Source organism: Cyprinus carpio, chromosome A7, assembly GCF_018340385.1.
Source record: "Cyprinus carpio isolate SPL01 chromosome A7, ASM1834038v1, whole genome shotgun sequence".
NCBI lineage: Eukaryota > Metazoa > Chordata > Actinopteri > Cypriniformes > Cyprinidae > Cyprinus > Cyprinus carpio.
Window position 1 is genome coordinate 35,274,823 of NC_056578.1, and position 111,306 is coordinate 35,386,128.

Sequence of the window (111,306 nt, forward strand, 5' to 3'; positions counted from 1 at the left end):
AGACTTAAGAAACATGCTTTCAGATGGGAGTGCTACAGAGATTCTCAGCCTTGAACCTGTTTGAACTTGTGTGCAGACCAGGAGGTGTTAAAAGGAAGTCCAGGAGGAGCCCTACTGTCCGGTAGGAACAGGAAGTATGATCTATCCACAGACACAGCTGGTTCCTGCTAGAGGAAGCCTGGATGTGAGCTATCACAGCCACTCAGCCCTGTTTACTTTCGCCTGGGGAACCACCTGCTCACATGGGGACAGGACACAGACATTTGTCTAGCTGATTATTACTGACTAACCTTTAAAAGGAACTTTTTAGAATAATCAACTTTATGAAATATTACTACAACTGTGGGCATTTCTGGTTGTTCCCAAAAGGAGACTTTGTTTAAACTCAGTTCTGGGAACAAATGCATGTAATGCAAGGCGTATGCATACACATTGCCCAACTGAAGTACAGTCTCAGCCCACAGTCAGGCTGACCTCTTCCACCCACACCACCCTTTCCTTTTTAACTGTTACAAAGAGAGTGAAAGAGATAAAGAGAGAGTGAGAGAGAAAGAGAGAGAGAGAGAGAGAGAGAGGCTAGTGGGAGGAACATGTGCTCACTACACGTTCCCTGCTGTGACAGAGAATATCACTGTTTGCCCAGAAGCCCATAAATTTTGGAGAACGACACTGCCATTGCTACCTGAGCTAAAGAGAGGAAAGGAAAAGGTTTGTGGTCAGCATTTGAAAAGGAGGACAACTTTTTTTTTTCAGTTCTATGAGTCTTGCGTCTGGTCTTCTCATTGAATTGTGCGATTGTCCATGCTTGAAGACATTTGCATTGGTTGCTGAACTGGACAACATGACAGACTATTCAGGGTGGAACTAGCTAGCTGACTGTGAGTATCCTGCGGGCCTCTGGAACTTTAGAGGAGTTGATTTGTGGAACTTTGTAAACCGATGTATTGAATTGAGATGGCTGGAGAGATCCATGCAAAAAGACTTTATAGGTCTGGGATCAGGAGAGTATCTTCCACTGCTCTCACTGCACCCAGAGTGCCAACAGTCACGCTGACCAGCCACAGTGTTACCCTGGATAAACGAGCCCTTCGCCGATTGGCCCTGCCTGCTCATATGTCTAAGAGACACTCCACAGGTGAGTGAAAGAAACACACATTTCTAGAGACAGCATGTGCAGTAGAGTCTAGTAAAACGCATCAAAATACAGTTAATGAGAATGGACAATCAAGATGGCCTTTTTTTGTGATGCTGGTTGACCAAACAACTCTAAGTATTCTAGTAGAGAAGTCTGGTGGGATGCCATGCTGGTGCACAACATCCAAAACATATGCTGGTAACCAGCTATGCTAGTCTTTTTAGCCGGGCACACAGAAACTGGTAGCTCTGGAAAAAAGGTCTTGTTTTTACTTTGTACCCTTTTTGACTTCTTTTTGCAGCCTGCCATTTAGATAATAGCTAAAACATGTAGCTACACAACAGATCATGTAACTGCCTCTGAACAGGGTTCACAATATCTGAGAACTCTAAAGCCTCTTGAGACCAATATTATGGCAAAAATGGTTTTAGTTTGCATTGAAAGGTAATATAGAGCATTGCGCATTACCTGCGCCGGCACTTGGCTCTTAGCAAAAATGGACTCTGCACACATTTCTCTGATAAGTGCAGTATAATTAGGCTTAGTCATAAACATCCCCTGTAATTTAGGCCAGCCTGCTGCTCAGCACAACAAATAAAGGACCTGGAGCTTGTAAACAGTGGCGCTTTGTCTCATGTACTGCTACCTATCTAGGTGTGCGTACATGTATGAGAAGGGGCTGATGGGAGGTGTAGTCAACAGCTGAGTAATGAAGGGGATTTTCATGTTGAGTGATAGCGGCAAACCTTCTTGTGAGGAGGCAGATGTGGTGCAACTTGGGCAACAGCTGTGGTGAAACGATAACCGCAGCGGTGGAGAGATGTCAGAGCGCTGGCTTCTCTCCCTGTGCCTTATCATCACACACACACACACTGCATGCACACCAGTCTGCAATGGAAAAAAAGCCACCTACCACACATATAAAAAGATGGGGGATCAGAATCGAAACCCTGAAATTCATAAAGGAAAAAAATTAAAAGAGGGAAAAATTATCAAAACAAAGTCTGGTCTTTCCTATCACAGGCAGCAGAGAGCTTAGCCACACTAATCCCCAGTTATTTGAATATGTATACTTGGATGATATGTTGGCCAGTGCTTTAGCATCTTAGCATAGCTAACAGTGCTGTATGTGTGTTAAGGGCTGACCGTGCTTGCAGGGGAAATGTGGACAGAGGAATTATGCTGTCCTGAATGTTTTTCAAGCATGGACAAAGAGTGCAATAAATAAATAATTTATTCAACTTCACTGATATTCTGGAATGCGTTGCTGGTCAAATGCTCATGGAGGTGTTGTTAAGGTGCATGTGGCTCACGAGACATGATGATCTCTAGAAGATGGATGGGTTCAGCATGGCTGCAACAGAGAATCTCAATTACAAAACTTACTGTGCTACAAGACAACATTTTAAGGCATCAAAGGTGTCATATGTTGCATGGACCTCAGAACTTGTAATTCTCCCGCCTCCTTCCCTGAAAATAACCACTAGAACAACACTCTTTTTTTTAATTTTAGATTTTAGAAATCTGACTCGTAGAGTTGAGGTGCTTTAAGTGCTGCAATGTTGACATATTTTTGTAAGCTAACCTGGAAGTTAGCATCACCATGGTTCCTTTGACAAAATCCCAATTGATTTTTCCACTGGCTTTTGGATTATTGCAGAAAATAATCTCTGCGAACAACAAAAGTTTATGACATTTTGTTATTTTGATAATCTGAGAAAAGGAACACAGACATTTAAGAATTTTGAAGCTTGAATACAATCGGCAGAAGTAAAAAAGCTAAACGTAGGCTATAAATGAACTACACCACAGTCACATGACTTCCACATCACCACCATTAAACTCCCAACAACTCCTTCAGTCTTAATTAATAAAAATAAAAATCCCTGAAAGTTTGTTTTGAATAGTTTGCAAGAGCACAGATTTGGCTGTGAAAGCAGATTATGAGTTGAGAAAGTAGATAAGAATGTCCCTGACAACCTCAGTAGTCTCATTTAACTACTTTTAACTGGCTTTTTTAAGACAAGTAAAAGCTTTTAAAAAAAAAATCACAAGGGGATATTACTAATGCATTTAATGTCATAGAATAAAACATGAAAATTTGTTTGTGTTAACCACTGACCTTATTTCAGGCATTTAACAAAAAACCCATTAAAAATCAGTTGACTTTAGGATGATGGAACTGCAAGTGCTAAAATACTAACTTCTGGATTTTGGCCTTCAAAGAAACATCATCCTTGCAGCACTCTATAATAAAAATAATAGTGTTTAATTTATAAAACACCCTTCGAGAGGGCATGGATGCTTTCCAATATTGATACGTAGGCAATGGAGAGTAGCAAGCAAGCAGAAAATGACGATGATATTGCATAGACAAAAAGTATTTACTACTCAATAAATACAATCATTGAGAGTGACTACATGCATCACTTAAGAAAAATAATTTTGAGAAAATGTTTTGAACTCCAAGAATTCAGTGAATTTAAACTTGAACATGCAATTGACATGGCATTGGACATCATGATATTCTTTGATGTGTCCTTTGATTAAATATTATTTATCAAAATATGTTAATATGGTAATCCTTCAAGCAGTCATTGACAGTGTACCGCTACAGTACTTTCTAGTAAGGAGTCTCAGCATATATGTGTGAATGTGAGAATGCAACATGGGGAGGACAGGTGAAGGGAGGGAGAGATGGAGACAAAACAAGTAAGAGAAGGAGTTAGACAGAAAGGAAAAGAGCAGTTATTCTTCCTATTTCCTCTGCACCAGCTTTGTGGTCTCTATGAGGAACAGATGTTCACAACTTGATACTGTGCATCAACCCTCTCTTCTTGCTATCTCTAGTCCCAGCACTGCCAACTGCCTGAACGCACAAACCCAAAGTCAGGGTTTAACTATCAACATGTGCACCTGCGAGGGCACATCCATGCACAGATGTGCACAAGCAAATGAAAACTCAACAATTTCTACAATTCACAACATTACACCAGTGAAGATGTGGGGAAAAAAGAAAATTCACAAATGAGATCTCTGCATGAATGGGATACGTCAATTGTTTATCCTAAACAGCAATACTACTGAATGTAGAGGAGACTGAGACTTTTGCTTAGGTTTCCTGATTCTCAGATTTTTCTTTTGAGCAAAAGACCCCCAAAGTGTTTAGATTTGCCAAAATAAATAAATAAATAATGGATTACTTCTAAATCCAAATTATCTGAGCTATTCACATTAATTTTATTTAATTTAGTTCTCTTAAGACATTTTTGTAAAATAATAATAATAATAATAATAATAAATAAATAAATAAATAAAAAGCACACCAAAGAACAAAGATGACTTAAAGTCAACAGAGGCATTATAATATAATAATCAGAAAATAATCTACATAAATTATGCTTCTGGTTATTCCTAAAAGGAGACTTTGTTTAAACTCAGTTCTGGGAACAAATGCATGTAATGTAAGGCGTGTGTATACACATTGCCCAATTGAAGTACAGTCTCAGCCCACATTCAGGCTGACCTCTCTGCAACCCATACCACCCAAGCATAAATCTGTGTTGTTGTTTGCTATTTTTGACATCACGTTACTATATGTCATTCTTTGGCAAGATTTTAGAAAGACTGTAGCCTAAAACAGTGCCGAAATATTATAGATATTTTAATGGTTATGATTATTCTCACTGCCTCATATCTGTTTATATCTGTTTGTATCATGTATTGTGCACAGTGAGATCTGATTTTATGTTGACTGAGGGAACTCAGTTAAAGGCTCCATTAAGTTTCCATACATGAGTTACAATACATGAAGAGCACTGACCTTAATCTGCATTTGTGGGAGTCACACACTGACAAAAGAGAAAGATACAAACCAACATTTTAAGCTAATAACCATCAGCCAAAAAGTGTACAGTAGCCTATAGTGGCTGTTCTTTTGCTAAACGAAAGTGCAATCACCAGAGGAAATAAATAAATAAATAAATAAATAAATAAATAAATAAATATCATGGTCACTGTGTTTCCCTACTGCATTTTTAATTACAAATCTTACATTCACACTCACGAAAAAAAAAAAAAAAAAAATCACAAATTTTAAGTCATGTTTACTTATCCTTGCCCCCCTGTTTTCAATAGGGATACTCCACCCAAAAATGAAAATTCTATCATCATTTACTCATCCTTACATTGTTCCAAAACTATTTACAACTTTCTTCTGTGGAACATAAAAGAGGATATTCTGAGAAATCTCTGTGCTTTTTTACCATACAATGGAAGTCAAGGGGCTGTTTGGTTCCCAGCCACGTCCAAAGTGTCTTCTTTGAAGAACATATCTTTTTAAAAAGTCTGGAAAATACTTAAGGTATTGCTAGACCCTATTTACAGTACAGTATGTAGCCTATAAGACCCCTGTCTTTCATCTCAGTCCCTCTAAATCAGAGGTCTTCAAACTCGGTCCTGGAGGGCCGGTGTCATGCAGAGTTTAGCTCCAACTTGCCTCAACACACCATCCTGGAAGTTTCTAGTATACCTAATAAGGTTTTAATTAGCAGGTTCAGGTGTGTTTAATTAGGGTTGGAGCTAAACTCAGCAGTTAGCACCATTAAACATCTGTGACTACAGTATATAAGGTTATTTCACTATGTACTCTCTTTTTTACAGCAAATGGCTGACCTGGTCATAGTGTAGGAGCGTTGTGCACAAAACATTTTTTATCATCAAATGCAACAGATTTTTGTAATTCTGCATTACAGAATGCAGTTCATTATCTCTTGCTCATTCTTTCTCTCACTTCCTGTCCTATCTCACATCCTCTCTTTATCAGTGTTACCCTGTTGAGAAACGACAAGCTCTTCATGCTCATACACACATTTCATCATTGCATCTTCTTTTAATCTCTGCGATTCAGAACACTGATAGCAATGAAGAAACATGTTGGCGACACATCTGCTTCTGCAATGCGCCTCGTTCCTTTCTCAATGTAAAAGCAGATGACTCCATTCCTCGTTGCACTGCCTGTGGCCACCTTCTCATTAGATAAAGTCCCTCTCTGAGCGGCTGTGCTTAAAATAACTTTCATTTACTGCAATCTGTAAGGGTGACTCAACAGGGCCGCTGAATGCCGAAGCTTCAGTGGGAGAGGACAAAGGGAGAGGACAAAAGAGCTGTGTTTCTCTGGCAGTACCCCGTCTTATCTCTTTCCAGCACTCTTGATGGTGACTGCAGCCACAGGAAAGGATTTATAATGTGCAAGTGAAAGAAAAGATCTCCCTCTTGCAAGCCCTTACCCATGCTTTCTCTTTCTTTTTTGCTCTATTTCTGCCTCCGTAGAGACCGTCATTTCCATATGGACACAATAAGCCCAATCAGTCGGGAACATCTCTGCCACTTCATCAGATGCAGAGAGAAAGAAAGACAGACAAGGACATTCTTAATGCCACTAGGTGAAGGTCAAAGTATGAAGGGTATTGTAGGTATAGAGATAACTGCTTATAATGGAGAGGTTTGAAACCATCCTCAAAGTGATCACTTGGAGGAGTGTAGACAGCAGTGCTATAGTCACATCAACAAAGACCTAAATGAAGCTAGGAAGAAGGACCTGTCAGGCGCTGACATTGATGGGCTGTCTACAAGCGTACCCTCTTGAGAGCGTTGCAATGTCAATCGAACTGCTGTCAAGATGCTAAGAACCCCATGCTGCACCTTTTGCTCTAGTCACTGTTACACTTTAAGACTAGAAACAAACTCTATATAACTATGTGTATGTTGTAATCCCACAATCCCATTATACATACTTCCTGTTGCGTTACACTTAAAAAAATGCATTGTTTAAAAGTATTGTTTAAAAATGACTAATCTACTGAGCTGAACACAAAATGGTTTTGAAATTAAAACACACAGAACAATGATAGTCACTGTATAATTACAGTACCAACATGGCAACAGTAATATTATAAAGCTGAAAATATATTGGTAAGCAAGAACACCAAGAAATGGACAAAAACAAGCAAATATAGCATGCACATAGTTATATGGCTGAGAAAAAGTCCTAAAAGAATGTTTTGTTTTTTGTTTTTTTTAATTGCATCTAGAACAGGAAACTTGCCATAGATGTGCTCCCTGTGGCAACACTGAGGTGTCCAAATGCAGTGGACCATGAAGCCGGGCTGTAGTCTGTTTCTTGCCTCACCCATCCATTATATTTAACCCTTTCTATTCAGCCATAGTTTCACAGCAAGAGGCATAGCAGGATTGTGTAAACAGCATGTGTGGCCATAGAAGGGCCTGACAGGGTAGGACATGCAGGGCTATAACTCCCCAGCAGGGAAGAGGGCCATAAACACTACATCAAGACCTAGGACAACCAGTGATCCATCTTCTAGACAACCAGGAACTCGTCCTGTTGAAGATAGCACTCTATTAAGGTAACATCATTAATAAAATGCATGTGAGAGAAAATATGAAGGAATAAGATGGACAAAGTTTGAACCATATCGGAAAATGACTTTGGTATCTTGCCAATCTGAACACAGACATTGTTGAGATCTTCTTGAGATCTTTTTTGAAACTCTAGAGGACACGTGTGAAATTTGATCAGTCTTTTTCTCAGTAGACAAATGCAGGAAGCAGGAGACTAAACAATTTTTTAAGTCTCAGTTTATTACTGTTTTTTGCATCACTTATACTAGTGTTCATACTTTTTAGGTGGACAATGTAATCACTATGTGTGTGTGTGTGTGTGTGTGTGTGTGTGTGTGTGTGTGTGTGTGTGTGTGTGTGTGTGTGTGTGTGTGTGTGTGTGTGTGTGTGTGTGTGTGTGTGTGAGTGGGTCTTTCTCTTTATTGCAAACAACCATCAGCACCACACAGACAACCCTGCTGTAGGTATAAAAAATAATCATTCTTAAAATGTGTGGTTTTCCCTTCAAATACTTTTAATATTTAAAATATTCTCCTGACCTAATCAAATTCCAGTCAACAGATATTACTGAAGCTCTAACCATCTGTTTTACCACAAAGTTGGTGTTTACTTTTCAGAAAGGTGGCTGTTTTCCAGTAAAGTAAAGGTACAGTTTGAAATCAACAAAAACAAACTGCAGAAAAATATAGTTAAACAACTCAAATAAATAACTGACAGCAGTGAACTGCTATTAAAATGTACACTAATCAGAAAGTTTTAACATGTGATAATTTATTGCTGTCATGTTTAAGATCTGGGGTCTATGAGACTCAGTTATTTTTCATGGAACATATTAGCTTTATAATATTGGGAATAGTCTGGAAGTATCAAGTTAATACTTCAACACTGTATGCTTGTTAATAAGGGCCTTGAGTCTCTCAGACCTCAAATAGAACGTGTGGATTAAGTGCAAGGTCAGAACACTTTCCTGACTGATGATTTTTTAGTAAACCAATTAAAATTGCATGTTTGTCAGCAGATGTATATCACTAATGATGATGTATTTGGCTGCACATTTAGAGGTTTCACTGGAATGGAGAGCCTATGAATAAGCTCTTCCAAGTGCTGTGGTCCATTACTGATCAGAGGGAAGGATAACATGTAATGTAATGAATTGTAAAGAATTTCAACAAATTATGCAGCCAGTTTTCTGCAAAAATGTAAATAGAAATCATATAATCAAAGGTTTTTTGCTGTCACACAAATAATTTTGCTTGCTGTCTCCTGCTGTCTAAAAACAAAAATAATCACTTGACTAGGGTCATCCCTCATGTGGTATCTAGTTTTTCATTTTTTAGCCCCAATAGTGGATCAGTGGTTCACAGAGGAATCCATTTTTTTTTGTATCTTTGTCTTTGATGATTCGCAAAAATTAAAAAATGCAGCCCATTTTTTGTGTTTAGATGCATACATTTATTAATGTTTTTTTTTAATCATATTTCTTGGGTGTCTTTAAAATTCATTAAAATTTGTTGTAGATCATTAGACATAATGTTACACTGCATTGAAAGCCAGTTTGATTCCAGATTTCTTAGAAGGAACCTTAATACAAAAAAACAATGGCTAACAAGGCAGTAAGGCAACTGCTTTAGGTTAAAGCACAGTCAGGGTGTATGCACAGGAGACAGATCCTCACGTTTCACACTTGATAAGTTTAAGACATTTGCCCTTGCAAGAATAGTACAGACTGACACATGTACATGTGTACATGTAGCCAAATTGCATTTGGCTGTGGAAAAATCCTCAAATATGTGGGCAGATATTGCTTTTCCACACCAGAGCTGACCACATATCAGTATGGTGGATTAAGAATAATGGGTGTAGAGGACTCAAGTCATAAAGAATTTAGTAAATATCTGTGAACTGGGTATTAGTTGTCATGAGAGAAGGAGAGGTGGAGCCAATGCAGTGAGGGCTACTCTTTTTACAGGATTCCTCAAGGCCGAGAGTTTTGATCTAGTGTAGTGTTCAATTCTATTGACATTAATTTTCTTCACACCCATACACTAAACTCTGGTACACTCACACACATGCTTTTTCTCACACACAAGATAGTGAAGTGCATGTAAAAACATTTTACTTCGATAATGTGACGTATATCCAGGTAAAACATGAAATTCAATGAGGGAAAAAAACATAGGTAAAATTTTGTGATTTTATCCATCATAAAAAATATTAAAACAAACATTATTTGTTTTTATTTTTGCAATAATGTGCACAACTAAACTGTTAAAATAAAATCATAAAGTAACTATGATCTATGGGGCCACTGTAATAAAATGACTTGCATTTATTCACCATTTTCCTGGTGAAAATCTGTAACCATAACCAGTAACAGAAATATGTTCAATTTGTGATTTTCTCAGAGTGTTTTGACTGGAGGCTTCTCAGGCTGACCAGGCAAGTGAAATGGTGGGACTAAAGAAGGTATGGGGCAGCTGTCTCTGTGTACTTTACACCACTGGCGCTTTCCCCAACAGCAGAGTAGCTCTAACCATGTTTGTTTACATGTCTTTACATCCCGTCATTTCTGAGGGGTGGGGAAAGAAAGGCAGATGTGCGTTTCTCATCGGCTCACCTGCGGTGACACCATCAGATCCTCCCCCTAAAACTGAGTTACAATGCCAATGAATGGCTAGCAGGTGCGGTGATGGTTAAACAGTCAAAAATGGGGGAATCAACTGAACAAAATGAAGGGAGGGGGGTTGGAGAAGAAGTCGGTCATTTTTTAGCAGCAGCTGTATTTACTAGATCTTTTCCGCCAACACCTCAGAAGGAGGAATATATTTTGCACTGAAAACTCTGCCCGAAACCACAAAAAGAAAAAGACATATTCATATTCAAATACAGCTGAAAATGTCTGTGGAAATGCCATCTCTTATCCATATTCATAACTGGTGCATGCAGCTCTTTTTATCACTCAAGTAACTGCTTTGCTATTCAGTTGAATTTTACCTTAGACTTAAACTGAAAGTTATTTGTCAAGGTCTCAGAATAAATCATTCACGTAAATTATAATTTTATAAGGACCTTATAAGCAGTTTCAAACACAATAACTATCAGGTAGGCTATACAGGGGCCTGATATATAGACACTTATATAAATGTCAAATTAATGAATATCATTGCATTAGATGGCAAAATATCAAAACCAAGAACTAATTTATTAGTTTAGTAACTAAGAAATAATTTATACCCCCTAAATATCACCTTGGTACTAGTAAAATTATTAGCAAAAATGGTTCATATATTGCCTAGCCTACAATACAGTTTGTTTCCAAATGTCACTTGCTTTAATATTTGAAATTACCTATACATATAGTTTTACCCCAGAAATACATGTAAAACCACATATCGACAGTCGATGACAGTTATATAAATTACTAAAAGTAGGGACCATTCATCAACAGTCTAGCCTACACACAGACAGGAACATGTTTAAATGAAGCACGATGCTCCTGAAAAAAATGAAATGCTCAGTTTGTAACTATGTTACAAAAACGTCATATCTCCCATCTGATTTGAATGAATTCGATCGGTCTTCGGGCACCAGCTGCCTGGCTGTCAATTGCCTGACGAATGCGAGTGTTTGCGCGCTTCACCGACGCGCACGAACTGATATGGGGAAACAGCGGCCCCTAGCGGCGTGCGCTCAAAATGCGTTTAAAAACCTGGCAAAAACGCCCGGCGTTGTGGAAGGACCATCAATACTGCTCTCATGAGAATCAGTCTGACATTTTTATCAGAGACAGGGACAGTGCTTACAATCCCTTAAGAATTGCAGAAAATTGTGGGCACCTCCTAATTATGTTAATAGCAAGTCTTTTAAAAATGTGATATGAATTATATTAGGAATCCTCAATATCAGAGGGGGTTATACAGCACAAGGGAGGCAGGCTGTCAGCTTGTGGGTCTGAGGAGCTGTCAGAGAGAGAGAGAGAGAGAGAGAGAGAGAGAAGGGGGGGTGCCATAGAAAGAACGAGCGAGCGAGAGAGATAGGTTAAGCGCAAGAGAACGCTTCTCTTCTCCAGATGGTGTTTTAAACGCAGACAGACGGATCATTAGACAACACACCAGCTTCCAACCACTGACAACAACAAAAAATAAACCAAAACGCGAGATGGTGCAGAGAGAAGCAACGCAGAATGTGTAGCATCAGTTAGCTGGGACACGAATGATGTTTTTAATGGACCGTTTTTTCGCGTTCAGTGTGGAGGGAGTTCGCGGCGAACAGTTGGAGTATTAACGGGAAGATCTCCGAAACACTCCCTATCTGATTCATTTCTGCAGACAAGGACTTTCGGGATTTACAAGAGACAATATTCCCTACACTTCTACTTGGAAACATGGAGCATCAGTGGCAATATTAAAAGAACACGGGACCACGGACATCTACTGTGGAATACAATATTAAAACCAATCTGAATTGGAGGACTTTGCAATTTGTTTTTGTGATTTGAGAAATCGAAGCGAACTTTCTTTTTCGCCCTGTGCATTTTTTCTAAGAAATTTGTTAACACGTTTCAAGATTTCGACATTTTAAAGGAACGTAATACCAAAGTCTCACTTTAATACTAAAGCTTCGCTGTGGTCTAGCTTTGTATGACATATTTTCGATTTCTTGAAATTGAATTACCTCATTATTTATTACTATAGCGAAACGTCAGCATCGCGTGCAATCCAAAGGAGTTCAGAACTCTCTCTCAGACACTCTTTGATAAAACATTATACATAGCCTACGATTCTTATTCATTTTGGAAAGTTCTCACTTTTTTCCAGTGATAATCGAGGCGTAATAATCTCGGTTTATTTCTGATTTTATTTTTCGCGTGGATTATTTTTGCTGCAAAAACCTCAGTTTGACTTCGACCATCAAAAGTAAGTGATGCCACTGCTTTATCTATAAACACTCTGTTCGTTCAATATTAACGTTTATTTCTCTAATAGCCTACATGTTAAACTGGACTTAAGTCTTAAGCGAAAACTATAAGATGCTTGTAGCGCTCAGCAATATAGAATTAAATTACCAAACGCAACAACATAACCTGCTCTGTTGCAATTTTTTTATATGCTGCATAAATGCAAAATACAAATATATGAAATGCAAACGTGATTGTTAATTGTTTCTTTCAAACGAGTTATTTCAAATCAAATTAGATGCTTATTTAAGATTCGAATGGCGACTTAAAGTCAACAGAAAGCCTGCTATTAGGCTATGACTAAAATTATTGTCACTAAAATGAATAAAAAAATAAAAATAAAAAAAAACATTTAATCATGCTAAATTTATTTCTCCATCTATCTGTAATTATTTGTTTAGTAACGGTTTATGAAAAGAACACGGAAAATTCAACAAACATGAAGTTCATATTTTGCCAAAACAATCCCAACCCCTGAATTTGAATTTATTGGAGATTATCTAATTCGGTTAGGTCTGATCTGCCAGAAATGTGCTCACACTGAGCTTTTATTTGTTTCACATTTTCTGAAGAGAAAGGGGTTTTATTGTTTAATATAAAACAATATTCATCTGAGCGTATTAATAATAAATGGAATTGAGTATAAATTACAGCATATTTAAGCACATCAACAGTCATCAGCCTGGCAATCTCTGCACCTGTTTGTCTAATAAATGGTTTGTCTATATGAGCACAAAAATGAAGATGTGATCTGGTGCATTATGATGAATTGTTCATTGCAACCTTGCCAGCACACTGATGGATGAAACCACATTATGCTCTGTTGCAGCATCACTTGCCTTAACTGTCCTTCAGTCCAGCCCAGTCAGCACCAGTTGATGTTACTGCCATAGCACTGCAAACCACCACTTTACTCTTCAATTGACCCCAGTAAAGATCAGCTGAATTATGAATGAACAGATGGTAGTAGTTCTCCCAATAGCTAAATGCTTAAAGGTGAAACCGCGCTGTGGCCACAAACTATCCTTAAACATTACCACCAAATAGCCCTTTTAGCTTTTACAGGCAAATGTCCCTGCTGCATGCACTAAAACACCTCCACTGTTTGATGAAAGTCATTCATTAATCTGGAGTGATTATTTAATTTAGTAGATTTATATAGAAGAATCAGTATCGCTCAAGTCAAATGGCTCTGAGGAGACACTGCTTTCCATTGGTTGGGTGTTGAAATGGAGAACTTATTAGATTGCTTTTGCAGTTTCTGTAATGATGAGGATTTTTGAATTCAGACTTACCTGCTCACTGTCCGCACTTAACAAACCTGGGCTGCATTTCCCAAAAGCATCGCAAGCCTAAGTTGATGGCAGCTCCATAAGTGAATGGTTCTTTCTAGGCTTACAATGCTTTTGGGAAACACAGCCCATATCAGAATGCTGGCAAAGCCTAAATACATGTGCTTAATATTTTAAAACAAACTGCTAGAGTAGAAAATTTACAATAGTTTTTTAACCAAAATTCATATACATTTTTTAGTGAAAAACAATCATTTAAAAATCCATAATGTAAAGTTGACCATGGTTCTGTAATCCTAAAAAAAAAAATGTAAATAGAAGTCGCCTTAGATATTACAAAATGAAACTTTATGATTTGCACTCCCATGCAAATATAGTTTAGAAAAAACTGTCAGTGCAACACCCAGAATCGATCTGCTGAGAATTTATAAAGGCTTATACTGGTACTATCATGCAGTCAGAGTTTGTCATGTGGATGGTGTCCGTTTCTATGGTTGTGGCATATGTCTTAAGTTTGCTAGTAAATAGAATGCCCGAGAGTGTGTCCTTGTGACAGTGCACTGCAATGGGAGCAGGGACATGGTGTGCACTGGAGGTAATTATTGTAATTTGAGTGCGGGTGCAGGTGAAGTTTGCCGTCTCGTAATTAACGAGAGGAGCAGATGGTGGTGGGCGGGAGATGGGTGCAGGCAGACGGCCGGCAAAGCAGCAGGGGGAGGGAGGAAAAGAGAATGAGAGAACTAGGGGGGTAGGGTCAGGCAATGATCAGTAAGCACAGGCACCTGATCGGCCAGGTAGCCTGACTGTCACCTGAACGAAAGACATCACTCACACAACTGACCCCGCGACATGTGGCAGCACTGCACTTAAAATGCCAGTTTATACAAGTTTACCTCTTTTGGCACAAATCAATAATATGTGAAGAATTAAATCTATAAATAGAAGTTTTTTGGAATTCCACAGTGGGTTGTGCATTTGGTGACATAAAAAGGGCTTTTTTGTTCATACTGTAGGTTGGGGGTAGGTAAGTTCGGTCCTAGAGAGCCGCAGTCCTGCAGAGTTCAGCTTCGACCCTAATCAAACACCCCTGAACAAGCTCATCAGTGTCTTCAGGATTACTAAGGCTACAGGCAGGTGAGGGTTTTTTTCAGGGTTGGAGCTGAACTCTGCAGGACTTCGGCTCTCCAGGACTGAACTTGCCTACCCCTGCTGTAGGTAAACAGATTTGAATCTGACATGCAACATATCCTGAGCCCGTTCACATTGAAGACATAGTGAATAGTGCATGTGTGCACAAAAAAGGGTTGTTGTGCTCACAGGTACACAATTTATGCAGGTACACATGTCCCAACGGGGGTAATGTTCTGTGACATAGTGGGTAGTACATGTGCTTGCCACACACAAAGAGCCTTTGTGCTCATGGAGATACAGGTTTGAGTCTGTCCTGCATCATACCCCAATACTATTTCCTCTATTTTTTGCTCGACTTGTTTTACTTGGATACACTGCAAGTAAAAAATAAAATAAAAATAAAAACCGTAGACAACAGAAAAGGTACTGGTAGTTTTATGTAAAATTACAGACATTTCCTTTAATCATAAAGCACAACAAAATGCAATGCGTAATTCAAAATACAGGTGGAACACCTGTGAAAAATCATTACCTAAAATTCCTTCATATTAACACAGTATATTTTGCTCCCCTTTCATACAGACAATTATTAGAGTGTATAAATAAAATGCAAAAAGCCCATTAATTTTGGATGATAGTTTTTCTTTTTTTTAAACTGGGTAGCCTTAAGATTTACAATTATATCAACATTGGACTGGGGTTTTGATAAATTCAAATTTAATTAACAAAAATATGACTAATGTGTATAGTTATTAGGGGTGGGCGATATGAGCTAAAATTCATATTACGGTATTATACACTCTCCAGGCGATATCAATATTAAATTGCGATATGGAGAAAAAAAATTACAGGCAAAATATTTTAACCTTATATAACTAGAAAAAGTGAGGGATTGGACATAGACCTGAAAAGCCTTTTTTATTGTGCCATTATTTTTCCACTGTTTGTGTGTTTGAGTTGGCCAGTGGTTCCCAAACTTTTTCTGCCAGGCCCCTCTTTTGTAAAGAAAAATATTTTCAAGCGCCCCCCCCCCTTTTTTTTGTAAAGTCTCTTATGCTCACCAAGTCTACATTTATTTATCAAAAATACAATAAACACTGTAATATTGTGTAATATTGTCAATTTAAATTACCAATTGGAATGTTTTAACATAGGCTACTGTATTCCTGTTATCGAAGCTGAATTTTCAGCATCATTACTCCAGTCTTCAGTGTCACATGATCCTTCAGAAATCATTATAAAGCCACGGTCACACTAGACTTTGAGCATGCGAAATTCATTCGGATGGTGCTGCGAAAAGGGGTGGGAGCAGGATATGACACCACCTGCCAAAATATCCTCACTAGTCTTAATACTATTCTATTTAAGTGATTACAATCAGTCACAAGTATAGTTAATCAAGTACACACATGCACGCATACAAATCTCATGTAATAAAAAAATCACATAAAATTACACATTTCACTGTTCAAACGTACCATCCGCTCTTGTTTCCCTTGCCACTGCAAACCAAGCCGCTTCTCTTTTTATGTGATTTTTGTAATCTTTTAAAGTTGTGTTGTATAAAACAGGATGATGCAACACTGCTAAAATTAGCGATTCCTCCATTTCTGGACCAAGAGGTCACTTAGTGACATTTCGATCTTCTATTGATCTCACACATTCACGTGATGGAAATTTGCAGGTCAGAGTTCCGCAAATTTGATCTTTGCTATGCAGCGAAATGTGAAATATATTCGCACAGGCTTGCGTTTCCAGTCTGACGCGTTCGTATGCGTATGAATGGAACGAAAAGTCCAGTGTGACCATGGCTTAATATGCTGATTTGCTGCTCAATAACCATTTCTGATTATTATCAACATTGTAAACATTTGTGCTGCTTAATATTTTTGAGGAAACTATTTTTTCACGATTCTCTTATGAATATTTAAAATTGTCCGCTCAGGTCTGGTGTAGACACGTTGTTTTGATATTTGTGAATCTTAAGTATATTCATAATATGCTTTGTTTGCCTGGCACTGGAAGTCCTTTCACAAACTTGTAACTTTCATGCTTGGAGCAGAACCTTCATATTTCTACATGGCTCCCTGCAGTACAACTCTAATTCCTCAACTGCGCCATCTAGTGGTCTGTTATTGATACAACCATAACGGAGCACTCAAGCGGATACTGCGAGTCATGTTGAGGTCATTAAAATATGTCAAATTAATATTTTGTGCTCAATTATTTACTTATCTGGCAAGTGGCAGCATGATAAGCAGGAAAATTACTCATTGTAGTCTTTATCACCCTGCAGAGGTTTCCTTTGCAAAATAGTCTGCTGACTGATACACTATCCCTCAGCCTTGCTGCACTACCCAGTTTGGGAACCACTGGAGAAGGCGATTTGTGCTCTCTTAATTTGGTCTGTTACGATGCTCTATGTGTTTGATTACTAATGCCTGTGTACTATGAGGACAAAAACGTTCAGCCTCGACGGTTTGTCGTCATTTGTGTTCAAATTTGCAAAGCGTACCAAATTGAACAAAACAATATAAATGCAAAATTTGAATTCATGAATACATAATGGTATCAACTGTATAGAAAAACACATATCATGGAACAACATAATACCGTTTGTAATGTTCATACCGGTATAGCGCCCACTCCTATTTGCTATCTAGCCATCCCAGCATCTAGAGAGTTGTCAGATCACAAACTGATCCTAATTCCTATAATTCACTTGTGCAGTCACATGAGTCATGAGCAGGTGGGGACATCTGCAAGATTTAGAACTGAGATTTTGTTTTTTGTTTTTTCAAAGTTGCATGTATTGAAAGGAATGCCTTCCAGATCCACACAGGCCGGCAAAGCATAAAATAAAAAATCCATAACTGCACAGTGCACACCACAAAACCAATGTGTATGTCACAGATACAGGAAGAGATGAGGTTATGTTCACACTGCAAGTCTTAGTGCTCAATTCTGATTCTTATTGCTCAGATCCTTTCGTTGTCATTGTTGTTTGTTTGGATGTTTACATTATTTTCAAAATGTGGCCAATATCAGATTTGAGTGTGAACTGGTCAGTCATGAACTGACCTGCGTGCCCAAAAGAACAATAACAAAGATGTCACGCAGCATGCTGTCATACAGAAGTAAACGAGGAATCCACTAAAGCCAGAATTTATGCTTTCATTTATAAGCTTATGTGTCACAGAAGACAGCAACTTTGTGCACAAGTGAGAAGGAGAGGTAAATATAAGGAGTAAGAGAGCAACATATTTCTCATATAGGTCTACTTTTCCTTGAAGTTTTGCTTGTATGTCATCAGTGACCATAGAACTACTGCTATGTAAAATCTTTGGAGTGACTCCTATCAACACAGAATTGTAACAAATGTCCATCTAGAGTCACATGAATTCCGATATGACTGTTCAGTCTAAGATCGCATTGCAAAACATTGGACCTGTATCTTATTTATGACCACATATGGAAGTGGCCCAAATCAGAGTTGAAAAGATCAGATTCTATGTGGTTTGTGCTGTTTACACTGTTGAAAAAAAAAGGAAATACAGATCTGAGTCACATGTGTCTAACAAAATACAGGATTTGGGCCACTTTTCCCTGCAGGCTGAATGTACTGTAGACTAAGAGAAGAGACTCGATCAGTCCAAATTTAACACCAGATGAATGTCATATTTGATTAGCCTTTTAGCTAAATGAGTTGCTGATAAAAATACTCACATGATCACAACATTGGTATTTCAGTGTGTCTTAATACTTACTATGGGGTGAAGGCTCTATAAATCCTACTGTTATGGCAAATTGTCCCAGCAGTCCTTCTGGTTATCCTACCTTGGCGACCCCGGGCTCCCAGCGGGAGTGCCAGTGAGAAGGAGCAGCAGGGATGGGCAAGGGGGCATTTGCCACGGTTTCAGCCCTGTTTATCCCTCCAATAAGTATGAAAGACAGCGATGGTGTGGTGAGCACATGTGTTTGACATTACTGTGACATGGTGGCCTCTCTCGGGAGAAGGAGAATGTCAGAGAGCAGAGGAGCCGGCCAACTTCCAAACATCTGGGGTAACAAAAAAACACATTTACGCTACATTGTAGGAGCTGGGAGTTCACTCTGAGAGAGAAACCCCATCACTCTCAAATACACTCACTCTACTTGCTCTTTCCTTCTCACAAGTAAAGGTGTTTTCCTATCTTAATGGCACAATTGGTCAGATTTATAAAGATAAAGACATGTAAAATGGAGAATGCTGTATATGAGCCAGTGTAGATAGACTTTTGCCAATCAGCATTGAGTCTGGTCCACACTGCAACTTATTCTGGCCAGTGCCCTCCCACTTAGACAGGAAGAGACTGCCTGATTGACATGTGAATGTTTTTTCTTGCAAAGAAGTTCGCAAACATTGTCAAACCCAGTAATTAGATCTTGAAGCACACATTGTCTCCCATCCAACTGATAAAATCTCCCAGAAATTGAGTGAAAATAGCCAATCAAGTTAAAGCTTGTATTTGAGAAAGCTCTTGTCAGATATATTGACGGCGCAAATGATACACACTTCTCAAAGAAAAGAGAGACTGCTCAGGTTGATGTCGCTAGATTGCTGGATCCTCATTTCTCTATAAAAAAAAAACAAAAAACAGATCTGATCTGATCTGATCAAATATGGGACATTGTAAACCTCTTTGAGAAATGGCTCCCACGGAGTTGGTTTGTTTTGTTTGGATGATAAGCAAACTCTTACTAAATAAGATGCTTGGAAAAAAAATTGGAGGATATAAGGATAAGTTGCCAGCGGAAGTATTGCTGAGAGATAGGGGACCAGCTGGAGTAATCCCTGCTGGTAGAGAGGTTTATTAATCAAACAGTGTGGAAGTTAATTTTACCGCTCCTGTCTGTGATAAAACTAGTTCCTTACTCCCTCTCTCGCCCTCAGCCAGTAAGTTATCTTAGTTCTGAGTGGTAACTACAGATGAAGTTCAGTTATTAAGCCCTCACACACACATACAATTCTCCTCACAATGATGTTAAAGTATTGAGAAGGGGCTCTGGGCTGGATTGGGGCTGGGAGACGTACAATGTAGCGTATTTGCACAAATTAAAGCAGCCGTTATCTCATGGAAACAGAAGCAGAGCACTGGACTATCCTGTCATTCTTGAAATGGGTTTGAGCTGAATTTCACTGCAGCTCCAGTCTATTACGAAGACCTTAATCTAAAGCAGGGGCCTCCTCTGATAAGTTATTGTTCCACAACCAGGGATCCACCAGAAGGAGGTTTAATTTCCATACAAAAAAAAGGAACATTTTCAAAGCGAATGGAATTGGAAGAAACATTTTTGTTGATACCAGAATGTTCTAGATGGAGGAGGGGAGGATACTTTTTAGAGGATGTTCCTATATGGAAATGAACACAAATTCCTGCAGAGATTTTATAGTATTGAAAGTGTCTATTAAGAGGGATGAAAAAGAATGCCGAAAGCGGAATTAATCCCACTCTGGACACAGAGAAAGACAAGGAAAGTGAATTAATGTTCTTTATTGTTATTAGGCATATGTAGTCAATTCCAGAGAGCCTTTAAATGCTGCCTATATAGGCAACTCACTAGGTTTTTGAACAGATACTTATTTTATGATCATTTATATTTATATATTTTACATTTATATTTTTGACTGTTTTGTCTTATAAATGTTATTTCCTTAGTTTATTTCCTTTATTTTTTATTTTAAATTGCCACTTTTTTATGCTGCAATGTTTTGTTTATTTGATTAGATTTGATAAAATTCTATTATTTTGTATTTGTCACTTGTATTTGTACTATAAATAATTTTTAATAATTTAAAACCTAAATTTAATTGAAATGTAGATATGGTATAAAGCGGGTGTAACCTTTACGAAGGCTATAGATAAACAGTGACTTTAAGGCAACGTCAAATAAGAACGAAAAGACAGAAATGTTAACTAAAAATAATAATAATGTTTGTGTAATCACTGAAAGAGAGAAAGATTTCAAATTGAAAAGGCTTGGGTACCATAATGTATCAAAATGGTAATTATTCAAAACCATATGTCAAAGTAACATCCTTGGGGATCACTGTACCAATGAACTACTTCATCTTCATTTCATCGAAAAAGAGAACATTAATAAATATATGGATTATATGTGTGTGTGTGTGTGTGTGTGTGTGTGTGTGTGTGTGTGTGTGTGTGTGTGTGTGTGTGTGTGTGTGTGTGTGTGTGTGTGTGTGTGTGTGTGTATTTATGTGTTTTTGCATGTGTGTGAGTTGGGCAGGTTTTAGTCTTTTGTGCTCCATAAATCAGCAGGCTGTAATGACGCAAGAGCCAAAGCAAACAAGAGCAGTACTAGGCTACAGCTGGCCATAGCCTAAGAGAAAGATAGAGAGAGGGAGAGAGAGAGAGTGAATGCTGTGGAGAGACAGCAGCTGTCAGGCCCCGCATCGTGCACCTGTCACACAGGAAGTCAGGGCCTGCCACTATTTCCTGGATACGCCTCCTCAGCCAAACACTTCTGCTGATTTCTCAGAGGATATAAGGGACAGGGAGAGAGAGAGAGGAGGAGAGAGAAAGAACAAGTCAAACTAGTCAGGGAATTAGGATGAAGAAAGGAAGAGGAATAGAGTATGTTAGTTGTGTGTGCCGTCTCAGTAGATCTAGAGCCTGACTTATACCAGGACTGTGAAATAGAAATATTTTAGAATGCAATACTAGCACATTGCATACTGTATTGTATATGCTGTCTGTTGCCTTGGTATTTTTTTACTGTAAAAATCCTTTGAGAACTATGGTACAATATTATTCACATTATATTGCTGTAGATGAGAAACACTGACCAGCAGAAATGCACCCAAGCACTCTTTGTGCTCATTTACATTTTCATCCTTCTCCCAGGTAATAGTCATCCATGTTTCAGGATGTGACATCACTTCTAGCGCAGTAACAGATGGTGAGCATGGTGGAATGGCATTATAGCCACTCTTGTTTTTCTTCCAGTCATGTGAGCAGGGGATCTGTGGTGTGTGTGTGTGTGTGTGTGTGTGTGTGTGTGTGTGTGTGTGTGTGTGTGTGTGTGTGTGTGTGTGTGTGTGTACAGGCCCTGTGTGTTTTGCTTGGCACGTGTCCTCTTTGTTTGTTAGGATTGTCAAGGCGGGTCCTCTGGAGGGCTTCTGTGTCTAATTCCCCAGCCGCCCCTCACGCTGCCTGTATGCAATTAACAGAGTAATTAAAAGCTTGATGAGCTAATTGGTGTTGGGTGAAGCTGCAGGTGTTTTGATTGGGGAGCTTGGTTGTGGGAGTGCGGAGAGCAAACAGATTCCTTCCATAGATCATTTTGTCTTTTTTCCCCCACTATTAAAATAATACATGGGTTTAGGGAAAGCGTACCTATTATAACTATTTATCAGCCTTGATGGGAAAATTGTAATAGTTACATACTGATCGTTCTTGTAGGGCTGAAGAACAAGCATGTCTTATTATTTCTTTTCAAGCACCAATAAAACAGTCATTAGAATTATGACTCTCCCAGAAGAACAAAATTGTTTCATTATTTTGTGTATCTTTATGTTATTTCCTATAGCTTAGTTTACAGTATCAAGCAATTCATCCACAAAACTGCTCCACAATTTGACACAATAATAGACAATCAGAAGATATTTGATGTTGAATGTACAGTTACAAAGAGTGGGATTTTAGTCTAGTGAGATTCTACAGTTTGTCCACAGACCCACTGAAACCTCATTGCTGGTTGCAGTCCCTTCTGTCGATTGGTGTTAAAGTGCATGTCATTTAACCACTGTGACGAGCAATGTTCGACAGAACATTTTGCCCATAGTGACATCTTACTGGCTCAATATTCCATTACACTTAAATGTCAAACATGGTTTGTTTGGCTGTGATTTTGTCACTGTCAGTGAAGACAGAAAAATTAATTGACGGTCAGAAGTTGCTGTATGTCACATCCATACAGTCTTTCACTTTCTTCCGCTTCTATTACACATTTACTTTTTCTTGGGTGTCTTAGCTTTCCCCTCTCGCTTTATATTTCTCTGTCTATTTGAATATCAGTTGACAGATGTGTTGGCGATGGCTGTATGCTGGCAGTACTCTTGGTCCCCAGGTGCCTGAGCTGAGGACGTTCCTATGTGTGTGTGACAAGTTATTGATGTCCAGGTGTGTGAGCTCAGAACAGCGACACACTGTGAACACACTGCCTCCGCCTCAAGCACAACGGTTACTGCAGGCAGCACAGGAAACAACTACAAACGCAACAAGTCCACAGAAGGGTGGAGGGACATGAGCCTCAGAATGTTGTCTTGGACTGTAAAACAGACAGATTTCTGCACTTTAAAACACCCACTAAAAAACTCAGACCTCTTACATTAACCTAAACAACAAGCACCTCCTTATGTGCCTGCGTGTTCCATATTCCTGCAGAAGTGGCCATACACTCGACTGGTGCCCAGTGCTGTCCTAACACACTCCATATGGGCCGAGCTGGGGAGTTGTTCTTGGCACGTCCCGGCTCGGCTGAATGTCACAAATACTTTCCTTTATTTAGGAATGGCTAAGGCCAGGCAGCTGAGGAGAGGATAGGAGGGAGTAGGGTAGAGAGCAGCTCAGCAACATCTGGATTTTATTAGCAGCCATTGGGAGAAATCTGAAAAGGAAGTTTTTTTTTCTCTTTTGCCTTTTGGGGTAGTGCTGGGCTTTCCAGAAAAGATGGCACAGATACTTCAGTACAATTTTATTAATAATCACAATAATATTCAAGTGAGTATGAGAGAAAAAGAGAGACCTCTAGCTATGCTAGTTTGTGTTTTGTTTGCTGCTCCATAGCATGAGATGCTTGCACCCCATGTTTTTTTTGCCTGACCGGCAATACTTCCTTAATCAGCTTGCCAAAAAAGATAATGCTGGTAGAGTTTTACTAGCAATATTCAGGATGGTTATTATGGTCTTTCAGCTATACTGTACACAAAAGGAAAACACCTTCTGAAGTAGACCATGACTTTGCCAGGTAGGTTCCTGAATCAACATCCATGTTGGCCAATGGGGTCAAGGTTTGGCAGGTTAGCTTAAGCGATTAACCCCTGCTAGTAGATGCCATAATTAACCATTCTGCCACTGGGAATGCTAATGGATAGCTCTCTCCAGATGTAGCATATTGCTGTGACTTCAAGGATAGGAAAAGATAGGAAACAGGGAAAAATATTTATGGTTAATTTTAGGGTTAGAAGAACTATGTCTTTCTCCCAGTAAAGTTGCAAGGATGTCAACCCGGGAACTCATCCTTCTTGGCTAAATCAAGGTAAACTCTTTTGAAAGTGTGTTTGAGTGGAAAATGATCTGTCAATAAACATGTTTCCTTTCGTCTGTTCATAAAGTGTTATAGTCGAGCTGAGTTGAAATATTACCCTCTTACCGCTTTCTGGATCTTTTTGGAACTGCGATAAGAGAATGTGTCTTTACACTCTTTAACACAATTGTACTGTGGTTAAACATGCACCATTTATGGTGACCCTAACATTCTTTCCCACACACACGTACATGCTGGACATATCTCTCTCACACACACATATACAGAGTCTCAGTGCCCAGGGGTCTGTTCAGCTTTTGACTAAATATGCGCTTATTGCCATCTGAATGTTTGTTTTCTCAAGATATATTTTCTCAGCTGAAGACGCCTGCTTAGCCTCACAGAGAGTGTGTGTGTGCTCTTTCACCCTGTTTTTATTGTATTATGAGTAAATGAGTTGTAAATAAGTAAAAGATAAACTCTCTTGTCCAGTGTGGAGACCACATGATGCTGGCCAATCAGATATGGACAAATTGACTTTCTAAAGGCCCGGGTATACTTCAGTTTCTGTGTTCCGTTCTGTCTTGCGCACAGCCGTGTCCGCTCATCTTTCAAAGTATACTCAACCACGGATGAGTGCGGACAGATGAGCTTGACACATGCGCAGTATCACCTACTTTACTTAAACTCTGTCTCAACATTCACCTCGTGCATGTGCTGTTGTACGTGTACTGTCCATGCTGTCTCAAAAATATTGCCTGTATGCGGACTGGGTGTGCGGCTATCCGCAAGCCCTCCTGATGACGAAAATTATTAAGATCCAGTTGAGTAACTAGATCAAATAGATCTAGTTACTTACCTCCCATACTAGTTCCCACACTAGTTCACACTGGCTCCTACAAAGGCATCTTTAGGGGCAGACTCATGTCTGTCTTGGGACATTAGGGCCTTTCGCACTGCAGGAACCTTTTCATAGTACCAGAACTAATTGTGGAACTACCCACTTTTGGACATTTTCGCACCGCAGGAACTGGGTGCGATTTTAGTACCAGACTGCCTTTTTCGAGAACCAAATTAGCGCCTGCTCCGGAGCAGGGTCTAACCAGCACAACTGGTACTACACGTGACGTAAGTAGACATTGATTGGCCAGATGCGTTAGAAAACACCCTCACGCACCATGATTTAAAACGCTATGTAAAATACTGTAAACATTGTGTCAACTTATTTAGCAAGTATGACGAACAGTGATAAATATACAGACGCTGAAGTGCAGGCACTTGTAGTAAATATAGCAATGCCAGTTGTCGTTGGAGATTCTTAGTCCTGCTTTACGTTATTTCAATCGCTTTACGTATACGTCAACACTCCATGTCCATTATTGTGAAACCCGCAAGACACAACAAAAACATATCTCCGATCACAGCTTCCTCCATCCTCCTGTTGTTAACATTGTTCTTCTTTGTTTTCATTGTTGAATGCAGCGCACAAATGACATCACTGTCGACCAGCTTACCAGTCACGTCCTAGTACACACTGATGGTGTGAATGCAACCCTTTAAATGGTACTGGGACACAGTATGGGCAAAATCATCCCAGTACTTTAGTTCTGTACATTTAGTTCTGGAACTAAAGCATTGCGAAAGACCCTATTGTCCAGTCAGATCCAAATCTTGTGGCAATGTCTGTTTCTTCACCATAAATTTTTTGAACGTGGGCTCCAGTCCAGGGGTCAACTGAGGAGCTTTGGGTGATGATGAGGAGAGATGGTGGGATGGCAGGGGAGAGGGATGGCGGATGGACAGGTCTTGAAGTGCTGGCCAGGGGTCGAGCGCTGTAATCCTGCTGTTTTGATGAGAGGCCTCTGTTTGTGTGGACTCGGCAGCGGCCTGATGGGGAGCAGATGTGGGAAGGCAGGCGGTCGGGCACAGAGCCAGAGCAGCTGGGAGATATTAAAAACAAGAGCATTCCTAGAGACTGGGGGAATTACAGAGGGGTGGAGAGGAGGGGGATAGATACAGGGACAGGGAAAAGAAGCCATGTGAAGAGAGAGAGAGGGTTACCTCAAGGGGCTTTTCATTGTGTTTGAGTGAAAGGTAGCTTAGTACAGACCCATTGTCGAAACAAGTGCCTGTGTGAGCAAGGAATCATGTCTCACACACATGCATGTACCTAGATATCTAAATGAGGTCATATAGACATCTGTTGTATTTATATAAATCTGATTATTTTGACAACACACCAACCTAGCCCACAATCCTGTCCCTAAAAGAGAACTTTGTGCCTTATAGGTCTATACATTTGCATCTTTCCCTTATATAAACACAAAACATTACTTTATGAATTATTTTATATTTGAGGATATCCCTAGATATCCCCAAAGAGATGTTTTGTCAGATTTAACTAACTTCTAGCTAAGTATAGCTAAATAGAACCCTTCACATCTCACAAACTCTAAAAAGAGCAAATCACAGAAACCGGAATTCTGAGCTTGTCATTATATGATGGATTCTTGTGTGTTTGGACCTTTTACTGAAAGCAAATGATCTCAAAAGACTCCAAAAAAGCTTCAGAATTACAAACTGGAGCACTTTTGTGGTGTGCTTTTTCAAACTGATTATAGCACACAAAAGCAGATGGACAAGGTTAGCTTTAGCTGTCCTATAAGTGTGTGTTTTCTTTCAGATATCAAGCATATGGCCAAGGCAAAAGCCCAAAGAGAATGCTTTAACATCATTACAGAATCACATCATTGAGGATCAAATCACACATCTGTGGGAGGTCTGTTAAAAGTGCATTGCACTGTGAGCTAGTTCTATTTGGCTTATTGATCTCTCAGTATGGTTCCTCCATCTCATAGAAATATGATTGACTGTATGTGTATGCTTTTTTTTTTAAGTCAAGACAGTACCCACAGGATTTTCTCCCTCAGAAGCTTTCTTTATAGGTCTAAATTAAGTTCTCAGTCGTTTGATTTAAATATAAATTTATCTCAGATGTTTCTTGTAAAAGAAAGTCTACTTTGTCTAAAACGCATTTCTAAAATATAAATAAAAGGTTACGGCTTACAACAAAAAAATATATATATAAAGTAGGCATTTGATGGAAAAATGTAGGCCTTCTAGATCTGGTAAAGTCTTGAGTAAATAGAACCATAAATCTAAAAATAAACAGAAAATTACCAATAAATGTATTAAATTAAAGTTCTTATTTCAAGGAAAATCACTCTCTGTTTCTCTATTACTATCTCTTAGACTCAAGTCAGTCTTGGAGAAACAACTGAGATAACAAAAATAGATTTTTCTTTGCTATAAGTGGATACAAAGTTTTGAGCAATTCAGTGTATTGCTTTTACAGATGATAAAGCTGTCATAAATTTGAATCTTCTTTTCAGTTAGCATCTTATCCAAGTATTTTTTTTTTTTTTTGTGGGGGGGGGGGGGGGGTGGGGGGGTGGAAGCACAGATGGTCACAGAAGGGGCTCATACATGGACCCTCTAATGTATTAAAAGTGAAATCCAGTGGCCGGTGTGTGTGTCTGTGTGTGTCCTACGGTGTCCTTTAGCTGGTCAGATTAATCAGATATGTGTAATCCCACAGTGGATACAGGCAGAGCATGGCAGACTTGCCTCTCTCCCCTTGTGTTTACTTATATTTGACAGCCCCTCTGTCTAATACTCAGTCCCCTTCATGCCACTGCAGTCAGGTCATGGCAACTTCCACAATCCCCTGAGAGTGCATGCAGGAATTACCATGTGTTCTCCACTAAGAGCAAATTAAAAGGAGTGATTATGGCCTGTTTTTCTGTCAGGAAGTTTTAAACCAGAAGCCCTGGGAGGGAAGGGATGTTATTCATCTTTTCAAGCCTAAATTAACATCAAATCACTGAAATGACTTTCTTCTTATAACCCCTCAGATATATATCTCAGTACTGTATCAGCCATTGACCACCCCGCTCACTAGATATTGACATTGGTAGATATATATATATATATACAATATGTAACATATTGTCTGACACCTATTGAATGCTAACATTAACATTACCTCAGGTCATGTGTGACTGATTTGTGTCTGTGTAAATGCTTGCTGGCCTGTTCTTTGTTTAATGGCCCCTCTGAGGCTGCAAGCTGCTGGACTGAGTGACAGATGGACAGGCAGTGCTTGTGGCCTAAGCAAGATCTCTCTCTACCTGTCTACATTTGGCAATGACCAGGACAGTGATGCACAGAGCAGTGCACTGTTAGCCCCGCATGGCAGGCCAGCTAGTGCCTATTTTGGTCAGCATGGCATTAGTCCTAATACCTTGTTATGTTTATTGCCCTGGGGCACCAGTCAATCTTTAAATGAGAATTAAGAGCTAATTTCTCTTTTCACATCCCCTGTTTGCACATATTTATTGTTATTGCTATTTTAATGTAATTATATTGTTCATATAATGTTCTACATGTATCATTCTTTATTATTGTTTCAAGACAATTTCTTTGTCTCAAATGTTGGTGATTGAAATAACCCCAAACCAAAGCTCCCATATCATTTAACAAATTCCAATTTTTCTGAGTAAAACAATAAACTATAAATTCTGTCTTGTGCATTTTAAAAGAAACTGTGGTCCTTACCAGCTGCAAATGCAATAATAAAATTTTGTTGTTTGCACAAATTCTATTTCTGTCACAGTGCACTAGGTATCATGAAATGTAATTGGTCTTATTTCCCATTCGTTACAGGTATTGAATAAATTAATACAGCCTTCAAGTCCTCAAAAGTTCGGTCTTTAAATTTTTGTTTAGTCTACTTAAAGGCAGCATACTGTAAACATCAAATATGTTATAATTAACTGCCATTATGACTTGCCTGTTTAGAAATCGGTATATAATAAAGGATCAGGAAAATACAAAATCAGCAGAAATGCTGTGCTCTTCAGGACCCTTTAGAATGTACCATGTGCCGAGGTGGCCCCTTACCCACAGACCAGCCTCATACCTTGTCACCCTCCTGCAGCTGTCATCCCTCTAAGGTCGAGCACCAATTATCTGGCTGTTAGTAGTTTGGCTGTGACCCTGTACGTTTAGTTATTTTTGCACATGACATCTCGGCCAGGCGGTGGGAGCTTTTCTCCGAACATGGCCTGGGCTGGTGGCCCCGGCATACAGTCAGGGTGTTGTGCTTATTTTTCGGGAGGTCTATAGAACTGAAGGTGACAGTGGAGAGAAGTAAGGACAACTGATCCACAGTGAGTGACAGCAGGCGCCTGTCAGAGAGCCTGCTGCTCAACACATGCTGCTGTGCAGCCTCTCAAACACATAGCAACATATAGGTGAAACCTGCATACGTTTATTGTTTACTTTTGTGCATTTAGTTAACCAATGCTAACAACATTTGCCTTGGTTTACATTTGCCATGGTTTTTGGAATATACATCATGTAATATTATGTTTTTTGGATGTGCAAATTCCACTGTTTTCTGAAATACCATAAAGTACTCAGTAAATACCAAAGTATATAAATTTGGAAATTATTTTTCAAGAGAAAAGAATTACAGATTTACACATAAAATACATTTATTGAATTATATGAATTAGTCATAAGCATATAACATTTTCAACATAGCAAAGACTTGAAATCATACAGTAACATATAGATACATCATTATACAGTAATTAAACAATCAATCAATCAATCAAAAAAAAAAAAAATACCACAGACAAGTTTTATACATTTATCAGCTCTTTGTACAATATTATGGACTCTAGAATAAATAAATGAGCATTGAAGTTCTTTCCTCTGTGTTTGTGGTATCTGAACTGTCCTTCTTGGTGACAGACAATGTTGAGAAGTAGCAAATGTGAGCTGTCACCAGTGTTGCTGTGTGCTAATCTCAGTATCATCTGATAGTACTTCTTTTGAAATATCTGTGCTTTCAAACATAAACACACACATACACTTTAGGTTTTTGTGTTTTATGTGGACTTTCCATAGACAACAGAACTTTATACTGTACGAACTTTACATTCTATCCCCTAACCCTTGCTGAAAATGTGTGATTTTTATATATATAAAAAATAATAATAATTTGTTTAATTTCAGGTTTTATTATCCTTGTGGGGACATTTGGTAGGACACAATGTAACGAATACCTGGAGCACACATACACATATTATATCTTATCAGCACTGACATATACATAACCTGCCTAATTCAGCTGTTGTAATTTGGTGTTTGCTGGCATTTGTTGGGACAGTTTCACTTTGACACTGAAGAGAAAGCATGAACTCTGATGAACTACATTTCCATCACATGATTGACAGCGATGAGTGTGCTACTTTACATGTGAAGATAGAACTGGGAGATCAGCATGTGCCACTATGGTTAGGGAGCTGGTTAGACAAAAGGATTATCACATGACCAATGCAGGCCAGGCAGACAAGAGTGAGGAAGACTTGCCATGTTTGGTCCCTCAGCGGAACACAGATGAGGGTCGGTGTGTACACAGCCTTGTTGAAGTGTTCAGCACTGTGATGGACAGCAGCAGATCCAGCTGCACTTGTCACTGGCTGTCAAGAGCCTGTCCATCCGGCGCACAAGAGTGGACAACAGGCGGGGGAGCGGGTGTGGGGTGGAGGACATTGATGTGGATGTCAGGGTGATGGGGTGGTGGGCAGAGGGGTCCCGTCAGCAGCAGCTGAGTAGGAGAACAGGTGTGACTGGATGTTTCCAACAGCAGTGACATTTACTCTCTGCCTCAATCTGCCAAAGCCACACTTTATCTCTATCAGCGGAGACTGCACAGATTTACTACTATGAAATATTATAAGTCTGTCTGAACGACTCATTAGAGGGAACTGCTGATGAAAGAATGAATGACGCATGATTTATCTAGGTGAGTGAGAAAGAAAATATGTGTGTGTAAATGATGATGTTTTTTGAAGTGGCATGTAACTTTCATGTGTGTGCAGAGTAGAAATAAGTATTGGCCAGAGCTTTGGCTTGGCACTTAGCAGATTTCAGACACATTTAGCCATGGCACTTTACAGGGTGATAAGGGTTTGAATGTACATGTTGTTGTTCTCATCACTGCCTGTCTATCTCACTACTTTTATATATAATGGCAAAACGCTAAAAGAATAAAACTGTTTTATGTCATCTGCAGGTAGCACAGGACAGAAGGCTGGAACGATGCCAGATTCACCTGCTGATGTCAAAACCCAGCCCAGGTCAACTCCGCCCACAATGCCACCTCCACCCCCAGCTGTCAGTCAGGCAGTCAATCGCAATGCATCATTCACACCTACAACAAGTAAGTTATCTTATAGTGCAAACATTTTTGTTTTTTGAACTTTCTGCATTCATAACACTTTAGGACTGACAATTGTGATGTGTCAAGTGTATGTGCGAATGGTGATTTTTATAGGTAGCTACTAATAACACATTGGAGATAACTTAATCACCACCACCACCACCACCACCACAAGAATGCACATTAAAATGTTCAATGGGACAGTACACTTAATAAACATGTTCATAAACATGTTATTAGAGCACTGCCAGAACATAAAATAATTTAAAGGAGTCTCTATTAGATCAACAGTAGTTATAGTCATGTTCAGAGTATTCTTATAGCACAGAATGTACTTGTAACATGACCAAGAGTGTTTGAGAGTGTTTGTGTATGATAGGTTGAGCCATTGTCTGGGTGTGTGAGTGCTTAGGATACACAGCAAGAGATTTGTTTACTGCACACGGAGGGATTCGCAGGCAGCATCAGGCTCGGCGGGGCTTGGCAGATCTCGTTACCCTATATAGCAATGACGGGCCTTGTTGTTTCACCTGTTCCATGGGTCGTAGCGTAGCCTGCTCGCCACTCTAAAACCAGAACACAAGTGTGGGGGTCACATGGTAAACCCACATGTGTCCGGCTTGGAATGGCGAGATAAAAAAGGGGCACAAGCGAAATGAAAGACTCTGTGAGTGTGTTCTGCAACATGAAGCCATGCACACACTCACACACCCAGCAGTGTGAATATGCTTCCAAACCTGAAGGAAAGCTACACTCCGAGTTGTGTTTGCACACACATCACATGCTTCCCAATGTCCCAGAGGAATATGGTCTGTAACTCTAAGCCCTCATGCTGTGTTCACTGCTCACATAATGATTGTTTATCTGTGGTCATGGCTTCGGCCGCAGGTAATATAAGATATAAGGCCTACTCTTAGGGAGAAGGAACCAAAGAACCACTCGACCATCAGAAGGAAGAGGAAAGAGTGCAGGGATGAGATGCAGAAGTGGAGATGGAGTAGAAGTGTCGATAGGGCAGCCTGAACTCGGAAAGCTGCAAATCTGCTCTCAGCTGGTGGACATGTGCACAGCCTGATTTAGACACACACCTGCTGTTGGAATAAAAGTAACACGGACCAGGGGGCTATTTTTGGGACATCTTTAACACGTTCCTCTTATAGTTGTGTCTTAGTGAGTGAGTGAGTGAGTGAGTGGGTGAGCAGTGGGGAGCAATAGACCGGGTGGGCAGCATGTGTGTATGTCATAGGGAGAGATAGTGAGAGGTTGCTGATGGTCCCATTCACGTTGTGTTTGTTCAACGTAGGGGATAAAATGAAGAGTACAGAACAATGTGCTGCGTTACTGTCATAGTGTATCTGTGGTTTCAGTTTGTTTTTTGACCGTTCTCAGAATGCATGTGCCCTCTTCGTGCTATGTTGGATCTTCCTGGAGGGTGCTTCCTAGGACTGAGATGAAGAAAAATGAAAGCAAAGGAGTCTGCCGTGACTTAAATGATGCTAAAACAAACAGTGGCTCTCTTTCCTCAGTGCTGAACGGGAGCAGCCACTCTCCCACAGCGCTAAATGGAGCTCCCTCGACCCCCAACGGCTTCAGCAATGGACCGGCCACCTCCTCTACTGCTTCTCTGCCCACCCAGCAGCTTCCCCCTGCCTGTGGAGCCCGACAGCTCTGTAAGCTTAAGCGTTTTCTCACCACACTGCAGCAGTTTGGCAACGACATCTCGCCCGAGATTGGAGAACGTGTACGCAGCCTGGTGCTGGGGCTAGTGGTGAGTGTCTGATGGCTCTCTTTATCATTAACTGTATGTGCTGTCTCCAGTTCTGTTCTCCACTGGGTGTAAAATTGTTTTCTATTTCTGTCTTATCAGAACTCAACTCTAACTATTGAAGAGTTCCACTCCAAACTTCAGGAAGCCACAAACTTTCCTCTGCGTCCCTTTGTCATTCCATTTCTCAAGGTACGAACAGCCACAAACACATTCATCTCATACAGACAGAGTTCTTCTGCCAGTAATCTTGTATAGCCAGACTTTTAAATATTTGGATAAAGCTGGGTCCACATTTCATTGTGTTCTGGCTGAGAATTGTCCACTTAGTAAGGAAGGGGCCAACTGGTTAACTATAAAGCAACCGACCTAACCTAGGAGTAGGTAAATCACATACAACTCTGAGAGAATAGTGGAATATACAGGTACACTTAATGATATTTTGTTTACTTTCTAATAACAAACAAAACTCTTGCATATCATCAAAGATTTGAGAGCATGAACCATTCAAACTTTGTCCAGCAATCCAGAGTTTGTCTTTGGAAGTGCTCTTTGTAACAGCCAGGGAATTTTGTTTCCCTGCAGACTGATAAAAATGCATGCAATCTGCCTCATAAAACCAGGCAATCAAGTTGCCTTCTGAAAATCTCTTGCCATTTTTATGCAATATGCATCAGACAGTGGGTGAACAGTCTGTGGATGTGCTGTCTGAAGCGGACTACTCCGCCGTAGTTCCTAAAAGTCTTTCTGTATCTGTATGAGGAGCTCTTCCTTATGGTGCACCATATGGGAAGGGATGGAGGAGGAGGGTAGTGGGACTTTGAGACAGACAGGCAAAGTGACAAACAAAAAGAAGGTAGATAGAATTGGCAAACACATAATCAGACTCACTCTGCATTTCCCTGACCCCGGATACATGGTTTTCTGTACATGTTTCTGTACATCCTCTGTCCCTTCCAACCCCCACGCTCTGCTGTGGCTGGGCTGATCTAGTGCTCCATATGGCCATCATTTGCGATTCATTAAAATTGGCACACTTGTGTTTACCCAGAGTAGAGAGGAGTGGTGTGGGCCAAAGAAGATTTCCTGACAGATGTTGCAGTCGGTGCTATAAGCAGCAAAGCTTTCCGTTGCTCTGCTGCTGTTGTTTTTATGCTGATCCCTTTCTGTCCTCAGACATCGCATAGATCCGGGGCTCAGACACATACACAGATTCTCTGGTGCATTGTAATTCTTTCTCAAATGATTATGCATTGATGCACACAAAAACATAATTGACTGCATATTTAATTACAAAATACTGAGTAACAAAAAATATGCTGCATTGTTACTCACTGTATCAATGTCAACACATCCCTAACACACATGTGAATACACAGACATACAGATGTCATCTCTGTGTCTGGTAAACATACAACTTTACAACTGCAATGAAATACAGTACATGCAGTGATAACACAGATTTAAACTGTCAGTCCCAAGATGGGTGCTGCTATATATATATATATATATATATATATATATATATATATATATATATATATATATATATATAATACAACTTGGTGTAGAGAAATTATATATCCATTGACCACAGAACGGAATAAGAAAATGTTTGGTGAGGAAAGTTGCCATGGAGGCCCCCCACCCCCCATCTTCCACTATGCTTGTGCGCGTGCTTGTGAGGTATAGACTACACAAGACATATCTCATAGTGTGAGTGTTTTATTCAAAGCAGAGCACTGTGGTACATGGCACCCAGCAATTGCACACAGGCTGCTGTCAAAGGCCTGCAGAGTGTTGATGTTACACATCTGTATCATCAGCCAGCTGTGTAGTGTTATACTGACAGCCAGAGAGAAAAAGACAACAAGCAAGCAAGCAAGGGAGAGAGAGAAGCAGCGGAGTTCTCCTGCAGACCTCAGCAAGGCTCAAACACATGGTGGGCCAAAGAAAGTGTCTGTTTTATCTCATCCTCTTTCTTTCTCTCTCTCTGAACACAAAGTCTGTTAAAAGACCAACATAGCTGGTCATCAGAATATGCTGTGTTTTAAATACTGTTCTCCAGCTTGGGATGCTGATGTCACCACCAGACTAACTAACCTAAACTGCTAGAATTCTTTGGTTAACCAGCTTCAGAAAAAAACACAGAATTCACTATATTAACCATCTTAGTATTAAACCAATTAGACTAACCTGCATAATCTAATGATTTCCCCCACCAGGAATCTTAACTTGCTTAACCATCAAGACTTACTTTATTAACCAGCTCATGCAGAAAGCCATTCTGGTCAGCATTCACCATAAACAATAATGTCAATCTCAAACCATAAACTAGATTACTACCAAACTAGGACTAAACAGCATAAACCAGTCCGTATCCCCAACACACTTATTAACTAGCTTAACTAGCTATACTTTAGCTAACCAGCTTGATCAGAAAGAACTGGGTCAACGAGCTTCACTAACCAGATTTTGTTAATGGTCCAGTGGCACCAAACCAGCCCTACAGATCCTGGTGATTTGTGTTCGTGTTTATAAAAAGAAAAGCTTTTCTTTCTCAACCACATTTTCTTTCTCTCTTTCTGTCTGGTAGGCTAACTTGCCCCTCCTGCAGAGGGAGCTGCTTCACTGTGCTCGGATTGCTAAGCAGACCCCAGCACAGTATCTGGCTCAGCACGAACAGTTGCTGCTGGATGCCAATGCCAGCTCTCCCCTGGACTCCTCTGAGATCATGCTGGAACTCAATGAGCATGGCAAGAGACGTACCCCGGACAGGTATACACACTTTAACACACACACAAACTTGTCTTTCTGTGTACCATTTTCATAACAAATACCTTAAGTCATAAATATCTACAAAGTCAAGCAAAAGGCAAAAATGTAGACAGCTATGGTAAATGTCAACACAACCTTGCCCTGGGCATATTTCTTCCTGTCTAGCTTTGAAATGCACACACACTTAGTGTAATGAGTGGAGGGTGTGGGAAGGTTAGGCCACACAGAAAGAGACTGTGAGGAGGATATAGAGAAGGTGAAGATGTATGTGGTGTGTCTGCCAGGTGCTGCCAGTTGTCTATGGAGCAGAAACAGACTGAGATGCTTTAACATCACACAAATGCATACTGTATGCATACCAACAGTGTCCATACACTGCCGTGACATTTAGAACTCTTGACAATCAGAAAATTAATAGTGGAATTTAAAGCACCAATATTTCTGTTTGGCTCCTTTAGTTTTTTTCTTCTACTCTCTCAACCACACTCCTGTTAGTTCCCCAGTAGTTGTCCATATGTCAGTGATGTGTACAGATGGTGATCTTGCTGAACTCCTGCTTGAGCTGATCCGGGGGGAGGGATGAATAGAGAGAGAGGGGGGGAGGGGGGGTAGAGGAATGGGCAGTCCCTTACTGTTATCCATACACCTCCATCTCTGAAGCCTAGGCTTACCATATCACTGCAGGAGCCCCAGCTGTTGCTTTGATTTGTGGGAAATCTGGCCTCAACTGCAGAAATGCTGCAAAAGGTTGGAAGTTTTGGGGTTGGTTGTGGAGACAGGCATGATGGGGTGTTGAACATGCAGCCAGATTCAGATGTCCACGCCAACTACACTCTACTCTCAAGTGCAAGAGAACAAGCTCGCACACACATGTATTTCATGCTCGCAGAAGGGAGAGGAGCTTTAGCCCTGAATGCCTGGCTGCTGCACTCAGCTAAACAGATTATTATCAACACTGCAGCACAGGCCAGCCAGATGGCTCCAAAACGCCAGTGTCACTGAACATCTGCCAAAGGGAGCAGCTCTCACAGTACAGCAGCTCAGGAGAGAGACAGAGAGAGAGAGAGAGAGAGAGAGAGAGAGAGAGAGAGAGAGAGAGAGAGAGAGAGAGAGAGAGAGAGAGAGAGAGAGAGAGAAACGGGTGAGAACGGGAAAGATTAAGGGGTTGGGATTTAAGTCCGTTTCTTGGTATATGAAGGCTAGAGTCCACATATGGCTCACAGCTGGCCTCAACATTTGGACACATGAGTGGAGGGGCAGAGAGAAAGAGGGAGGTGGGATGGGTTAGACTGCAAGAATGAAAAACTATCAATAGCCCTCCTTCCTCTTAAAAATGTCCTTTCTACAGCATTTCCAAGCATTTCTACACTCTTTGTAACAGGACCAAAGAGAGTGCAGGGGACAGGGATGGCTTGCACCCAGAGCACCTGGCCAAACGTCCATGCACAGTGAGCCCCAGTCAGCGCTTCAGCCCCAGCAGTGGTTTACCTGCTCACCCTCCCCCCAACGGCCTACCGACGCATCCACCCAATGGCCTTCCACATCCTAACCCTCCTGCCCCACAGCATTACCGTTTGGAAGACATGGCACTCGCCCACCACTACAGAGATGCTTACAGACACGCAGAGCACAGGGATGTCCGGGATCGTCACCGGCAGACAGGTCAGAGTGGTGCAGTCTAGAGTAAATTAAACCAATAAGCTACTTGAGGCCAAGTTTACAGTGATTTTACCATGGTTAAGAAGTGTTGTTAACCACAATGCTTTAAACAAGAATTCAAATTATACACAGTCACAGGTGTACATACATGCTGTTTTACAATAATTTAAATATGGCTAATCCTCCTAACAGAGGTTATGGTTTAGACTTTTGAATTTGAGTAACATTGCCAACTGCAGAAATAATAGCAGGAATGCAGAGCATTGTAGAATTGCACTTACATGGACATGAATTCTCTATTGTGTTGTGCTATGCTAATGTAGTGCTGTGCTTGTGTTACAGCCGTGCATGGAGCACGTCAAGAGGAAGTGATTGATCACCGGCTGACAGACCGCGAGTGGGCTGAGGAATGGAAGCACCTCGATAACGTATGTGTGACCAGATGCTTTGTTTTTTATTATCTTTCATACATAAAGCAGATAACATAATAGTTGCTAACTCTGATGGGGGAAACACAAGTTATATCAGATTAATGTGGATTAATGTGTAGAATAATTTTTGAAATATGCTAACCGGTTGCTGTTCCAAGGTGATCTAAGAACCATAACCAACTTGACCAAGATGGTGCACAGAGTCAAAAACAAGGTCAACTTATGGACATAGGAAAGTGGTACAGGAGGGAAAAGGTGTGAAAGACAAAATAGAAGTGCAATTTAGTGAAGGGGATGTTGACAGACTTAAGCTGTCACATTTTCAATGGACACCTGATAGTAGATGACTTAGTTCAGACCTTTTCTTGATGACAGTAAGGACTTTGTTATGCTTTTTGCTCACCTCACCATTGCCTCTATACAGACTTACACTCAAACACATATTGAATAAAAAGGCCACAGATGGAGGGAGGAACCCAGTGGAGGACGTTCCCACTGAAGAGAGCAGCTGAGACAAGGCTTGCAGTCTGTGAAATCAGGCTTATTCTGGACCGTATCCAAATCTGAAATAAATGCAGCCAACAACATACTCAAAGAGTGAAGAATGGCATCACATAGATGAGGGGAGAAGTTATTGAGGGGAGGTGGGTGGTTGGGAAAGATGGGAGGAAAGGCGAAGAGAGTGATAGACGGCTGTAGAAGCATAGGGGAATAATTAATTGTTTTGGCTTCTCCCACTGGCAGCACAGCTGTTGCAGGGCTATTGTTGCTTAACCACTCAACCGCTAACAGCACCACTGGATTACACACACACACTCAAAAAAGGAGCTCTAAATATCTCATGCGTGTGCTGCTTACTAATGCATCAGCCCTTCAAATAAAATATAGCAATATGGAATTGTTAGTGTGGAGTTTAGGATGTAACTGGTCTAATGTTGGTTCATAACATCCTCTTCTACTATATTTAATTCCTTTCTATCTCTTCCTTTCTATAGTTGCTGAACTGTATAATGGATATGGTGGAGAAGACGCGGCGCTCTCTCACCGTGCTGCGACGCTGCCAGGAGGCTGACCGCGAGGAGATGAACCACTGGATCCGTCGCTATAGCGATGTGGAGGATATGAAAAAAGGTGGGAGCTCCGCCCAGCGGCCTCCTCCTCTTCCTCCCCACCACAACTCTTCCTCCTCCAACACTCCTAACAGCAGCGACACACAGCCGCTAGGTACATGCACCGTTGCAGATACAGCCGCAGGTGCAGATGCTCAGCATGCAGCATGTCTCACACATTCTTAGCGACTGCAGACACCACCCTCGTCTAAGTGGTTTCCATCAGCCAACACACCACTCAGATGAATGCGATTTAAAACTAGACTTCAAAAAAATCTGACCTGTTATTTCAGGTGACCAGTCAGCATGTGATCCCACATTTAGCCCACTTACTTTACCTTACAGTTTGTCTTTACCCTACCTTTTCTAGTCTAAAGCCAGGGCATGGGGCAGCTAATCCTTGTCTGTCACAGCATTGTCCTAACCCACCCTGTTCCTTGGGACTCATAGTACAGTATTTGGGTGTCTCTGTAAGCCAACACACCCAAGTCATTAGTACAGTGATCTATGATTTGAATTAGGTGTCATGTAAGGGAGACATCCAAAATGTGCAGTACTGTGGGTTCCTGGGAATAGGGTTGGGAAACACTGTCCTAACAAGACACAACAAAGTTCCTAGCAAATAAATTTTTCTGTTGCCATTGAAAACAAAAATAAATGTACAACACTGGTAGTCACAACATATTCAATGTTTATTATACAGCTACGAGGAATTTTGTACCAATGAAATTTCGCAGTGTGAGGGGCTACTCTTATAAAACAAACAGAAAAATAAAACAAGCAGCCAACAAAATTGTCAATATGATTGCTGTAAATAGGACTAAATAATTTTTTTGCATCACATCTGGTTGTCAACCTCCAAAAGCATGTTATGATTTCAGAGTTGTATTATATTGTTTTGGTATTTTCCACGTCTGAGGGAGTATAAGAAGCTTTTCTCTCATCCAGGTAAACTCAAGTCGCTTTTTTCATGTTCTTTTACAGAAATTCACAGAGACTTCCTGCACCGTCCCCCATCAGGCTACCTGCCCGAGGAGATCTGGCGGAAGGCTGGTAAGTGCATTGTCTACTGTCAACTACTTCCACGCGTGCACACAGACATATGCACACTGGCCTGCAGGGCCTCACAGCCGTAGTTATGCAAGGCCAGGAGTGGGAAAGGCCATTGAATGTCATTATTGTTAAGAGCTCTCCATCTGTCACCACCATGAAAGACAACTGCAGTTAAAGCTGCAGTGATAATGCAGTAACCTGCCGCAGTCAACAGCAGAGCAGCACAGGTAGGGCCAAAAAAAACGTGACCCTGCCCAAAGAAAAAAAGAAAGAGAAGTTAGGGAAAGGCACGGCTGGATTGTTCTTGTTCACTAGAGTCTGTTTTATTACTGTAGCTAGATATACAGTAAAAAGTTAAGGGGGCTGTACAAAAGCCTGGTTGCCCTCTGTGCCATGTAGGTCACACACAATACTGATGGGGTCAGCCAGAGCACAGGTGGTGTCACTTGCCCAAAGGTCAGAGATCAAAGGGCTCATATTAACTGTGACCCACACCAGTAACATTACAGCTGAGTAAAATCAATATGCCATTACTAATTTAAAATGCTGGAATGATGCTGCTGTTGTCTGCAAAACTTAGCTGCATTTTCACTGTAACAAAAGCCTTTTTAACTACAGTTGTTTTTCATGCAGGTGCTACAAGTATCCCGCTCTCGCCAGCATTAAAGCAACTTCAGAACAAGCAGGGTGAGTAACAGCACCTGCATTACAAACCAACCTGCTCTTTTTTCATTTTATTGCATAGACGGCCTTGTATAATTTTTCTAGTTATGTTTTTTTTTCGCAGGTGTTTCTCCTAAAATATCTAATTTAAACAAATGAGACAATTATTGACATGCATTAAGAGGACAGAACTATAAAATTAATGTGGATAGCATAGCTCAGACAAATCAGACTTTGAAGTATTTGATGGAAAATGTTTGAAATCCTATTTGGTGATTTTTGGTGGCAGACTGAGTGTAAACCATAGTTTAAAGCATTGACAGTTCTCTTCTGAAACTTCCAGAGGTCAAATGAAAACTGAGATTACTAAAAGTGAGACTACTAGGATCTTTTTCAGAGGAGAAAATTTTAAGAAACTGCTAATACATGTAGAATTAAAAGTTTGTTTATCCATCCATTGCTGTCTATGAGAAATAATTGAGATATTAAAGGGGTGCCAGACATGGATTTTCTTGCCTGTGGGTGTCTAGATTTTCATGTCCTCCTGCCTTTGGTGAGGCCTGTCTTTGAAAATGCAAGAGAATAGCAGAAAGAAAGAAAAAAGAAAACTGTCATATCCCTGGGGGATTAAAATGTTAATATTGCTGCCCCATGTTTTCCATTATGTGCCAATTGCTCTAGCATCTGCTCCCGAGTCTCCTTGATAAAAATTAATTAAATTTGCAAACTAATTTTAGTGGTGCATGCTCCAATTCTGATTAAGCAGTCTAATGTTTTCAAAGATACAGAACAATTGTCGAGAACCAAAAAGATGAAGAAAAAAGCAAAGAAGTGAAGAATGAAGGCAAAGACAGTATGAAAAAAATGAGGAAATGTGTGTGGGAGGTGCGGAGAGAACAAACTGAATACTAACTAGCTTTCCAGCTGAGACAGTAGTGATGTAGATTTGAAAACACACACACACAAAAACTCAGTCAGTTAGTAGCCTGAGGCAGAACTCTATGGAGAATTGAATGGAGGGTTTGTTATGACAGATATTTATGACCAGGCTCCTCACAACCAGCTTTCTAGAGTAAACACACTATGGGGCAAAGTGTATAGAGCTCAGACATATGAAAAATATGAAGTGTGTGTGTGTGTGTGTGTGTGTGTGTGTGTGTGTGTGTGTGTGTGTGTGTGTGTGTGTGTACACATGCATTCGCCAGACACATCACATCCTGACAGATTTTGAAATCACCCACATACCGTCTAAACCATAACCCCACAAAACAGTAGTTCTTCTCAAATCTAGTGAGCTGTGTAGTTGTGTACATAGACAGCTACTTGTGCAGCATCCTAACATAAATGGAACTTTAAAAGTGACTGTTTTTTAAGACTTCGCATAGGCAGCTCCTTGTGTGAGGCACAAGAGCATCGATTAATTTGGTGTTAGCATGTTGCTAAGCTAACAGCGTGATACTAAATGAATCACAAAAAATGTTTCACACAAATATTGGTTAAAATAATTCATTTTAAATTTGATTGTACAATGTTTATGATTATTTTCAGTACTGAATGCAATACAAGTATATGTGTATAATCATTTGTAATCTTGAAACGTCTACCAAAGTCTACCATTTTGGATACATTTTTCTGCTTGTCACATTGCAATCTGGGGGTTGCTTTTTCAGAAAATGATGCATGCCATGCTGAATTAGATTTCGGCAAAATCTTCTAAGACGGCATGCATGGCTGTCTATTATTTGAGATAGCCTTCACATTGGAAATGTGACTGTGATGCCCTAAAATGTGGTTTAGGTCACCTAGCTCACTAGGTTTTAGAGATTATGTTAAGTGTTCACATTTAAAAAAGGCCAAGGAAAGACAATGGAGCTCAAGGATCCCTAATGTTCAGAGTGCTAATGAGTCAGGTGTTGGATTTCTATTTTAGACATCACCCATACACATTCACACCTGCGTGTCCTGAAAACACACAAATATACGCGCACACACAAACATTTACTTACAAACAGTGTCATTTGTAGAACAAGGTTTGCCACAAGTTATCCTGGTTTTCCTTCTTCTATACGGAGTGATCCAGCCTCAGTAACAAAGCCATAAATTTGTGCTGCCACTTATCCACTTAGTAAAAAAAAAATTAAATATTTAATCATATTGTTAGGTTAGGTAAATAGTCAAGCTTGTGACTAACCTTTCGAGATGTCTACTGCCTATCAACTCGGGAAATAATTGTAACCACTGTTGTTTGGATCAATTAGTAATAGCTTATTTTTCTGACAGAATGTTTTAAATCTTGGATGATGTACATCTGTTTGGAGAGATGAAGCAAGCTGAAAGCTTTGAGTGTCTCAATAAAGGATGTTGAGAGGAACAGCAGTGCTCTACTGGGGTATAATGTCTTACTTTTTTCACTTGATATTCCTTTCTCATTTCCAGAGGAGGCAGTAAATGAAGTGAAGAGACAGGCCATGTCAGAGCTGCAGAAGGCGGTGTCGGATGCTGAGAGGAAAGCTCACGAGATGATTTCTGCTGAGCGCTCCAAGATGGAGAGAGCTCTGGCCGAGGCTAAGAGACAGGCCTCTGAGGATGCGCTGACTGTCATTAACCAGCAGGAGGACTCCAGTGAAGTAAGTACTACATGTAGCCGATGTTCAGAATAAATTACAACTACTGTATACCGCATACTGCCTACTATTGGATATTGCCTCAATTAATTTGTCACCCTGAAAACACTGTGCTCTGGCTGTTCACTGCTCATTTTGGCAAAGGCAGCAGGTCAGGTATTCTACACATACAGAAAACTCACATATTACTGTATACACTACAGTGTACATACTAAACAAGTAGTACAAGTAGTACTATATGAAAGTTTGCCATTTGGAAACATGCCCTCTTATAAACATGCAACATTAAACACAGTTAGTCTCATAAGCTGTTGTAGTATGTGTTGAAGTGCATTCTCTTAGCATGTTATGGAGATTGATATTTATTTGTTTAGCAATCATAAAACAGTCCTATTTCATCTTCCTCCTACAGAGCTGCTGGAACTGTGGTCGCAAGGCTAGTGAGACATGCAGCGGATGCAACACAGCGCGCTACTGTGGTTCTTTCTGCCAGCATAAGGACTGGGAGAAGCACCATCATGTATGTGGCCAGGGCCTGTCCGGGAGTAGCAGCGTGCCACTTGGGACACCATCTACCACCTCCATCTCCTCCTCATCTAGCGTGCCCCCCACACACTCAGAGAGCACCCCTCCAGGCCCCCTGTCCCTAGTGGGGCAAACCAGCAGCAGTGGCAGTCCTAAAGAAGCGAGCTCCAGCAGTGTTTCTCGCTCAACCACTCCAGCAACACCTGCCCTGATGGATTCCTCATCCCGTTGACTGATGAACCCCAAATCTTAACCAATGCCCAGCCACGTCTACTGCTGCTACAGCATCCTTCATCCAAAACAAGCTGAGGAACCTCCCCCATACTTAGCCATCCTCTCAAAATGAACTACGGCAACCTGACTTCCACACCTGCATTAAGATCTTGTTTTCTCAATCTCCAAAAAAAACATCAAGGTTCAGATTCCTTCACAAAATGATCTACTGTGTTTAATTCAACATGAGCAGGGTCTGTTATACTGGATGGCACCAAGAAAGCCAGGAAAATACATATAGTTACACGTTACATGTTTTATTCATGTATAAGACAATTTTAGGCATAGCCTCAGTTACCTACACCCTTTAAGTGAGATGTGCTCTGTGTGAATTGGGATGGCACCATACTCTGAACATGTCTTGACCCAGGTAGGACTAAATATATGTAGGATGGATTCCTCTGAAATGACGACAGCTGCCACTGCGGGATGTCAATAATGGACAAGAGCTCGTTGCCACTCGGAAAATCTTCCACAGTGCTACTTCCTCACAACATGACATTGCATTTCATTTTTTGGCTTTAATTAAAACAAAAGAAAAGTCCAAAAATACAAAAGAAATAATAATGATGACGATAAGAAGAAGAATAAAACCTGTTAACTACCTTGCTAGCGAGCCAAGAAAATCTACACCAGACTCACCTCTCTGTACTGACGTGAACCCAAATGAATTTTAAGTGAATTAAAAAGAACATGATCCAAACCTTTTTACTACACTGCCAAAGTTACTAAGAAGCACTCATCTTGTAACCAAACGCAAACAACTTCACCTCCTCAGCAGTAAAGCCAGCTCAGAGTTCCACAGTCTGTGGAGAGGTGGCATAGTGACAAGACACTTAGACCTTCACTGTGCCCACTGTGCAGCCCACTCAGATCCTGAGGAACACAGACTTTAGCCCAGATCCATCGCTATGGCAAGGGAGGGTCATACCTGGGATGTTTAAAGCACGTCACCCAGTCCGCCGCAAAGAGAAATGACATGAAAACAAAAGAGAAGGCGAGGATGAGTGAACGAAGAGAAACAGATTGGCCTCAAAAGGAAAGATGAATGGCAATGGAACTGCCAAAAACCTCATTGGATTGTACACTAAGAATGAGCCTTTTCCTTTCGTTTGGTTTTCCTAAAGCTCTCTGAATGCTGAGACATTTCATTTTGTTGTACGATTTCATTCTCCCTCTTTGCAAAGCATGACAAGACTGTAGTCTCACCAGACTGGCGTAGACTTGGTTCTCTTTTCTCTCGCTCTTTCTACCTCCCCCCATCTTCTATATGTTCATCCCTTTTGTCTCCTGACAGAACCTCTAAGCAGATATCCATGAAGGGATCAAACGTTGCTTGTAGATATTAATTTCTGTTTCTGGATGTCTCTGTCTTCAAAATCTGCTTGTGTGCGTACTCAGAACGAGGAACGTTTTTTTTCTTTGTCTTCTTTTAGGTTTCAGCCGAACATTGGACAGAAAAAGACACTCTAATGGGAGAGAAGCTGTGTTGTACCTATTGTTTGATTTGTTGTATCAATATTGATGATGAGAATCCTCATGTAGAATATTTTATATTGCTCGCATTGTAAGACAGTGAGAGAACAGAGGTGCAATATGAAAAGAGAATTCAGCTACTGAATGGAACCTCAGAAACGGCCCATAGGGTATCTTATAATATAAATATACATATAAATATATCTAAAATTACCACAGTAAATTAATGTGAATGTACATAGTATTTAAAAAGAGGTCCAAAAATGAGTTTGCCAAATAACAGAAACCTTTAAAGTATAATGTCTAGAATTTAATTTCTCTCCATTTATTATTTTCTGTCTGAATGATCGTTTTACAGCGTCTGTTGTAACAGTGGAGGAGGAAGTGGTGTTCACATCACTGCTCGTGTAGATAACTGCCTGAGGACTCTGCTTACGGACATGTTGGGCGAGACGTTTTTTTAGCCATAAGCGTGTCGAAACAAATGGCATCACATTTTTACGACACTCCAAACCACAATAGACTGACCTAGCTCGCCCCTCTGAGAAGTTCCCAGACTGGCATTTGGGAGGGAAGCCGTAGAATCTGTGTGAAACATTGCCATCCTTTGGGCCAAAGTGTCACTGCAGCAGTGACGGCGCTACACCGGGGCTGGGGAGTATAGACCCCGTCAGAATTTTTAATAGCCCTGGTTTAGCACCATTTCTTTATGACGTAACTCTGACGTCATCAATATTATTTGTTTTCTTAGCCCTCCACACATATTGGTCTAGCCCCCCCTTAGCACCGGTAGAGAAAAAATTCTGGCGCCTGCCTGCACTGCAGTGGTCCAATGTATAATTTGCACACACAAACACACATGCATGCACATACAATCACAAAACCAAACCCTTGATTATCAATTATCCAGCAAACACTATCTGGTTCTCATCTGGTTTTCCTTAAGTAACCAGATTTTACTTTGGACATCAGATTGTGATCCAACATAGTACCGAAACATAACCCGTATTTATTATAGTCTGGAAAATATCAATAGAAGTTGCTGTGTGCCTCAAGCAAGCTCTGCTGATCCCAACATTCATGTTCCTTAAGGGTTGCTTGTGATGGCAGTTACAATGGACAAGACTACCCCTCCGTGTAATAATACTTAGAATTTTGCCAGCAGCTTACACTTGCAGCCCTGTTTACAGCCGTTGTTTTGGTCAGTTATAATTTTCTGCAGTCTAATGAAATGCCAATTTTATTGATTACGTGGTGCACTTCTGATACGGACCAAACTTGAAAGACCTGCTTGTTGCTCATTCTATTTTGGTGTTGCTTTAGGCATGAGGTGGGTTGATGGTTTAATTTTTCACATGGCATAAGCGGATGATCTATTATCGGATTTCTAAAGTAATATATGAACTCATCCAGAAAATAACAGTAACACATGATCCCGAACTAGTGAATTACTAGAGCACAAGTCTGATGAATAGGTCTCTCTCTCTCTCTCCCCCTACATTTTGAGGAGGATTTTTCATACACCATCCTCCCTTTCCTTACTAGCTACCTCCTGTACACAAATCCAAGACAGTTTAAATGAATGAAACTAGCAGACATGCAAATATAACATCCTGCTCGAGGTATACAAAACATTTCAGCATAGAAACTCAATTTGTTTTTTTTTTTTGTTTTTTTTTTGTTTGTTTGTTTTTTTTCACATTTTCATGTCTATACAAGTGATGGGCTAACAAAGTCCTCTTTTTCATGGGCTGTTATAGAACATATTAAGCCAAAAACACTCTATAGAAGTATGTAGCAATGCAAAAGCATGCACTCTTGTGTTACTGTTGTGTTACTGCGACAGTAACAAACCTCAGTTCTCAAGGGTGTGATGGAGTTTCTTTCAAATATCTGTGCCGTTAAATAGGATGTGTTATTATTCAGGTTGCTAAATGTTGGCAGTTGAAACCAACTTTAACTAACTTGCACAGCAAAATTCTCTTTAAACTGTTGCTCTGCCATGACTTCAGTTTACCTGACTGTACAGTAGAAGAGTGTTTACGTTCATGCACGCTATTGCGCCCCCTGTGGCAACTCTTAGAACTGTGTCATGAACTGTGTTCTGACACATTCGGAATGCAACAATGAATGAAATTGAGTTTGCGTAGTTGTACTAGCTTAGAATGTTTTGAGCCCTGAACATAAACATATATCATAAATATCCAAAACGATAAAAGCACAGACCAAAGCATAACTGCGCATCCATAGAAGCCGTTTGGACATTGAGTCACCTAAAAAAAAGCCTGAACATGGGTGAGCGGCAATGCCCATAAACCAAAGTGTACAAAATGACCATGTTGAAAGCAGAAGATGATAGTATACACATCATCGGTACTATAATTCCAAGCCAGGGGAGTGCTTGTTCCTGGCATCCAAAGCATTAAATAAGATTACAAATGCTTCTCTAACATTTAAACCAACCTTGCTCAAAGATTTCATTATGGGAATGCATGAGTGTGATTGAGACATTAAAAAATAAATAAAACAAAAATAAAAAAATTAAGTGAGAGATATTTTCTATTAATGATTTTGCTAAGGAACTTACTTGAATCTCAAGAGCTTTAAAATAACACCATTAGCAAAGTTATGGTAGAGAACTTCCATAAACTCACTCTGAGCTTTGCGTGTCTGCTAGTCCAGAACTCATACAAATATATATTTGCAATATTTTTGGCCATTCTGTTACTAACCAAAATCAAGAATATGCAACTGCATCTTCCACTGTGTTCTGTAATTCTTTTGTTATCTTCCATATCGAAGGGCCGTCATTCTCAAAGCAAACTTGTGGATGCCTAGATTCAGTCAGCATTTGGCCTTGTCAGTGAACCCAAGTTGGGCAGCTGCTCCGTTCAAAGATTGACATTGGGAATGAGAGAGAGAGAGAAACTACATCCTACACATTAAGTGAACATACTCTTGAAAGTAAAACGGACGCTAAAGGTTAACTAGTCAATAGCTTGGTTTAAGTTATGACCTCTTTATCCTGAAAAAACAAAACAGCTTAAAACAGCCTAAGGTCATCAAGCTGGTTTCTGGCTGGCAGACTAGTGAGACTAGCAAAACCAGCTTGAACCAGCTACAATGAGACCAGCAAACCATTTTGGATTGATATAAGTTATTTTTAATAAAATATTCCTGCACATCAGTAATGTTGTCCAGCATCACTAATGTTTTTTATTTTCTTATTTTTTAATGACTACACCATCCACTAAGTCTAATGCACTGTAAAAAGTTTAACTATTATTTACTCAATTTTTTTGGTGAAACATTTTTACACTCAAAAAAATTGAGTAAATTTTAAAGCTGTGAAATCAATGAAATATACTGTATAAATTGAGTAAATGTCAGTAAAAATAAAATGTAAATCCGAATATCTGAATTACTTTATATGAGAAATAAAATTAATTAGATATAATTAAAATTACAAAACACCACAACTGTAATTCTATGTCAAATAAACTAAAAATATTGAGTAGATATAATTGAAATATTAGATTAAATTTAAACCAAACAAATGTACTATATTTACTAAATGTAAAAATGAATTTAACTTAATATTGGACTATAAATTATCAAAATGTTGCATTCACTTTTTTACACTATTTACCCTTTACAATGAATATAATAAAACCAAATAAAGAAAGAAACACATTTTTAATTGAACATTTATTTGTCAGTTAAACATTAGACTAAAAAGTCTAAAATCAACCCATGAAACATTTCATCCATTTTTAATATTCAAGTAGATTGCATGTAAAAATATGATAGCCATAAGAGAAATTACATCTTACTTTCTTCCTGGTGCATACCAGCCATTTGCAGTCACACTCAACATTAAACCATAAAAAAATAAAAGGAACACTTACATCAATATTAAAGGGATAGTTCACCCAAAAAGATGATGTTGTCATAATGTACTCACCCTCAAGTTGTCCCAAACCTGTGCGAGTTTCTTTCTTCTGCTGAACACAAAAGATATTTTAAAGAATGTTGGTTAACAGACAGTTGAAGGTAGCCATTGACTTCCATGGTAGGAAAAAAATATATACTATGAAAAGTCAATGGCAACCTTCAACTGTCTGTTAACCAACATTCTTTAAAATATCTTTTATGTTTAACAGAAGAAAGAAACTCGTACAGGTTTAGGACAACTTGAGGGTGAGTACATTATGACAACATTTTCATTTTTTTTGGTGAACTATCCCTTCAACAGAATTAATCAGATAACAGAAACACTTCCATCAGGAATGCCCATTCTGTGGGATGGTCTTGAACAGCAACTATGCAAGAAGATAATTTTTTAACCTCTGAACCTTAACAGAGATTCTTAAAGAATCCAGCTCAAGAAACAGTTTTTTTTTGTAAACCTCAAGTGAGTATTTGTGGGTCTTGGGATATCTCAAATCCAATGCGTACGTTGAGTCCCAAAAGATAGCAGCAGGCTCTGCTGAGATTCCAGAGATTGCGGAGGACAGTGATGCCCCTCAATCACAACTCCTACATCGCTGACTGCCCCATCATTGTCCCGAAGGATGTAGATTTTTATGACCTCCTCTGCCAACTCCACTTGGACGAAGACGGGTAGATCAGCTGAATCCTACAGGCAAATTGTAAAGAGAACTGGTTAGAGCTAACATTCAAACCTGAATGTTACAAGAAAGTGACAAATACACAAAACAAATAGCACCTAAAGAAGCAAACATCCTGTTGGACCATATGACAGGTAAAATCTCAAACAAAGTTTACTGGGGAGGAGTTGCAAAAATTAACAGCATTCTTCTTAACAAGAGGACAGGTTAATTTTCTACATAGGGAAATTTATTTTTAACGATAAACCTAAAAGAAAAATGAAAAGAGATCAACTGCGAGCTTCAAAAAGCCACAGCATTATTTTGAGTGCCTGAGAAAAGCATAACGATGTTTCATTCCTGAATGAATCAAATTAAGTGACTTGCTGCAACCTACTGGTAGTTTTAATTTCACATTTGTAGTGTTGTTTCATTCTTAAAATAATTTCAAATATCGGTATTCAACATTTTATGTTTAAAACAAAGCATTATTTATTAGGGAATGGGCAAGAGTACTCAAATAAGCGGACTTGATGGCCACGATCGATCATGAAAATGATGACTGAACTGAGTTGAACTGAAGATTTGAAAAAATGCATTTCTCTTTATTCTGATTGGTTATTGTGGCATTTTGGGCGGTTTCTGAGGTCTGATTGGTTAGCGGTATTTCGGATTTCCACCAACTCTGGAACGGCTGCGGATTGCTCCGCTGCGTGTCGGCGCCATGCTCCGCCGTCCTTCAATACCCACCAGGTCTGGATTTGTTGCGGAGCAATCAGTCTGGCGAGTAACCCTAAAAAATTTACTAGCCAAATGGCGTGATCTAGGTTTCAGTGCACTAGAATGATTTTACAATGGCGCAGGCCTTAAACTGGCCGACTCCCTATAGTGGGAGTTGATTAAAACGCACCAGCCTATATTATGCCCACTCCATTTTAAATGCTTTTGCATGACGTATTTGTAGTGGTGATTTAAGAGCTCATACTTGAGTTTATGTAGTAATTATGATGTTTTACAAAGACAGAATGTTGTAATTTGAACGTTCATAAATGATGTGTTCTCTTTTGACAAGCCACCGACACCAAAGTGGAACCGGGATTTGTACAAAATCGTTCTCCATTGGGTATGTACTGTTATAGTTGCTGGACCACGGTTACACTAATCGTTAGACTTTCAAATGGCGGTTGAAATAAATGGTGATACAAACAGTACTAACGTTAACCCACTCCAAAAAAAAAAAACCAAAACAACTGGTAACTTACTAGCTAACATACATATGGCTGCGCCAGTAACTTACTTAGAAAACTACACTGTTGTGTACACGTACACACGGTCAACGTTTAATCAACTTTTGAATAAAGTATTGCAAATATACATAGTTATAAAATGACTACTTACAGGATATTCGAGTAATGCTGTTCACGTCGTTGCTGAGGAAAGCAGTCCTTCAGTGAAAGGTGCCTCTTGCTTGAGCCGCGAAACTAGATGACGCAAAATACAAACACAATTGTTAGGAAATTCTTAATTAACTTCTGAATACGTATTACAAACATAAGTAGTATTAGCGGGCTAAATTACATAATGTACCAGGATATGCGAGGAGTGCGGGCCTTGCCGTTGCTGAGGAAGCCGTCCTTCAGGTGGCTTCGATTAAGCCGCGAAACTTGTTTAATAGATGACGTAAAATACAAAGACAGTTGTTAGGAAATGCTTAATAATTATTAACTTATTAATAAAGTGTTACAAACGTAAGTAGGATTAGCTGACTAACGTTACTTACCAGGAGTTGCGAGGAGTATGGCTAGTCGACGTCGTTGCTGAGGAAAGCAGATTGTCTTTGTTTTCTGCGGAGCTGCACACGTGATCACTTTAAACGCGAAATTTACTCAATTTATTTAAACTCGTTTATTAAGATGTAACTTTATTTAGGAAAATTGGTAGGAAATACTTAATAATTTTAGTTTCTAAAACAGATCAGTACAAGTAAATAATTATCAAACATTTCTATTAAAATTCACCAGAAATATTGAGGTTATATTAAAAATATAATTAGTTAGTTAAATACTTATTTATTTTCATTAAATAAACTTAAAAAATATATGTAAATTTTAGAAGAAATTACCTGTTGGATTTTTCATTTTTTTTTTTTAACCTGACCCACTCAAAATATCACTTAAATGATTTCAAAAGATTTTATTAAGTTAATATAGCTCTTTATTTTTGTGAAATTTACTAAGCCACTGGATTATTTTTTACAGTGTGGGGTGAAAACAAAACAAAAAAACCCTGAACAACCTTTTAACAGAGAACACACAAGGCTGTAGTAGAAACCTTACACTACTGTAGAACTGAACATTACTTTGCAGAGCGGGCCGGGCACTGAACACGCACACGATAAATGCCATAACAGCAAGATACATATTTCTGTACTAACAAAGGCTTGGTTTGATAGGCAAACATGATGTACTGTATTGTGCAATACATCATTACAGGAACAGGCATTGTTTGAATAGGAAAGGTTGGTGTGTTAAAGAATTTTTATTTTTTCTCTTTTTCAAGGTCCTGTTATCATTCTCTAGACGATGTGAACTGTGCCAGGATGGTGTTTTATTTGAATAGGAAAGGTTGGTGTGTTAAAGAATTTTTATTTTTTCTCTTCCACCCGGTCTCCCAACCGGGTCCCTCACCCTGTGCGCTTTGTTGGACATGTGATGCTGTAAACATTCTAAATCAGGTTATTGTCTGTGTTGAGATACGTATCTGTGTAATTAAAAAAAGGCAGTGAAATATGACTCAATTTGTGCATTCTTAACATAGAAAACCTCTCTCCACAAAATGTCACATAAAAGCTGGAATGTGATATGCCTGTCCATGTATCAAAGGCAGTCCCCATTGAAACCATGTTTATCAAGTTTATAGACATCAGTTAAATGTATGAAATCTCACACATCATAAGAAGGAACATATGTCTTGGCAGCTATATCTATCAATCTCATTGGTCATTTACCAGCATTCCTAGTCAAATGTCCATCATTCCTAGTCAAAAAATCCCACATGAATCCTAGCAAGACATTATTACAATCCCATGAAAGTATGTCAAAATACAAAATGATAAAACTTAAAAGGAATACTTTACACATTCCTATAAGAGTTTATTTGACAAGGCAGGTAGGCTATTCTTTTTGAGTATTTTTACTAAGGTTATTTGGTAACTTCAGCCTTTAGGGATTTTTTTACTGTCAACTTTCAACAACATAAGGTGCATTAGTTTAATCTGTACAATCATAAACATCCAATAAAAGTAGAGTTTTGATAAAGATTACACACAGATTTGTTTTAGATTACAGCGCAGATCTTACTCGATTTTTAGAGGATTTTTTTATATGATTGGATTGAAAAATCATTTCTACATTCCTTCAGGATTTTTTTAAACCTCAATATAATTACCTCAAATCTCAATACATAAAAAATAAATAAAAATGATTAGTTGAGTCAGGTGTGTTAGTTAAAGGCTGTGACAGGAAGGATGTTGGGGCTGATGTTGGAAACCATCGTGGATCCACCAGGAAAGTTTTACAAACTGAGGGAAAAATATGAATTATCATGTTTACTCCGCTGTGAACAATAGCTATTTGGTGGGAAAAATCGTAAGATATCACTATTAAATGAATATCAGGGAGGTTTCACATATTATGAACATGGCGGATCAAATTGTCGGTTTCAGAATCCAGATGACTTAAATCGAGTATAAGATTATCGTTCGCCTTTTCATCGCGTCTTAAAAAATGTATAGGCTCACCCATCGGAATCAATGTTTTGTATTAATTTCTTTATATTGCACAATTAATAAATACGTTGAAATCGCGACGAACATATATGTCCTACCCTACTGCAGTTTTTGTCAGTTTGTCAGTCGAATTCTGGAGTTTTTTTTATTTTGTAAGTTTCTTTGGGAATTCCCACCCTTTTTTTTTTTTTTTTTTCAGTTGGCATGTCAGTTTGTCAGTCTCATTGGGAATTTCAACGTTTTATTGCACTCAAAAATCGCTACTAAACATTTACTTATTTTAAACATTTATACTTAAAGGTTATATTCCTAGAGCCACATATAAAAGATAGTATATTAAAATAACTTTTAATACACCTTTTTTCCCCCCTCTCCCAGTTCACTTAAAAGGATGTGATTATCCCAAAATTATTTTAGGTTAAGTTTTTAAATAAATAAAAATAAGAGCATACAGCTAATAAATAATGAAAGTAATTTTCATTTTTTGGGTTTACTATTCTTTTTAAATAGTACTGTAAACTTAAAAAAACACACACAAGTTTATGTAGTCAAAATTAATATGGTCACAGAAAAAAAAAAAAAAAAATCATTCAAAAATTAGAAATAAAGTTTCATCCTGCAAGAGATGTGTCATCTACCCATACACTTTTTTTTTCTTTGTACATAAGGAGCTGTGTTTTTATGAAAAATCATCTTGTTCCTTCTTGAGCTGGACTCGTTTGTTGGAGATGGACGAGTCTGACATGCAGTATGAGGTAGAGAGACCGTTTCCCTACAGCCCTCAGGCAGGTGAGCAGCCAGCTGGCCCACACCTGAGCCCATCTGCTGGGCCACAGTGTCTCATCACTGCCCAATGAGGCATGCCCCAGAAAGGCTGTCCTGCAGCCCGGCGTGTAGTCTTATCTAAGGACATTTCTGCTTGCACAGGGACAGCCTTCTCTGACAAGTGTGAACCCTTGTTAAATGTGCCAATGACACATTTACAGATTTTCTGGACAGTACTTGGAATTTACATTTAAATGTGTACAATATAACGTGTACAACCTAGAAGAGTGTCATCTGTCTGTTATCATGCCATGTTCCAATGGCAAAAACATTGACATGGCTGATTAATGGAACTCTGAATTATGTGGGGCAGACCGGGGCTAGTTTTCTTAAAGGGTTACTCCCCCCAAAAATGAAAATTTTGGCATTAATCACTTACCCCCATGTCGTATATATATTGTGAACCCCTAGTCTGTGAAAATGTGATTAATTTTTACAAAATAAGAGAGATCATACAAAATGCATGTTATTTTTTATTTTATTTAAAACCTTTTTTTAATAGTTGTGTTTGAGTCCCTCAGTCCCTTCACTGCTGGAAAGGGTTCAAATATGCAAAAGATGCTGGAAAACTGAAGATTCTGCAGGACATGGAGGATTTTTCTGAAGAACAGTGCTCGGTTTAACTGTTCAGAACAAACAAGGGTCTCATGAACAACCATCACAAAACAAAAAAACAGTCGTGGATCATCCAGGTAACCACACACAGTATTAAGAACCAAGGGTTCCCAAACTTTTGAATGGGGTTATTTTAATAATTTCGTCTTTTATTTATTTATTTTTTGTCTTGTGGACTAAATGTAAACATCTTTTATGTAAAATATCTTACTCAGGACAGAACTTTAAAAAACAAAACAAAACAAAACAAAAAAACCCTGCATTTTGTATAATCTCTTATTTTGTTAAAACTACATTTTCACAGATTCTGCTGTATGTCACATCACTTTCACTTTTCTAGAACCTTTATTTTTAGGTGCATTTGGACAATTTAATTAGAAATATTTGAATTTAGGCCATTTTTACACTAGTGTTTAAAACCAACACAAATATTCTGCTGGGTTGGTTAATTTTGTTGTGTGGATTTAGTATTGGACTTGGACTTGACTTTCATGTTTTGTTTTAAATTATGTTATTTTTTTTATTTATAATGTTATAATGTTTTTTTTTGTTATGGTTTATAATTAATAATCTTGCCTTTCTCAGGATTATTCTTCAGTATGACCCATGAGGAGAAAATAGATTCTGATAGGAGATCTATCTGTGTGGGGAATGTAAGCCTCTTAACGTTCTTTAGATCTCCTTTGCCAAGTAGATATTGAAACAAGTAGAAAAAATTTGAACTTTGTGGTTGATATTGTATTTTAATAATGTAATATACAGGATTCCGTGTTATGTTTATGGAAACACTCCAAGCAGTATTGATTGATTTACAGGTCGATTATGGGAGCAAATGCAGACGAACTGGAGATGTACTTTAATGGCTGTGGCCACGTTAACAGAATTACAATTCCGTATAATAGATTCACTGTCCATCCAAAAGGGTATGTAACAAATTGGCTCTAAAACAAACATATAAAACATGTTTGATGTTAAAATATGAGTATATTGTAGTTTTGCCCTCAGAGAGGGAGTCTGTGAGGACTGCCATGACTTTAGATGAAACACTGTTCAGAGGATTTGTCATTAAGGTGAGATGGAAATGTACAGCAATGGCATTTGGTTATGGATTACATGGCAATGAGGCTGCACTTCACACCACATTTGAGCCACTTTCTTATGTGGGAATAAATCGGTTAGGTTTCAGTGTGTCCCGTCAGGATGCAATTCATGCACTTTTTTTTTTTAATTTAGAGTTACAGGAGTACACCATCTTTTGATGTTTTTGTTTTGTTTTTGTTTAAAATGTTTTAATTGAATTTTTTTATTGTTTTTTTTATTTTGTATTTTTTTAATGTAATTGAAATGAAAATCAGAATTGGGCACTTTTGCTTGTGGTGTGAACATAGATATTGTGTCTCCAGTGACGGTTTGTTTGTCTTGAATCATTATGGATTAAAGTCTGTGACAGAAAACCAATTCACATCAAACTCTCTGTGCACTAGGTATTGCCAAAAAGAACAAATATTCCAGGTTTCAGGACTACAGACGGATACTTGCATGGAGGTTGGTCCCGAGGACGAGATTTCCGTGCCTCAAGATTTTACAGCCCATTCAGGGGCTGCCACTTCATTAGTTCAGTTCTGCCAATACATAACAGCACATCACATGATATGGAGCTTTAATTATTTTAGAGTTGCAGTGGTCCATGACCTTGCACTTTTCATATACAGGTGCTGTTATTTGATTTGATTATAATGTTGATTTTTTTTTCTTTTCTCCTTTTTAAAAGGGAAACTTGTATATTATATTCATTCATTACACACAGACTGATATATTTCAAATGTTTATTTCTTTTAATTTTGATGATTATAACTGACAACTAAGGAAAATCCCAAATTCAGTATCTCGAGAAAATTTTAATATTACTTAAGACCCATACAAAGAAAGCATTTTTAGAAATCTTGGCCAAATGAAACAGCTAATGAACATGAAAAGTATGAGCATGTACAGCACTTAATAGTTAGTTGGGGCTCCTTTTTGCTGAATTAATGCAGCCAATTGGCGTGGCATGGAGTTCGATCAGTCTGTGGCACTGCTCAGGTGTTATGAGAGCCCAGCGTTGCTCTGATAGTGGCCTCCAGCTCTTCTGCATTCTTGGGTCTGGCATATTCGGGCATCTTCCTCTTACATACCCCATAGATCTATGGGGTTAAGGTCAGCGAGATGTTGCTGGCCAATTAAGAACAGTGGATACTATGGTTCTTAAACCAGGTACTTGTGTAGCTTTTGGCAACTGTGTTCAGGTGCGGCCAGTCCTGTTGGAAAATGAAATCTGCATCTCCATAAAGTTGGTCAGCAGCAGGAAGCATGAAGTGCTCAAAAACTTTCTGGTATATGACTGTGTTGACTTTGGACCTCAGAAAATACAGTATACCAACACCAGCAGATGACATGGCACCCCAAACCATCACTGACTGTGGAAACTTTACACTGGACCTCAAGCAACGTGGATTGTGTGCCTCTCCTCTCTTCCTCTATACTCTGGGACCCTGATTTCCGAAGGAAATGCAAAAGTTACTTTCATCAGAGAACATAACTTTGGACCACTCAGCAAGCTGTCCAGTCACTTTTTGAAGTGAGACGCTTCTGACAAGTCTGTCGGTTGTTCATTACAAAACGGTGGCTTGACACAAGGAATGCGACGCTGAAACCCAGTGTCTTGCCATACGTCTGGTGCGTAGTGGTTTCTTGAAGAACTAAAACTCCAGCTTGCAGTCCACTCGTTGTGAATCTCTCCCCACATTTTTGAATGGTTTTGTGTTTCACATCCTCTCCAGGGTGCGGTTCACGAGTATGTTCCACTTACATATAATTAGCTGAAGTATTATAATGCATATTTGGCGTGCTGTCCGGGGAAGGGCTCCAAGCTCGGGAATGGCCCAAACCTAGAGTATCCCCTCTACATAAAAGTGTAAAATAAACTCTAAGTGGAGGAGATGGGGTGGAGGGGGGATGCTGATAAACATCAATGGATAGGGGTAAAGTCAGCTGTATTTATACCCTAGTGTTGATTATCTTAAGTGAGCTCCACCTGTGCTAATTAGGCTAAGTATCTGACGTGCTCCTCCCGAACCTTGTTAATAAAACATCATTTATCCCTATTGCTTGTACACTTTTTTCTACAACATCTTTTCCTTCCCTTTGCCTCTCTATTAATGTGCTTGGACACAGAGCTCTGTGAACAGCCAGCCTCTTTTACAATGACCTTTTGTGTCCTTGCCCTCCTTGTGCAAGGTGTCAATGGTTTCGGTCTTTTGGACAACTGTCAAGTCAGCAGTCTTCCCCATGATTGTGTAGCCTACAGAACTAGAACCTGAGAGACCATTTAACAGGCCTTTGCAGGTGGTTTGAGTTTTATTAGCTGATTAGAGTGTGGCACCAGGTGTCTTCACTATTGAACCCTTTTCACAATATTCTAATTTTCTGAGATACTGAATTTTGGATTTTCCTTAGTTGTCAGTTATAATCATCAAAATGCAAAGAAATAAAACATTTGAAATATATCAGTCTGTGTGTAATGAATGAATATAATATACAAGTTTCACTTTTTGAATGGAATTAGTGAAATAAATCAACTTTTTGATGATATTCTAATTATATGACCAGCACCTGTATAATGATTCAATAACCTTAGTGGCGATCTGGTAACCTTAAAAAATGAAAAAAATAAAATAAATAAATAAATAAAAGGAAATGTTGCTTTCAGATTTGTGAAGACTAAAATTATTGCAATATTTCAGTGACCATAGTGGTATCTTAACATTTATTTATTTATTATTTTTTCAGATGTTAAATAACTATAATTTTTGTTTTTGGGAAAATAGAAGAGCTCATCCTTGGGTTGATTCCTTTTGATATTCATTTTTGACTTTTCTGTAATCTTCAAAGCACTTCTTGGTGGTGATTAATATGTATCAGTAATTATATGACGGGAGCTCAGTTATCATTTTATGTGTGTGTGGCTTGAATGACACTACAAAAAAAGAGACTTGATTTATATTGATTGGTTACTATTTTATTTATATATTTTATTCAATTTCTTTAAAATGCTATGCCTTTGAGAGGCTGAGATGTCTTGTGAATTTCAGTACTTTGTCTATTTTTTTATTTTTCAGTGCTTAAATTTTTCAAATCAAATGTAAATAAAATCAATATTATCACACATCATTTTATGAAACACAAATTAAATATTTATTTTCACCTTACAAACGTGCAAACAATACCCAATAGACACTGATGTAAATATATACAATTGTGAAGAGAGCACATCAGCAGGCCTGCACCATCATAGTTGAAACTATACTGTCAAAAGCCCTGAGGAGAGAAAAATATTACATTAGTGGATCAGTTGTAACACACAGCAAATACTCCAAGGCCCGGTTTCACAAACGGGGCTTAGCTTAAGCCAGGACTAGACCTTAGTTAAATTGAGATATTTAAGCCACTTTTACAAAAATGCCTTCGAAGAAAACATTACAGGTGTGCATCTTGACACAAAACAATGACACTATATATGTGTGGGAAATATATGTAATGTATTCACTAAACGCACTTACTTTGATTGAATTGGATCACCAGGATTATAGAATGGGTTACACATTACATCAGTGAAAGAGTTGTGTAACTTTCTGAACATCTGAGCAAAGACAAAAAGCTCATTACACCCATCTGATTGACATCTCGCCTTTGTTGTTAAACTGATACAATTCACCTATAGAACTTACACTTCTAATTTCATTGTCTCGCAGAGATGTGTTGGAAGAGTCAACAACAATCACAAACTTAACCTTAGAGTTCGTCACGTAGCCATATCTGTTATTCTTGTTAAGATGTTGATATTTTAATAACTGTAAATGTTATGCATTATAAAGCTTTCCATCTTAAAGGGAAGTTCACTCAACTAAAAACTGTTATTTTGTTACAAACCTGTATGCATTTCTTTCTTCTGTGGATCACAAAATATGGTATTTCAAATGTTAGTAACAGAAGTTTAAAAGTTCACTTCAATTGTATGGACAACCATTGACATTTCTGAAAATATCTTCAGCCAAAAACGGAAAACTTTTTATGTATTTTGCCTGTTCGTTTACACGACAACGGTGTTTTAGGGACTGAAAACAGATTTCAAAGTGCAAGTTTTTGAAAACACCACCGTTATCGTTTCCGTGTAAACACCCAACACGGGAATCTTTGAAAACGCATAGTACGTGTTAGGTTTGTTGACGTGCAGTACGTGTTGATTTTAAAGGTGAGCACAAACAAACATACACAACAATGGCGGAGTACATGGTACTGTTGTTGCTGCTCAAGAGTTTGCTAACGTTTCATCAGCAAAGTGTGGATTTACTTCACCAATATTACAACCAACATCGGAGACATATCACATAATCATCACTTCCCTCCAGGTACTGTTTACTAACAAGGTGACAGCGCCAACTACTGGCCTGGCATATGTAATACAGCGTTTTTTCGTAATACAGTGTTTGGTAATACAGTTTTTGTTGATTTTGAAAATGTTGTCGTGTATACGTGAAACTTTTTTACAACGCAAGGGAAAAACTTTTCAGTTTTTGACTACATCGTTGTCGTGTAAACGAAGCCCCAGTCATTCTGTTTTGGTTAAGGATTAGTGGTCAACTGATATGAGTTTCTCAGTAGCTGTTGTTGATATCTGAAGAGAAGTACGGTTAATAATTTGTATAAATACATGATGTAATTTAATGATAGCAAATTAGACAAGGCTGTCATTAGATGAAAAATGACACAATTGTTGGTCAATAATCTCAAAATGGACAAATATCGACTGATATATCAGTCCATCACTATTAAAGTGAACATGAAATCAAACAATTCTGGAATACTGCAGTGTTTACATGATGAATTTATATGTGCACATTATTATTTATCATAATATTTAATCAAAAACATTAACTTCCACTTCCCCTCTCAACAACTCTTATGTCACAAATGTAGTAAACATCAACAATCCATCAATCTCTGATGGACAAAATCAAGTCTGGGCCTGCATTTCTTTTTTCCTCTTTTGATAAGATGGACATACATCACAATAAGGAAAAAAAAACAACCACAACACCCATTTCATGCCCACTTCAAGGATACACTTTGTAGTCCTCAGTTGGATATAGCAGTCCCAGATAAAGCTCCCTCTGGTCGGCCAAGGCTTTGCCCACACCAGAGATCTTCTCCTCCACCACGTCCAGAGAAGTGTGCACTGTGTAGTGGAACTTGAGTTCCCCCTGTGTAGGAACGCTCCGAATGTACAGTGGATAGTTCTGCAGAGATCAATGCAATGCTAAAGGCAAGTTTGATATTGCAGGAAACACAAATTCAGTTTGTAATTTTTGAACTTAATGTGCATAAATGTAGAAATAAACATGAACTAGACTTTTCAATTGCAATAGAGTTGCTCAATGCATTAATCATGTTAATGCTACCTGAGACCATGGTTTTCCAAGTGGCAATGCTCAATTATTTACAGAAAATGTCTAATTTTTAAAGAATCCATAGATGTAATCAGGGCCGTGGGAAGAGGTTTTAAGTTGGGGGTGCTGTAGTGGGAGGTGCATTTTTTTGCGTGTCAGGTGGACACCTCTTAATAATAAGAATTAAACACATTTATACCAATCTTGGTAACCAGACTCCGTTGCACATTAGCATACCGTACAAATAGCCAAGATAGTTAAACAGCTCCAAAAGGTTGTCGCGCACAGCGGACGTCTTCGTTCGCCTTCTGGCTGACCTCCCAGGGCGAGTTTTTTAAGGCGACCGTTATTTAGAATGTGTCACTTTATGGTTTCCATGGTGACGCGTCAATTGCTTGTCACGTGACACACCGCAACAACAACAGAGTCTGAATGAATGATGATCTGTTTTATGTCATTTTTTTTTTTTCTTTTTTATTCAAAATATTCACAAATTTGTTAGATATGGCCATGAAATATCTGATATTCCGATTGTCAAATATATGCAAGTGGAAGTGTTTTAAAACACCTGTATAACGATCGCGTTAGTTGAGCTGTATGCGCGACGGCATCTTAGTTTGTGCCGCAGACGCAGTTCAGAGAATCGGATCTGTTGTATTTACAACACGTGAATTCATCCACTTCTCCCGTAAATATATAAAAGTAAGTGGCTGGTGAACTGAGAGAAGAATAGAGTAAACTTTAAAGTTACTTACACATGTGTATCTGATATTTATAAAACAACGTGTCTAATTATAATGGAAAGGATTATTATTGCCTCTTCCTTTGACATCAGTGTGTATTTTACAAACTCTAAATGTATTGTTTTTTTTAGTACTTATATGTCTGAAACCTAAAATAAACATTATGTGGTTGAAAACACTGAAAAGTTGTGATATATGACAGCTCTGAACCTATGCTCTGAACGCGCCTCTCTCTGGCTCAGCGCCAGCCAACACGTGAAAGCACATTTGAATTTAGCAGTTGATCACGTTATGCACTGGGACCAGCCTGGACTGATCACACCGGTGTGATCGTACGTACGTGCGAAAGGGTCAATAATTATTTAGTTGTGCTCAAACCTCCTCGTGCATAAACTTCTTAGGTTAATAACACACAGGAGGATTTAAAAAATGTTTTAATACGTTTATGTATTTATTTTTTTTGCATCTGTCAGAGAGTGCTGTAATGTCTGCATTTTCCAACGGGGGTGCTGCAGCACATGCAGCACCCCTACTTCCCACGGCCATGGATGTAATAGAAAATTTCAGCTTATACGTTGTAAAAAAAAGTATTCATTTTAATGGATGTTAATATTATCTGAATGAATCAGCAGGTTATCATTTAATTTTAATTTATACAAGGGCTTTGTAAAAGACTTAATTCTGATTAGCCGATCACAGCATTTAGCAGTCCAACGTTTCTGAATGATGACTAAAGTCCTGAGCAACACTGTACCAATGACTGCTCATCCAGGAAGTCTTTTTTTTTTTTTTTTTTTAATACAGCTGTGTTTGTGATTCTTTCTGCAGTCAATACAAGAAATCTGATAAAATAAACTCTACCATTATTACTACATTTATTTAAGCAGCTGTGTAATAAGCAGGATGAGGTACCACCAGCTAGACATCAATATTTTTTTACTTTTCATCTACATATCAGAAATCTAATAGCTGACCAGGTGAACTCAGAAAGACCGGACTCATATACTTATATACATATACTCATATACATATACTGTACTTGTGGCATTCCAATGCATCTATATTAAACTGTAAAAACCATGCAAGTAAATATATTTGCACGCATATGAATGTTGCTTCACAGCCCTGATCGCGACACAAATTAGAAACGCATCAATCCATCAAAATCTGATGAATCCAGCACGTCGGATCTCAGATGCGTTTAACCATTACCAAGAAATAATTTGCTGTATCACAAAAGCATTAAATGGTTTCACTTACCTCCTTAGCAATAACTGCTATACACACCGCCATGATGACGCTATAAACACTGGTCACGTGACACGCAATGTCACATGATTCATAGTTTCTTGGCGCTTGTGACTATGTGCAATACTTCTCGTGATTCGAACGAATACGGTTTGCTGTGTTGAATGTTTAGGACACTTAACGCTTTAGGGTGCACGTCCTGAGAGTTAGCATGTGTTGGGAAAAGATTTAAAAGAACGCTACAATGAGTCTTACGACTGTCATCTGTGTCTTATGGGCAGTAAGTGTGGGTCAGACCGCAGGAAGCCAGCATGGTACAAACATCATTATCATGCTTATGGATGATGTAAGTCCTTTGGAGGTCTTTTTGATAAAAACTTGACTGACCAACTAACTATAGAACTTTTTTTAACACGATTTTACACGATTTTGTGTTTATATAATGTCTGTGCAACATATATTTGGTGTGTGCAATACATATACATGTTATAGTTTATATTGTATATTGTGTATAAATAGCATAATCTCTCTTTATTATTGTATTTATTACGATGTATGTTGCAATATTTAGTGCTGACAACTATATCCCAAAGAGATTATATTACTAATTTATACAGTGGGGGAAATATTTATTTGATCCCCTGCTGATTTTGTAAGTGTGCCCACACAGAAATGAAGGCTCTGTCATTTTTATGGTATGTTTATTTTAACATATAAAGACAGAATACCAATCAAAAAAAAAAAAAAAAAAAAAATCCAGAAAAAAACATATTAACATATTATAGGGTTAGAAAGGTTAGAAATTGATTTGCATTTCAGTGAGTGAAATAAGTATTTGATCCCCAAGCAAAACATGACTTAGTACTTGGTGCAGAAACCCTTGTTGGCAAGCACAGAGGTAAGACATTTTTTGTAGTTGGTTACCAGGTTTGCACACGTCTCAGGAACATTTTGGTCCACTCCTCTTTACAGATCCTCTCTAAAAGTTTATTGGCTGTCATTTGGCAACTCAAAGTTTCAGCTCCCTCCACAGATTTTCTATAGGATTGAGGTCTGGAGACTGGCCAGGTCACTCCATGACCTTAATGTGCTTCTTCTTAAGCCACTCCTTTGCTATGGAAGCAGATTAGTCTCAAATATAATTCACGCAAAAAACACAATTCACACATGCGTAGACAATTTCACATGCATGAAACCTAATTCACGTACACACAAAAAAAATTCACGTGCGTGAAAAAAAATATATATTCACAAAAAGCAATTCAAAAAGCAAAAAGGTTTTTGTGCACAGTTGTATATCTACGAATTGTGTTTTGCATTTGTGAAATGTATTTTATGAATATATAATTTTATTTTGCGCATGTGAATTGCTTTTTGTGAATATATATATATTTTTTCACGCACGTGAATTAGATTTCATGCATGTGAAATTGTCTACGCATGTGTGAATCGTGTTTTTTGCGTGAATTATATTTGAGACTAATCTGTCTCCATACTTTGCTGCCTTGGTGCTATGTTTTGGGTCATGGATGGGTCTTCAGTGTTCTGGCTGAGGGAAGTCAAGTCAAGTCACCTTTATTTATATAGTGCTTTTAAGAATACAGATTGTGTCAAAGCAACTGTACAGCATTAATTAGGAAAATAGTATGTCAATAATGCAAAATGAAAAAAAGTAAACACTCATTTTTCAGTTAAAGGCGGTTCATCATTGAATTCAGTGATGTCATCATCCAGCTCAGTTCAGTTTAAATAGTATCTGTGCAATCAAGTCAATGATATTGTTGGCAATGAAGTGTCCCCAACTAAACAAGCCAGAGGCGACAGCGGCAAGGAACAAAAACTCCATCGGTATTATCAAATTGCCAGAGTTTTGAGAACGCAGTGGACATGGAGGACTATAATGTAACAAGAGCTCGTTCAAATACTGAGGTGCTAAACCATTCAGGGCTTTATAAGTAATAAGCAAGATTTTAAAATCTATACGAGGTTTAATAGGTAGCCAGTGCAGTGTTGACAGAACTGGGCTAATATGGTCATACATCCTGGTTCTAGTAAGAACACTAGCTGCTGCGTTTTGGATTAGCTGGAGTTTGTTTATTAAGCATGCAGGACAACTACCCAATAAAGCATTACATTAATCTAACCTTGAGGTCATAAACACATGGATTAACATTTCTGCATTTGACATTGAGAGCATAGGTTGTAATTTAGATATATTTTTGAGATGGAAAAATGCAGTTTTACAAATGCTAAAACAGGGCTTTCTAAGGAAACATGGTCATATATGGTCATATAAGTACGATTTGAACCATGCAAATGCACTTTCATTAATGCAAACAAAGTTTTCTTTTCTATTCAAAAGAACGTTGTTGTCAATAGTGGGGAACGCAGCGCTAAGATCCAGTAGCACTCATAGAGAGATACAACCACGATCAGATGATAAGAGCAGGTCATTTTTAACTCTAATTAGAGCAGTCTCAGTACTATGAAAAAGAGGTTCTCGTCCAAGATTTTAAAGTACATGGCCCCATCCATTTGCCCCTCAATGCGGTGAAGTCGTCCTGTACCCTTAGCAGAAAAACTGCCCCAGAGCATAATGTTTCCACCTCCGTGCTTGACTGTAGGGATGGTGTTCTTGGGGTCATAGTCAGCATTTCTCTCTCTCCAAACACGGTGAGTTGAGTTAATGCCAGAGAGCTCAATTTTGGTCTCATCTGACCACAGCACTTTCTCCCAAGCCTTCTCTGAATCATTTAGATGTTCTTTGGCAAACTTTAAATGGGCCTGTACATGTGCCTTCTTGAGCAGGGGGACCTTGCGGGCACTGCAGGATTTCTGTCCATCGGCGTAGTGTGTTACTTATAGGGCTGCACGATTAATCGCATGCATTTGTCATGCGTGTCTCATCAGTAAAGCTGGTTCCGTGATTAGCGGTAAATATCCGTCACCTGTTTTCAAATGCACCGGGAGTTCATACACAGAGCCGTAGTTCACTGACAAGCTACGCAATATCGTGTTCATAATCGAATGCGATTAATCTCGATTATGAACAGAATATTGCGTAGCTTGTCAGTGAAGTACGGCTCTGTGTATTAACTGCCGCTCCCGTTTGAAAACAGGTGACAGACATTTACCGCTAATCACGGAACCGGCTTTACTGATGAGACACGCATGACAAATGCATGCGATTAATCGTGCAGCCCTAGTTACTTACCAATGGGTTGCTTGGTGACTGTGGTCCCAACTGCCTTAAGATCATTAACAAGCTCCTCCCGTGTAGTTTTGGGCTGATCCCTCACCTTTCTCATTATCATCCTTACCCCATGAGGCGAGATCTTGCATGGAGCTCCAGACAGAGCCCAATTGATGGTTGTTTTGTATTTCTTCCATTTCCAAATAATCACACCAACAGCTGTCTCCTTCTCACCAAGCTTCTTGCTGATGGTCTTGTAGCCCATTCAAGCCTTGTGCACATCTACAATTTTGTCTCTGACATCCTTTTCTTGCCTATGGTGGTGGGAGAGGCTGGAATGGAAGATACAGATTGTGTGGACAGGTATCTTATTCACCTAACAAGCTGACATAAGGATTAACTTCTTAAAGTGGCAGGACTAATCTGTGTACCACATGGGCACATAACCAGTCTGTGGGAGCCAGAATTCTTGGTGGTTGTTTATTATACTTATTTCACAAATGCAAATCAATTTCTAACCTTTTATATGTGTTTTTTCTGGATTTTTTTGGTTGATATTCTGTCTCTATCCGTTAAAATAAACCTACCATAACATTACAGACCCTTAATTTCTTTGTAAGTGGGCAAACTTACAAAATCAGCAGGGGATCAAATAAATATTTTCCCCACTGTACTTTTCTACGTGTTTTTAAATGAAAAATACAATTCACACTAAGTAATGTCACATGTTTGAAGTGCAATCAGACATCAAAGCATTGGAAGGGATGGGACCCATTGGAAGGGATGAATTGAAACATCATCATCATCATGCTGATTCATACCAAATACAGTAGAGAATCGTGCTAGCAACACCAGGGTCTTTGGTTCGCTCCTCAGGAAATGTACAAACTGATAAAATGTATATTTCAAATACAGTGTTAATCCAAAGTTGCTTAGGATAAAATTGACCCTCAAATGCGTTAATGTAAAATAATTTTTGGGGGACTTTTTTGTACTTTTTAAACTAGGCATAGTTAAACCATAGCCTACTGCAGTGGTTCTATAGCTTTTTGACTCCAAGGCCCCAATACCGAAGACAAAAAGAAGGCCCACTTATCTTAGCTGATGTATATATATGTTGTGAAGTTAATTCTAATTTAAATATATTTCATATTATTTTTATATCATTTTATCTAAGGTTATGTTAATATAACTAACTAAATGTAACATTAAATGGGAGTTTGCTAAGGCCCCCTAGTGGGCTCTGCCCCCCTGGTTGAGAACCTCTGGTCTACTGTTGTTTACATTGGAAAAGGTGCAGTCTGATTTAAATTTTTCCAGTATCTTTCAAGATCATTTAATAAATAGCATGGATAGCCAATACCAATGAGGGTTATTGTTAAATTGTGCATATCTATAAAAGTACATCTCTCTCTGTCTCTGTCTGGCAGTCTGTTGAGCTATAGTTTACTTCCATAAATACATTTAATTCACCTGGATTGATATGTATTTTGCATGCTCACGACATATTCTTTGTTTCTGTCTGCAGATGGGGTGGGGTGATTTGGGAGTATTTGGGGAGCCCTCCAAGGAAACTCCAAACTTGGATCTGATGGCTGCTCAGGGGATGCTGTTTCCAAACTTCTACACTGCCAACCCTCTGTGTTCCCCCTGTATGTGCTGCTTCTGGCCTTACCTTCAGTGGCAGCTTCTGAGTTTTAAAATAGAGGAGGCACACTAATTGTATTGGTCTGGGATCCCTGCCGATTATTATTATTTACTTAACTGCCTTAAAATGGCTTTTTGGTTGCTTTTAGTCAGAAAATGTAAAGAAAACGACACACATACAACAATATAATATAATTTCACTTACCTGGTCTATCACTTGGAGCAAACATCCATCCCATCTTAAAAGTCTGTGTTAAAAGAGAGCTGCCTGTTAAGCCGACTGCTGTATTCTATATCCAGCTTAGGCGTGTTTTGCCTTTTTTAAATTTGTATATATACTGTTTGAATGACAGCTTGGAAAATCTGTTGGCGATCAAATATTCAATATCGCTGCTCATCATAAGTAATTAGTGCCTTATCAGTGCAGCGCGAGACGTTCAAACTAATATCACGTAATTTATGTCTCTATGATGATTGGTTGATATCAGAAGGGAGGTTAGCCTCCTTTACGAGGTTTCTTTTCTCAACACTTCTCAGCACTGAAAGTGAACACTCAGTGCTGATTGGCTATTTTTTTTATCAACTGAGTCACGAGAGGTCAACTCTCCCCCTGCCTCCCCCTCCCCTTCTCTATCACCTAGCGGTTGTAATTACATCAGCAGATTCAGCACATTCGCAATAGAAATGCAGCATTTTCCAACTTCATTAACATTTTATGGTATTACAACTGTGAAATTACAAACAAACAATACACATTCTGAGATATGTAATGAAATTAATTGTGAATTTTATTAACATTAAATAGTCCTCCTCCCATTTTCACCCCAAAATTTTGGGGAGGCTGAGCCGCAACTGCTTACCTTTATTTCTCTATCATCTATGTTTGGAATATTAACATACTGCATGCTGCCTACGATAAATGTTTTAAACAATAGTACTGTGTAGGCTACAATGCATTGCTGATTAATTCAGATTTAGTAAATGTAGTTAATTATGTTGCCGGTCCAAGCAAACAATAAAGTAAAGAAAGACAGGTTAATTATTTAATTTAGGTATTGTAGTACTCCGAGCAGTGTGCTTTGCTTATACAGTATACTGCACATTTTTGCCAATGAAGTAGCTCATCTGGGTATTTCATGCACACAGAAAATTTGCATACTGCCTACTGTAAAAATGGTGTTGCAGTATTCTATTCTAAATATGTCTAACCAGAGTCTAGATAGGGCTATTCAGATTCGATTCTGGTTGAATAGGCCTGGTCTAGACATAAGAAGCAAATGGACTTACAAAACATTGTTGAAAGCTCCAGAACTGATATTAAATTGAAAGGTTTTTGCAATCTCTTTTGAATGTGAATGCCCACCACATTCATAAACACTGATAAAAGTAAATAAAACATTCATTATACAGTATAGCCTACAAAAAAACCCTGACTTTAAAAACATTATTGAATTTTTCTTTCTGCAGAAATAAAATACTCATTTTGTTTGAGGTGTCTTATATTAAATATATATCACTTTATATTGCATTTGCAAATATTTTCCTTTTCATTCTCTTTTTTTGTCTTTTGTCATCCTGCTGAGAAAAAAAAAAACATTCTCCAAATGCTTCAGCCATTTTAATTCCATGTGAGAACACAAGACGTGTGTGGCTACATGATAGTGAGACGACATTTTATTATGCTAATATGGATAATACACCAACAGTACTGAAATATGCTAATTATGCATAATTTGGGAATTTGAATCAACTTGCTATGCAGAGCAGATCTTCTATTAGTCCTCTTTTCGATTCTAATTAATTTTTAAGCAAATAAGGCTTAATCAATTGTTAATCTTGAATGTGTGAGATGAAGGTGCCTGGAGCACTCGTACCTGCCGCTGTAGAGAGACGTTATTATAGAGCTTTGCTTAATTAGAATATTAATCACAATGTAGATAGTGGAGAACTTTGTAATCACAATATCCAGCTCTCTCATGTCCAATCTCTCTTTCCTTTCTCTCTCTCTCTCTCTCTCTCTCTCTCTCTCTGAAAGTCTTAAATACAACATGATGTAAATTTCAGCAAATGAGTAAGTGTTATGAATTAGCATCTTGAACTTTAATCAGATTCAAACTTGTGCAGTTTTGTACAGGAGTTGGACAAGATAATGGAAATTAGGAAATATTTTATTAGTAGGTTTTGCAATCATTTGCCTTTAATACAGCTTCCAACCTTCTTAGAATAGATTCATACAACTTTGAATAGTCTCTAGTTAAATGTTGTCTGTAAAAACATCTGCCAGTTGCAGAGATGTCGGAGGAGGGAATCGGAGGAATTCTTTTCTCCAAAACTGTCCGACCCCTGTATCTAATAACTTTTTAGTTGGTGGTGTTTGATGTTGTAAAAAACAATCTGTGAGCTACACAATTTTTGTCTTATGGGTAAAGGTATGTCTTTTGTGTCTTTACTAAACAATGTTTTCTTCATAAATTGTCTGTACTCTACAGCCAGGGCTGCTTTGCTTACTGGAAGACTTCCTGTGCGAAATGGATTCTACACCACCAATGCTCATGCTAGGAATGGTATGATCGTAAACCATATCCTTCTTTCCTCAGCCCTCCTTCACTATTATCAGTTTATCTCCTCGAACGACTTTATGGTGCACTCCAATAATGGATTCTCTCTCCTACAGCGTACACACCTCAGGAGATAGTGGGGGGAATATCTCCGGATGAGATCCTGCTTCCAGAACTGCTGAAAAAGAAAGACTATGTCAGCAAGATCATCGGCAAGTGGTGAGATTCCCTGAAGCCTCTCTCACGAGATGTATGAAGCAGTATGCAAAGTGAAAAAAAAAAAACTTCTAGGTTCACAGAACAATATATATATATTTTTTTATTATTTTGCAAGTTTATTCCAGTTTTAAAGTCTTAACTTGATTGAGCTATCTGTTAATATTATATGCACAATACACTTTGCCTTGATATTGTGCTTGTCTTGTGAGATTTCAAATTAGAGAATTTGTCATATTTGTATTTTGTGTAATCATTACTGTTAACTGTGATTAATTAATGATAAAATGTTTAAAATGTAAAACAAAGCAATACAATAATATAGCTTATTTAAATACCAATAGTTGCATTTTTTAAAATGTATTTAAATACATTGCTGATCGTTTTTAATAATTTAATGGATGAATTTTTTTTTTTTTTTTTTTTTTTTAGATAATTACATTTTTATTTACTGCATATTAAAAATGTTCTTTTGAAACATTACATTTTATCTTCTACGTCAGGCACCTTGGGCACAGAACTCAGTACTTACCTCTGAAGCATGGCTTTGATGAATGGTTTGGTTCACCCAACTGCCATTTTGGCCCCTACAATAACAGCGTCTGTCCCAATATACCTGTCTACAACAACTCCGAAATGAAGGGAAGGTGAGGTACAAAGATGTTTTTCATAGTGAAACCGCATAGCAACATGGTGGAATTTTGAACGGGCAGGCTCCACTTAAATTTTCTTCAGAAAATGTAAAAATCGTATACCGCTTCACATGAACATGTCCGTTTGGCAAAGCGAATTTTCATTTTTTCTCTTTTTATACCATCTGCACTGTAGTATCTCATTTTCTGCCCGTTTGTTCATTCCAAAACAGCCATATGTGCATTCTGGGTCATTGGCTTTGGCGATAGGGCTGGTTTTGCGCTTAGCAGTGGGTTTAATCAGCATGGCGTGGCCAGATAAACACGTACACACTCACACCCAAGAGATGGCAGGTTGCGCTAGCGGTACGTTAGGACACCTGGAACAGCCAGAGCATAAGAGAGTTGCCTCTACCGTTCCACGCCTCAGCACCTTCTCACAACGCGTGTGTCTTCTGAGACACAATCTTGCAATTTACCTCTTCAAATTCACTTCGTGATCACACCCTGCTGCAGCACTTGGTTTAGGAAGCTTGTCATTTGGAACAAGAACTCATATGGTGTTGAAATGAGTTTGTAGGGATGGTCTCATTTGTCGCATTGATGATCTGTGTATTTTGCAGGTATTACGAAGAGTTTGAGATTAATGTGAAAACAGGGGAATCCAACCTCACCCAAATTTATTTGAAGGCAAGTTTTCCTGTTCATTGGCTTGATTAATGTTTATTTGTGTGGATCAGCGCTGTTGATGTGGATAGATGTGCCTGAAGTTGGTTTCTATCCTATCTCTCTCCAGGAAGGCTTGGACTTTATCTCTCAGCAAGCTGTGGCCCAGCGGCCCTTCTTTCTCTACTGGGCTCCAGATGCAACCCACGCGCCTGTCTACGCCTCAAAACGCTTCCTGGGAAAGAGCCAGAGGGGGCGGTATGTGAATATTGCTAAGTATCTCATCCATCGTAACTCATCCAGGATGTTTGTGTTATTCACATGAATGAAAGCTCAAATAATGCTTGTTTTTATAAACACTGTATAGGGTAGAAATTTAACTAATAGATATCACCATACTTCCAAGTTGATTTTGATTGGCATTATCTAATTAAATATGCACTAATTTGCATATATTTCTAGAACAGAAATCTGAACATTGGATAAAGCTTGGTTCAAAACTGATGTTTTATTTTATTGACTTAAGAGTCAGGTTTTTTTTTTTTTTTTTTTTTTAAACAGAAGGGATGTCATATTATCAGTCCATAAATTTAGAAAATACTGTCCAAAAAATTAATTAATAAATAAATAAAAATCACCATGTTTTTAAGGATAAAATGTTGTATGAAATCAGACAAATTCTTTAAAAACATTCAGAATATAGATAGGAATTAAACTATAAAAATTTGGTGTATTGAAGTGGAGATTTCCAGCTCAGTGCATGAAAAAAAAATCATGTTCAGGAAATGACATTTAAAGATATATATTGTAATTGAAATCTACAGATGCAAATAGATAAAATGCAATGAAATAAACACTTAGAAGTGTATTTTGCATGTTTTCTTTCCACTAGTCTGAAAACACATTATAAAAAGTCAAATAGTCTAAAATAAAAAAAAAATTGTCAAATCAGCCAGTTATTACTTAACGGCCATAACACATTTATTGTTTTGACCAACAATTCAGCATTGTGTGTTCCAGTTTTGGATTTATATTTTAGTTTATGAGATTTATTTATTTTCTGCTATGAGGCGAGAATAAAGGCTAGAGGCTTCATTTGTAGTCTTGTTTGCAGCTGTTTAGTATTCCTTCCAGTGCTTTGGAATACTGGGGCTTCTGTAAGCATACGTTTCTTCAGAATGCTAAATGAGGTTTGTGTTGACAGAGGAATGGCTCAAGGCTGAGGGGTATTAGCCAGGTGCTGGCATTGCAGGGATTCAGCCTGACACGCCACATCTTAAAATTTTATAACCAGTGCACATCTATCTGTGGCATCTGTCTTCCTCCATATATCACATCCATCTGTCACAGGACAGGTTTCAAACGTGGGATCATTTGACAGAATTTGTTATGCTGTCTGGGTTAGAGCAACTGAACAGGTTATCTGGGGTAATTTTTAGTGCTTTAATTGCCGTGATTAAGGTGGTAAGACACTGTGTGATTTGTCTTGTAGTTATGGTGATGCAATGATGGAACTGGATGACAGCATCGGTCAGATTCTGGCTCACCTGGTCAGTCTGGGAATCCACAACAAAACACTGGTGTTCTTCACATCGGATAATGGGGCAGCAGTGATGTCTGGACCGCTTCAAAGTGGGAATCCATTCACACTATTCCACCTTAAACATTAAAACACCATAGGGGTCTTATGCCATTTTTCGGGGGCATTTATGACACTTTTTTTTTTTTTTTTTTTTTATTAAGTAGGAGAATTGCATTAAATTATTTGGGTTTTTTAATTAAAATAATTTGTTGCAATTCCTCTACTGATGGTGTAGTTTTTTATTTTGAGGATTTTTTTCTGAAGAGGCTGAAATTATAGTTATATATATATATATATATATATATATATATATATATATATATATATATATATATATATATATATATATATATATATACATTTTTTTTCAGTTTTTTATTATAATTCATTTGAGTTTAATTTGAAAGTTTCTTTCCATCTGTTTATTACTATAGATCTTTTTAAATCTTTTTATCTCTCTGCCTGTTGCATAAATTTCAAGTTTGTAACAGTTAAAAGTTAAATATGTAACAATATATAAAAATATATTAATGTTGTTATTATTGTTCATATATTATTTTTATTTGGCTTTTAGGGATGAAGGGTTGCTCTGAGCTACACTGAGCTGCTTTCATGTTACCGATAAATTCAATTAAGTTAAAACTATGCTGTGTAACTTTTTTTGATTAAAAAATTACAAAATGTTATTAATAATGAGGGAGTGCCAAAAAATCCTCCAAACCATGTCTTTACTCAAATACACTTTGATAAACCTATAATAATTATTTAGATTTTCGAGCTTTCAGGATGGATTTTCCATGACAATGCATATGTTCACCTGTGTGTGTCATCCTCTCTGATAAGATGTATTCATATATACACCGGTGCCTCAAACCAAACTTATCATTGTAGAGGAGCAGAACCAAAGCGCAACCGTGTTTTTTACACAGTTACACAGTGTATCTTTAAATGTGTGGTTAGTTTTAGTTCGTTACTCTCCCTGGTACTGTTTTTAATTTATTCCTAATAAATATTTAGAGAAAGCTCAGGCTTATTTGTCTTCTGTGGCATTTAGTGAGCCACCACTTAGCGCAAGCATGAATCAAACTTGCATCTCTTGCACTTTATTCTTTCTTCTGCTATCTCAATTTATCTTTCATTTACACTCCCAATACACCTATTCAGTTTTTTTGTGTCTAGAGTCTCTTTTGTAAAGATTATTTGTTAGAGATGAATTGCCATCACTGTATTTCACAGATGAGGCTTTGAGTTTGAGATTCTCTCCTCTCCTTTTTCATCCTCAGGCGGCAGTAACGGACCATTCCTCTGTGGGAAGGAGACTACGTTTGAAGGCGGCATGAGGGAACCAGCCATTGCCTGGTGGCCTGGACGGATCCCTGCTGGCACAGTAAGAATGATCCTTAGCTGTTTCATTTAAATGTAGAAGTCCCAGTTGTGCTTTCCAGTTCACTGTATTTCATTTTCCACACCCTCAAAACTCACCTCATACATTTCTATCTCTTCAAACACTCCATCAGTGCCTTCTACAGTGTGAAAGGCCCTTAAACATCCAATATGTTCAGACTGGCTGTGATTGTGTTACATCACACAGCCCTTTTGTTCAATCAAATTTTTTGGTTGGTGATTAATGCAACTCAAAAAACATTCACTTTGGCTGCGTTTACACTTGGCATTAACATGCGATCACCGTGATCCGATCAAGCAGATCACATAAAAATTGGTTCCATATTTTAAAAAACAGTTATGATGCAGCTCCATTTTAATATTTACCTTTGTCAGGACAATGATTGAATTCGTTACCAAACATAGGGCTGCACGATTAATCGGATTTTAATCTCGATAAAGATATCCACCTTTCTCGATTAATTAAAAATAATCATCACAATATTGGCCGGCTCGTTATTTATCCTGAAACGTGTTTTTAATTTGCCATTTGCGTTATCTTGCATTGCTAACAAGACTTCACTAGCGTTCATGCTTGTGGTTGCCAGATGTGAAGAGCTTTAAGCCCCAAAACAGAGCTTTTCTTCTTTAAGGATACACTTTCTGCCTGGTGTTTTATTTAATTTGTGCAATCTGGCAACCCTGTGCGAGCTCACTGATGGCGGAACAAGCGCTGATGATGATATAAAAACATATGAGTTTAGCGATCTCTCCACAGCGATATTCTGCTTACATGAAAGTGTCATAAAGACAATGTGTGTTTTTTTTCACAAAGCATTTGTACTGTTTGTGTTACCAAATGTGCCATGATCAAACTTTCACTGAGTTTCAATAATGGATCTATTGTGTTTGAGGAATAAATGCGCTTTTCCTACCTGTGACAATACCATGGGGAAAAATGTACATAAATTGGAATTGTTGGATTTTATATTAAGAGTTTCTAAAGTTTTTTTTTCCAGTTTTCGTGTTGAAAATGGTATGGCAATGTTAGTTTTCAGTGTGTATTAACAATCTTTGGGCAAATTTACTGTGCGATCTGAGTGTTTTTTTTCCCATTTGCGAACAAATTGTCACTTAGAAAATGTAATGTGAATACAGATGACAAAACACTAACCAAAACCATGAGTTTTGAATAATCATAGTTGGTTAAATGAAGTCAGTGTATAAGAGGAGGTTGGTTAAAGGACACATGAAATGTTATTGCATTTCCCTGCTGAATAAAAAAAAAATATATATATCCTAAAAACAGCCTAAGCTGGTTGACTGATTTTAGTTGGTAATCCAGCCCGGTCTCTGCTGGTCAAAGCTGGTCAGAAGGCTGGTTTTAGAGGGGTTTTGACCACTTCCTTAGCTGGTCAGGCAGGGAGACCAGCTGGAACAACCAGCTAAAACCAGCTTGACCAAGCTGGGAGACCAGCTTAAACCAGCTAAGTTTAGGCTGGTTTTAGCAGTTTTTTTTTTTCAGCAGGATAGAATAATCGTTATTAATAATCGTGATTATAATTTTAATCAAAATAATCTAGATAATCAGTTTAACCATTATCGTGCAGCCCTAACCAAACTCCTTCTATTTATTCTTGAAATTCCTTATGATTCCCACCCCTGGTCTCTTTTCCTCACTCTTTTATTTATTTATTTATTTTTTGTGCCAGAGGAAGCATCCTTTTCCAGATCCGCTGAAGCTGTGTGCTCTGCAAATGACTTTTAATTGTATTAGGGGCAGCTGTGACATGGGGCTGTGGCGTGGGGGGATTTTTCGAGGAGGGAGCGCAGGAGCCGCGCTAAGCCTGCCCCCGGCTCATATCTGAGGGGTGTGCGGGGCCCTGATAGCACGGCAGAGTGACGAGGGAGAGGGGGATTGGGAACGTCTTAAGCGGCTAATCTGTTTGTGTGTTTGCTGAGGTTGGATTGAGCTGTAATGAGGGCGTCTGTATCTGAATATGCCAGGCGTGCCGGATAAAGAACAGAAAGGGAGAGGAGAGCAGAGAGGAGTGCTGGGGTATGCGGCTGGGATGGAGGCGTGTGGTGTGCCAGGTGTCTGGGCAGTGCCAGAGCAGTGCAGAGTGGCATAAGCAGGTGTTTCACACTGTTAATATTTGTCTTGCAGCAGCAGGCTGGCTCTTTGTGATATGTGTATCTTCTTGTCCATTTCTCTCTTGGGAAGCATTGATGGCCCTTTTTGTTTTACCAATTTATGTGGGGTTATATTTATTCCAGATTTACAAAAAAATCGAAGCGAACATTTATTCACAAACATATAAAATGAAATGTACAAATGAAAAATCAGAGATTCTCAAAAATTACATTAATTGACCAAAAAAAAAAAAAATTCTGTTATGTTAGTAAGGATGAGACTGTGTGAACTGTATTAGACTTAGCAAATCTGTAACCCTAAAGAGGATCAATTGCATTCAGAAACAGCTAAATGAAACACAACAGAGGTCTCGAGATGGGTTTTAAAATTATTTTTAACTTGACGTGGCGTCACAGCTAATGTGGACATCCCAGTCTCTCCTGTGGTGTTTATCAGCTCAGAGACACATAGACTGAGTGCATTAGGCAGGGTTTGCAGGTCTGTCTGCTCAGATAACTAGCGTCAGCCAAAGACACAGAGACACAGACAGTTAGAATTAGAGGAGGAGGAGGAGGAAATGAATTGGAGATAAAGAAATATCCATTTCCTTTTTTTACTAGTCCCATGTTTTTTTGTGTGTGTTGCTGGATAAGAGCAGCTGGAGGTAGCGGCTAGTTACCTTTATTAATTGTTCCCTTTGATTTCTCCTTTTCCTGTGTGTATAAGTATGTATGTAGGGTATGTCTGTGTGTGTGAAGCCTGAGAGTGAAGATAATGGAATCTACTGCCTGTCTGGCAGTGGTGAAGGGAATTCTGGGAGGCTGAAGCAGGCGATGTGTGTGTATATGTGTGCGTGGCAGAGCCAGCTGCTCCGTGCTGATAGCGCTATCTGATTGTGAGCGTGCCGTCTCCCTCAAAGGGCCGCTCAGGAGAGAATAGAATGGAAGATCAAGGATGACAGCGAAAAAATGGCATTTTATCGGAAAATAGTTCAAAGTTTATAAATAAAATAAAGCTTTTTTTGCAGCAGGACTGGGGAGGACAGATAAAGCAGCAGTTCCGGCCTCTGTCCCAACTCTCCTTTCTCTTCATTTACAGAGATGTTACTGTGGTTTATAATAAACCTGCGAGCACAGATTAGAGTGGGAACTGAAGAAACGCGGCATCGTGGTTCTGCTCTTCTAAACTGGCCTCCTTGCCGGTGCTAACGCTCTGTGCTATCTTGACAAGGTTCATGCATGAAGAAGATGCTTTTGCATGCGTGTGTTTGTGTATATGTGCGGGTTACAGCATGGGTTTATGTTTTGCAGCTTAAACAATCTTGAGCATCTGATAGACCCACAGCTGATATTAGGATTACTGATTGTCATTTATGATAGATAATTGTTCTTGCTTATCCAATTAACTATATAAAGCCTGCTGTATCATATTTGATACATACATTTCTGAGGCTTCTAAATTGGATCATGATAAACATGATCAAAATTTGCTGAAAAACATTTTTTTTTTTTTTCAGATTTTGTCTAAAGTTCCAGTGAACCCTTTCATTTCAAAAGACAGTTATTTTATGAGTCAAGGCATACTTCACTTGTTTCAGCCAGCTTTTTATTGTTACTTACAATGCCAGTAATATATACAAAAGAATGTGTCTTTCTTCAAGTTAGCTGCACGCAGATCTCTGTTTATTAAAATAATTCTAAAATATAAAATTCCAATTAATTCAAGCCAAAATAAAACCTTAAAATGTTTAAGGCATATGTATTATATAGTGCAGAAGATTTACCAGCTTGACCAAATCATTGGTTATCGCTCAATAATTCATTATTCCATTCAAAACTATGTGTTCTGTGCATGATACCAGTGTTTTGCTCATCAGGTGAGTTATCAATTGGGCAGTGTGATGGATCTCTTCACTACAAGTCTTTCTGTGGCTGGCGTTCTTCCCCCTGATGACCGTGTCATTGATGGTCTCGATTTAAGTCCTGTCCTGTTCAACAACTCACTGCTAGACAGGTAACCACCTCAAAGCAAGTGTGACTTTCATTCACATTTGAATAGTTTGTTGTGCTTTTTGATCAACCTATTTACACTACATATTAACATTTTGGGTGCTCAGTCGAGACCCATTCCTAAATATCTCTTGTCAGAATGTTCTCTGTTGTGTAAGTGGTTAGATGCCCTTACTCTAGAAATGTAATTTGGCCATTACTGTCTCAGTCCAGCTCCAAAGGTTATTTGAGTGATCGTATCACAGTGCGTCTTTTAGATGCATTGAATGCTGTTTCTTTATTTATCATTGTCTGCTTGGGCCTGATGTTAACAGCAGGTGTAAACAAGGGCAGAGACACTGCACAAATACAGTCTGCAACTCTTATTTTGCTACTAGCATACAATTTCTGTAGGTGTTCCTCTGGATAAATGTACTGTAATTGAGTAGCTTTTTTGTGTAATTCTACTTTTAAAAGTAATTTATAAAATTTGTAATTTTACTTAAGTATATTTTGTTTGAAGTACTGCACTTCGCTTCATTTTAAAACGCATAATTACTGAGTAAAAAAAAAAAAAAAAAAAAAAAAAATGCTCCCTGGAAACTATGGCAGTATGCTAAATAATGGGCAGGAGAGCAAACTGGTGCTAAAATCACAAGAAAGAAGCAGTCAGACAAGACAGGCATTATGGTGCAGACCCAGCTGAAAACGAAACCCCATCCTATTCGAAGGAAATGAAGTGAACCCCTGGCCATATTTATGCTCCATTATGCAGTGTAAGCTGTGTTTGCCTAGGGAGACCAAACTAGCACCTTATAAAATCTCGACATCAACCCTTCACAAACATGTAGAGGTAAGCTAAATACTTGCATCGTTGCATTGGTGGTTGGTTAAAATGAAGCTTTGACAATTTAGCAAAAGGTTGTTCACAAATTAGCCAAAAAGACCGTGATGCAGGATGTGCAATATATATCCTCTGCGATAATATTGTAATTGTTGTTTTAACGATGTATGATTTGACATTATCAGTATTTTGCCAAAAATCCAAACAAGTCTAGTAGATTAGACTAGTGTGCACGTGCATTAAGAGTGTGTTCTTTCACTGCATGATTCAGTCTGTTAAAATGCATTTAAAATGCATCAAAAAAAATTTAAGATATAGGGGCAGAAAATTTATATTTATATCATTTCATATAGTAAATCAATATCACGCAAAGAGTGCTGTTTTTTTTTCCTCCAAAAATCAGCATGATTATATAGATTTTTTTTTTTTACAACAGTTACAACAGTACAACACAGCCACCATAGCACAGTTTGCCTCTCTGAGCAACATGATGTTCCTGACTGAATCAACCGTTTAAATCAGGGGTGTCAAACTCAGTTCCTGGAGGGCCACAGCCCTGCAGAGTTTAGTTCCAACCCTGCTCCAACACACATACCATTTAGCTTTCAAATAAGACTGAAATACTTGATTAGATGGATCATGTGTGTTTAATTAGGGTTGAATCTAAACTCTGCAGGGCTCGGCCCTCCAGGAGCTGAGTTTGACACCCCTGGTTTAAATGATTCGGTTCAATCGCAATGACTCACTTTTTAACAGTGACTTACTGACACCTACTGGCGGTTTTAATTTCACATTTAAAAGGGGTCATATGATGCTGCTAAAAAGAACATTGTTTTGTGTATTTGGTGTAAAGAAATGTGTTTATGCAGTTTAAGGTTTAAAAAACACATTATTTTCCACACACTGTACATTATTGTTTCTCCTCTATGCCCCGCCTTCTGAAAGGTGTTGATTTTTTTCTTTTTGCGTGAACATCTGGGCGGTGTTATGCAAATCTACACACATAGTGACCATTTTAGTGGGGTATGGACGAGTCTTAACTTTTATAAAGAATGTCTCTTTGGATTTGAGACTTTAGTCTTTGCAACTTTACAAATCTTCTTTATGCACCAAGAGCTTGTAACACTCCAAAGAGAAAGGAAAATGACCCCTTTAAAGAATCTTTTGATTTTTATTTATTTATTTTTTTTTTCATACGAGTATTCAACATTTTATGTCTTATATATCAAAAAATTATTTCTGCATTTGTAACTGCAGGTTAAATGCATTCATGTCCTGCATTAAACAGTGTCTAAATACATCTAAATGCCACTTCAGATGAAGCTTCTGTGTTTCCTCTGCATTGCAAAGATGAATTTTGTTGATACTGATTTAATGTGCCTGATAGCTGCCCAAATGTTTTATTATTATAAATAACTGATTCCTTCAAAAAAAAAAAAAAGTAGTAGTAGTTTGAGATTAATAGTCCTATCCCAGGGGTGTCAAACTCAGTTCCTGGAGGGCCGCAGCCCTGCAGAGTTTAGTTCCAACCCTGCTCCAACACCCATACCATGTAGTTTTTAAATAAACCTAAATGATTAGATTAGCTGGATCAGATGTGTTTAATTGGGGTTATATTTAAACTGTGCAGGGCTATGGCCCTCCAGGAACTGAGTTTGACACCCTTGGCCTGTCCCATTTTTGCCTCCCTCCCACTGTTAAAATGTAACTACGTAATTTTTACTCTGAGTAAAATGAGCTGCTTTTTACTTTTACTTGAGTAGATTTTTAGACTGGTACTTTTACTTGTAAATAAGTAAAATTTAATTAATGTAATGGTACTTGAGTAGAATATTTTCATACTCTTTCCACCTCTGATGATTCTGAGGGAAGTCTCCTGATAAAGCCACTACCTGGAGGCTTTGAGAAAGAGACCATTATCCTTTTGCAAAAGGTGTTTTACTGAACACACATTGTCAAAATGGGATGAGACATGGTGGGCAGTATTGGCAAACGGAATGTCTTATCACAAAATTCCCATTTCATACCCAACAGACCCATCTTCTATTATCGTGGCAACCAGCTGATGGCAGTGCGGATCGGGCAGTACAAGGCACACTATTGGACCTGGAGCAACTCCTGGGAGGAATTCAACAAGGTCAGTGACCACAAATTCTTCTGTTTCAGATTCTGTCAATTTTTTTTTGTATAGTGCTTTTTACAATGCACATTGATCAAAGCAGCTTTACAGAAAGTCAAACTGGTATGTCTATAATGCCTTTAGTCATACTATGCCTTACCAAGAGCAAGTTTTAGGGCTGGGCAGTATTTCGATATAGAATGTTTATACAGGTGATCCTCATGATTTATATAGCTATAATGTAGTTATAGTGTCCTTTAGCAAATATATAACTATATTGTGTTGTCATTCCTTACTGTGGTTGAAAATGACCTTTTTTGTGATAAAGATTTTGCTCATATTGTCCAGTTCGAAGTAGTTTAAACAGGGAGCTGCTAGAAAGTCACATTATGCTTTAATCATCCAGTGAACAGGCCAGAGACGACAGTGACCGAGAACAAAAAACTAGCCAGAGAACAAAAAACCCATCACTATTACTATAACAGTTGTTTATAATTGGGGTTAAATATTAGGGATGGAGCAATTTTGGCTAATACAGTTAAGATAGTGATTTTCAAGTAATGGCAGATAACCAGTAAATTGCGTATATTTAAATTTTATAAAACTTTGTCTAAAATTAAAACACCAAGAATAAAAATACTTCAATTCAATAGTTTTAAGTGCTACAAATTAGGGCTGAACAATTAATTGCATTTGCGATAATATCGCGATATGAAAAAACTAGTGGTGCGCCGTTATCGGCGTTAACGTGCTGCGTTAACGTGAGACTTTTATTGGGCAATAAAAAAAAAAATATCGCCGTTAATCTATTCTCAAAGTTGGGTTGGGAGCTGGGTCTATACTACGCAAGCTATGATGACTTTCACCGTGATAGTTTAGCGTGGATGTATACCTAGACGAATTGCACTGTAGGAGCGAGAACGAGTCTTCGAATCTGTGTGTATGCCTGCTGTGAAATTACCAAGCTTCCCAAAAAAAACCTTGACAAGACTCACACCTGTTTCACACATAGGCTACTCCGTCTGCAGTGCGTATGCAGTCCGTGTGCGTTACGTATGTGGTGCAGAAGCAGCACGTACTCATTGTGCTTTCACACAGGATGCGTTTGCAGTCCGCTACTGATCCACGGCTGTTTAGTCCACAAACACAACATTTGTTTTTGATTCTATATTTCAAACTATGTTTATGTTTAAATAAAAATAAAAATATTGTGACTCATCACAGAACAGTAACAGTCTTTCATAATCATAGACATTAGTTTAAACTTAATAAATATAAACAACATATTATTCACGCATTTGACTTCTAGGTTTGTATAATAAGCTGCTCAAGCAAGCGGCAAAACATTTAAACACAACAATAAGCCTACTTTTCTTGTTGGGATATTGCAAATATTTAAAATTAAAGCACCGCTGACAGAAACAGTCAACTCTCGTGCCTTTTGCATTTAAATCTTTATTACAAGCAATCGCATGGTTCTTAATGAACTTTGTTTTCTGCTTCCATAAAAGTGCATAGGCCTATATCATGTTGCCTCGTTTATCTAAAGGTGCTCTTTTCTTGTTTTAAACCTAGCCAAAAACCATGTGTTGCGTGTGAAAAAACAATAGGCTTTAATTAGTATACATTTATTGTGAAATTACTGCATTTCCGTGTCAATCCATGTTAATTTTTACCGCGAACAATGCGCTGTCATGCGCTGCAGATGCACCGCTCCTGGAACGCACTGACGGACCGCAACCGCGTGAACGCTGGAATCCGTTAACATGGGTGCGTAAAAAAAAAAGCTACGCATACGCACTACAGACGGAGTATGTGTGTAACAGGCGTAAGGTTGTTTGCAATGCAAATTGTGCAATGCGGAATTAGTTTACTGTATGAGTTCTTCCAGTCTCAAGTACCACCTAAACGCAAAGCATCCCTTAGCTAATGCAGAAGATGCCGGGCCAAGCAATGTAGCGCAGGGGAAGAGTCGTCGTCAAACTACTATGTTTGAGTGCAGCACAGCCCTATTAGTACTAACAAGTACATCTTATTGAACATAATTTGAATGCCTTAGGCAGAATTCAAATGAGCCATTTTAATCTAGATTAATCTAGATTAATTCCAAGATTACAGTGAGATTAATCTAGATTAAAAAATTTATCTATGCCCACCACTAGAAAAAACGCAATTTTTAAATCACAGAGGCTACACTCGATCACGTGACACGTGCGAGTAAAGAGGTGTGTTCGAGTGGACTTGAAGATCAATCAGTGTATGACATCAAAGTATGGTGAGAGAAAGCATAAGGAAACATCTGCTTTCTCATAGCTCTCACAGTACTTTGATGACCGTCACCGATTGGTCTAATCAGCACTGCTTCAAGTCGAACACTTCTAAGCAGTCTTCAGAGGAAGCATCAAGTCAGCATGCTACAGTGTTGCCAAGTCACGGTTTGGTGAACTCCTCCATAAAACATGTATTGTACCCCCTGGAATACCGGTGGCCCCTACTCGGAACGTGATTTGGCTAGTTTTGAGTAGCAATTGGGCGGGTTTTGTTGTGAAAACCTGGCAACCCTTGCACGCTACGTGCGGAAATGTTTGAAAGCGTATATAATATGAACGTACTTTAAAACGGCACATTGAAATTACTCAAGCAGTAATAGTGTTATGGTGCATTTCATTACTGAAGACTTCGACCTTAAAATAATATATATAATAAGGTATATATAATTTATTTATTTATTTATTTAAAGTCTTTCTAATGCAGTGGTTCTTAAAGTGTGGGGCACATGGGCCATCAGCAGAAAAAAAGCTAAATGCAGAAAATATGACGAGGCATATCTTGCTCTCGGCTTCACTCACTGTGTCTGATTTCATGTTGTGAAAGATTGCATGACACTTAATTTTCTTCTGTGAAACAATTTATTTATTTATTTTTAAGTCAGTGGTAGCATTCTTACAAATATCTGCTTTTATGTTTCACAGAAGTCGTCAGTCATATAGGTTTTGAACAACATAAGGATAAGTACATGATGATAGGTTTAAAAAAAATTTGTGGACCATCCTATATAATTAGAATATCATCAAAAAGTTGATTTATTTTACTAATTCCATTTAAAAAGTGAAACTTGTATATTATATTCATTCATTACACACAGACTGATATATTTCAAATGTTTATTTCTTTTAATTTTGATGATTATAACTGACAACTAAGGAAAACCCCAAATTCAGTATCTCAGAAAATTAGAATATTACTTAAGACCAATACAAAGAAAGGTTTTTAGAAATCTTGGCCAACTGAAAAGTATGAACATGAAAAGTATGAGCATGTACAGCACTCAATACTTAGTTGGGGCTCCTTTTGCCTGAATTACTGCAGCAATGGGGCGTGGCATGGAGTCGATCAGTCTGTGGCACTGCTCAGGTGTTATGAGAGGCCAGGTTGCTCTGATAGTGGCCTTCAGCTCTTCTGCATTGTTGGGTCTGGCATATCGCATCTTCCTCTTCACAATACCCCATAGATTTTCTATGGGGTTAAGGTCGGGCGAGTTTGCTGGCCAATTAAGAACAGGGATACCATTGTCCTTAAACCAGGTACTGGTAGCTTTGGCACTGTGTGCAGGTGCCAAGTCCTGTTGGAAAATGAAATCTGCATCTCCATCAAGTTGGTCAGCAGCAGGAAGCATGAAGTGCTCTAAAACTTCCCGGTATATGGCTGCGTTGACCTTGGACCTCAGAAAACACAGTGGACCAACACCAGCAGATGACATAGCACCCCAAACCATCACTGACTGTGGAAACTTTACACTGGACCTCAAGCAACGTGGATTGTGTGCCTCTCCTCTCTTCCTTCAGACTCTGGGACCCTGGTTTCCAAAGGAAATGCAAAATTTACTTTCATCAGAGAACATATCTTTGGACCACTCAGCAGCAGTCCAGTCCTTTTTGTCTTTAGCCCAGGCGAGGCGCTTCTGACGCTGTCTGTTGGTCAAGAGTGGCTTGACACAAGGAATGCGACAGCTGAAACCCATGTCTTGCATACGACTGTGCGTAGTGGTTCTTGAAGCACTGACTCCAGCTGCAGTCCACTCTTTGTGAATCTCCCCCACATTTTTGAATGGGTTTTGTTTCACAGTACTCTCCAGGGTGCGGTTATCCCTATTGCTTGTACACTTTTTTTCTACCACATCTTTTCCTTCCCTTCGCCTCTCTATTAATGTGCTTTGGACACAGAGCTCTGTGAACAGCCAGCCTCTTTTGCAATGACCTTTTGTGTCTTGCCCTCCTTGTGCAAGGTGTCAATGGTCTTCTTTTGGACAACTGTCAAGTTAGCAGTCTTCCCCATGATTGTGTAGCCTACAGAACTAGACTGAGAGACCATTTAAGGGCCTTTGCATGTGTTTTGAGTTAATTAGCTGATTAGAGTGTGGCACCAGGTGTCTTCAATATTGAACCTTTTCACAATATTCTAATTTTCTGAGATACTGAATTTGGGATTTTCCTTAGTTGTCAGTTATAATCATCAAAATTAAAAGAAATAAACATTTGAAATATATCAGTCTGTGTGTAATGAATGAATATAATATACAAGTTTCACTTTTTGAATGGAATTAGTGAAATAAATCAACTTTTTGATGATATTCTAAATACATGACCTGCACCTGTATATCTAATAACAGCCACTTTATATCAAGTATCAACCTCAGTAAGTTAAAAAATCTGTAACGTCACATGAATAACAGATATGGTACAGATATATCATACATATCTATAAGGGATTTTTTTTAAACCTCTCATCATAGTTGTTAACCTCTTCCTGCACTGTTTGTACTATAGACATGAAAGATACCTCAAACTGTCTGGCTTTTATTTTTGGTTGATGAACATTAAAGCAGGCAAAAATATCCAATTGACTTATAATGGAATACTATTTTGACTTGCAGCAATAAGGAACCGACTAGCACCTATCCAGAACACCCCAGCAATCACTCAAAACACCTTAGCATTGTGGTGTCAACATTTGTGCAATTAATCACACTTTCTCTGAAAATTTCTTGCCTCTTGATGCGGTAATTGCTTTCCAAAATGCACATTAGCGCGTTAATGTTATCTCAAAAACAATGTCTTATCAAATAGACTTGAAGATCAGGCAGTAATGCATATTAAAGGAGCTAATGGAGCGGGACCACTTCTGCAAACATGCTTCATCTATTAGCACTCTATTCCAGCAGCATCCCTCATGTTGTGAGTTGCATTCTGTCAAGCCCTCGGGGATGCGTCTGCCTGTCTCTCATACCCACTACACACACTCCGTTTCCCATTAAAGTCACACAACACACATACAGTACATGCAACCCCTGTCCGCCGTCAGCCTGGGCCGCGGGCTTCTTCTCCAAATGCGAGGGTTTGTTTTATGCCCCATCGGTTGCTTAAATTGCTCTCTCTGAATCAATAGCAGCCTCCTTTATCAGCTCATGTGAACTGGAGTGTAACTTCACACCAAAATATAGTGATGGGCTGATTGCTTGTGAGCTGCCAATCGATTGTTTGAGCTGAGCTCGCCTCTCACGAGGAGGGAGGGGGTTGTTGGATGGTGTTTTGTAGTGATGGTTTGTTTGATTTTTTGGGAGGTTTCACCTGCTGCTTTAGAGTTGCACACAAATTCAGATGCATTTTGACCTCTTGTACCATTTGTCACATCAGTTTACCCATAATTTCTAAGCTCAAAGCACTGAAATTGATTTGAATGATTGTGGGCAACGTCAGAGATTAAGCGATACACTTTTTGCACATATTTAGGCAGTGATCCATACTGCACTACTCTGAAAACAAGGCTTTTCACCCTCTGGGTTGTTTCCTGTTAAACTTGGTTGAAATGATGGCTTAATAGTATCAGTCACTTGGGTGAATTCCTCTTGAAACCTGTGCGGATCAGCGAGGTGTGAAATGAGAAATTTCACAGTGTAAGTGCTTTGCATCCGATGATACTCCGCATCACACCTTTGAGCAACAATATGAAGTATTTAACCCTCTGGAGTCTAAGGGTATTTTTGGGCCTGGAGAAGTTTTGTCATGCCCTGACATTTGTGCTTTTTTCAGTTTCTTATAAATATCTAATGGCTAAAAGTCTAATCCCCTGTAATCAGCACAAACTAGGCTATAATAATATGTGAGCAGCATGTATGTACATGATTGTGGTTTTTTGAGAAAAAAAATGTTATGTCGTGGTTAGTGAAAAACTAAAAATGTTAAATCACTTGAAAAAGGCAATAAAACACATACAGAAATTGGTTCCCAGGAATTTTGAGAACTGGGAGCTTGTAGCCTAGAAATTTTTTTTTTCTAAATGATGTGAAAATCATCTTGTTTACCTCACTTACAGAAAACAATATATGATTTAAATTTTCTAAGACACTTTTTGTTTGGTATAAAGTCCATATGCGAGTAGGCGTCAACTATCATGAATTCACACCTGAGAAGACAAAGGCCTGCATAATGAGCTGCATAATGAGCCATTCAGTCAGCTGTGTCACTGAGAGGGGTGAGTTACAAGAAAGAATGTGAGGACAAAATAAATCTATATAATTTTATGTTTGTAGTTTATTTAGAATATATTTAATTATCCCACACAACATAATTTAATATTCACTTGTGAGTGCAGTTAAACAGTTTATTAGGAAAAATCAAAGCTGACTTTCAACGGGGTGAATTTTTTTTTGCATCATTACTCCAGTCACACAATCCTTCAGAAATCCTTTTTAACAATCTTCTTATTTTCTACAAAAAAACATTTATTGTTATTATTATCATCATCATTATTATTATTTATTATTATTATTATTATTATTATTATTATTATTATTAATGTTGAAAAGAGCTGAGAATAATTTTTTTTTAGGTTTTTTAGGGGGGATAAATTGAAAGAACAGCATTGTTTCTTATATTTGTTACAGTTACATTTATTGTTACATTTATATTATTTACATCAAGCTTTTGAATGGTACAGTAGTTGTATATTGGTCATTGAAACTTCATAATATTTCACTTGATTATACATTTAGTCAGGAATTATAGTTTGGAAAAGTCTTTGGAAAAAGTCTAACCAGTAAAATGTTTACACGTTATGTGCAAAAAACTAGTACAAGTACTATAAATAAATAAAAAGAGGACTTACTCATGTTGTTATGAACTCTGCTGAATAAAGTGCTCTCATTCTTTTTTCTGAGGAAATCCAAATCTGAAATCCTCAACCACATCACACATCTTTTTTGGGGTGAATTATGTCTTATTCCTCTCATCAAACGAAGAAAAACAAACAGTAAAATAATAAAAACTTGAAGAACAGTCTCTCTGCGTTGTCTTCTGTTTGTGTGGGCGTATTCAAAAGCCGCGCGCTTCAGTGAAACATTTTGAATCTCAAAAAGCGCGCTTGCGCGGCGCGGGGGCATGGTCGCATTAGAAGATAATGAAGGGAGACGTGAAAAACGGACATCGCGTTGTTTCAATATGGATTACTTTTTCACAGAATATTTGTTTTCCGCAGCACTTGTTTAGTTTAAAAGTAAGACATGTCAGGCTTTCTATAGATATCTCTCTCATGTCCTCTGTGTTGTAAGTATTCACTGAGTTACAGTTCATTTTAATGACAAAAAATCCATTTTGTATCTGAAGATCAGCGCAGCCAAAGGCTGCAGACAGCACTACCCTTGTTTGTTTATGAATTTTATTTTATAAGTGCACCCAAGTGGTTGTTGTTATTATGGCTGTATACAAAAAAAAGTAGACCCTTTTACAGATTCGATTGATGTATTGCTCTTATCTGTATGAATCAAAACTGAAAGTGTAATTTAAGTTCTTGTCGGGGTTATCAGGAGAAAATACCCCAAAACGCGTATACGCGTTAATCGACTCCAGAGGGTTAAGGCTACGTTCACACTGCAGGCTGAAACAACCCAATTCCGATTTTTTTTGCCCTGTAATTTAAGTTCTTTATCTGATCTTTTCATGACAGTCTGAACGACACAGATCCGATCTTTTCAAATGTAACCCAGGCCACTTGGGTATGTGGTCCTGAATCCGATACGTATCCGATCTTTTGAAATGCGACCTCCGTCTGAACGGCCAGGCCACATGTATCCGACCCGTACGTCATTGATACGCTACAAAACGTCATAATTCTGCGTTGAAGTAGGCGGGAAACGAGAAGAAAAAAGCCACTCACATCAGTATCCCACCACTCCTGGCTGCGACTCTGACTCCGCACCCACAAACGTTTTCTCCTGTACCGACGTTGCTAACACTGCTCCACAAAACGCCATGGCCAAAACCTTGCTCGCTCCTCCTCCTTTTTAATTTTCTTCTTAAACGAGAAGATTGTAATTGTGCTGGCTCCGTTGGGAAAATAACTTTAATATTGCAAAAAGAGCTCCGCTGTTTGACTACACTGTTTGTTGACATCCATGTTTAACGTTAGCTACTTCCGCAAACAACGAGTTACGTCGTTGACCGTTGAGTACTCTTCTGCGCATGCGGGTCACTTCTGGGTCATTTCACGTTCACACAGGAGATCACAAAAGGTCGCATTTAATTGGAAATGTGAACGGCCTTGCAAAAAAATCTAATTTTTAAAAAAAATCGGAATTGAGCATTAAGCCCTGCAGTGTGAACGTAGCCTTAGTGTGCAACACCACCTAAGACTTCAGAATTATTTTTCTAAATTACACATTTCATCAGTTTCACTGTACTTAATGTTTAGAAATCTGAGCTTTGTTTCATGGCTGGGCTTGGGGAGGAACTGTTGTTGATTTTTTGGCACTTCATACAGTGCATATTGTTTCAAAGCACATTAGTTCACATTAATAAACAGGAAAATAATATAATGTTGAAAAAAAAAATCATTTATGAAACTAATTAAATTTTAGCTGTAAAACAGCTCTCTAGAAGACAATAGTGTAGTTTTTCAACTCAGTTTCAGTCTTAAATTAAGTATTGTTTCATGTACTACATGAGTACATGCAGTGTACTATGAGTACATTCATGTATTATGAATATTTTTGGCCCTTTGACAAATTGCTTTCCCTCTTTTATAAGTCAATTTAGAGAAACGTGTCTGTTAAATGCATAAATGTAAATCTAAATTCAGTTCAATAACTATTAGTGTTGCAAAGTTCATCAATTATGAATTGAGTTCAGTTCAGCTGTAAACAGCTCTAAAAGACAATAATGTCATTATTCAGCTCAAGTCAGTTCAATATTGATTAAATTCAGTTCAATAACTGTGTCAATGTTGCAAAGTTAGTGTTATTATCCAGCTCAATTCATTTGAAATTTTGTTCGCATGCGATATTGTCAGTATCGTTAAATTGATAATACTGAATATTAATTGTGTTTTAAACCCCCAACTGTGCAAGTCAAAGGTGACCGTGGAAAGTAATGCAAACCTCATCAGTTGACAGTAGTGAAAAAAAAAAAACCTTGGGTGAAACCAGGCTTAACACTTGAAGTGTTGAACAACAAACTTAAAGCAACATACCAGTGTTTCTTATAGGATTTTGTTTGTGGAACTGCACAGAACAGGGCCTAACAATAAACTGAACAATAATAATCCATATTATTTATATTTTATTTAATTAAAGAAAAAAACATTTATTTACACTATATATTACATTTCTGGATATGTATTTTTAAGTACACATATGATTAACCTGTTGGTAATTAGACTGATTTAAAGGGTTAGTTCACCCCAAGATGAAAATTATGCAGGGATGTGATTTTTCCATATTTTCCGACCTCTGAGGGACGGCCCATGTGATTCGCGTAGATCTGAGTTTTGATTTTGAAGGGGGGTGGGGGGTTGGTGGGTAGCTTTGTTACTGCATGATGATTGAAATCGTGCAAATGGCCTCAAGCTATTACCTATATAAACTGCGAAAAGAAACATCACAGACGGAATGGTCCTAAGAGCGCTGCTTGAGCTCATGGTGCCACCTGCAGGACAGTTCAAAGTGCCAAACACGAGCAGAATCGGCGCTGAAACGTGTTACTCGACCCGGTGCCTTTTTATGAATGTTTACGTTCGGGCTGAAAGCTCGCGCATGAATGTAATCTGCATAATAAGCGTTGTTTACGCTTGGGGGAAAGCGTCCATATGCATTGTAATACTCTCTAAAATGGCGGAAGATGTTACTTGTTGAGAAGAATGGTTGAGTTAATTGTTATTTTTGTTTTCTTTGCGCAAAAAAAAGTATTCTCGTAGCATCACAAAACTGAAGTTGAGCCACTGATGTCACATGGATTGTTTTACAGATGTATTTACTACGTTTCTGGACCTGGGAACATTTCATTTGCATTGCTATCTATGGAGGGTCAGGTAGCACTCCGATTTCATAAAAAATATCTTAATTTGTTTTCCATAGATGAACGAAGGTCTTACAGGTTTAGAATGACATAAGGGTGAGTAATTAATGACATAATTTTCATTTTGGGGTGAACTAACCCTTTAAGTTTTACTAACCATGCATTCTGCATGTGTATTTTTAACATTTGCATTGCATAACAGTTGCACTTCTCCCCTCCTTTAAAGACATACAAATATGTAATGTCAAATTACATTACATTACATTACATTACATTATACTGTTGTATTTTGTAGTGCCCAGTCAAATATACCAGTAAAAAAATTTGAAAACACTCAGCTAATATGTTTAGGAAAAGAGAGTACAATTGGTGGTACAACAGAACAAATGTTGTTAATAAAAGTTCAGCAAACAAGATTTTGATATTGGTTACCAGCACCAACAAAATTAAATTCTTGATTCCACACAATTCTCCTTGTGTGGAACCGAGTTTAAGAGTAGAAAAATTTCCATACATTTCCATGATTTACAATTCTCCTTTCCTTCCGCTTTTCCGCCGCCCCCCCCCCCCAATAAAATTTCCAGTTTCACTTGGAAATTCACGTTACAGAAGTTAAATTGGTTGTGAATGCCATTTCATGCTGAATATTTTTAAGAAAGCTTTTTTTGAGCATCAACAATTCCAAGTTATTTGATGTTCGTGCACATTTTTCACGTGTGATCCACTTGCCCCCCTTGCTGTTTCTTTCACCATGCTAACCTGCTCTCGTTTTTCAGCAGCACAGAGCCGCCCGCGCTGCATTATTAATAGAACCCCCCCCCCCCGCTATTAATGCTGTTGCTTTTGCTCCTTGGGTGCAGACTGAAGCACTCTCTCCAAACCTTGTGGGATTTGGACTGTTTCATGCCTGTAAAATCAGTGCACACAGACTGCTTCAAAAGACAGAGAGCAAGTCACAGGCCAGATCACAGGGGACTGTGCGCTGCCATGAAAAGTGTGTGTGTGTGTGCCACAGCTTGCTACCCAGTCCCTGGGTGACACAACACAGTGTTTTATGTATTCACAATCACCTTATAAATGACCCTCCAAACATATGCTCTTGTAAAGAACACCAAAATATTAAAACATTTGGAAGGAACTCATCTTACTTATCAGTTCCCACAGGGCACAAATAAAGCCTTGCGGTCTTTCTAGGAGGTAGGATTCACAATAGCCTCCAGCTACTGAAAGCACACACACACACACACACACACACACATGGAGTCACACTGAGATCCCCATACCTCTGGTATTGAACCATATAGGGCCTTAAAAATTAAGATTATAAAAAAGATTACAAAAAAAAGAAAGTTATTTGAGAACCAAAATCAAAATTTTTAGCTATTGTTGCCTCAAAATAGTTAATTTAATCAGAATACACTGACTTTGAATAGTTTTCAAAAGAGAAGGATTTTTGCTCCCATAAGGAATTATTACCAGCAGGGATGAACTGGATCATGCTGACCAACCCCATTTCATATTGTTAGTAATTTACATAAGAATATACAACATACATTTACAAAACTTTGACTCTATGAGCATTTGGAATAGTTGCCTGTGTAATGCATCTCATCTTCTTGACTGGACTTGTTTTAAGCAAGGTCAATTTCAGCTGTGTTATTAATCTAGTGAGTTGACAGCTAGTGAGTTGAGTGTTTCAGGAGGAAGATCAATGATCTCACCTTCTTTTCCAAACAGGGTATAAACTTCTGTCCTGGCCAGGAGGTTCCTGGTGTGACCACACACACGCAAGAGGAACACACCATGCAACCACTCATCTTCCATCTGGGACAGGACCCTGGGGAGAGATACCCAATCAGGTAAGGGGTTGAAGATTGGACACCAGATGTCAAGAACCACACTATTAAATATGAATTCAGTGCCTTGAAGGTATAGTTCACTCAAAAATGAAAATGACCACATGACTTACAGTCAAGCCATCCTTGGTGTATATGACTTTCTTCTTTCAGACAAATACAATCAGAGTTATATTAAAAAAATGTGCTGGCTCTTCTAAGATTTATAATGGCAGTGAATGGAGGTCGAGATTTTAAAGCAAAATAAAGTGCATCCATCCATTATAAAAAGTGCTCCACATGGCTCCAGGGGGTGAATAAAGGCCTTTGCTGTGAGTAAAAGAGATGAGAGGAGGAGCGCAAAAGTGAAACCCCACCTTCTATTCAATATTCTGTTTCAGTTGGAAGCAGCTTCCGGTTCATGTGGAGTTTAAACAAAAGGCACAATATACCAATATTAAATTTTTTATGGCAAATAACCACTGTGAGAAAAAAATTATGCATCACATTTATTTTTTCAAATGATTCTGCATTAATGCACAAAATATATGTTTTTTTTTTTTTTTTTTTTTTCGTATTACAGGACTCCAGACAAAAATAAATAAATAAAAATAATTTAAGGAGCAAATGGCTCCCATGAGAAACAAAATTAGGCGCCAAAATTTTTTTTTACGTGCCACAGAATTAAGTTAAGTAAAAGTATGAATATGCAAAATAGCGCATTATATTTAGCAAAATGCTCCTCTTTATAGTTATTTTTTTCTAGGGGGGATTTCCTCCTTGGTCTGTTTGCGGATACACAAAGACACACAATAAAAACATTCAACTCAGACACGCAGATGGTTGTTGTGGTAATAAACTCTGTAAACAGCAACCATTTGTGCGTATGCGCTTAATGCGCATCTTGTATATGAAAAGTATTTTAGGGGCCCTTGGGTTTTGGGGGCCCAAGGCAGTCGCCGACATTTGCTTAACGGGTAAGTCCGCCCGTGAATATGATAGGTTGATGTGTAGCTTGAACTGAGGTGCTACAGCGATCACTCATTCCACATTAAAGAGCGCCAAAATGCTATTTATTGTTTGAATGTCGTTATGAATTTGGGAGAATTTTAAAGCTGATACTTTCTTTAGTAAAAGGTAACAGAGCACAAAGCTTATTGTGATTATTGGATGGCAAGTGCGCTACAAATAATATGATGTTCACACATAAACAGAACACAGCATAAACTGAAGATCTTGATAACAAGAAGTCATATTAGAATCGTTTATCAATGGGAATTGTTAATGATATTGTTAATGTCCACACAACTGACAGCTTTACCTATTGTAGATTGTTCAAGTGGTGCACGAAATAGACATTGCTTGTCCGCACTTTAACTTCGCACATCTCAATTATTTTCGATCTCTCTCATGCTGCCACAACTGAAGCTGCTTTTAGCAGGTGTTTGGCAGAGATGAGGACTGTTTGAAAGTTTATTTATGCCCCCCCCCCACTAAAACTTTGATGGCATCATCTCAGTTTATTATGTCAACATAACAAAAGATCTGATTGTAAAACAAACAGGAAAAAAGGCATTACATGCATTTTTTTTTTTTGTCATAACATGACATTTTATATTTTTGTAGTTGGCGGTGTCGATATAAAATATAAATTACAAATTAATATTTTTGGTCGGAAATGCAGCCATCTTAGGAGCAGTCTGGAGCCCAATATTAATAATTTTGTTTATTTAAAAAGCAATATTAAACATTACAGACACGGGTAAGTGCCGTTATGCAAAAGCTGTCAAATTACATTGAAATGTTTTATCATGACTAACATGCAAATTGTTGCTCTCTTCTTGCTGTCAGTTCCAAACCAAGATCCTTTGAGTTTGAGCAAATGTCAAGCTTCCACATTGTTTGAAAAGGTCATATTTCGCATGTTTTGTGCCTTTATGCCCGTAGTGAAAAATTGAAAGGCAGTGAATCATCAAGAATCACTAGTTATTGCACTGATTCCCTAAACTGAAAACAAATGGAATTCTTAGTTTGCTAGAGATGTTAATTCTCTTTTAAGCTCTTTCTAGTCTAGGTCTATAAAAGTGACTGTAAGAGAAATACCATTTAACATCTGATTTATATTAATCTTTAATATAATGAACTTTATATGGAACTTTTAACTAATGTTAATTTATTTGTGCCCTTTGTATGGCAGTATTATAAACAAAGCTCAACAAGAATGAAATACCACAGACGGTTAATACTGTCCTTCAAATATTAGTAAAGACCATCAGAGGGCATGCGACCAACATTGTTACACATGTAAGTTGTCCATAAGTATGTAAGATGTGGGGAAAGTTGTTATATTTTAAAGGATTTCATGGTGATGGTGTATATGATGGGAAAATAAAAAGTGAAGTGACATACAGCCAAGTATGGTGACCCATACTCAGAATTCATGCTCTGCATTTAACCCATCCAAGGAACACACACACACCATGAACACACACCCGGAGCAGTGGGCAGCCATTTATGCTGAGGCGCCCGGGGAGCAGTTGGGGGTTCTGTGCCTTGCTCAAGGGCACCTCAGTCGTGGTATTGCCGGCCCGAGACTCGAACCCACAACCTAAGGGTTAGGAGTCAAACTCTCTAACCATTAGGCCATGACTTCCCCAAGTTGGTTGCTTTACCATTTAATTATATATATAAGTTTACATACCCCTTGCAGAATATGCAAAATGTTCATAATTTTCAAGAGGTATCATGAAAATTGCATGTTATTTTTTATTTAGGACTGTCTTGAATTAGCTATTTCACATAATGGATGTATATATAAACTCCACAAGACAAAATAATAAATTAATTAGTAAAAAATTACCCCGTTCACAAGTTAACATACCCTTAAATCTTAATGCTGTGTGTCATTTACTGGATGATCTACGACTGTTTTTATGTTTTGTGATAGTTGTTCATGAGTGCCTTGTTGGTCTGGAGCAGTTCAACTGCTGGCTATTCTTCAGAAAAATCCTCCAGCTCCTGCACATTCTTTGGTTTTCCAGCATCTTCTGCATATCTGAACCCTTTCCAGCAGTGACTGTATGTTTTTGAGATCCATCTTTTCACTCTGAGGACAACTGAGGGACTCGTACATAACAATTACAAAAGGCCAAAACATTTACTGATGCTTAGTAAAGGAAACATGATGCAATAAGAGCCGGGGAGGTGTAAACTTTTGAACAGGATGATGATGTGTAAATTTTTCTTATTTTGATTAAAGATCATATTTTTTTCATTTAGTACTGTACTTTAGAAGCTACATAAATGCATACATGTTTCCCAGAAGACAAAATAAGGTCAATTTATCGTCCAATTCAAAAGGTTTAAACCCTACAGCTCTTAATGCATCGTGTTGCCTTCTGGAGCATCAGTTAACGCTTTCACCTTTTGTAATTGTTATGTACGAGTGCCTCAGTTGTCCTCAGAGTGAAAAAATGGATCTCAAAAATCATACAGTCACTGCTGGAAAGGGTTCGGATATGCAGAAGATGTTGGAAAACCAAAGAATGTGCAGGAGCTGGAGGATTTTTCTGAAGAATAGCAGGCAGTTGAACTGTTCAGGACAAACAAGGGACTCATGAACAACTATCACAAAACATAAAAACACTGTTTTAGGTTTAACGGTTTTATACCGTAAAAAATACGGTAACACCATTTTAGGTTTAACGGTTTTACCTTAAATGTACAGTTTAATACCGTAATTTAACTGATATAATATTAATATACCAACTTATTGAAGTACTGAAATCTGTTTTGTACATTTGTAATACACTGGTAACCACCAAAAGCAGGTGGTGATGAGAAAGTCACGTGATGAAACAAAGCCCATCACAAGCAGCAAAATAAGATGCATAGAAGGTGCACAGTGTCATTCACACAAACACTAAACACAATCATGGTGAGACTCATTAAACTGAAATATGCAGTTAACATTAATTTAACAACATTATATGTAACATACAACCCTAATAAACGTAACAGATAAGAAAAAAAATAAGAAGAAACATGGTTATTTAAAAAAAAAAAAACATAAAATTAAAACAAAATTTTAAATGCAACGCAGAGAATTCTGGGAACGTCAGTTTACGTTTTTTTACTGTAAATTTTACAGGAAATTACCGTTAACCATTTAACAGGTTTGTACTGTAGCATTTTCACCGTTAAAAATCACAGTCATTTACTATAAAATTTCATGTAACGTCCAATACAGTTTTTCACCCGTATATAGTAGGGGAATTTACCGTAAACCATTTAACAGGTTTTTACTGTAGCATTTTCACAGTGTTTTACCATTAAATTCACAGTCATTTTTTACAGTGTAAAAATAGAGGGTTGTAAAGTATTAAGAACAGAGTTTTCATTTATAACATCAGCATGTGTTTTTTTTTCTGCGCTATGACCTGCCTTGTTTGTTTCTTCAGTAAGATTAGCATTTGCCCCTCAAGCCATCTTTCACTCGAACCACTCTCGTTCTTTATATTTCTGTCTTCATCTGTCCTCATCCTTCTCTCTATCTGTCTTTTTCTCTCTGTCCAGCGCACACACACGTATCACTGTCTCCGTCTTTATCATTTAAAATAATCTGAATATTTTTTGTACTGGGTGTTTTAGTGGGGCCTACACTAAAGAATAGAAAGAGCTGCGAATCCATTGCTTTCATTAAACATGCTGGATTACAAGACACACAGAGGAAAATCACAAGGGTTTCTGAAAGTGCTTCACATGTGACAAAATAATCTGAATATTTTTACTTAGTGCTGCATTGCACTCTGAGGTATTTCAGACTGGTGGGTCCAGCTTTTAGAAATTTAATTCACTGTTCTCGTTTCATTTCATGTTGACCCAGATTTTTCCACACCTGCCAAACATAACTTACACCTTATACTCCTTAATTTTATGTGCACAAGAACTGCAAAATGTAATATTTTTAAAAATCAATTAGATGATTTGATGAACCACAAATCAACGAACCTGTCTCATGGAAGCCGTGTGTAATTAGGTTTCTGTTGGGTTTGTGTTCAGAATGCATGACTCTGAAGCATTTGGGGAAAAATACAGTATAATATAATAATTATATAAAAGTCTTAAAAATACAACATAGTGGTACACTTAAATAACACAATGCAATGGCCATAGACATCCATGTGAATGGCTTTAACAGCAGTGCTTTAAAGCAGATCAATTGAAACACTTTTTCAAGTGTTTTAGCATGAGGAAAATTTTTAAACTATTTTTTTAATGTAATCCTGATGTAAAACCCTTTAAATTTAGTCAGTGTTTCATCACATTGTATATGTTCATTTTTGTCCACTTTTTTCTGAAATGGTGTACAATATTATTTAAAGAAAATGGCATTTTAGTTGCAAAATGACATTTTAAAACTTTTTAAAAAATTTTATAATTTCAATGTATCAAATATATAAAAGATTTTTTGACAAAGTACCAACATGTTACTTCTAGTGTATTATGGTATTAACATTAGTAACACATTCTTAGTAGCACTTAGTTCACCTGTGTGTGTGTGTGTGTGTGTGTGTGTGTGTGTATACCATAATGCCATAATATATATATATATATATATATACACATGTATACATATGTATACACATGTATATATATGTATGCGTATATATATATGTATGTGTATATATATGTATGTGTGTATATATATATATATATATATATATATATATATTATCATAATGCCTCTTTATCATTTTCTTTCTCATTAAATAGTAGTAGATTAGTTACCAGTGACTCATCCCTTTTAAGAACTGATTAACCCTCTCTTTCACCCTTTTTCAGCTTTATTTCTCTTTCGTCTCAATGTTGTTGTTGTTTTTTTATATCCCTCCTCTTTCTTGAAGAGAGACAGAGTAATTAAACATCAATGTTGTTTTTGGTCTTATGTCTCTTCTATGCTCTGCTGGTTTTAAGCACTAACTATGAAAAAAGAAAAGAAAAGAAAAATTCAAAAGCTGTGTTGAGCACTGGAGAAGAGAGAGCTGTTAGTTTGACCATCTTCATCCTCCTTATCTTTCCAGTTTACAGTGGATGTTTACGAATAGGTCAGAATGGTCCAGATCCAAACACCAACCCCCCTCATTCTTCCAGTCTTTCGCTCGTTCTTCGTCCCCAGTGAATCCGTGTCAGGCTGCTGACCGTCTGCTCTTCTGTGCACCCAGCTGGAGCGGTCGGCGCTCATTAATCTCTGTCTACACCTAAAGAGCCACTTAAGATGATGTAGAGCTTGGCTATGCACATACCTCCAGTCCAGCGGCAGACTGACAGCACAGCCACACGTGCCCACTGTCCCCCACAAACCTCACACCAGCATTAGGTATTCTTGAAGAAACGAGGAGTGGGTGGTGTTTATGAAAACCCAATAAATTTAATACATTGAAAATGTATTTATATTTTCATTATTATTCATTTATTTATTTATTTTTTAGGTAAAAAAAAAAAAAGGCAAACTACTTATTTTGTCCGCTTCAAAAAAGATTTACATCCAAAGAAATTAATAGTGCTTTTGAAAGGTGTTTTTTATTTATTTATTTATTTTATTTTTTATAATTTACAGTACACTTACATCAGATGAAGACATATCAGTAGCTTAGATAAGCTGTTTTTCTCCAGATCAGGTCTTCTATCATGTTGAGATCACATGACTAGCTGTATACTACCCACTTTTATTTGATAACCCCCTACTGTTGGTTGTGGTGTTTGACAAATACTCTATAATAGAGTAAAATAATAATTATAATATAATTAATATAATATAAGTAGAAAATACAAGTCCACTGTCACAACCAGAAAAAAAAAAAAAGGATTTTTGGTTAAAAGTTAAAAGGTTATATAAAAGTTAAACTATTAGGCAGGTACAAAGAACAACTCTTCAAGACTTTCACCTTGACACAAAACATATCTGCAGTATACAGACTTTTGATGTGTTAGTAACATTAGGTTTGATAAAATGATTGCTTGTAAACACCATCGTATTTATCCTCGTTGAAGAGCCGAAGCCCAGCTCACGTAAATAACAAAGCAAGTTTCAAAAAAGGGACACAACATGTAGTAATAACTACAAAGTAGTAACAAAAAAGTATACTCTTCCTTTGGAATTTTATGGCCATTTAGATCTGATTTTTGTTTTTTTGTAAATGCCTCTATTTCACCATCATTTGTATAATGTTGACGTCTGCACGTTGAAACAGAAAATATGAAAATTTATCATGTGTTTGTTCCAGATTGCTGCCAAAAAGTTGAAAAATTCATGTCAGGACAAAATTATGACTATAATGTCCAGCCGAATGGCCAAAATGTTCTATGCAGCTACATTCTGAGTAAGAATTCTCAATTTTATGCTTAGAATTATCAATTTTTATATTTATTTAGACATCATCCAACTATTTTGTCAAAGTTTGGTTTATATTTATAAATCATTTTCGAGCTTAATTTTTGCTGTAATCTTGTTCAGATAATCAGATTGTATACCTAAATTTTTTTTTAAACCACTTAGATTTAGAGAACCGTGTATATAAGTCATGTGGAAATGGTGGCCTAATGGTTAGAGAGTTTGACTCCTAACCCTAAGGTTGCGGGTTCGAGTCTTGGGCCGGCAATACCATGACTGAGGTGCCCTTGAGCAAAGCACCGAACCTCCAACTGCTCCCCAGCCACCGCAGCATAAATTGCTGCCAACTGCTCTGGGTGTGTGTTCACGGTGTGGTTCGAGTCTTGGGCCGGCAAGGTGTGTGTGTGTGTGTGTGTGTGTGTGTACACTGCTGTGTGTGTGCACTGTGGATGGGTTAAATGCAGAGCACGAATTCTGAGTATGGGTCACCATACTTGACTGTATATCACATCACTTTATATACACAGCATCTATCTATCTATCTATCTATCTATCTATCTATCTATACACACACACACACTACCGTTCAAAAGTATGGGATCAGAAAAGTTTTTAATGTTTTTTTACAGGAGTTTCTTATGCTCATCAAGGCTGCATTTATTTGATCAAAAATACAAGGGAAAAAATAATATTGTGAAATATTATTATGATGTAAAATAGTTTTTCTATTTTTATATACATTGAAATCTAATTTAGCTGATTTATTATCAGTGCTGGAAACTGATGTGCGGCTTAATATTTTTTGGAACCTGTGAACTAATGACCAAAAAGCACTTCTAAAGGTTAATTGGCCTCAAAAAGGATATTTGGTATAAGAATATAAAGACATACATTCATTTCATTTAGAATAACATGCACCAGTGAATCATGCTATTAAAAATCCTGGAATATAAAAAAAAGTCAATTTGGATTTCATGTCGACCTTAAATCAATTTAGGAATCAATACAATTTGTCCTGTACAATCATCGTATAAAAAGGGACTCCTTGTGACCAAGCTAACAGGCCAAGGAAATCTTTGGGTCTACACAACCCATGCCATGCTGACCCCCATCTCACGGCCTTCTCTGCCTGCCTGCCTGCCTTATCCCGGCCGAGAGCACTTAAGTCCCATCCTGCCTGGGGCTAATGTAGCAGGCAACTTGGGCCTCATCTGCTGCCGACAAGCACTTCAGCCCTCAATCAATAGTGCTTGTAGAACTGCTCAATTTCCACCGGGGGAATGGTGGAGGGAGAGAAACAGAGAGGAAAGGCAGAGGTATTTGATTGCCTCTTCAGCTCAATTCCCTTGTCTAGCTCCAACTGTGTGTGGGGGACATTCATTCAGTTATACTTGTTGGTGTTTTTACCATGTGAATACCGATTCGCTCGTTTCATTGTATTCTCCGCATGCAGAATTGGAGAATGCTGTTTTGTGCTTGCAAGTGTGCGAATCACTAATCAGTCTGGAGACACACCTGAGCAATGCCCCTGCGCCCTGGGTGTCATGCATTATAAATCAAAAGACTGTATTTGCATGCATTGTTATTGTTAATCATGCGTCTACAGTTGTAGAAAGGAAAGCAAGGTTCAGAAAAATGCTAATGAGCCATGCTGACTGTGAATTTTCTATTGTTTGTCTGGGATCTAGCTCTAGGCATAAATAAACATGTTATGGTTAATTATTGATTAAAGACCCAGGGGCATAATACACAGGACATACAGTGAAGGCGGCATAAGTTTAGCATATCTGTACCCCTTGGTGCATCTTTGCGTCTATCATGAATAGAAAACCAAATGTTTCCTGCGTGTGTGATCTGAAGCCCTCTAAATTGATCCAGCATTTTACCCAAGAGGAGATGGGAATTCAATTATTTTATTTTTGACACGTGCAATATCAAAAAAAATCACACTTCCTCAGTCTCCAAAAATTTTACAATGACTACCAGGGTGCGGGGGAATATTTGAACGAGAATGTCATCATTGAAATTTTAATGCAGAAATTTAGACACTGTAAAAATACACTGTAAGAATGGCTTCTGATTCTTTCTCACACTCCCTCTAAACATCTGTTCTGGGAGTATGTGAGTGCAGATTGCTTTACAGCAGCAACAAAAGTGCAGGTACAGCTATCCACTGTAATTATGATAATGTAGGGGACTCCAAAGTACCAAAATTATTTACAAAACTACATACAGTTTCTTTAACTTGGTTGCAAGATTTTTTTACTTGTAGGTTGTACACTCTCCACAATGTAATGTATAGCCACATAAAATGATCTAGTAAGCAAGTCTAAGCCTAAGGAATAGCCAAGCATTTCAGCTATGCATTTTTTTTTTATATATATAAGTAACTATCAGCATTACATAAAATAATAATAATAATAATAAATAAATACATACATAGAAATGATCATAAAACCCATTATACAGTATACTTAAAGGAATTGTATTGTATGCATTAAATAGTATACTCTAGATTTTTTTTAGTTGTTAGTACTAATACAGAAAATATTGATTTCTAATTTTTGTTAAAAACTAGCATGCACAAGTGACGTAGGGTCACACAAATGGGAATGTGCATAGATCTGTTTTAGAGCTGCGGAGTCATTTAGTCACAGAAATAATGACTAAATGAATGTAAATATTAGCGTCATCATTTATGTCTAAATAATTGAAGTGTGTCAGGTAAAATATAAGCTCAGTTATGTAATTCAATAGGTCAGCCTGCTAGTTTATTTCAATTATTCCTGGTTGGTGGCTGGTGTAAATATTTGGTTGATGTAGCATTATGTTTGAACTAAGTTTAAAGGTGCAACAGTCAAATATTTAGAAGTTGTAACTTAATGCTCAGTTACACTACAACTATGTTAAGGTTTAAATTACGTAAAGTTACATAGAGTTAAAGCAGCCAGTCCCTGGCACAGAACCCCTTGGATGGATGGGATTTGAAATTCATGGTTATAATGTGTCATTTATTATAAGGCCCAACCAAAACAAAACCGATACTATTAGAATTTACTACACCTAATTTTTATCAGTATGCAATTATTTAAATTCCAAACTTGAAATGATGTGAAATTGGCAGTCCTCCAGTTTTAATAGAATGCTGCAGAGTGACACATTTTTGTAGACCAGCTCAGAATTTAGCATCGCCCGGATTCTTTTGACAAAAACCCAAAAGGATTTTCCATTGGCTTTTAAATGACCAAACCAAAGTTTATGAAAGGTACTTTTTTTTTTTTTTTTTTTTTAATAAATGAACAACTTTTTGGATCCTAAAAACTTCCTGTCTTCATTCGCATGATTTCAAAGTCAAGTCAATAGACATTTAGTCATTTTTTGATGTTAGATGCTGTATTGAATTTAATTTAATTGAAAACTATGATATGAAGGATTAAGGTTTTGGCAGTATTGGATGTGGCATGCACTGTACAAAGGTTAGAACTCTCAAAACTTTCAAACTGTTTTATGGAGTTTTTATCTACTGATTTATTTTATTTATTTATTTATTTTTATTTTTTCAGGAAGATGTTTTGTCAGCTGAAAAATCGGTATGTTATTAAACCAAAATACAATCCATTGATCGCACTGTACTTCTATCCTCCACAGACTCATTTTTATTCCTGTCAAAAATTAAACATGGTGCTAGCCTGACTAAGGTCTGTCAAGTTTAGACAACTCTTTCAGACTTTAAATCAAGCTTTCAAAAAAGTTTCTTTAGAATAGTTTGCAAGAGTATCACAATGAGTCTGTGAAAGCAGACTAGTGATTAGATAAGTTTACCTGTTTATTGTGATGATTTTTAATGTCCCCAACAGCCCCTGTAGTCCCATTTAGCCACTTCTTAATGATTTAAAAAAAAATCACGAGGGTGTTATTGATGTCTTTTCTGTCATAGAATAAAACATGAAAATATCTTGAGATTGTGTTAACCACAGACCTTATTTTCACTTTATTTTTAACCAAAAAACCATTGACTTCAGGACAATGGAACTGAAAGTACTAAAATGCTACTTTGATTTTGGGTTTTGGCCTACAAAAATGTCATCCCTGCAGCACTCTGTTGCTGTTATATTCCAGTCAGTCATTGATGTTGGTCAACCACTAGACGAAACCTCTTAACAGCTGATGAAAAGCCTGTAGGAAGTGAAGTAATGTGTCTCAGGGTTTTGGGGGAATGGTCATTCGGGGTGAAGACTGTTGGTCCAGGCTGAGCGAGAGGGGAGCAGATGTTGCCTGATTCTCCCGGGGGAAGGCAGAAGTGTAGAGACTGGGGTTGTGAGTTGAGCGAGAGGGGAGCAGAAGGGTACTGCCACTAATTGACACTCTTCCACCCCACAACGTACACACCCTCTCCCCAGGGGCCAATCAGAAGGCTGCCTTTGAGCGCAAGGGACAGGCCTGACACAGGTGCTGCCTGCCTTTGTATTACAGCCGTAATTGCAGTGGTGATATTTGTCTCTGTGTGTTTCTCGCACAGACACACATTCTCTGAAGCCCATTAAGCCTTCAGGTCCTATTGAGAACAGCGTTCCTTTGAAACCATCAGGGTCCCTGCACACTATGCAGGGGTGCGGGATGCTGTCCAACACAAATAATGAGAGGACACATGACCGCTTCTGTGGAAACGGCAGCCCTCAGGGACCTGTGTGCGTGTGTGTGTGCGTTTGTGTGTGTTATGGTGGGATTGCTTGTCTGTCACAGATTTTTTCATGCATTATCTTGTAATTATTATGCATGAGCGAATAATTAATTAAAACTATTTTATATTCCATGCTAAGATGAGGCTGTGAAGATTAATTGAAGAAGACAATGATGCAGTTGATCTAAAACAGTTACCCGAGAGCAAATATCAGCTATTGTTTTGAAGTAGAAGCATAATTGACTGTAAATTAACTGTAAAATGTGTTTTTAACCATGTTGGGGGGGGGGGGGGTAGTATAATGTTATAGTACTATGGTATTCTTGGATTAACATTATGGTACATGTAAACATTATGGTACAAGTATATGTTACCTGAAAGTGTCTCATAAAACCTGTCAAGAACATTGTCAGAGTTGGTTTCTCCCCAAAATCAAGAAATTCTAAATGTATATTCTATATTTAGCATTAATAAAATGAAGCATCTTGTAAATACTTAACCACTGTAAAAAGAAAAGAAAAAATATATCTTATATCTATCATACATATATGTTTCAAGTACATGTCTCTTTCCTGACCTCTCCCTTTTTCATTTGCCTTAAAGTGTGGAGTCTAAGGAGTACCGGGATGTTCTTAGACGGGTAACCGCTGTAGTGGAGCAGCATCAGAAGGATTTGATCCCTGGAATGCCGCAGCTCAACATGTGTGACCTGGCTGTCATGGTGAGATGATTATTGGTTGATCAATACTGTCAGTTTCAGCAGATCTGATTTAACCTTTTTAACTTAATTTTCCATTGGTCAGTATCATATGAAATCAACATTCTTTTTTTTTTATTATTATTTAAAAAATTTCAAAACTGAGAAAATTTAGAAAAATTTTAAAATTTCTTAAATTAAATAAAATGTCACAATAGACGCAAACCAGTCAAACTGTTTTTTAATTTTTTGTAATTTTGTTTATTTTTTGGTGGTGTTTAAATATTGTACTGCTAGGTAATTATATCATACCTTTTTGCACATACAACAGAAAATTTTAGCACAGCTTTACAGTTGTTTTCATCGATTTTAGTTTGCTTAATTGAAACATTTTATTTTTTACTAACTTAATGTTTTAAAAATCAGTATACAAAAAAAATATTTGTAGCTAACATTTTTTTTTCTTGAAGTATTTTATTTACTTCGTTTTTTTTTTTTTTTTTATTAGCAGCCTTTGTAGATTTTAATCACTGTGCCCTTAATGCTCTGGAAGATTGTTTAGTTTCACAATAGGCAATAAGTATCTTTTTAACAGCTAGTGGAGTAACAGCGCCCTCCAGTGTCTATGTATGGGGAAAGCCGTTGTAAATTTCATGACACTGTCAATAGAGGCATTGTCTGAACATGTGTTTCTCTTTCTCCTCAGAACTGGAGTCCTCCTGGCTGTGAGCAGTTGGGCAAATGTCTTAAAGCCCCAGAGTCAAATCCATGGAAATGTGACTGGCCACATTAATTTAGTTATCCATAAGAACTTGATATTGATGTGAGACGTCTCTCAAAATCAGATTAATTTTTAAAGAGTCATGAAACCCCCCGTTTCAGCACTGGTTAGCTCTCGCCACAGTTATAAAAAAAAGTGGTCATGGTTCACTGAGGAGACTTTCATTTCTCTCCCATCGAGTTAAAAACATAAATACATGCACAGCCATTTGCACTCTGCATCGAAAAAATATATATGAACACGCTGTTGCACCTCTGATAACGTTAGGCTTATTCTGCAGCGTTTATAATAGTCTTTTGACTTGTTGTGTCACGGAGCTGTAAAACTGGAATCCCGTTTGTGCTGAACTCTTATTACAAAGCAAAAACACACATTCTCCTTCAATCCATGAACGTTTCTCTCAGTGAATGTACGCGGTCTTGCAGTCTGAAGCGTCTGTCATAGAAAATCAACACATGCTGTTGTGAATAACATAGGATATACTATGTCATCGATGTACTATAGTCCATTGCAAATTGTGACGTCAACACAATGTAGATTTTAAACCCGGAAGATGAAAGTAGCGCAAAAAAGCTTAAAATTAACCAGTTTTCTCCAACAATTAGAACTATCGAATTCTAACATTGTCTTCTATGATGTGGAACACAAACACCTCTGCTAAAATCTCAGAAAGAGTAGTCTGGGGTTTCATGACCCTTTAAGGATTTTTAAAATTATATTTGTATTTTCTTCGTGTGACTCTCAGCATTTTGGGAGTTTAATTTACTTTTTTACACAGAAAAGGGAAGCAAAATCAGATTTTGATATTGAAAAGCAGTGATTTAAAGTAGTTCTCATTTTAGAATATTTCTGTGTCTATGAAGGCATTTAAGAATATAACTGATCATAAAAACATATTCTGACAGCTGCTTGGTACTCACTGGACCTCAGTTACTGTACAATTACCAAATCACACTGTAATCAATAAATATATTTATGTTAGCTAGTTTGTCTAACAATCAGTTACACTGTTTATTTTTTATTTTGACTTGTACAATACATTTATATCAGTGTCAACTCTTGATTATTATTATTTTTCTTAAGGGACAATAAAATATTTTTAAAACTCACATGTGACTGTGCATTTGACAGAATATAAATGCCTTTGTCTTTTTATATATATATATATATATATATATATATTTTTTTTTTTTTTTTTTTTTTTTTTTTTTTTTTTATAATAAAGTAAAGTAGTGAGGAGACACTTTGCTTGGTATTCTGTGTAGAATAGATCTATTTGTTTTCTCCACTACAGCTGCAAGATCTACAGAATCCACAGGGATTTTGTCCTTTGGTTCCGTTCTCCCCTCCTTTGTTACAGATGGAATGATACTTTGGCTATATTTATATACTACGTGTAGAATTATCTTAAGTTACTTACATTATTATGTTATACTCAGTGGTGGAAATGGCCAAAATTCACTGGGGGGAATCTAGCTTGGAAAGGGTGGGGTGGGGATAATAATGGTAATTTTAGATGACCTTTCATATGTATTTAATTATAAAACTCTTTATAATCTATAATAACATTAAACTTACTTCATATTTTCTCCAAACTTTCTTGGATATTAAGGCACCTGCAATTCTGGCCAAATTAAAGATACGTTGTGTGTGAATTTGCACATGTTATAATGTAAGCATCATTAGTGACCCTTTGTGTTTTAAAAAAAAAAATATTGATTAGTGAAATGAAAGAATGATTTAATAAAACACCAGATGATTATTAAATGTCTCTAATTGGCTTGTTTAGCTAAGCCCTCAAAATGCTTATTTAGTGGTACAGTATTACATGATTTGTAGATTATATTTAATAGTTTACACTTTGCATAATGTTTGCGATTTTTTTTTTTTTTTTAAAGGCAACATTACATTCGCAAGGTTTATGCTTATTTCTTTTCAGGAGCACTTGTGCTTCTACTTAATAAATAAATAAAATTAGGAACACCTGATCAATGACAGAAATTAACCTTCCTATTATAAGTCGATATTTGACTCCTTTAAGTGTCTTAAAAAAAAAACTTTGTAGGCCTAATGCATCTAACTTTATTAAATGCATGCCATCTTTTGTGCCAAAAAATTTAGACAAACTTTTAGCAAAAATTTTAATTAAACAGTAAATTCAATTAAAATAACATACAGGCCCAGGGAAACGTGCTCATGTGTGGAGACCTGAATGCAAGAACAGGACTACAGCCGGACTTCACCAACACACAAGGGAGCAGATACATGAACTACAAACTGACTGTTATTAATAACACATTCGCCCATATCCACAGAAATAACCATGATCATATAGTAAATAAGAATGGGAAAGACCTCCTGCAGCTCTGTCGAAGCCTGGGTCTGTATATCATCAACGGTTATG

General features: G+C 38.0%; 3 protein-coding genes and 1 long non-coding RNA gene across 12 annotated transcripts; 2 read left to right on the plus strand and 2 right to left on the minus strand.

Moving 5' to 3' along the window:
- The first annotated feature begins 570 nt into the window (after positions 1 to 570).
- LOC109059213 (protein CBFA2T3-like) lies at positions 571 to 48,421 on the plus strand. Of its 6 annotated transcripts, none has more exons than XM_042760947.1 (12): positions 571 to 1,135; positions 31,392 to 31,538; positions 33,065 to 33,306; positions 33,406 to 33,495; positions 35,900 to 36,081; positions 37,463 to 37,743; positions 38,083 to 38,168; positions 39,167 to 39,425; positions 40,265 to 40,333; positions 40,967 to 41,020; positions 43,433 to 43,623; positions 44,033 to 48,421. In XM_042760947.1, exons 1-12 carry the CDS (start codon positions 955 to 957, stop codon positions 44,375 to 44,377), a joined length of 2,127 nt encoding a protein of 708 aa, XP_042616881.1. In that variant the 5' UTR covers positions 571 to 954; the 3' UTR covers positions 44,378 to 48,421. The 6 variants fall into 6 exon arrangements, with proteins under 6 accessions (XP_042616881.1, XP_042616882.1, XP_042616885.1 ...); XM_042760950.1 differs by having other exon boundaries at positions 572 to 1,135; positions 39,167 to 39,302; XM_042760952.1 differs by lacking the exon at positions 571 to 1,135 and adding an exon at positions 11,262 to 12,471.
- A 1,985-nt stretch (positions 48,422 to 50,406) lies between these two features.
- Positions 50,407 to 52,573, minus strand: LOC109100326. Its single transcript, XR_006160505.1, has 4 exons — positions 52,285 to 52,573; positions 52,092 to 52,167; positions 51,903 to 51,985; positions 50,407 to 50,533 (listed from the first exon to the last, which is right to left on the minus strand). It is a non-coding gene; the product is annotated as an uncharacterized LOC109100326 (long non-coding RNA).
- Positions 52,574 to 59,940: 7,367 nt separating this feature from the next.
- Positions 59,941 to 64,357, minus strand: LOC109063540 (trafficking protein particle complex subunit 2-like protein). Its single transcript, XM_042760958.1, has 5 exons — positions 64,220 to 64,357; positions 61,894 to 62,066; positions 60,498 to 60,585; positions 60,330 to 60,409; positions 59,941 to 60,087 (listed from the first exon to the last, which is right to left on the minus strand). The coding sequence occupies exons 1-5, from the start codon at positions 64,250 to 64,252 to the stop codon at positions 60,042 to 60,044; spliced, it is 420 nt and encodes a 139-aa protein (XP_042616892.1). The 5' UTR covers positions 64,253 to 64,357; the 3' UTR covers positions 59,941 to 60,041.
- Positions 64,358 to 64,415: 58 nt separating this feature from the next.
- On the plus strand, positions 64,416 to 110,011 carry LOC109052187 (N-acetylgalactosamine-6-sulfatase-like). Of its 4 annotated transcripts, XM_042760954.1 has the most exons (14): positions 64,416 to 64,553; positions 68,929 to 69,052; positions 71,537 to 71,611; positions 71,722 to 71,824; positions 72,325 to 72,468; positions 73,077 to 73,143; positions 73,250 to 73,377; positions 74,612 to 74,751; positions 75,985 to 76,088; positions 80,095 to 80,231; positions 83,085 to 83,187; positions 95,253 to 95,374; positions 108,028 to 108,145; positions 108,828 to 110,011. In XM_042760954.1, the coding sequence occupies exons 1-14, from the start codon at positions 64,452 to 64,454 to the stop codon at positions 108,912 to 108,914; spliced, it is 1,554 nt and encodes a 517-aa protein (XP_042616888.1). In that variant the 5' UTR covers positions 64,416 to 64,451; the 3' UTR covers positions 108,915 to 110,011. The 4 variants fall into 4 exon arrangements, with proteins under 4 accessions (XP_042616888.1, XP_042616889.1, XP_042616891.1 ...); XM_042760955.1 differs by lacking the exons at positions 108,028 to 108,145; positions 108,828 to 110,011 and adding an exon at positions 101,434 to 101,742; XM_042760957.1 differs by lacking the exons at positions 108,028 to 108,145; positions 108,828 to 110,011 and adding an exon at positions 93,575 to 93,611.
- Positions 110,012 to 111,306: the final 1,295 nt, after the last annotated feature.

Excerpts from the sequence above, each read along its gene's own strand:
- LOC109063540 (XM_042760958.1), bottom strand. The coding sequence starts at position 64,252 with ATGGCGGTGTGTATAGCAGTTATTGCTAAGGAG. Across the intron at positions 62,067-64,219 it reads TAGCAGTTATTGCTAAGGAG|AACTATCCACTGTACATTCG; the intron begins GTAAGTGAAACC and ends TGATCTCTGCAG. Across the intron at positions 60,410-60,497 it reads GAGACAATGAAATTAGAAGT|ATGTTCAGAAAGTTACACAA; the intron begins GTAAGTTCTATA and ends GTCTTTGCTCAG.
- LOC109052187 (XM_042760954.1), top strand. The coding sequence starts at position 64,452 with ATGAGTCTTACGACTGTCATCTGTGTCTTATGGGCAGTAAGTGTGGGT. Across the intron at positions 64,554-68,928 it reads TTATCATGCTTATGGATGAT|ATGGGGTGGGGTGATTTGGG; the intron begins GTAAGTCCTTTG and ends TTCTGTCTGCAG. Across the intron at positions 73,378-74,611 it reads GGAAAGAGCCAGAGGGGGCG|TTATGGTGATGCAATGATGG; the intron begins GTATGTGAATAT and ends TTTGTCTTGTAG.
- LOC109059213 (XM_042760947.1), top strand. The coding sequence starts at position 955 with ATGGCTGGAGAGATCCATGCAAAAAGACTTTATAGGTCTGGGATCAGG. Across the intron at positions 36,082-37,462 it reads AAGAGACGTACCCCGGACAG|GACCAAAGAGAGTGCAGGGG; the intron begins GTATACACACTT and ends TCTTTGTAACAG. Across the intron at positions 43,624-44,032 it reads AGCAGGAGGACTCCAGTGAA|AGCTGCTGGAACTGTGGTCG; the intron begins GTAAGTACTACA and ends TTCCTCCTACAG.